Consider the following 107,072-nt stretch of genomic DNA (forward strand, 5'->3'; position numbering starts at 1 on the left):
ACTGGGAGAGCTTTTGTGACTTATTCACAACACTTGTTCATGATGCGCCTCGAGTAAACGATGCGACTAAATTGCAGTATTTGAAACTGTGCTTGACCGGGAGCGCGTCAGATTTGATTAAGGATGTTTCCACTACGAGCGCCAACTATGAGAGTACATGGAAGGCGCTGAAGTCTAGATACCACAACCCGAGGCTCATCATTAATAAGCACCTGTCTGCATTCAAGGCACTTCCTTATCTTAAAAGGGAGTCAGCGGATGAGTTACGGTCCTTCACGGACGAAGCTCAGCGCATTGTACGAGCGTTGAGAAACTTGAAGGTTCCAGTCGATCACTGGGACACATGGTTGACCTTCGAGTTGTCAGAGCGTCTGGATCCAGAGTCACGCAAACTTTGGGAGTCCGAGCTCAGCGAGAAGGATCGTAAGCTTGAGGAAACAGGGTCTCCGACTTCTCTTGCTAGTTTCAGCAATTTCGTCGAGTTCTTAGAAAAAAGAGCCAGGATTCTTGACATGCTCGCCTTTGAGCGGCGTGCCGAGAAGAGGACGGCTCCTCCACCTACTTCGGGTCCTCCACCTCGTAAAATCCATCACGTTACTCCAGTTATATCGCGTTCACCTAAGTGCCCGCTATGTGAGGGTCCACATGCTCTTATGAGATGCTCGCAGTTTAAAGAGAAGTCCGTTCAGGATCGGAAGGAAGAAGTAAAGCGATTGAGACTTTGCTTCAACTGCTTGGGTCCGCATCGGGCGAATGTTTGTCCATCCTCAGGTCGCTGCTCCACTTGTCAGGGGAAGCATCACTCTAGCATTCACCAGCAGAACCTGGGGAGAGTAGCAGCATCAGCCATCCCAGATAACCCCGAGAATGACGGAGCTCAGAAGCCCAATACATCGGTGGTAAGCCTTCATTCAGCTAAGTCTCCAACGTTGTTAAGGAAGATTCTTCTAGCAACGGCTCGGGTGATAGTTGTGGGGCCGAAGGGTAAGGTGACTTATGCTCGGGCGCTTCTCGATCAGGGTTCCGAATCGTCATTTATTTCCGAGGCACTTGTACAACTTCTTGAGCTACCTAAGCTGCACACGCACACGCCCTTATCTGGTATCGGTGACAGTGCCGCCGGTACTGCTCGCTCTATGACTCAGGTGACTGTGCGTTCAGTGATAGAGTCTGATTTTCAGGTTGAGGCGGAGATGTTGGTACTTCCTCGGGTCACTTCTTCTCTTCCATCTCATGAAGCTAACGTCGATTTAGGACGGGAGCTATTCCCCGGTGTCACATGGGCTGATCCGGAGTTCCATGTTCGTCAAAAGGTCGACATTGTCCTAGGGGGTGATCTTTATGGTCAGCTGCTTCGCCCTGGATTGAAGAAGTCAGCGACTTCTAAGCTGGTCGCGCAGAACACTGTTCTGGGTTGGATAGTTTCCGGTCCTATGGAGGAAGTGGCTTCACGGCGGGCGGAGGTTGTTAGGGCCTGTATCCCAGTTCGGGTCCTTCACTGTACTGCTGGAGAGAAGTTGGATCTCGCATTACAAAGCTTCTGGGCTCTTGAAGAGGTGCCTGTTCCTATCAAGAGGTTGAAACCTGAGGATGAGAATTGCGAAAGGCAATACCAGGACACGCATTTTAGGGACTCGCAGGGCCGGTACGTTGTTAAGCTACCATTGAAGCCTGATCTCCCGTTGGTGGGCGCAGAGTCTCGAAGTCTGGCGCTTGGTTCTTTGTCAAACATACAGCGTCGCTTTATTCGCGATTCGAAGCTTTGTCAGTCATACAATGCGTTTATGGAGGAGTACGAAAGGTTAGGTCACATGTCGCGAGTTCCACCGTCGGAGATTCATCGTCCAGATGCTTGGTATTTACCACATCATGCAGTCGTCCAAGAAACTAGCCTGAATTGGAAACTGCGTGTTGTTTTCGACGCGTCTCGTAGTACTCGGGAAGGGCACTCGCTGAATTCCTATTTGTTTACAGGTCCTCCATTGCAAACTGATTTGTCGCTAGTTCTTTTAAATTGGCGTAGGTATCGCTTCGTGTTTACAGCTGATATCGTCAAGATGTTCCGCCAGATCCTCGTCAGGCCTGACGATCAGGACTTCCAGAGGATTGTCTGGACGCCCAAAGATGCTGTAGAACCGGTAGATTATCGTCTGAACACGGTCACGTATGGGACAGCTTGTGCTCCTTATTTAGCCATTCGGACTCTTGCTCAGGTAGCTCATGATGAGGGACAGCGTTTCCCCCTTGGGGCTCGGTGCCTTCTTTCGGAGACATACGTCGATGACACCTTTGCTGGAGCGGACGATTTGGATTCTGCAGTACGTAAAAGAATCGAGCTAATCGAGTTGCTAGGTTCTGCCAAGATCGAGTTGAACAAGTGGGCGGCTAATCATCCGCAACTTCTTCCGGAGTCTGCAAGGCCAATCGCTGAAAAGCAAATTGATGAGGATAAGGCCGTCAAGACGTTAGGAGTACAGTGGGTTCCGTCCCAGGATGAATTTAGATTCACAGCAGCAGGTCTTGAAGGTTTAGCTTCGGCCCACACTAAACGGTCGATTCTCTCGAACATCTCGCGATTATTCGATCCGTTAGGATGGCTCGCTCCTGTCACTGTCACAGCAAAGATCCTGATGCAGGACATGTGGATCCTGAAGTGCGAATGGGATTCCCCGTTGCCAGCGGAGATTCGTGAACGTTGGTATGAGTATTGTAAGAGTTTGTCAGCGTTGCCGTTGCTGTCCGTGACGCGTTGGTTAGGTGGTACGGCTGCCTCCTCGTATCAAGTTCATGGGTTTTCGGATGCGTCTTCTAGGGCGTATGCCGCGGTAGTGTACTTGCGACTTGATCAAGGGAATGGGAACTTCAGGGTGTCGTTATTAGCAGCTAAATCGAAAGTAGCTCCTGTAAAAACAGTGAGCATCCCCAATTTAGAACTTTGCGGTGCAGCGCTCCTTGTGAGACTAATTCGACATCTGATTGGGTTAGATTTCTTACAAGGGCTTCCAATTTTCGCCTGGTCAGACAGTCAGGTCGTACTTACGTGGCTTCGCAAGCATCCGTGCCATTGGAAGACCTTTGTGGCCAATCGAGTCTCCTTTATCCAGACTGAATTACCGTCGGCCACGTGGGCTCACGTGCAGACAAAGGAAAACCCTGCAGATTTGGCGACTCGGGGGGTCAAGCCAGAGGGGTTGGCTGATAGCGCTCTGTGGTGGCAGGGTCCGGTGTGGCTCTCGAAAGCTTCAACAGAATGGCCTAGACCCGCTGAGTCGGTTCGTATTAATCATGTTCGTCCAAGATCTAAAGAATCTGAGATCTTGACTAGATTTTCCTCGTTGACCAAACTTCTTCGGGTTGTAGCACGATGCAGACGCCCTCTCGTTCGATTGAGGAAGAAGAAAGAGTCCGCAGAGAGCTCTTTATTCTCTTTTTTAACCACAAGTGAGCTTTCAGCTGCTCGGACGGTGGTTATTCGTATGGCCCAAGCGAGTGCCTTCGAAGTGGAGATTGGGCTATTATCCGCGGGAAAGAGATTACCGAAGGGCAATCGACTCAGTAGTTTAAATCCCTTTTTGTGTAAGGAAGACGGACTCTTGCGGGTCGGAGGTCGCCTGGCCCATTCGGCTCTGTCTTTCGACCAGAAACACCCACCGATTTTACCACAGGATTCGGCTCTTAGTTTATTGTTCGTACGACACGCTCATCTTCAGTGCCTTCACGGTGGCCCTACTCTAACTTCGAGTATCTTGATGTCGCAAATGTGGATTCTAGGTAGGAATCGGCTAGTCAAATCGACAATCCGTGCATGCGTGACCTGTCAACGCGTGAAGCCCCATTCAGTACAACAACTTATGGGTGAGCTCCCCGCGGCCCGAGTGACAAGAAATAGGGCCTTTTCTAACTCCGGACTTGACTACGCTGGTCCGTTCCAGGTTCGTATGTCGAAGGGTCGTGGCAATCGTGCCTATAAAGGGTACATTGTTCTATTTGTTTGCTTCGCTACTCGAGCTATTCATCTAGAGCTTGTTAGCGACCTAAGTTCTGCTGCCTTTATCTGCGCATACCGACGTTTTGTGGGGAGACGAGGCATTTGTCAAAATCTCTATAGCGACAACGCCACAAATTTCAAGGGCGCAGACAAAGAACTCCAAGGAATGTTTCGTCGTGCTTCCGAATTCCATCAAGAGGTTGCGTCTTTACTTGCAAACGACGGAACTAACTGGACGTTCATTCCTCCAAGTACTCCGCATTACGGTGGCCTATGGGAGGCCGGCGTCAGGTCAGTGAAGCACCACTTGAGGAGAGTTGTGGGTGAGCACACTCTCACGTTTGAAGAGTTCTCCACCGTCCTCGTGGAGATAGAAGCCTGTCTTAACTCTCGTCCACTGGGGGCGTTGAATTCTGATCTCAGCGATTTGCGAGCGCTGACTCCTTCTCATTTTCTCAATGAGGGAGCTGCGGTTTTGCTCCCTGACGCGGACGTACCCGATTTGCCAGAAAATCGGCTCAACAGATTCCAGTTGCTACAGCGCATCCGTGACACATTTTGGAAGCGTTGGTCGACTGAATATTTGCTTCATTTACAGGAAAGGGAAAAGTGGAGAGATCCTAGTGAGAACTTCGCGGTGGGTCAACTCGTATTGGTCAAGGACGATCGGTATCCTCCATCGAAATGGCCGTTAGGAAGGGTATCCGAGGTACACCCTGGCCCAGACGGTTTGGTGCGAGTGGTCACAGTCAGAATGGCTACTTCCTCTTTGCGTCGACACATTGTTCGGCTCTGCCCCCTTGTGTTAAAGGATAATGATAAGTGAGGCTACTTTAGGTAATTTGTGGTATTAATTCGTCGGGCGGACGAAGGCGGGCGGAATGTTCGGGTTTTATACTATTTGAAAGAAAGGAAGAAAATTTGAATTTCCCGCCATGTTTCGTATACACTCGTGACGTTACTAGTTTGCGCATGCGGGTGCCACGGAGACCATGGCCATGCGGTCGAAGGGATGCGCGCGGAGTTTTCTTTATGTGGGAGAGTCTTGAAACATCATTCGAGTACAGCGGTCGATCGTCCTTATGGTTGATTGATTCCCTTTTGTGACTCATGTGCGAGTGTGGACTCAGTGAAGGTATCCTGGAATTAAGTGGAAGCGAGGCCACGTGCAATCTACCTTGGCGTGCCCGTTTTCAGTGAAGGTATCCTGGAATTAAGTGGAAGCGAGGCCACGTGCAATCTACCTTGGCGTGCCCGTTTTCAATTGACGGTATCCTGGAATTAAGTGGAAGCGAGGCCACGTGCAATCTACCTTGGCGTGCCCGTTTTCAATTGACGACATCCCAGCGCGGCAGGACTCTAGAAGGCCTGCCCGCGATCCAGGTCGGTCCCCTCGAGACGTCGAGGCGCCCTGCGATCTCGGAAAGGGAATGTTGAACCACGAGCTGCCAGCACATTTCGCCGTGCTGTCCACGTTCTGCCCGGTAAGGTAAGAGAGCTTTGAGTGCGTCGAGGTACCTCACGACAATAAGCGATATCGAAGGCGTAGTGTGCCAATTACGATTTCCACTTCATTTTGGTTTTATTAATTCCGCCTTCTGTTTCCTTTTTTTGTGGTAAGCAATACCCGTAGAATTATCTTTTCTTCGTGAAGTTGTGCCAATAGATTTACGTTTGTTTGTGTTTTCCTTTTATGTTATCTATGTAAATTATTATTATTATAATCAATTAAAATTAATACTTGCGCAGGCATTCTTTCATTTGAGAAGGGTCTTGTGCTGGCGCAAGTGTTCCTTTACCGTAAATGATTTGTTCTTTCGTTTCACCTTTCTCTCTCATCCCGTCATTTTAGCTGCATAGCGCACTTACATTAATTGAATTTATATTGGTTAACGAAACAAAATTTGTAATGATTTTTTTAAAAAAAATTCGTTTGTCTGCTGAATGGCGGATGGGGCAAAAAATATTTAAAAGTTCAAATAAAATATTCTATCTTTCAGGATTGTGTAAGGCTCAGCCCTACTAAAATCAGGTGATTTTCCGATGACAGAAATAATAAAAATTTGAAAAAATAAATTTCTAATGATTTTTTTAAAAAAAATTCGTTTGTCTGCTGAATGGCGGATGGGGCAAAAAATATTTAAAAGTTCAAAAAAAATATTCTATCTTTCAGGATTGTGTAAGGCTCAGCCCCTACTATCAATCAGGTGATTTTCCGATGACAGAAATAATAAAAATTTAAAAAAATAAATTTGTAATGATTTAAAAAAAAAAAATTCGTTTGTCTGCTGAATGGCGGATGGGGCAAAAAATATTTAAAAGTTCAAATAAAATATTCTATCAATCAGGATTGTGTAAGGCTTAGCCCCTACTAAAAATCAGGTTATTTTCCGATGACAGAAATAATAAAAATTTAAAAAAATAAATTTGTAATGATTTAAAAAAAAAAAATTCGTTTGTCTGCTGAATGGCGGATGGGGCAAAAAATATTTAAAAGTTCAAATAAAATATTCTATCATTCAGGATTGTGTAAGGCTTAGCCCCTACTATCAATCAGATGATTTTCCGATGACAGAAATAATAAAAATTTGAAAAAATAAATTTGTAATGATTTAAAAAAAAAATCGTTTGTCTGCTGAATGGCGGATGGGGCAAAAAATAATTAAAAGTTCAAATAAAATATTCTATCCTTCAGGATTGTGTAAGGCTCAGCCCCTACTAAAAATCAGGTGATTTTCCGATGACAGAAATAATAAAAATTTGAAAAAATAAATTTGTAATGATTTTAAGAAAAAAATTCGTTTGTCTGCTGAATGGCGGATGGGGCTAAAAAATATTTAAAAGTTCAAATAAAATATTCTATCCTTCAGGATTGTGTAAGGCTCAGCCCCTACTAAAATCAGGTGATTTTCCGATGACAGAAATAATAAAAATTTGAAAAAATAAATTTGTAATGATTTTTAAAAAAAAATCGTTTGTCTGCTGAATGGCGGATGGGGCTAAAAATATTTAAAAGTTCAAATAAAATATTCTATCCTTCAGGATTGTGTAAGGCTCAGCCCCTACTAAAAATCAGGTGATTTTCCGATGACAGAAATAATAAAAATTTGAAAAAATAAATTTGTAATGATTTTTTAAAAAAAAATTCGTTTGTCTGCTGAATGGCGGATGGGGCTAAAAAATATTTAAAAGTTCAAATAAAATATTCTATCCTTCAGGATTGTGTAAGGCTCAGCCCTACTAAAATCAGGTGATTTTCCGATGACAGAAATAATAAAAATTTGAAAAAATAATTTTTAATGATTTTAAAAAAAAATTCGTTTGTCTGCTGAATGGCGGATGGGGCAAAAAATATTTAAAAGTTCAAATAAAATATTCTATCCTTCAGGATTGTGTAAGGCTCAGCCCCTACTAAAAATCAGGTGATTTTCCGATGACAGAAATAATAAAAATTTGAAAAAATAAATTTGTAATGATTTTTTAAAAAAAAATTCGTTTGTCTGCTGAATGGCGGATGGGGCAAAAAATATTTAAAAGTTCAAATAAAATATTCTATCATTCAGGATTGTGTAAGGCTCAGCCCCTACTATCAATCAGGTGATATTCCGATGACAGAAATAATAAAAATTTGAAAAAATAAATTTGTAATGATTTTTTTAAAAAAAATTCGTTTGTCTGCTGAATGGCGGATGGGGCAAAAAATATTTAAAAGTTCAAATAAAATATTCTATCTTCAGGATTGTGTAAGGCTCAGCCCCTACTATCAATCAGGTGATTTTCCGATGACAGAAATAATAAAAATTTAAAAAAATAAATTTGTAATGATTTAAAAAAAAAAATTCGTTTGTCTGCTGAATGGCGGATGGGGCAAAAAATATTTAAAAGTTCAAATAAAATATTCTATCATTCAGGATTGTGTAAGGCTAGCCCCTACTATCAATCAGATGATTTTCCGATGACAGAAATAATAAAAATTTGAAAAAATAAATTTGTAATGATTTTAAAAAAAAAAATTCGTTTGTCTGCTGAATGGCGGATGGGGCAAAAAATAATTAAAAGTTCAAATAAAATATTCTATCCTTCAGGATTGTGTAAGGCTCAGCCCCTACTAAAAATCAGGTGATTTTCCGATGACAGAAATAATAAAAATTTAAAAAAATGAATTTGTAATGATTTTAAGAAAAAAATTCGTTTGTCTGCTGAATGGCGGATGGGGCAAAAAATATTTAAAAGTTCAAATAAAATATTCTATCATTCAGGATTGTGTAAGGCTCAGCCCCTACTAAAAATAAGGTGATTTTCCGATGACAGAAATAATAAAAATTTGAAAAAATAAATTTGTAATGAAAAAAAAAAAAAAAATCGTTTGTCTGCTGAATGGCGGATGGGGCAAAAAATATTTAAAAGTTCAAATAAAATATTCTATCTTTCAGGATTGTGTAAGGCTCAGCCCCTACTATCAATCAGGTGATTTTCCGATGACAGAAATAATAAAAATTTGAAAAAAATAAATTTGTAATGATTTTAAAAAAAAAATTCGTTTGTCTGCTGAATGGCGGATGGGGCAAAAAATATTTAAAAGTTGAAATAAAATATTCTATCCTTCAGGATTGTGTAAGGCTCAGTCCCTACTAAGAATCAGGTGATTTTCCGATGACAGAAATAATAAAAATTTGAAAAAATAAATTTTTAATGATTTTTAAAAAAAAATCCGTTTGTCTGCTGAATGGCGGATGGGGCTAAAAATATTTAAAAGTTGAAATAAAATATTCTATCCTTCAGGATTGTGTAAGGCTGAGTCCCCTACTAAGAATCAGGTGATTTTCCGATGACAGACATAATAAAAATTTGAAAAAATAAATTTTTAATGATTTTTAAAAAAAAATCCGTTTGTCTGCTGAATGGCGGATGGGGCTAAAAATATTTAAAAGTTGAAATAAAATATTCTATCCTTCAGGATTGTGTAAGGCTCAGTCCCTACTAAGAATCAGGTGATTTTCCGATGACAGAAATAATAAAAATTTGAAAAAATAAATTTGTAATGATTTAATAAAAAAAAATTCGTTTGTCTGCTGAATGGCGGATGGGGCAAAAAATATTTAAAAGTTCAAATAAAATATTCTATCATTCAGGATTGTGTAAGGCTTAGCCCCTACTATCAATCAGATGATTTTCCGATGACAGAAATAATAAAAATTTGAAAAAATAAATTTGTAATGATTTAAAAAAAAAAAATTCGTTTGTCTGCTGAATGGCGGATGGGGCAAAAAATAATTAAAAGTTCAAATAAAATATTCTATCCTTCTGGATTGTGTAAGGCTCAGCCCCTTCTAAAAATCAGGTGATTTTCCGATGACAGAAATAATAAAAATTTAAAAAAATGAATTTGTAATGATTTTAAGAAAAAAATTCGTTTGTCTGCTGAATGGCGGATGGGGCAAAAAATATTTAAAAGTTCAAATAAAATATTCTATCATTCAGGATTGTGTAAGGCTCAGCCCCTACTAAAAATAAGGTGATTTTCCGATGACAGAAATAATAAAAATTTGAAAAAATAAATTTGTAATGAAAAAAAAAAAAAAAATCGTTTGTCTGCTGAATGGCGGATGGGGCAAAAAATATTTAAAAGTTCAAATAAAATATTCTATCCTTCAGGATTGTGTAAGGCTCAGCCCCTACTAAAAATCAGGTGATTTTCCGATGACAGAAATAATAAAAATTTGAAAAAATAAATTTTTAATGATTTTAAAAAAAAAATCCGTTTGTCTGCTGAATGGCGGATGGGGCTAAAAATATTTAAAAGTTCAAATAAAATATTCTATCATTCAGGATTGTGTAAGGCTCAGCCCCTACTATCAATCAGGTGATTTTCCGATGACAGAAATAATAAAAATTTGAAAAAATAAATTTGTAATGATTTTTAAAAAAAAATTCGTTTGTCTGCTGAATGGCGGATGGGGCTAAAAATATTTAAAAGTTGAAATAAAATATTCTATCCTTCAGGATTGTGTAAGGCTCAGCCCCTACTATCAATCAGGTGATTTTCCGATGACAGAAATAATAAAAATTTGAAAAAATAAATTTGTAATGATTTTAAAAAAAAAATCCGTTTGTCTGCTGAATGGCGGATGGGGCTAAAAATATTTAAAAGTTCAAATAAAATATTCTATCCTTCAGGATTGTGTAAGGCTCAGTCCCTACTAAGAATCAGGTGATTTTCCGATGACAGAAATAATAAAAATTTGAAAAAATAAATTTGTAATGATTTTTAAAAAAAAATCGTTTGTCTGCTGAATGGCGGATGGGGCTAAAAATATTTAAAAGTTGAAATAAAATATTCTATCCTTCAGGATTGTGTAAGGCTCAGTCCCTACTAAGAATCAGGTGATTTTCCGATGACAGAAATAATAAAAATTTGAAAAAATAAATTTGTAATGATTTTAAAAAAAAAATCCGTTTGTCTGCTGAATGGCGGATGGGGCTAAAAATATTTAAAAGTTGCAAATAAAATATTCTATCCTTCAGGATTGTGTAAGGCTCAGTCCCCTACTAAGAATCAGGTGATTTTCCGATGACAGAAATAATAAAAATTTGAAAAAATAAATTTGTAATGATTTTTAAAAAAAAATTCGTTTGTCTGCTGAATGGCGGATGGGGCAAAAAATATTTAAAAGTTCAAATAAAATATTCTATCCTTCAGGATTGTGTAAGGCTCAGCCCCTACTAAAATCAGGTGATTTTCCGATGACAGAAATAATAAAAATTTGAAAAAATAATTTTTAATGATTTTTAAAAAAAAATCGTTTGTCTGCTGAATGGCGGATGGGGCAAAAAATATTTAAAGTTCAAATAAAATATTCTATCCTTCAGGATTGTGTAAGGCTCAGCCCCTACTAAAATCAGGTGATTTTCCGATGACAGAAATAATAAAAATTTGAAAAAATAAATTTGTAATGATTTTAAGAAAAAAATTCGTTTGTCTGCTGAATGGCGGATGGGGCAAAAAATATTTAAAAGTTCAAATAAAATATTCTATCTTTCAGGATTGTGTAAGGCTCAGCCCCTACTAAAAATCAGGTGATTTTCCGATGACAGAAATAATAAAAATTTGAAAAAATAAATTTGTAATGATTTTTTAAAAAAAATTCGTTTGTCTGCTGAATGGCGGATGGGGCTAAAAATATTTAAAGTTCAAATAAAATATTCTATCCTTCAGGATTGTGTAAGGCTCAGCCCCTACTAAAATCAGGTGATTTTCCGATGACAGAAATAATAAAAATTTGAAAAAATGAATTTGTAATGATTTTAAGAAAAAAATTCGTTTGTCTGCTGAATGGCGGATGGGGCTAAAAATATTTAAAAGTTCAAATAAAATATTCTATCATTCAGGATTGTGTAAGGCTCAGCCCCTACTAAAATCAGGTGATTTTCCGATGACAGAAATAATAAAAATTTGAAAAAATAAATTTGTAATGATTTTTAAAAAAAAATTCGTTTGTCTGCTGAATGGCGGATGGGGCAAAAATATTTAAAAGTTCAAATAAAATATTCTATCCTTCAGGATTGTGTAAGGCTCAGCCCCTACTAAAAATCAGGTGATTTTCCGATGACAGAAATAATAAAATTTGAAAAAAATGAATTTTTAATGATTTTAAGAAAAAAATTCGTTTGTCTGCTGAATGGCGGATGGGGCTAAAAATATTTAAAAGTTCAAATAAAATATTCTATCCTTCAGGATTGTGTAAGGCTCAGTCCCTACTAAGCAATCAGGTGATTTCCGATGACAGAAATAATAAAAATTTGAAAAAATAAATTTGTAATGATTTTTTAAAAAAAATTCGTTTGTCTGCTGAATGGCGGATGGGGCTAAAAAATATTTAAAAGTTCAAATAAAATATTCTATCTTTCAGGATTGTGTAAGGCTCAGCCCCTACTAATCAATCAGGTGATTTTCCGATGACAGAAATAATAAAAATTTGAAAAAATAAATTTGTAATGATTTTAAAAAAAAAATTCGTTTGTCTGCTGAATGGCGGATGGGGCTAAAAATATTTAAAAGTTCAAATAAAATATTCTATCATTCAGGATTGTGTAAGGCTTAGCCCCTACTATCAATCAGATGATTTTCCGATGACAGAAATAATAAAAATTTGAAAAAATAAATTTGTAATGATTTTTTAAAAAAAAATTCGTTTGTCTGCTGAATGGCGGATGGGGCAAAAAATAATTAAAAGTTCAAATAAAATATTCTATCCTTCTGGATTGTGTAAGGCTCAGCCCCTTCTAAAAATCAGGTGATTTTCCGATGACAGAAATAATAAAAATTTAAAAAAATGAATTTGTAATGATTTTAAGAAAAAAATTCGTTTGTCTGCTGAATGGCGGATGGGGCAAAAAATATTTAAAAGTTCAAATAAAATATTCTATCATTCAGGATTGTGTAAGGCTCAGCCCCTACTATCAATCAGGTGATTTTCCGATGACAGAAATAATAAAAATTTAAAAAAATAAATTTGTAATGATTTAAAAAAAAAAATTCGTTTGTCTGCTGAATGGCGGATGGGGCAAAAAATATTTAAAAGTTCAAATAAAATATTCTATCATTCAGGATTGTGTAAGGCTCAGCCCCTACTATCAATCAGGTGATTTTCCGATGACAGAAATAATAAAAATTTTAAAAAATGAATTTGTAATGATTTTTTAAAAAAAAAATCGTTTGTCTGCTGAATGGCGGATGGGGCAAAAAATATTTAAAAGTTCAAATAAAATATTCTATCCTTCTGGATTGTGTAAGGCTCAGCCCCTTCTAAAAATCAGGTGATTTTCCGATGACAGAAATAATAAAAATTTAAAAAAATGAATTTGTAATGATTTTTTAAAAAAAAATTCGTTTGTCTGCTGAATGGCGGGATGGGGCAAAAAATATTTAAAAGTTCAAATAAAGTATTCTATCTTTCAGGATTGTGTAAGGCTCAGCCCCTACTAAAAATCAGGTTATTTTCCGATGACACAAATAATAAAAATTTGAATAAATAAATTTCTAATGATTTTTTAAAAAAAAAATCGTTTGTCTGCTGAATGGCGGATGGGGCAAAAAATATTTAAAAGTTCAAATAAAATATTCTATCCTTTAGGATTGTGTAAGGCTCAGCCCCTACGAAAAATAAGGTGATTTTCCAATGACAGAAATAATAAAAATTTTAAAAAATGAATTTGTAATGATTTTAAGAAAAAAATTCGTTTGTCTGCTGAATGGCGGATGAGGCAAAAAATATTTAAAAATTCAAATAAAACATTATATCCTTCATGATTTTGTAAGACTTAGTCCCTACTATCAATCAGGTGATTTTCCAATGACAGAAATAATAACAATTTAAAAAAATGAATTTGTAATGATTTTTTTAAAAAAAATTCGTTTGTCTGCTGAATGGCGGATGGGGCAAAAAATATTTAAAAGTTCAAATAAAATATTCTATCCTTCAGGATTGTGTAAGGCTCAGCCCCTACTAAAAATCAGGTGATTTTCCGATGACAGAAATAATAAAAATTTAAAAAAATAAATTTGTAATGATTTAAAAAAAAAAAATTCGTTTGTCTGCTGAATGGCGGATGGGGCAAAAAATAATTAAAAGTTCAAATAAAATATTCTATCCTTTAGGATTGTGTAAGGCTCAGTCCCTACTAAAAATAAGGTGATTTTCCGATGACAGAAATAATCAGGATTGTGTAAGGCTGAGTTGATTTGCCGATGAAAGAAATATTAAAAACTGGAAGAAATAAATTTAATTACTTAATAAGTGAATTTTTAAAAATTTTAGAATTTAAAATCACCTAAGAATCGAAGTGGATTTTTGATAATTTAAAAATTTGAAAAATGCCATAATATTAAATTAAACACGATGTTCGCGCTCAAGCGCTTACATTTGCTGGTTCAATATTATTTTGGTGTATAAAAATTCAAAAATTGAATGTAATTACAATAAAATTTAAAGCCTTAAGATATTCTTCTGGTGCGGATAAGGTTGCATTGTAAGATATATGTATACCTTGCAGGAAAATGGGAATGATTTAGTACCATTTTGTGGTTGGTCGGTACTTAAATTATAATAATGTGTAGAAATGTAAAAGGGCGTTTTCGTCAAGAATTACATTATAGGAGGGTATATATGGCAGCGAAGGTTGGCGGTTGAGTAGGAAAGATGTGGGATTGGGAAGGGTGGGTGGGTTAAGAAGAGCTAGGCAAAAGTTAAAGTGAACCATGACCGTTTGTCATGCAAATGCATACTTTCCGTCGTTCGCGGTAGAAGTAGAAAGGTAATTTGAAAAAAAGAGGAGAAGTAGAAGAAGAAGAAGTAAGAAGACAATTCACCGTCTCTCTTTTCTAATTTATCCGAAACGTGAGGAGATCCTTGCGAAAGGATCACCTTGCGCGAGGAACGAAGAAACAGCAATATCCATTAGGGAAGACGGTTAATGTTCGTCTCGTTCTTGTCAGAAAACGGAGGTCAAGAAAAGACAACAATAAAATACTTGGTAACTTGAAAATTCTAAAGACGTTTCATTTTGCCTCGTCTTATGAAGAAGGTCGATTAAATGTCTTCTCTTTTATTGTCCTTTCGCTCAAAACGTTGCTTTCCCTATTTCAATGAATTTTTTATATACTTTTTTTCTCTCTTTCCTTCTCTGGCCTGTAAATGTCATTTTCCTTTGCGTTTTGCTGTCTACTATAGTGTTTTATGTACTTTGATTTATTAGTTTTTCGCGACAAATTTTTTAATATTATCTTTTTTGTTTAAATTCGAAAAGAAATTAAATTTCATCTGTTTATATTGATGAGTTCGAAAAGTAATTATTTAACTTGTTTTTCAAATAAAATGGAGTTTTGAGGTTATCACAGTATCTACTTTGCCGCCGCTGGAAAGAGTGTTACGTAAAAAAGCAAACTTTAAAAGAAAACAAAAGCGAAAAATAAAACAGAAAAGAGGAAAAGTGAAAGCAAAAGAGGGAGATTAAAGTAAAAAGGGTCGTTGGGTAACGAATAAATCGGATGATAAGATTTGCATATTAGTAACATTACCGTTGAGCTTCAGTGTGAGTGGAATGCTTGGCCGCCCTTTTCATGTATAAATTGAACTCAACGCCCCCTTGGCCTTCCTATTCATTCAACATTCTTCGTCTCGATCTCACTCACAAAATCACTTTTCAAAACTAACCACTCGACTTTTCTATTATATAATTTAATTCGCATCCAATCTGAATCTACTTTATGTCCAACAAGGAAAAAACCTTCACCTAAAACAGCGATAAGTTTCTCTATCGAATAGAAAACATTTAATTTGAAACAACTAAAAATTTAGCTAATACAGTGAAAGTCTTAGCTCTTTCAGCTGAAGATTTTTTTGCGTGAAGAGAACCCTGGGATTCTTATATAACATTTTTATATATGTAGAGAAAAGTTGGTTTAAACCATTTATTAAAATTATTCTATAATTATTTCGACTGTATTCTGTAAAAGGAATTTTTTTCTCATAATCTCTAGATTTATATTCCAATCGAGAATTCATGTTATTGAAGAAATTTCCTCTTTGGGACTTGTTTTGGATTCCGTTCACTTCCTTGAAATTAATATTGACGCCTTTGCACACTCGATACTCCCGCGTTGAAAAGAACAAATTTAATTTTCCTGTCCTCGAAACTAAAGTCTCTGTTTTATTTCTTTCTCTCTGCTTCGCATTGGTTGGTTTGTTACGGGCCGTCGCGCATCTTTGAACTGAGAATATAATTAAAAACTTTGCGGCCAGTTTATACGAAATGGAACTAAATCTACAATCAATTTCAATGAAAACTCTTTCTCTCTCGCTAGTACCACTTTCATAGAAATCTAATTTGACAAAAAGAAATTACAGAAAACATTTTTTTAATGAATTTGAAGTTTTTTTTTTATTTTTATTGTTCTTTTTTTTTGGGAAAAGATTGATAAATGGGTAAAAAAGTGAGAGAAAAAGTAAAGGTGTTTATTCGAGGGTAGTGATAAATGATAAGAAGAAGTGTTTAGACGCATTGATTCGAGAATTGAAAAAGAAGCAATAAGTTTTCAAGTAGTGTAAATTCACAATGTTGATATCCTTTGGCCGTTTGCCTCTTAGAGAAAATATATATGAAAAGTTGCTCATTAATCAACTTCATGTACACAGTGATACTTAAAAAACGACTCTCAAAAATTGTACACACTTAAAGTCTCATGAAGCGTAGATTCCATGCTCTCTCTCTCTCTCTTTTTCTTTCTCTCTTCTGACAGGAAAAAAAAGTCTGCGCAGGGTTTGAATTCTCTCGAGAGGATAATTAAGAGTCGGCAGATGTTCTACATTTGAATTAACTGATGCATTATTATGCACTGTATATAAAAAGAAAGCTCATTCCCCTACTTGGCTATTTTTACCCGGGAAATATTCAATATAATCTACTTTTGCCATCAGCGAGTATAAAATGAAAATTTGATATATTTAAGATAAATATCAAGTTAAAAATTCAGTTATCACTTCGTGGATGTAAAAATTGTTGATGAATATAGCAGGGCTCGAACTTGGTCCGTAAATCCCGTGAAGGTTCGTAAATTTGCTTGAAGTCCGTAATTTTTCATTCTTGGTCCGTAAAGTCCGTATTTTTAAATACTTTCACTGGTTCGAGCCCTGAGATCCTGATCAATTGTAAGATTGTTTAATATTTAATAAAAATACTAACAAACAATTATGGAAAAAATAAGGAATAAAGAAAAAGTACCAATTTAGAAGTAAGCTAAACGTACCAACTGAATGCGACTTTATAGAAAAAAAATTATTAATAAGAAAGTTAAAATGAAGAAAAAAGAAATAATCGTTGATGATATAGCTTTTATTGGCCTTTCGAGAAGTATATGGTCCACTGTTGACCAATACTTTTCAACTGAAATTAGTAGACTGTCTTCAAAGTCTTAAGTCCGCAAAACTAAGTTTCAAGATCAATCGAGAACCAGTTACCTAAGCCAAAAGGGTCATTTCGAATATGTACACGTAATCGAATATTGCAATCAATTTTCCAACTTTTTATATATTCTCACTCAAAAGCTTTCCTTTGAATGCTTATCTTAATCGTTAATCTTATAAACCAAGATAAAAATTTACCTTCTTAAGGATTCGTACGTTTAAACGAGCGAAGATACTTTTTTACTTTTTTTAATTTGTATTTTAAAAACAAAATTATTTTTTATATTAAAGAAATTGATTTCTAAACTAAGTAAATAAATGTTGAGTTATTTTTTTTGTTCAGTAATTATTAAAATGTCCCTGATGAAACAAATTAAACAATTGTATCAAAAGGTTTTCAAATAAAAAAGTGCACAAAACGTTATTTTAACCAAATACAAGATCGAGTAAGATTTTCATCACTCTAATACCAAACACATACGAACAATGTTTCATTATTAATTTCCATCTATATTCCAAGGAAATAGAATTAATTTCATTATCATTTATGTTCGCAGATAGTGTATAAGGAAATGTTAAGACGGAAATTGTAACAAGAACAGTTTGAAGCATTGTTCATCTGAGAATTAGTGAAGCTCTCGCTTCGTAAGTACGAGGAAAACCGAGGACTGGCTAATCCATATAGAACAGGCTTAATTATTAATCACTAAACCAAGAGAGAAGAGGCTTCAGTCTCTTGCGACTACACGTCAGTGGATGAAGTTACCTAGGTCTAGTCTCGAGTTAATCTATAGGCAAAGCACGTCACTTACTAATCACATTTGATATTTGACCGGACGATAAAGTTTCAGCACAAGGTTTTGGTGGCAGTGGCGGTGGCGGCGGCGGTCCGTCAAGTGTAACCATTATTATGCTCTCGAGATTCTCCGCTCCTATTAGAATAATAGTAGCTTTGTCGATTCCTTCTCCAAATATATTCTTTTTGTATTTTTTTCTTTTGTATTCTTTGTCTCTTAGTTTTAATTTCAAATGTATATTTATATACTAATTATTTTTCCATTTTACTATTGTCAATTAATCACACAGAAAAAACGATAAAATAATTTTAAGAAGCGCCTATACTTAAATAGGAGCCAAGAATATTCCCTACTTAAATTAAGTGGGCCCACTAAATTAAGTGAGAAATATTCTTACAATAAGAATATTAATCTTATAATATTGTAAGAATATTTCCTATTTAATTTAAGTGGAGCCACTTAATTTAAGTAGAGAATATTCTTGGCTCCTATTTAAGTAGGCGCTTCTTCAAATTAGTTTATCGTTTTTTCTGTGCATTTATCGTCGCAATAAAGCTCTTGTATAATTGAATCAAATCAGTTGAAAACAATTTATAGAACTTCCTGTTTCGTCGTTAAACAATTCTCCGCTATTATCTGCTATTTATATTATTTAATGAAGATTTATATTTCCGAGATGTAAAATTAATCTGTGTAAGAAATTGGAACAAAATTACGAATAATTATATGTATATAGAAGAATATTACAATTTCTGTGTCTATAAAATCAGAAGTAATCAAGAAAAGTGGGGATTGCCCAGGTATGAGATGATAAAAAACGACCAGGGGGGTTTTGAAGAGACGAGATGGAGACGAGACCAGACTAGACTAAACTGCATCGTATCAGAGCGCAGAACTCGTGCAACACTGCACCAAACGGCTGACGAAGCACTTAGCATTATTAGCAAAGTAAAGCCTACTGAATGTGGCTGCCCACCGGCACATATATATGTATATACCCCCTGAATTCATGTTCTATTCCAGATTTTAAAAGCTTTCATTCATGCCAAAAAAGAGACGGAATTCCTCTAATCGGTTTATCGACTTGTTTTCCCTCCCCACATATTTGAACGTTTTCACCAGTGTAACAGTGTACTCACCAGTGTGAGAAAAGTCAAGCACAACTACTGGCAACTGCATATGAAATTAAAAAAAAAAGATTATCAATATTTTATTCTTCCCAAAAAGGAAAAACAGAATTTTCCTCAAAAACCATGATTTATTTTATTTTATTTCAAAAATAGGAATTATGCAAAATTTTTTCTACTCTTATCCAAAAGAAACGCAATTTTATAAACAAAATTGTAATAGATTCTATTTACTAACAACTCTTAGTCTATCACTAGAACAATTTCAATGAATATTTGGGTCAACAAAATTAATTTAATTCACTATTCATAAAAAGTAATCACAGCCGACAATCAGCAGAAGATGAAAAATTATTTTGGGCGAATTTCAACTTGTTCACTAACAATTGTCAGTCAAAATATTTTTTACTGGTCCTAAACAATCACTAGAACAATTCCAATTAATGTCTGGGCCATAAAAAAAATTTTAATTAACAATTCATAAAAAGTAACCACAGCCGATAATCAGCAGAAGATGAAAAAATTTTTTTTGAGCGAATTTCATCATTAGCTTACTAACAATTTTCAGTCGCAAAATTTTTTACTTGTCCTAAACAATCACTAGAACAATTTTAATTAATATCTGGGTCATAAAAAAAATTTTAATTCACAATTTACAAAAAGTAACCACAGCCGATAATCAGCAGAAGATGAAAAATTATTTTTTGAGAGAATTTCATCATCAGTTTACTAACAATTGTCACTCCCAAAATTTATACAGGTCCTAAACAATCACTAGAACAATTCCAATTACTATCTGGGTCTTAAAAAAATGTAATTCACAATTCATAAAAAGTAACCACAGCCAATAAACAGCAGAAGATGAAAAATTATTTCTTGAGAGAATTTCATCATCAGTTTACTAACAATTTTCAGTCGCAAAATTTTTTACTTGTCCTAAACAATCACTAGAACAATTTTAATTAATATCTGGGTCATAAAAAAAATTTTAATTCACAATTTACAAAAAGTAACCACAGCCGATAATCAGCAGAAGATGAAAAAATTTTTTTTGAGCGAATTTCATCATCAGCTTACTAACAATTTTCAGTCACAAAATTTTTTACTGGTCCTAAACAATCACTAGAACAATTCCAATAATTTGTAACACTACTCCAAAATTTAATTTTTTAAGTGTTTTTAACTATAATTTTTCTATAAATCTATTATTTTCAATAATTAATTAAATATTAAAAAATTTAACTAATTTTAATAGAAATTGAATTAGTAAAATGTTTCGAAAATCAAAGTTCTATAAAATTTCTAATTAAATTCATTCAAAATTGATATTTTATAAAATTTAAAATTAGAACCTTTTGTATCATCTATTTATGAAAATTGTAAACGTACAGAACTCTTAAAATTCAATTAATTTTGAAAAATTTAAATGAAACTATTCTTTAAATAATTCCTGATGAGTAATAATTTTATGATAGTACTTCAAGAATTAATTTATTTAAAAAGAAATTATTGTCAAAAATAGATAAAATTGAAGGTTTTGTATTCGTGTTAATTTGATAATTTATATGAAAGATTATCTTTGTTAATAATAATTTCATGATTAATTTTTTAAAAATAAAAAATTTTTTTTTCAATTTTCAAATTAATGGAATAATTTGTAATTATCATGAAACGAGAGACGAACAAGGACAAATTTCAAAGGTGAGAAGATCTATTCCCGTTATTCAAGATATTCAAACGATAGCTATACACCGAGACTGAGGTGGCATTTAAGGATTACAGAGTTTAGCATAATATTAGCAGGCGGGGACAACACGCGACCAGGGTAAAAGGGGGTACACGTATTATTCAAGGATTACCTCACTTGTCTCGCCCACAATCCTCCCCAAAGCCTCCATTAGAATAATTGCTTCTTCATCTTCGCGCTTATACGAGAGACTGCTATATATTTTGTATTGTCAGTAGTACCTGTATGAACTTCTGTATATGCGCTTAAATAATAAGCCTTTCTTCAACCGAGCCTTAAATACAGCAAAACAAACTGCGCACTAATATTCTATTCTCACACACCTATTAACAAAATTAGTCATTAATCACCATACTTAAACAATTGAAATTCATTTCAATTGCCACCTGTTTTAGAAATATTACCGTAAATTCAAAATTATTATTCAATAATCCTTAATCTATTATCTATTTTTACCAAATTGTGTTTCAAACCTTTTAAACGTCTTAAACTCACAGATTGAAGATATCGCTTGTTGTGTAGTAGTCACATCTCTTCTCGATGGCTCCTTTTTTATCGATGTAAATAAATATCTGCGAAAAAAATTTTAAAAACTTTACAAATTGTTCTTTTTGGAATTCAAAGAGTTTCAGGGTTGCCACGCTTTTGTTCATTTCAAATTCCCTGACTTTTCTAGGTTAAAAAACTGAATTTTTTCAGGATTTTAAAACTACATTTTATATTTTACAAAATTAAATAATTCCAATAAATTTTTACAAATACACAGAACTTTCATATAATATTCGGAAATTCTTCAATCAAATATATATTAGAAAATAAAAACTTCAAATAACTTAAAAAAAAATCAATTAAACTTTTTCAAAAAAATTAAATCTACACAATTTTTAGTTAAAAAGTATAAAAAATTCAAACATTCAAAGATTATAATTTGAAACCTTTTCAAAATTCAATTATTTCTAAAAATTCACGCTATACAATACTTTTTCTCTAAATTTGAATTAGTAAAAATGTTTACTATAATTGGAATTAGTGACTGAATTTTTGCCTTTGAATTAGTAAATTTTACTATTAAATTAGTAGAAACGACTATTTATTAGTAAAATCTGCTAATTCAAAAGCAAAAAATCAGTCACTGATTCAAATTAGAAAACATTTTTACTAATTCAAATTTAGAGAGTTTAACATTCAATTATTATCTAAAATTTTAACTGAAAATTCATATTTAAATCAATTTTTATTAAAAAATTTTACGAGAATTCAATTATTTAAATACAGGAGGTTAAAGTTTTGAACGTTCAAATGAACGAAATTTATTATTATAATTTTATTATTATTATAATTAATTTATTATTATTAATTAATTAATTAATTAATTAATTAATTAATTTAATTTAATAATTAATTAATTAATTAATTAATTAATTATTAATTAATTATTTATTATTATTTATTATAATTTATTATTATAATTTATTTCTTCTTCAAATTAAATTTTTATTACTATAATTTTGCGTGACTATTAAGCAAATTAATTATAATGTTTCTAAATGTAAAATTTGAGTTTTTAATTTGATTTGTAATCAATAATCTATGAAAATATTTTTAACAAAAAATATTTCGTTCATTTGAACGTTCAAAACTTTTTGTTCATTTAAATACAAAAATAAATAATTTATTGAAGAATTGAATGTTTTCTAAAATTGAACTCTCATAAAGAATTTTATCAAAAATTTTTAAATAAGTCATTAAAAATCTTTTGACGAATAATTTTAATTTTCGAGAAATTACTATTAGATTAAAATTGTATTAAAAATAATTGAATCTCTGTAAAAAATTTGATTGAATTGAGAAAAGTTTTGAAAATAATTGAAATTTTGACAAGAATTTTATTAAAATTTTTGAAAATAATTGAATTTTGGAGAAAAATTGTATTAAATAAATTTTATTGACATAATAGATATTTAAAATAATGGAATTTTGATAAATTATTGAAATTAATTAAATTTCTACTTAGAATTTTATTAAAATTATTTTTAAAAAAAATTGAATTGTTAAAAAGAATTTCATTAAAATTTTTAAAAATAATTTAATTTTTTCAAGAAATTGAATTTATTTGATGAATTTTAATAAAATTTTTAAGAATAATTTTATTTCTCGAGAAATTATATTCAAATTGTATTAAAAATAATTTAATCTCTGTAAAAAATTTGATTGAATTGAGAAAAGTTTTTGAAAATAATTGAAATTTTGCCAAGAATTTTATTATAATTTTTGAAAATAATTAAATTTTAAAGAAAAATTTTATTATTTATAAAGATAATAATTGAATTTTGAAGAGAATTTTTTTAACTTTTGACCATAAGAAGAATTTTATTACTTTTGAAAATAATTCAATTCTTATTGAGACACGTCGGTGAAGTTCGCAACGTTTATGATCAACGATTGAAAAAAAAAATTATTTTCCTACGAAAAAGAATAAAATTTTTTGTTCACAAATATTTCTTTTGTAAATCATTATTCAACATACTAACCAAAATATTTTCTATACAAAAATTAATAAAAATTTGCTTAAAAAATATTTTTCTTATGAAATCGTTGATTATAAACGTTGTGAACTTCACCAACGTATTGAGACGAATTTTAATATTTCTTTTTAAATAATTAAATTCTTTTGTAAAATTTTATTGAAAAAGTAGATATTGAAAATAATGGAATTTCGATAAATTATTGAAATTAATTAAATTTCTATACTTAGAATTTTATTAAAATTATTTTGAAAAAAATTGAATTTTTAAAAAAGAATTTCTTTAAAATTTTTGAAAATAATTTAATTCTTTCAAGAAATTTAATTAAAAAATGTATTGACAATAATACATAAATTCTAATAAATAAATTATAGGAAGGCTTTTTAAAATAATTGAATTTCTTTGATGAATTTTAATAGAAAATTTTAAGAATAATTACATTTTTCGAGAAATCCCATTAAAATTGTACTAAAAATAATTGAAATTCTGCGATGAGTTTTATTATTTTTTATGAAAATAATTGAAAATCTATTAAGTTTTTTATTATTTATGAAAATAATTGAATCTCTGCGAAGAAGTTAATTACTTTTGAAAATAATTAAATCTCTGTAAAAAATTTGATTATTTATGAAAATAATTGAATTATGGCGAGGAAATTTATTAAGATATTATTGTAAATAATAGAATTCCTGTGATTCCAGCATTCCGATCAAAATTCCTTGACTTTTCCAGGTTTTTTCAAGGTTTATAAAATTCCCAGACATTTCCAGGTTTTTTAGGTTATGTGACAACCATGAGTTTTTACGTCCCTGAATTCCATTCTTATTAAATAAATAACGATTTTTTAGATACCAAAAAGTTTAAAAAACTGATTACCTTGATCAATTTCCGATCTCCTGGACATGTATCCATATCTGCACCTGACAAATATTATACGAACTATACGATACGATTTATGTCGATTCAAGAAAACGTGAATACACCAAATATACACAATCCCGAACAAAACACGCACTCACGAACTATTTCACACTCCGAAATTTAACAATGAACAAAATGAAGAAAGATTACAGTCAACAATCGCGATTTTAATACAACCGTAGTCGCGCACTCCCGAAATGTATCTTGATTGAACCGATTAAACGATCGCGATATAATGAAACACTCAAATCAACAATGGCTGAATAACCCGACAACAACAATATTTACAACAATCTTTTCATTAAAATCGAACATTCTATCAATAAAAAACGGTTACTACTGTTACTAGTAAACACGACTTGATGTTGTCTGCGAATCAAAGCAGGGTTGCCAAACTTGCACCGACCCCTACCAACATAATGCTATATGGAAAAAAACCGAAGGTGTTCGGTGAAAAAGAACAAATTAACCTTTCAATAAACAGCGGATTACAAATTATAACTATTAAATGTCTCCTCAATCGTCTCGAATTTAATTTCAGATGCAAATATTATTATTATTATTATGTATGAAAAGGATAACTAGGTAACTCCCGGTGTCTCGGTGGCCGTCTGGCCAACAATATTCGAGAGTCTCGAAAGTACACATTCGTTCGGTTTTTGTCGATGGTTTTTAGAAAATGACGACCGTCCCCGACTAAATACGTAGAAAATATTTCAACACTTTTTGTATACTTAATAATGCAATTAAACGTTTAATTAAACCACGGCGTTTCACTAAATAATTGCAGAGCTTGCAAAAAGTTGAATCAACAGTTACTGTAGAAGGCGCACAGAACGCGCATGCGCAGTGGAGCTCATCTTTATCCACCAATCAAAAAATGGCGCGAATTTCAAACTATCAAAAAGTAATTTCAGATTCAAACTTTAAAAAAATCCAATTATTAACTAATTAATTATTCTTGTTTATTAATTTAAAAAATTTTAATAAAGTTATTTATAAAATATTTCGACAAAATTCAATTATTTTCTAAAATTTTAATAAATCCTTCGAAAAAATTCAATTATATTTATAAATAAAATAATTCTTTGCAAAAATTCAATTATTTTTAATACAATTTTAATAAAATCTCATGAAAGAATTCAATTATTTTCTAAAATTTTAATAAATCCTTCAAAAAAAAAATTAAAATATATTCATAAATAGTAAAATTCTTTGCCAAAATTCAATTATATATTTCTAATCCAATTTTAATAAAATTTCAAGAAAATATTAAATTTTTTTTTTTTTTAATAATATTTCTCGAAAAAGTTCAATTATTTTCTAAAATTGTAATAAATTCTTCGACAATTAAATTATATTTTATAAATTAGTAAAATTTTTTGCCATTTAATTATTTTTAAAAAAATTTCACAAAAGAATTCAATTTTTTTCTTAATTGGTTATAAAATTTTTCAACAAAATTCAATTATTTTCTAAAATTGTAATAAAATTTAATTATTAAATGTTTAATTTCATTTATTAACAGACACGATTATTTTGAAAACTTGAAAGAAATTATTTATAAAATTCAATTATTTTCCAAATTTTCAATTAAAATTATTAAAAAAAACTCTATTATTTTAAAAAATTTCAAAGAAATTCTTCAAAAAAAATTTAATTAAAATTTTTTAAAAATTTTAACAAAATTCTTTGCGAGAATTCAATTATTTTCCTAAATAATAGGAAAATAGGAAAAATCCTTCTTCGAAGGAATTCAATTATTAAATTTTTTGCTAAAATTCTTTGCAAAAATTCAATGATTGTTATTGTATTAATTTTAAAATTGAAAATATTTAAAAAGATTGTTATTATTATATTTTTAATTATTGTACATTAAAATTAATAATTAATAATTTACTTTTCAATTAAATTTTTTTAATTAATTTAAATTTTAAGAAGAAACAATTATTTGAATTAAAAAAAATTATAAACAAATTTTGTAAATTTTATTTTAAATTTACGTTTTATTGTAAATTTTCTATCCGAAAAAAAAATTCTTTCTTTAATTAAAATTTAATACACTTACTTCATAATTTTAGAAGTGGCTCGTGTTAAAACAGCATCAATATTCTTTTTTTCCCCACAAGAACATTGGTATAGCTATCTTTGAGGGTAGTTTATTCTTCGGTGAGCAATAAATTACGATACGGTACGTTAGAATAAATTACAGAAGCAGATCACAGGAAGGGTGCGAGAGTTCTTTCTGTGTTTTTCTTCTTTTTTTTTTGCCTTGAGACGTTACATACATTTTGCTTGGTACCGCGGTACAAGACCACTCTTCTCGTCATTTCAAAACGTCAGGACGAAAAACGTGCAACGATTGCACAATTCACAATTCCATTTATTTACCTCGTCTAAATCGATAAACTTCTTTAAATTCAACTTCAGTCTTTAACACTCACACAATTTTTTTTCCCCCAAAAAGAAGAAAAATTGAAAAAATTTTCTATCTATGTATCAAATCAAATAAAAATATTTTCCAATAGAAAATTTCTTTTGAAATTGAAATTTTTCTTGTTTATCTAATAATAGAAACAAATTATTAAATAGAATTTCTAGTAAAGTAAATTATTTCTTATTTTCGATTTTTTTCTTTCAATTTTCAAGGTGCGTAACAACGTCTCCCGAAGTGGTTTGATCGCAGTGCTACTTCACACATTATTTGTCGCTAAGTACATAAAAGCTTTCAAGGGTTTAAAACAAGCGGGCGTTAATAGCAGCGGGTTATTGTCTCAATATTCAAGTACAAAACGCAGCACCAACCTTTTAAAGATTCTTTGTAGTTCACTGATGGCCCCTTCTAAATTTCAAATGAACGTTCCTTTTAATCCTGGCAATTCAAAATCGACACTTTTCTAACACAGAAAAAAATTTCCACTCGCCAAAAAAAAAATTACATAACTTATCAATAAAAATTTCCAAAAAAAGAAATCAATGAAATCACAAATGAACATTGTTTTTCCTTGTAAATTATCTTATTTCAATGAATTTAAAATTATTCAGGATTACATAAATTTTTTTTTCAGACAAAAAATAATATATCATTCCAGTACAAAATTGCACCACTTTTTTTAATACTGAAATTATAAATAATTGATGCACATAGATAAATAAGTGTTAAAAAAGTTTTTTTTTTCTTTTAATATCGCAGATATTTCAATAATAATAATAATTGTACGAGAAAAAGAAAAATTATGAAAATCGATAATACAAAGAAATAGGAACATTGATTTCCAAAAATTAATTCATTTTGTTTTGTTAACTCTTTTTTTTACTGGCATACATACTCCTTTGCTGCAATCTCAAGTAACAGACATTCAAAAATAAAAAAACAAAAAAAATCGTAAAGTTAATTTGCAAATTGTAATTACAAATAGTTATTTCATCTTCTTTTTCTTTTTGTAACATTTGAAATCTCGGGAAGTGTGTCCATTTTGTTTTATCACCGCACGATCAACCGCGGTTAAATTATCAATTATCATATTTCAAAATAATGATACATAGATAAATGTATATGAGTTTTTAAAAACTACTCATTACACCAATATTGTAGGAATTTCTTTTGTGTTGCAAAAACTATAATCAGTTTCAATCGTTTATAAACACATGAGAATTTATTCTTTATTTCACTAAACCCATTTTTTTTGCTTCAACTTCGTATATTAGTAACCTCCACATTTTTACCACGAATACCTCTGCCTCCTCGTCTAATACCTATAAAAAAATTAGTAGAAAAATTTAATGAACTGACAATTTTTAAAAATTATCTATTTTTTTAAAAGCTATTTCTTATTTATTTATTTTATGTTTCTATAATTACAAGGTTGCCACGAAAATTTGTTTTCGCTTTTCCTTGATCTTCAGACAAAGTTTTAAATTTTTCTCTGACCTTAAAAAATATTCTGATTCACATTACTGTTACTTCTCCAAAATTATTTTCAAGATTTCGTTTTAACTATTTTATAGAATTTTTATCTAAAATTCCATTTCTAAATCAATTATTATAAATTATTTTTGCGAAAGTTCTTTGAAAATTCAATTATTTAAACAAAAAAAAAGTTCATCTAAAATAATCCTGAAATCAACTTGTTTACAATTAAATTTTAGAAAATAAATTTCAAACAATTTAAATAAAATTTTTTAAATGACTAACTTCTTCAGAATTTCAAATTTTATTTTTCTAAAATTTCAAATTAAAACTTTGTAAAATTCAATTATTTACAAAAGTTGTAAACTGTAAATAATTTATAAATAATTATTCTATAGTTCTTCAAGAATTAAATTATTGAATTGTTTTAAATAAATTCCATTTAGTATTTTATAAACTTCAACTCTTATCAAAAATGGAAGAAACTTACGGTTTTGAATTAAAATTTGAGGTGACTTTAAAGTTTACAAATTCTATAAATATAATATTTTTCCAGTGCTTCTGATAAAATTCCCTGACTATTCCTTAATTCCCTGATTTTCCTGAACTGTGGCAACTCTGTATAATTAAAGCTTTCCGAATTTTTAACTGACTTTTGACAATTGGAATTTTTATACCTATTAGAAAAAATTTACGAATAAAAAAATGTAAAATTTTAGATTAATTTCTCACCATTTGTACATCGTCGAGAATACCCTGTGGAGAACTTCCAGCCATGACTTTACTGCAAATAAAATCGACTAACGTTGGTTCAGGTTCTCCAATATATTCAATAATCTTCTTATTGATCCAAGGACGTATTCTCTTTTCCATTAGTGTCTGAAAAGAAATAAAAAACTATAAATTTCACAATATTTCATTAATATAATCAGGGTTGCAAAAAAATTAATTTTGATTAATTAAGATTAATTAATTAATTAAGATTTTCGAAAATTTCAAATTAAAATCTTTTTAAACTTAATCTTGTTACTGTTACTTCTTCAAATTATTTTCATGATTATTTCAATTATTATTTTCAAGAATTTTTAACTAAAATTCTTCTTTAAATCAGTTATTTATAGTAATTTTTGACAAAGTTCTTTGACAATTTTGAAATTGTTTACAATTTACAATTTAAATTACTAAAATTTTTCAAAAACCGAAATTTTTTAAAATTACTAATTAAATTCATTAAAAAATCAAATTTTCCTAAATTTTACATTAAAATCTTTTGAAATTCATTTAATTATGAAAATTGTAAACAGAACTCTTTATAAAATTCAAATTTTTTTTTATTTTTTAAGTAAAATTATTCATTACATAATTTATAGGTATTTAATATAATTATCTAAGAATTAAATTATTTCAAATAAATAATTGTCAGAAATAAAAAAATTTACCGTTTTGTATTAGAATTCGTGGTATTTTCATAGTTTATGAGACAAACAGAAAAGACACAAAAATTTGGAATTTTCTTATGAATTCTAAAAATTTCATTTTTTTCCCAGCATTTTTATAAAATTCCCTGACTTTGGTAACCTGTCGCAACCTTGATAATTAATTTAAATGAATCCAAATAAAATATTAATTAAAAAACGTTATTTTTGACTTTAATTTATTTTAATAATTATTTTAATAAATATACTTTAATAATTAGAAATCTTTTTTCAAAAATAACAATACAGTTTGAACAGAAAATTCAATTTCTTTAAATTACTTACATTATCGATTACAGCCCAATCGAGTTGATAACCAAAGAGTGCAGTTTTGTCTGTCGGTATTTTATCGATAAGAGATTTAATATGCTTTCTCTTCTCTTCTTGTGATTTTGAATTTTCCTCCTTGCCAGACTTCGCGTTTGTCTCATCTTTCTTCTTTTTATCTTCACCGTAATCTAGTTTTCAGAAAGAGACGTCTAATTATTAATAGCAAGCGCATAGATTTCTATTTTGATAGTAAAAAATTGTTTAATTTATTAATAAGAAAGAATTTTAATTAAGAAAGAATTGATTAATTTATTTTCTATAGTTATTAGTCACTTCTTTATTTACTAAAATTATAAGCCATTTTTTTACTTATTTAAATTATTAGTGTTTTCTTCATTTATTTAAATTAATATAAATCTAAAGTAAGTTATCAAAGTCTGAATTTAATGAACTTACCAAGAGGAACAAGTTTTCGTTTCTTCGAATTACTGGTGGTATCGTCATCATCATCATTATTAAAAACGTCCTTAACATCAATACGTCCCTTTTTCTTGACTTGATTAGGATGTGAATGCGCATTCGTAGGTAATGTTGGACTCGCAGGTGTTTTGTTTCCTACGGCATGATCATTGGTGCGCATTCCACTGGCTCCCATTGCAAACGGTACAAAATTACCTTTTAGAAAAGAGAATAATTTTTTTTATCACTCTGCTGATAAATTTTTGTACAAAACGAATACGGTAAAAAGTAATACTCACTGCCGCCGGTTTTCTCCGGTTCACTAACGAGAGACATTCTCGAATCTTCATCATGATGCGGTGGCATTGCTTGTACCGGTGTTGTTGCTCTAATGACAACTGGCGATGGCCTTTTTTCTTTCGAACTCTCCCTGTCAATTTCAATTAATTCCTCATTTTCATCTCCGTCACGATGATGATTTTGATGATGTCTATGATGCCTACGATGATGATGATGTGGTCTCGGCGGTGTTCTCGATGGTTCCGGTTGTAATACGTCATCGAAATGAACACCGTCATCGCTATCACTGTCAATTGGTTCGGTTTCAATAGGAGGTAAAATTTCGTTATCATTCTTCTTCAAAAGCTTTTCATCCTCGTCGTCGAGTATCGTTATTACCGGTTTGGGTTTGTATTGCTCTTCCCGTTCCGCTTTCAACTGAAAATTACATATTTTTTTTGTTAAATTTTAATATTAAAATTTATTTCTATTGCATTATTATTCAGGGTTGGGACAACAATTTTATTTTATCTTTCCCCGACTTCTCCCTAATTTACAGACAAAATTTCAAAAATTTTTAATTCAAACCTTTTTGAAATTAAACAACTTATAAAAAATTGTTATAAAACATGAAGAAATCGATCACTCCGAGTCTTCAACTCGGAGCAATCGATGTCTTCATGTTTTATAATAATTAAAAATGACTGACTTTCTCTGACCTGTGGCAACCCTTTATTTTATTATTAAAAATTGAATTGAGAAAAAAGGAGATAAAAAATGATCATACCCTCTCAAATTCAGCATCAGGATCAGTTTGTGAAGCATCGGCGTGTATTTTATCGCGAAGACGTTGCAACTCTTGTCGTTCAGCGCAACGATCACGTGAATCAGTTTCAGCTTCGGCTGCTCTTTCTTCCAAGCGACGCGAAAGTTCTTTACCCTTGTAATATTTAGCGTCATCCCTGTCATCGTCATAATCCTCAAGAAATTCCTTGAGTCTCTTTGCTTCTCTCTCCCTGAGATCTCGTTTCGCTCTTTTCTTTTCTGCCTCCTTTTCGTATTCCTTCAATTTACGTCTCTCTCTACCCTCCCAAGTTCTAAGACGTTCCTGATAGGCCGCGTCCTTCTCTCTAGATCGCCTATCATTTTTCTTTCTCTCCTTCGCCTCCTCTTCCTCCTCACGTTCACGAAGAATTTCCCTCTCACTTTTTCTCGCCTCTTCCCGTTCCCGCTCACGATCACGTTCACGCTCACGTTCCCGTTGTTCCCGTTCACGTTCTCTTTCACGATCACGTTCCCTCTCTCTTTCACGTTCACGTTCCCTTTCTCTCTCCCGTTCCCTCTCACGTTCCCTGTCGCGATCTCTGTCCCGATCCCGATCCCTGTCACGGTCACGTTCCCTGTCACTTCTTGCGCGATCTCGATCACGATCCTTGGATCTGAAAAAAATTTAGTTTTCATTTTTATCAACAGGCTTCGCATTCAATAATTCATTTTTAAAAAGTACAATTTTTAATTTTTACGAAAATTTAACAATATTCAAAAAAATTTGAATTAAAATTATTCAAAAAAACGAATTTTTTTTATAATTTCTAAATTAAATTATTCAAATATGAATAATTTTTTGTTAAATAAATTCTTACGTTCTTATTCTTATTTATTTTTCTACAGGAATTAAAATTTTAACTAATTTAGCTAATCGTAAAAAAAAATTAGTAAATAGTAATTTTTTAGTAAATGAGTGAAAAGCCTCAAAGACAAAATAATTAGATAAATCAAATAAATGAAAATTAAATACCTTGACCTGGAGCGTCGTTTTTCTCTTTTACTTGTACTGTCACCGCGGGTCTTACGGGATGGGCTTCCGGGTTCAGCGTCATTATCTTCTCGATTTCCATCTTCGTCGCGTCTATCTTTTCTCTCCCTCTCGCGCTTTTCTCTCTCTTCTTTTTCCACAGCCTCCTTCTTTTTCTTCACTTGAGCCTTTTCCTCCTCCTGCTTCTATAAAACACAAGAAAACACACATAATGAGTTCATTATTTCCATGGGGAACCTCAAAAGTCGAAACTCTTGCGAAAAAGAACTTTCTTTTTACCTTTGAACTAAATAACAATTTTTTTTTTTCTAGTGACAATCAAAATTTTTAAATTACAATAACAAGAAACAAAAAAAAAGTTTGAATGTATAAAAAGTCATAATTTAAAGTAAGAAAAAAATTTTAACTTTTCTTTTAGGAAAAAATACATTTTCCCCTCATAAAAATATCTTTGCTTTTTCCTTCAGTTTTTTTTTTTTTTGAATAAACAGAAAAAAAATGCCTTTATGGTGTAAAATTAATTTTTTAAACTAGAAGGACTAGAAGGATAAATTGAATGTTCATACATGTAATATGTTTTCTTATCGATGATTTATACTCACTCTGTTGGAACGTGCTTGAGCAGCAGCATCTTACGATATCTTGTTAACATATCAAGTACCTAAGTGCACGTACAAACTTTGGAGACGAACGTAAGAGCTCCCTTAAATCTATCTTATCAACTAAGTACCATTATTTTTTTTTAACCATAGACGAATCGTAGAAGGCCACCCAATGTACTTACAACATTGCAAATGTGCCTATTTATGTTTCGATAGTGTTTTTTTTATTTTTCTTATAAATATAACTAATTACGTAATATTGAAATATAGGGCCATTGAGAGAAGAGAATATCCATATAATTATGAGAAAGTATTTAATATACCGATTAGAAGTGGAGTCGTCACGAAGAAGGATATCCACCAATACATCATTCGTATTTGCCGAGATACCGTCGAATTGTCTGTCAACATTGTTCCTTCTGGTTATGGATATACGCGGCAGCTGTTGCACCAAACTGTTGAATATTAAATGCACAATAGTTCGCCCACCCTATTTTTTTTTTTTTTTTTTTTTAAGAAAACAACCATCTCTTACCCAAATAGCGCCTTAAAAGCTAAATTAACTTTTTTCACCCTTTAATAAAGCCAACTATGGATTATTGACACAAATTTTCACGCCTCCAGTCAATTTGGAGACAAACTTCATTTTTGTAAAATGTAACTTAAAGTTCCTGTAAAATCAAGTAAATTTATATTAAGTCAATTAATTATTAATTAGCTAATTATTTAATTAATTAACGAATTAGTTAGCTAATTAATTACAAGATTCGTACTCGATAATTAATTTTTAAAAAGGTAGCAAAAAGTAGCTATTGAAAAATTAAATTTGGCAACTAAATTTTTTTCATAATTTCTAAATTAAATTACATATTCAAAAATATTTTAAATGATTTGAATATAAAGCCTTCTTTAAATTTGACTCTTTCCAAAAATTACAATAAAATGTTTGAAAATAATCGAATTCTTTCGAAGAATTTTAATAATTTGAAGAATTTTAATAAAATTTTCAAGAATAATTGTATTTTTCGAAAAATTCATTTTAAATTTTATTAAAAATAATTAAAATTAAATTAAATAAATAATTAAATTCCTGTGGAAATTTTATCATTTATAAAAAAAATAAATAAATAAAATTTGTAAAAATACAAATTCAATTATTTCAAAGAAAATTTACATTTGTACGAAGTATTCAATTAAAATTGTACTGAAAAAAGTTGAATTCTTCTACAGAGTTTATCGCAATTTTTAAAAATAAGTATATTTTATAAACAAAATTTTGTTAAACCTTTAAAAATTCAATTTTTTTCTTCAATTTTAAATAAAATCTTATTAGAAAATTCTACGAGAATTCAATTATTTAAATACAAAAATAAATAATTGATAGAATAATTGAATACTTATGAATAACTATATCAACATTTTTGAAAATAATTGATTTCTTTCAGAGAATTTTAATAAAATTTTAAAAAATAATTACATTTTTCGAGGAATTTATTAAAAATTGTATAAAAAATAATTAAAGTCCTGCGATGAGTTTTATTATTTTTGAAAATCATTGAAATCTTGATACGAATTTTATAAAAAAATTTTAAAATATTTGAATTTTTAAGAAATATTTATTATTTATAAAAATAATTGTATTTTCGGGAAGAATTTTATAAAAATCTTTTTAAATAATTGATTTTTTTTTAGTAGATGAGTACGAAGCCTGTAATTAATAAATCAATTAACAAATTAGATAGCTAATTAATTAACAAATCAAGTTAACTAATTAGTTAGCTAATTAATTACGAAAACAGTCAACTAATCAATTAACTAATTAATAAATTAATTTTTAAAAAAACATTTGGACAATAATCCTTAGTTGAAAAAATTGTCAAAACAAAAAATAAATAAATAAAAGAAAAAAAAAAGTGCTATTTTATTGAAATGGGTGTGAAGGGATAATTAAAAAATTAAATTATGAGAAATATGAATCAATATAATGACCGGAGGAATTTGAAGTTGTCAATTGTCTAACAGAACTACAATAACCGAGTGAAGTTGTGTTGGTTTCATGGTTTTTATGGAATTTACTCACAGTGTGAAGATGACTTGGTCAGTCAGAGGTGGATCTGGAGAAGCGCGCACCTAGGTACTACGAACATGTCTGATCGAGACGCTGACAGAAGCTGTTTACATAAAATAAAGACAACAACTGAACAGTCTCCATCGTGATGAAAGATTAATTTCAGTTTTTTTTTTCTTAAACAAAAATACCGATTCTTTTATTTTTCTTTACTTTTCTACTTATTCTTTTTTCTTTTATTTATTTATTTAATTTATTGCTCTAAGTATCCCAGCTTCAAGCGTTTGACTGTTTTCTCTGGCCCTCGAGTATGCTTTAAATACAAGAAATGTGCAAACGTATCCTATACATTCATTTTACATTATTAGATTATTAAATATTATTAAATATTATTAAACATTATTAAATTATTGAATTATTAAATTAAATATCAGAAATTTCATTAGAAATTATAAGTAATTACAAGTAGATAATTATAATTAATTATTCTTTTATAATTATGTAATATTATTACTGTATTCCAAAAAGTAAATGTATTTAATTGATCCTTCAATGTTATTTAGTATGGATTTGTGTCTAGCGATTGCGAATTTAATTCATGAAATAAATAAATTTTCTATCCGATGATCGCTTTTGAAAAAAAATCAAAAACATTTCTTCATTTTAAACAGGGTTGCCACAAGAATTGCAAAGAAATTTATAAAAAAATTTTGTAAATAATTGAATTCCTTTGAAATTTTTATTATTTATGAAAATAATTTAATTTCGGAGAAGAATTATATTATTTATAAAAAATCATTGAATTTTTGACGAGAATTTAAAAGAAATTTTTAAACATTATTGAATTTCTGCGAAGAATTTTATTAAACTCTTGAAAATAATTGAATTTCTGCAATTATTTGTAACTTCTTCAAAATTCAATTTTTTTCAGTACTTACTTTAATAAAAATTCATGACTTTTCTCTCATTTCCCTGACCTGTGGCAACCTTGTTAAATTAAACAATTGTTCACTTGCTCAAACTATTGGAATTATTTCACGAAAGAAATAAAAATTGGAACAGGAATATTTGTTAAATAAAAATTGATAAAAAATTTGATAAAGGAAAAAATTTCCAAGTTAACAATGAGAATGAGAATGTTTTTTTTTTGAGTTAGTTTTGCACATTCTTGTCATGTTGATATGCACTGACTTACCAGCTAGATTTGCAGCATCAGTCTTTCGAAATAACAAGGGTTGTTTGATGATTGACTCCTTCAGAGCCATTGAGTGAGACAAAAGGTGGTCCCCGCACACAGCATTCCTAGACGTGTGCATTTGCTGTGTGCGACGCAAGCTGCCTGTTATTATAATTACAGCAAACGAATCACGGCTCCAGATATTTAGAGCTAACTTAACACACTCACGCATTCCATTCTCATAAACTTAATTCTAATAACAATCACTAATTTTTTTCCCTCATACAATCACATACACATCATTTAAAAATTTCTTTCTTTAAATCTATACACAAATTGATCTCGAATTATTATAATTATTAAGAGGTATATAGACAAAAGCAAATTGTTAAAAGAAAAATAAAACAGGACAGAACAGAAAGAGAAAAAACAAGTTTAAAGAAAACTTTCAAAAAAAAAATAAATAAAATATTTTCCAACATTTTTTAAATTTCCGTTTAAATTTTAAATTTAAACTTTTAATATTTTACCTTCTTTTTACATTAATCAGTAAAAACAATTTCAAACTTCATTTGAAAGAAAAGTAAAACAAATTTTGAAACTAGATATTTAAATTAAAAAATAAAATAATAATTTCTATTTTTTAACTTCTTGGAAAGAAAATATGTTGAATTTAATACAAATTTAAATTTTTTATATAGAAACAATTGAAAATCCTGAATAAAAATTTAGCGCTCGATTAACGAAAATAAATTGTAAAAGAAAGAAGTAAAATAAAAGAAGATTTTAGAGTAATAAATAAACAATTTTTGAAAACCTACCTTCATGACTTCTCTGAATTTTCCAATTTCCCGAGTGATTAAGTCCCGCTTACTTTCCTCTATTTCCGCATCGTCTAGATTCAACTGTTTAGTTGACACTTTGACCGGATGATCATCTGCAAGAAATAAATTTAAGAATCATTAAATTATCCTTGTAATAACTTCTATTCTAAATTTTTGTAAAATATAATTATTCTCCAAATTTTTAGTTAGAATTCTTCAAAAATATTATTATATTTAAAAGTAAAAAAATAAATTCTTTAAAATATTAAATTTATTTGAAATGAAATTTGACATAATTTCCAATTAATTGGAATTTTCAATTACATATTTCCAAAAATAATATTTTAAATAATTATTTTTAACATTTTGGAGAAAACAAGAAAATCTGCTAATATGTGACTTTATTAATTACTCAAAAATAATCAATTGGGATCGAAAATGAGTTTTTTAAAATAAACTAAAAAACGAAAAATTTTAGTAATTTACTATTCGAATATACCTGGAGTAGATTGAGCTACTTCAATGTCGCCAGTGTGTTCATGTATAATCTGATTAATTCGAGTAAGAGCATCGGAATCAACTACTCTCATTACTTCGTCCATATAATCATCTCCATCATCGCCGTCTGCGTTTTCTGTTGGCGTTTCATCCTGTAATGGTGACTGTCCACCGCGAAGTTTCTTCCTTTTTTCAGCTGAAAAAAGAAATATTGTTAACAGCTTAAAAAAATACATTTTCTCTAATTGTTAGATAAGAAAGTACTTTTTGTTCCCGAAAATAACACATTTTGTTTCTTTCTTTCATTTTATTTTTCCTTTCTTCTATTTATTTTATTTATCTTTCTTTTAATAATTTACCTTTGAATTGATCCAAAACAACTTTGGTCTTGGCGTCAACTTTAACGACAAGCTTTTTATTTCCAATTTCCATGTCATGAAGAAGACGAACGGCCCTGAGACCTGCATCTGGACCTGCATACTCGCAAAATCCAAAAGCCTGAACCCTCTTCCAGGAGAGGACATGACCACATGCACCTAAAATGTGTCGTATCATCACATCCGGAGCACGATCCATAATATTTCCAACAAACACCGTCACTGGTGGACCTGTTTCACGCTCCCGACGTCGAGGTGGTTCTGGACGTGGTTGAGCGTTATTACGTGGATAACGTACAGCTGGTGCAGAAGTTTGCATCGCAGAAACAGGCGTCGGAATCATCTAAATATGGAAAGTTATTCTATTTACTTATACAACAAAAATAAAAATTTAACAAAATTATCTTCAAAAACTTACATGCGGCATTGGCATAACACCTCCAATTATGGGAGGAGGAGCACCCACCATATAAGGCATGGGGGGCATTCCCGGTATTCCCATCGGTGGCTGTCCCGGATAAGACATTTTCCCTCTTTTCGACGATTTTCACTTTAAATTACAACATTCACTGAAAATAAAAACAAAATTAACTTTTGTTCACATAAATTTCAAAGCTTAAATATAATACTTAATAAAATAAACAAATTCTAAAAAGCACAGAAACAATAGAAAGTTAGTACAAAAGAACTAAAATTTCCAAAGTGCATAAACGTTGAATTGTTTATAAAAAACTACACTGATAGAAAAACGAATCATTTAAAAACTAACAAATCGACAACATTACCAACAAATAAAACTAACATTAAAATAACATTAAACTACAGAAAAAAATTACAACTACAAATGTACATAGAACTATTTATTAATAAATAATTATTCCTTTAGCACTTGACACGAACGCACGCTATAAAATTTAGCCATTTCTTGACAACTTCTTTCGCAATTTTTCAGATTGCAAATTCACGTACACTCTTCTATCTTTTTAATAAAAAAAATTTTTCCTTAATTTGAAAATAACTTACAAAACTAAAAAATTCTTCAATTATACCATAAATATTAGAAAGAAATCACATTTTTAGAAAAATAAGAAGTATAGATGCTATTATAATGTAGCCGAATCCAAATGGAGGGCAGATAACCTAACCATACTAAAATAATATTGATGAAAAATTACCCACCTTTTATGCCATTCACACACCAGTTTCAACATCTAATCACTTTTTCTTCACTCACAATAAAAAATATGTCATTTTAATAAAATCACCGATACTTTACACTATTCCACAAAATAATTAATAAATTTTTTACAATTTCAATAACGTTCAGAAATTGAGGCTTTCTCCGCCATTTGCAATTTTGTCGGGCACTTATCGGCTACTGACACATACAAACACATATGAGACGCATAAAAAGCGCAGGCGCGCATTAGACTTCCGGTCCTAGTACGTACATTAAATCTTCAATCTTGTTTATTAAATCGCAAATTTGGAATCTCATTAAAGAAGATTTAACATATTTTAAAAGAAAGCAGATTAAAAACAAATATTTCATTTTTCTGCAAATTCATAATCTCTTTTATAGAAGTAATGTATGTAAAAAATTTAAAAAGCGGATGTATCAAAGTTCTGGAGTTACCCACCCCTGTCTTCTGACGTTTCATACGTAAACACACGAAGTTTTACGAACATTCACGAACACAAATTTTAATAACAGAGATAATTCGAGGTTATGAACTCATCATTTCTTTGTTGATAATTTTTTTAAGCAAATTGTTAAACTTATGACGTTTTTTTATAAGAATTTTTCCTTGAAAATTGTTGTTGAATTAAGCGAGTCATTTGTTTTCTAATTTTATGTGTTTATAACATTATTATTTTTTAAGCCAAAGAGGCTGTCATCATGAGTAAAATGTACTCAACTGCAAATCTCTCAGACAAGGAGTTAAAGGAACAGGGAAATCGGCTGTTTACTCTTCATAAATACGAGGATGCTGCCAATTGTTACTCCAAGGCAATTGTAAGTTTCAATTATTTCAAAAATTCACCTAGCTTCCGACTGTTCATGTCTATTCTTTAGATTAAAAATCCGAATCAAGCGCTATACTTCACGAATCGAGCTTTGTGCCATCTGAAATTGAAACGATGGCAGTCTTCCTGTCAGGATTGCAGACGTGCATTGGACATCGATCCATGTTTGGTGAAAGGTCATTTTTTCCTAGGACTAGCCCTTTTGGAATTGGAATTATACGATGAGGCTATTAAACATCTGCAAAGAGGTGCGATTTCATGTTGTCATTTTCTTTGAAATGATTTGCAATTTTTCTTTATTATTTAACAACAATTACAAGGTTGCCACAGATTAGGGGAATCAGGGAAAAATTAAATTAAATTTTTGTGGCAACTTTGAATTACTAACAGACATTTTTAAAAATTATTTTCCTTTTCTTTTGTATTTGTTATTTAGTTTTGTAATGCATTTTTTCTATTTTAAGATTTAGAGTATAAAATAAAATAAATCAATACCTACGAATTGATAATTTAATTTATTGAGTACAAAAATAGCGGTGGACTTGGCAAAGGAGCAGAAGCTAAATTTCGGGGACGATATGACCTGTGTCCTGAGACAAGCACGTAAACGTCGATTTCAGCTCAAAGAAGAACAACGAATTGCACAGGATATAGAACTCCAAACATACCTAAATCAACTGATAATCGAAGAAGCGCAACGTAATCTCACTGTTTTAAAGGATAAAGAAGAAACGGAAAATAAAACCGAAGCCGATTTGGCGCAATGTCGTGAAGAAATTGAAGAAAAACGTGATACTTGTATAACAAGATTAAACGATCTGTTTTCAAAAGTCGATGATAGACGACGGGTAAATTTTTACAATGAATAATTTTAATAATTTTTTTTCTATAGATTTTTCTAAATTAATAAAAAAAAAATTCTTTTATTCAAATAACAGAAACGGGATGTGCCAGATTATTTATGTGGCAAAATCAGTTTTGAAATTCTCCAGGAGCCTGTAATCACACCAAGTGGAATAACCTACGAGCGTAAAGATATTGAGGAACATCTTCAAAGGGTGGGACATTTTGATCCTGTCACACGTGTTCGTCTAACACAAGATCAATTAATTCCGAATCTTGCAATGAAAGACGTCGTTGATTCATTTCTTCAAGAAAATGAATGGGCACTTGACTACTAAAATTTTTCGCCCAAAAATATATGTAAGTTCAGTCGTCATGACGTCAAATGATAGAATTATACTATAACTAATTTATTTTTATTATTCAAGCTTAAAATATAATTTTTAATCTTGTTAAAACGCACCAATATACACAGCCAATTTTTTTTATAGCAATTGATTTGTTATATCAAAAGATAAATTTATTTTTAGTTTCATATTTAATCTATATGTATATCGCAAAGACAATAGTTTAGATACAAATGTGTCTTTAATTTTTGTCTACAAATGTTTTATAATAAATCAATTAGTCTTTTTTGAAATTTATTCTTTTCATTGAACCATTTTTTAAAAATACATACATATTTTTCAAATTTATTAAATCATGTTTTCTCTTATTAAATTAGAATTAAACAAGATAAATTATTGTTAATTATTTAGTGTTTATTAACTATATAACAATATAACATTTAATATAAATGTTTAGTTGTAATTTCATCTATTAATTAGTTAATGACGATCTAATTCGATCGAATTTAATAACATTTTTTTTCTTTATAAATACTTTTAAAATTACATGCCTGTATAAAATATCATAGTTTTGAGAAATCTTGAATTGAGCATTTTAGAATTTCGAGAAATAATGACTTACTAACACAGTCTTATTAAAATATTGAACAAATTGATATTAATATCATAAAAACAGTCACGGATGGTGTCAACCACCATTGATAGAAAAATGAAGTCGGAACCCCAGTGAGACAAATTATCAACCACGCTATATAGCGCAATAAAAATGATATTAGTCTTATTATTACAGTATTCCTCTTACAAGGAACTTCCACTAATCCCAAAGTTCCACAAATCACTAATAAAATCCAACTGTAAAGTAAAACTGGATCTTCCGTTGTTAATCTTGAACTATAACTAAAAGAAATAATAATTTCTTTTAATATTATTATATTATTTATATTTATATATATATATATTTAATTATTATTAATTAATTTGACTGATTACCTGAAATTTTTCGCCCAAACAAGAACAGATGGAACAGCGGATATAGCTGTAAAATTCCAAACCATAAAAAGTAAAAGTTGATTGAATATTTTTTGTCGTGTATTCTCATTGTCATTTTTCTCTGTATCACGTCTTCTAATTAAATTAAAATGTCGCATCGACGCTAAGAATAATTCTTCCAAATAATCCTCGTACATTCGAGTCAATTTTAAAAATTGTAAGAAAATCGAAATCATCATCGCTAAAGCTCCACATGTCGCCGGTACTATTGAGAGGATAATTATTGTCGTCACAATTGGCAATTGATTTAAACCACCAAGCAACCAATCGGACCATGTTATTGAAAAAGCTATCGCACGTGCCAAAAATCTGAAAAAAAATTTTAAAAATACCATCAAAAAAAGAAAATAAATTTTAATAACAGTTAAATTATTGATATTCAGGGTTGCCATAGGTCAGGGAAATCAGGAAATTCAGGAAAAAGTAAGAGAAATCAGGAAAAAGTCAGGGATTTTTATTAAGCGTACTGAAAAAATTTAATGTTTAGAATTTATAAGAAAATTCAGAATTTTTTTTGTCTTTTTGTTTGATAAAACTCTACAAGAACATTTAATTATTTTTTAAAATAATGAAAATTTCACCAGAAATCAATTATTAAAAATAGAATATTTGTATTAATTTTTTCGAAAAAAATCAATTATCTAAAACCCTGATATTTTAACAGTTAATTTTACTTACTTGACGGCAATTTTGTGAGCAACCGAGCCGAGGAAAACAACCGAACAACACACGCAAATGGCTAATAAGTGTAAAATAATAAAAGCCACACAGCACTCGAAAATGATTCCTAATCCAACGCAAAGAATGAAAGTTATTCCTGCCGTCAGCAGTGAATCTCGATTATTATCAAATTGCACAGCAATTGTCAGTAATAAAAGACTAATTGATATCGGATAGAGAGTCGTCCATCGATCTCGAACTAAAATAGAGATTTTTTCAACAATCGAAGCTTGTTGAATAATAATACTGTATGAACATGATGAATCCAAAGTCAGTCTTAATTCTGCTACACAATCTTCTTCCTTCGGTTTCGTTTGAATTTGCAACGTTCTCGATTCACTATTACTGAAAAAGAAAATTTTTTTATCCAATAAATGAACATTTTAGTTTCTTTTTTAGAATTAAATAATTGACTCCATGAGGTTTAAATTATACCTTCCAGTTAAGAAGAAAAATTGCGTTGCTCCAGGATTCCAAGTTTCGATTAATTCAACAATTCCTGATATCGATTTCTTCAAATTAACACATTGCAAAACGTTGAGTTCAACATTAATCGCATTTGTTATATCCAGAAGTTTCACGTAAAATCGTACGTCTCCTGGCGATGAATTTATTGTCATGGGCTTCTTTGGAATGAAAATTCGTTTCAACAGTGAAGTTTTCTCATTGAAATTCAAAACACGGGATGAATGTGAAAAAGTGTCAATTTGAATGTTCACGTATTTTCTCTCCTTGCTCGGAGGAATTCGCACCACAACGTGGGAATATTTATAAAATTTGAGATCTTCAACACTCAAGTCGACACTCCTTCGTCGACGGTACAATATATCTGGTAATATTGTTGATCTGTTCGACAAGTTCCATCCCCATTCACTTAAAATTGAATAAAAATAAAATATAATACTAGAGTTAAGTGTTTGTTAAATGATTGAAGTAATTGTTAATTCTTAATTAATAATTATTACCAAATTCTTGACTGTCCCTCGATTGTGGACGCCAAACAAACGTACAGCCAATCCTTGCTTTCTAAATTAAGTGTTTGAATTGTCATTTGATTGGCAAAATCGCTAAATCTAATCATTAGGTAAATAACCGATTTTGATGTTTCATCGTCTGTGTAATTACTTCCGGACCACACGTACTGTTTACGAATGTCCTCTATCCATAGACCGCCAGATTCGAAATTGAATTTTTCCTGAAATGGTCTGATACGTTTTCCTGCAAACCGCTGAAATTTGAATTTCAATCTTAGTGGAATTTGAAAAATTTAGTCTAGTTAAAATAAAGAAGAGGAGAATTTCACCTTTTGGAAATGATACGACAGAGCTCGCATTCTATGTTCAGGATCGGACGCTATCATTGGAGGTCGAGCGTTATTGTCAACGCAATCGAAAAGAGAGCGAACTATCGATAAGACCAATTGCTTACACCAGAGAATACACAAATGATCGGTACTCCTCCAAACATCGGGAATACTATTTGAAAGAAGATTCATATGCGCTGAATTGTCGATTGTTTGTCCAGCAGTGACTAAATGATCTCTAGGTCCGCCACCAATGGAAATTGATGTGACACCTGCCAATTTTAATTGATTCATCGATGCCTCTAAATTTTGATAGTAATTGGCGAAAGTTCTGTCAAAAACAATTGTCGGCCTGTGCGGTGTTGCTAATGTTATTAAAATACTCGCGAAACTAGCATTAATCTTTGGTGACATAAGCAGAGCACCTTTTGCAACAATTCCTCCCTGAAACAATATTCTCAATAAATATGTATAAATAAATAAATATTTATCACAAAAAATGATTCAATAAAAATTTCTCTTACCATTGAATGTCCAATTAGAACAACACTCTTTACTCTGCCTTTGTATAGACTTAAAACTCTCTCTATGCAGTGTGATACATATTCTGTTTCTTCCATTAAAACACCGCCGTATAAACCAGAATAATCTTTGCCAAGGTGTACCGCAAAATAATCAAAATGAAATGGTGTTCTGTCCTCCAAACCTTTTCTTAAACTCACCGAAGCCAGAGAGCGTACTAGAAAAATATTGTAATTGTATAAAAAGTAATTTAAAAAATTTCGTCTTAATACATTTCTTCTCTCACCTTGTTCAGAAGAACCTGCATTTCCAGGTATAAAAAGAACAGGAATTCCTGTGAATTTCGTTCGACGAATTTTTTCTGTCACAAAACCTTCACCATACGCATATAAACCAAATCTGGGAAAAACTTTTTCTAATTCAGCATGAAGCGTTATCCTCTGCAAAGAAGAAAGAAATGTCCATTCCATTATTATTACAGATTGTTTTTCCTTAATTAATTTTTTACATACCACATATTGAGGATATTCGAACATGTACGTCATTTCACAGGTGTTTTCCTCATGTGTAGTGACATAATAAACTGTACCCAAAATGTACAAAATAAATAAAAAGGAACAGGCCAAACAAATAGTTCCATAGATAATAAATTTCTTAAATCCCAACATTTTGGCGGTTGTCTAAAAATAAACATATTTTCATAAATCTGCAAGTTATTAAAAGAACTGACATAATATAATTATTTTTATACCTTATATTATTTACAGCTGTAGTCTATTTCAACCAAAATTCATCTTAAAAATACCAATTATGCTAATTATTGATACTTTATACGAATTCGTACTTTATATCAATAATTATTTGAATCCTGTAATTTTTTGATGTACATAACATTCTTTTTTTACTTTGTATGCTTTGTATCTAAAAAACTAAAAATTGTCTTTTTAATTTCGATTTCAACATCATTATTTCCATATTTTACTTACCTAGAAATCGAAAAATGTCATTTTTATCAATGACAATAAAAATCATTGCTAAATGACTTTTTGATGATTTTACCAAAACCCCAAAACCAAAACATTGATATTTTTTTAAGGTTAGTTTCCAAGCAGCAGAAACAGAAACAGAGTGCGATCGCGACAGGGCGATGATTCTGTACCAGGGTTGAGAAGGTAAGAATTAAAATATTCCAAAAACATTTGTGAGTCGCTACTTGAATATACTACCTTGAGAAAGTATTGTTGCGGAAATAAAAATGTAATTCTTGTACCGGAAAGTACTTTAATAAAGTATAAAAAAAAGTATGAAGAAAAAGTACATTTAAAGAACAGTGATTGTTTGCGTTGTTATTTTATTAAATGCAGAGACAAGTGATCGAATTGTTGTCATTGGCAATAATAATAGTGCTTCTTTCGGATAAATTAAAAAGCGCATGAAAATAATGGAAGGTTATCTCTCTGATTGATCCCCTGAGCAGTAAACAGGTGCATTTCGATTCAGCGCTGATTAATGAGCGTTGTATCGTCAATTACGCGTATCGAATAAAAAGTCTCCAAATATGCGTATCAATAAATTGCAATGATTTTGCTTAAGGTGTGGTGTAGATGTAATATGTAAATTTATTTAATAGAGAAAAAGTGCGGAATTACAATAAGCGCAAGGAGGAGAGGAGGTCGTCGGGGTCGAGAACCTGTCTCTCAAGGGAAGCATGAGTGTTTACAACGCGGTTACGGCGGCGGGTGTCGCGTCGCCTGAGGGTGCGGACGATTGGATCGAATTTTGTGACAGACACGCCCGCGCCTCAGCCTCCGACTTTGCCAAAGCTTTCTGTACCTATGTAAGTCTCAATCTCCCCGAAAGCGCCAAGGCCACCCTCTCTCACAGGGATTTCCTCAGGAAATTTGTCGAGACCTTCTGCGATCATTTTGAGAGTGAATATTTACGACGCAGTGCAAGGTTTGTTGTTTTTTCTTTTTTTGCTCGCATTCAATAAGTTAAAAAAAGATAATATTTTGATCTTTGTGAAAATTAAATTGGAGCAAAACGCATGGCATTTAGATTGGATTATTTTTAGTAATGCAGCTAGGAAAATTTTTAATTTTTATACAGTAAAAAAAATATTTTATTCTTTGGAAATTAGAAGAATTGTTTAGTAAACATTATACGTCCGAAATTATAAATTTCTATAAGACTATTGATTATTGTGTACTTATACTGTCATAGATAAATATAGATATATTTGTCCAAATCAATTTTTTACAATATATTTTTACTCTTTAGTAAATGTTATTAAATATTATTAAATATTATTAAATGTTTTATTAACATTAAAATCATTTTATCCATTAAAATCTACTATTCTGTTAAATATTTTCGAATGATTCTGTATAATTTAAAAATAAGAACAGAACATTCAAAATATGTTTTAAAAATAAAATTACTATTATTAGAATATTGAGTAAATTTCCTTTTAACCGATTATTGAATACATTTAAATGTTTTGTGAAGAATTTCTAGAATTTTTCCAATTAGGTTTTAATTTGTTTTTTCAAGTCATTAGAATTTATGATGAAAAATATAATTAAGTTTTCAATGCCAATATGTTCAGTATATTATTATTATCTTACTTCTAATATCGAAAGTCATAAAAATCTTTTCTTGAAGAATTAATAATTCATTTCAGGGCTCGAACTAGGCCCGTAAATTTGCTTCAAGTTCGAAAGAGTCAGTTTTTTTTTTTTTTTTAATGCCCGTAATTTCATTGAAAAAGGACGAAATCTTCGTAAATTGTACGATATAATTTGGATAATTTAGCAAAATTACAAATAATTGCAGAAATTCAATTATTTAAAAAAAAATAAAATTCTTCCCAGAAAATCAATTATGTTCAAAAATTAAAACAAAATTCTCGACAAAATTTCTATTATCTTTATAAATAATAAAATTCTTGGTAAAATTTTAATTATTTTCAAAAATATTCTTGAATTCAATGATTTTCAATACCTACAATAATAAAATTTGCAGAAATTCAATTATTTTTATAAATAATAAAACTCATCACATAATTTAAATTATTTTGAATACAATTTTAATCGAATTTCTCGAAAAATCTAATTATTCTTAAAAATTGTATTAAAATTCGTTCAAAGAATTTAATTATTTGAAGATTTGTTGATAAAATTTTTATATGAATTGAATTTTAAGAAACATTCAATTATTCAACAAATTATTTATTTGCATTTTATTTGTATGTAAATAATTCAATTCTAGTAGAATTTTCTAATAAAAATTGATTTAATAATGAATTTCAGTTAAAATTTTAGGAAATATTTAAATATTAAAAGCACTATAGCGTGAATTTTTAGAAATAATAGAATTTTGAAATTAATTTTTTTGAAAAAGTTTAATTGCATTTTTTTATATTTCGAATAATTGAAATTTCGTAAAATTAAATATTGTAAACAAATGGATTTGAAAATTGTCAATGAAGAACTTTTTCGCAAATTATGAAAAATAATTGATTTAAAGAAGAATTTTAGTTAAAAATGTTTTATAGTTATGAAAAATTTAATTTATAGTCCGTATTTCTAAATACTTTCACTGGTTCGAGCCCTGTAATTTTCAACATAGAAAGAAAAAATACTATAATAAACTATTTTCCTTAGTTCGCCATCGGGAAGTGAGGTTCGAACTGTAACGACTAATGAAAAGGACACGAATAATTCGACAAATCAAAACAATAAAATTCCAATTAGAGCATCGTCCCATGAGGAATTCAGCGATTATTCAGAGCAGGATGAAAATGCAGTTTCACCAAAACCCGTTCACAAGCCATTTTTTCGTCGTCTATCATTTAAGGGCCTCAAAAAGGGAAAAGGCCTCTTTCACAAGCAACAAAGTGACGAAGTGGAATTGTCTCACAATGAAAATCGAAGGGATAAACATTCGAAGGCGAAATTATCGAAAATTGTTGTCGAATGTAGAAAGGAAGGTGTCGTTAATTCATTAATGGGTGAGAATATTGATGGGACACAGAAATGGGAAAAATCACGATTAGCATTAATAAAGGCGATTGGTGGTTATATGTTGGAATTTTATTCACCACCAAAAGCAGTGAAACCACGTAGTGGAGTATTTTGCTCGGATATTGTTGAAGCTCGTGAAACGACAGCACTTGAAATGCCCGATCATGAGAATACGTTTGTTTTGAAAACGGAAAAAATGGAATTCGTGATAGAGGCTCACGATTCAAATGATATGAGATCGTGGCTTGCGACTATTAAATATTGTATGCGTTCTGGTCTACAGGGATTGAGTCAACAAATTGTCGGTTCAAACGATACGACAGATTCTGTTCATGGATCAATGTCAATGAATATTGAAGGCGATAGACTGAGAGCAAATTCAGCGAGTAAGAGTTCACGTTCAATGCACGATCACGTTGATGAACAGGGAAATCCTCCTGAATTACCGCCGAGACTTAGAACTCGTAGTAACAGTAATTTAGAACTTTGTTCCTCTCAACAGGAAATCGAGCAAAGTGAGTAGAAACGTCTATTTACGGAATCGAAATAATTAAAAATAATTTAGAAAATTTTACATTTTTTGGGAATTTTTAGTTGCAGGCAACGAAGGAGAACTCGATTTGTCCAGCAGTTTACGCGAATATCCCTGGTTTCATGGGACTCTTCCACGTTCGGATGCTGCACAATTAGTTTTGCATAGTGCTGCTAATGGCCACGGTGTTTTTCTCGTTCGACAAAGTGAAACACGAAAAGGCGAATTTGTTCTCACTTTTAATTTTCAAGGCAGAGCAAAGGTATGGCATTTATTTTTAATAATTCATCAAAGGACAAAATAAATTATTTAAATTAAATTCAAAAACGTGACACGCTCCGAAGAAAGAAACCTAAAAAGCAAATCATTTTAAGTTTTAATTTTAAGAAGCGCGTCATATTTTATTAATATTTTCTAAACAAATTTATAATTTTTTTTGTGTGTGTAATTTTTAGCATTTGCGAATGACATTAAATGATCAGGGACAATGTCGTGTTCAACATTTGAGCTTTAATGCAATTTACGAAATGCTTGAACACTTCCGACAAAACGCCATACCCTTGGAATCTGGTGGGACAGCAGATGTAATGCTAACCGAGTATGTTGTTGCGAATCAGAGCGGTAGAACGGGACATCACAGTGGATCGGCAATTGTTCAACAATCGCAAGAAAGAAGGCCGGCAACTATTCCGGAACCGAGAGAAGTAAGAGTCAGCAGCGGAAGTCTAACACCTAATGAGTGAGCACGAGTTGGCTGACTCCTACAGTATAAAGTTTGATCTACAAACAGTGAGTAGATAACACTCTAAAAGTGGCGACAACGCGCCCTTCCAATTAAATTTCTCGTTTTTCTGATTTTTATTCATTTTTATACATAGAATCCGTCAACTATTCCAGGGCTCGAACTAGGTTGAGTTGAATTGAATTTTTTTTTATTTTATTTTCTAATATATGAAGAATTTAAGAATAATTGGTAAAATTGAATATTGTAAACAAATGGTTTTGAAAATTGTCAAAGATCTTTTTTGAAAATTATTAAAAACAATTGATCGAAAGAATCAAAAAAGTATTTTTGAATACTTTCACTGGTTCGAGCCTTGCTATTCCCTCAATTTGTTTAATTATAATACAAAAAAAATGTTTTTGAGAAAACAATTGAAAAATTTTCCATTAGAATTTAAATCGTGCTTCAATAGTTGTTAGACTATGATATTTGAATAACGATGAAATAAAATTTCACACTGCAATAAAATATTTGAATTTAATTATACTTAAATAATTAAGAATTAGATAAATAATTACGATGAATTTCTCTATAATGAACAAAATTTTACAGGTTCAAACGTATGGTGGATCTATAAGAATGCGAACAGACTCTTTAGATCAATTGCAACAAAATAATGCTGAAAATCCATCAGCAATGAATAGTGGCAGAGCCGTACAAAATGCCTACAGCTTTTTTTGACGCTGGGTTAATAATAATCTGGCACCAGGCTATCATCCGGTTAGTCCTGCAGACTGAATTTCATCTTTTCAGAAGTAGAATTTAAAAACATAACTACCCAGTGTCATTTCACTTCCAATATAAATTTATATTTAATGACTGATGTGTGATAAAGAACCTCAATAGCGTTTAAAAATGTGCAATTTCAATATTGCATAATTATGGCAATGTGAATTGTACACAATTTTTTTTTCTTCCTACTTTTTAAAAGTTGCACTAACAAAGAGAATTTTATTTTTTCACAAAAGAAAAAAAAATTTAATATAAATATTAATCATTTTTTTTTTCAGTAAAAATTTTAAACATTCTTTTAATAAAGAAGAATAAAAATACTCCATATTTTTTTTATGTATAGAATACATATGAATTTTGAATATTTGAATATTTTTGAAGCAAAAGTTTGAAAAACTAATTTTATTAATTGTTATTAATGATGATGAAGAATCTTTATCACAAATTATCGTTAAATACTTTAGAAAAACTCCCATTGCCTCTAAAAAAAACGAAAAATTGTAACAGTGGTTTAATTCGTAGATTTTGTTTGTTATTCAACAAACATAAAAGTCGAATTATTCTGTTATTTCTTTTTAATTAAGTTTTATTTAAATTTGTTGATCACCGTAAAAAATTATTGAGATTATTGGAGTTTTTTTTTAACATTCCGATTTTTATTGGTTTTTTAATTGTGTCATTTTTAGTTTTATTTTTTATACTTTTGCCATTATTTGACTTTTTTAAAAAAAAGAAAAAGACAAGCATTAGTTATATATAAATAGTATTTTTGTGACTGAATAATCGATATATATAATGTAGACTCTTGTAGTCGTACATAAAGCCATTTTTAAATTTTAAGAAATTCCATTTTCTACTGATTGTAAATATTTTAAGATTTATATATTATATATACAGTTTATGATGAACTTTGTTTTGTAGAAAAAAAGAAAAATAATTTTTATATATATACGATATTCGATTGAATTCATATCAATGAAATGAAGGCAGAAAAATAATTTTTTGTTTTTTTAATTGAAAACATTTTACATAAAAGTACATTATTTATATTTATGTATTGAATTTATTATTAAGTTTTTCTTTTATTTAAAATATTTTATATTTTATCGCCCATTAAGTTAAATGGTTCAAAATTTTTATTATCTATTTTATATTATTTGGATTATTCCACTGTTGCACCAGTAAAGCAGAAAATTTTCAAGCGCATATAATGTATAAACAATTTTCCTGCAAAATGCAAATATTAAAAATTTCTTTAGAATTTTAAGTTAAATTTTTATATTCAATTAGAATTTTAAATTATTCGGAAATATGGATTTTTGATTAAGTGAACAATTTGAAAAAAAAGTATCTTCAATTTTTTTTGGCGCTGCACAATATTTTACTGCCTGCATTCCCAATTTGTAAATATTATTTGAAACAGTGTAAATCTTATCGAAAATTTTTAAGATTTTAGAAGGCACGCGTGCCTTTGATGGCTCTTATCATAATTGTAATTGTTGTACAGTATACACTAATTTTGTATAAGATTTTAAAGAAAAACGAATGTCATCGGTTATTTTTGTATTATCAGAATTCCAATTGTTTTGCTTCTTTTTAAGTTTCAATGTCAATATACGAACGATGTATACATATGGTAATTGTAACAATAATTAGTTTTGATAATATCTGAATTTTAGAAATTTGTACAGAATACCCAAAAATACGAATTATACTTGGCGAGGTTGAAAATTAATGATAAAAAGTAATTTTGTACATCTTTTGTCAAAATTTACTTATTTATTATAATGTAAAAGAAAATACTAAGACAAAAATTCCAATTTTCGATGAGAAATAAATTTTTAAACGTATTTTAAGATTAAAAATTTCGTAAAATTTAAACAAAACAAAATACTAAATTACGGCCCATATAATTATTTATAATTATTTCTTTTTTTGAACAATTTGAACAATTCTTTTTCGATATTTTTAGAGAGTGAGAGAGAGAGAGAAAGAGAGGGGGAGAGTATAGAAAATAAAAAAGGACCATTTTGAAGAAATTGTGAATGAAGGAAAAAATATATATTACTCGCTTCATTAAAAGTATTTGATAAAAACTTTTGATTCTTAAGGCGGAGAATTCTCGATACAAGCCTTTTAGGTGTATTAACTATAAATATATTTTACGTAAATATAAAAATGATAAAAGGCTTTGAAAAAAAAATATTGTAAATCATTCTGAGAATAATTAGAATTTTCTTGAAAACCTTCATTTAATGCGCATATTACAGTCAATTTAATGCGCATATGAAAAAGTTTTAACGAAATATTAATATTTATCTAAAAAATAAGATATTTCGTTTAATACCGATTTTTCGAAAAAAAGCTTAAATTATTATTCTCTAATGCTCTCCCTGAGTATATAAACTCATCAAGTATACTAAATAAAAGTACCTATCAGGAAATTCATGTACAGTACTATCTAGTCTAAATAAAATACAATTTTATGAAATAAATTAACATCTTTTATTACATTAAACACGTATAAAAATATAACTATTAAACATTTTTTTTCATTATCATGAGAGTCTTTTTATTCTAATCAGTTAACATTTAATCACTTAGTTCCACAACTGGCGACATCTGAAAAATTAAAAATTTGTTAAATTGATAATTAACCATTATCAAGATCTAAGTTGGGTAAAAATATATTTTTGTATTCTTACGAAATATTCTATGAAACAAGTTTGGCCTTCTTCTGTTTTCACCATATATTGAAAGCACAATAGACCACGATCATCAGTTTTTATTGAAACTTGATGACTGCAAGCTAAAGCTTTTACAACAGGTTTAATGTGCTGCAATTTGTAATTTGAAGAAGTTGTCGCTTTACATTCAAAACTGTCCACCAATTCGCTATCATGTGGAACTTCAATGGTGCAATCGCCCGCCAATCCATTTGTTGTTATTTTAAAATAAGGCGCATTGGGAGATAAAACCAACTGAAAATAATTAAACGAATATTTCATTTTTCTTTATGATCAACTACATTAATAATATCGTATTCCGGTAGTTTGTTATTTTCCATAATTTTAAGTTAATAATTTTTTTTTCTAATTTTCTAAACTTTTACAAAAATATAGATATTGAAATTAATTGAATTCCTCTGAAAGCATTTTATTATTTATGAAAAGATTAAATTAGATATTAATAAAAGAAATAATAAAATTCAATTATTTCAAAGAAATTTTTTCGAGAAATTTAATTAAAATTATGTTGATAATCATTAAATTCTTCTAAAGAATTTTATCAAAAAATTTTGAAAATAATCCTATTCTTTCAAGGAGTTTCACTAAAGTTTTTTAAAATAATTCATCAAGAAATTGTTTTGAATTAAAAATCATACTTTAATTTATTTGAAATTCGCATAATAATAATAATAATAATAATAATAATAATAATAATAATAATAAAATAAAAGCTGCATTTTGTGCGATATTTGCATTAAATTTGCTAGCAATAAATAATTTATATTTTATTGAAAAAATTACCTCAATTGAATCGCTAGATGGATCGAGTTCAGCAAGAACATCCTTTAACAATGCCGTTTGAAGATAAATTTTATTTACAATATTTTCTGGTTCAAGATTAAAGTTCAACAATTCATCTGGTTCGGTTGTCTGTAAACAACATTCTGTTATAATTCCCTCTTCTTCAATCAGCAATACAACGGGATTGCCATTTCCCTATTTTTACGAATAAAGAGAAAAACATTATATAGAAAACTTCAATTATTAGAAATTAATTAAAAAATTTATTTTTTATCATTTGATTACCTTATAAGACATTTGCAAGGCGACGACACTTCCTTGAGTATTTATGCTACTCCAGTACATACAAAGACAATCGACTAATGCATTGAGATTAATTTGAAAAATAACATCCTCATTTAATACGAATTCTTGAAATACGCTAATTGGAAGATAAACTGTTGCTTGCATGCATTTTGCGTCCTCAACTGTGATTTTAATACCGTTTTCACAGGCAGAACAAGTGGCAACCTATTCAGAGAAAAATATAATAATAATGATCAAAATATAACTATAACAATAAAAATATAATAATAATAATAATAATAATAATAATAAATAATGATTGACACGAACACTTTTAAAATTAATAGCTTTCAAAAGATGAACCACAGTCTTCAGATTTCCCAATTTCGCTATCAATTTATATTCTTCACTGCGAATACTCATCATGCTGCTTGTACGAGACTTGATACAGCAATAATCCTCGAAATTGTGAAGGTGTTAACTTTTCGTAAATTAATTTCTCCTTATCAATTAAAGCCAGCCAAGAAGCTAAAAAGTGTTTACATGTAAATGCTGTTTGTCCTTCTAAAACTTGATATCTGAAATAAAATTGATTGATGAATTTTCCTTTTACTTATATCATTGTTTATCATTTCCTACCTGAACGCTTTGCAAGTACAAAAGTTTACATTCGGAAATAATGTATAAATTTGCCCAGACGATCCTTTTACACGTAAAAGATAGCGTGTGTCACTTTTTATTGGTAAATCAGAAGTCGAAATATGTGTTACATGACCAGATTCATAAATTTCAGTAGCTTTCTCAAAACAGCTTCCAAAAATGGAGTATAATTTCATTAAAATTTTGTCCGTAACTGAATAAAAATAATGATTTTAATTAATTAAAAAGACGAGAAATTTTAACAGGGTTGCCACAAATATTTAATTTTATTTTTCCCTGAATTCCCTGACTTGTGGAAACAGTGTTTAATTTTTTTAAATGAATATTATTTAATTAAGTAAAATACTTGCATTTTTTATCCTTGGAAAATTCATCGGCAGCTTCCTTGAGAATGTTTAATGGTAAGGCTAATAAAGCTTTGTTTTTTTCCAATTTATCCACAGTTTTAGAATCAATACCACCACAATTCATATTTGAGTCACATAATTCAATTGTTGATGAAAAGAATACAAATTTAAACAATTTAACCAAGATCCACGTGTCCGGCTTCAACTGCAAAAATTGTGTATAACCTACAAATATATGAATCACACAACTTTATCTAAAATTATTACTAATTTAAATTTAAAAAATACTATATAAAGCAGTAAAAAATATTTACTTATTAAACTTAAACAAAATCATACGAAATATACAAAATCATAACAAATTTAAAACACTACCTGACTACCTGTCAAATCTGTTTTGAAGTTTGTTGTTTATCTTCGATATATCTCGAGTTAGTGTCTCAACTCTCAATTCTAACGAATTTTTTTAATCAATTTTTTTATATTTTATAAAGAAAAATATTATTTATAGCAAAATATCTTTAATTTAATCTTTATTATATTATAATTACTAATTATAGATAATGAAAATTATCCTAAATTTAGTTTTGGCGCTAAAATATCAAAAATACACGGACAGTTGGCTAGCCTGATTTGCTAACTTCATGGTTCTCTCAAGTTTGGCAACACTGGTTGCATTGGGATGTGTTTCTTTCTCTCGGTGACTGTATCTTCGTAAAAATGGTGAGTGAATTTATATTTTCTAAATCTTCTTATTAGTCCGAAATCTTGATATAAGATAATGTAGAAGAATTATTAAAGTATTGGCTAAAAATTATAAAGTCGTTTTATAAGAATATTTATTTGTTCAGGGTTTTATTAATACCGGTTAATGACAACCTGGTGTTGATAATATTTATAGGTTAGGATTATCAGTAAACTTACTTCTTGTTGTGTTCATTTCATTTATTTCATAAATAATCGTATTTATTTACCTTCTAGTTCATAATTTATTTAACATTTATAAATTAGAGAAATTTTTTCGAATATTTTTTTCTTGTATTTTTATTTCGAAAAAATACACTTAACTTGTGGATGTAGTGTTGCATATTCGAGCTTGTTTTCGTCCGTGTATACTTAAATTATTTCCTTCAATTTTTTTTTTCATTCGAAAGTTATTTAGTTTATTCGTTAGTAATTAGTTAGTTAGTATTTATCAAGTGGGCATTTTAGTTAGGTGAATGATTTTTTATTTTTGACAGTTTTAGTTCAAATTTGACAAAATGGTGTGTTTGATTTCTGAAGGATATTTTTCAGTTTAAATTGAAAAAATTGTATTTTATGCTAATAAGATGGTTTTTTACAGACGAAAGGTACGTCAAGTTTTGGTAAACGTAGAAATAAGACCCATACGTTGTGCAGAAGATGCGGTCGTAGCTCATACCACATCCAGAAATCGCAATGTGCTCAATGTGGATACCCTTCGAAAAAGTTGCGCTCGTGTAAGTAAAATATTAATATTCAACACTTCAGTGAAGTTCAAATTTATGATCAACAAGTGAATGAAAAAAATACTTTTAGGCCAGGAAAGCAATTTTTTCGTTGCAATTTTTTATTTTTTAAATTATTGATAAAATTAAAAAAAAATATTTTCTTCTAAATTGATTATAAACGTGAACTTCACCAAAGTTAATAATTATTAAATAATTCTGTTTTATAATCAAATAGTAAAAAAATTGATATATTTTTTAATTTCTTTCACAATTATTTAATAAATTATTTTTAAACAAATTACTAAAAAAATCTTACATTTGAGAGTAATAAATTTGTTTTTTTACAGACAACTGGTCTATTAAGGCAAAGAGGAGGAAGACTACCGGAACTGGTCGCATGCGTGCCTTGAAGATTGTACGACGCAAATTCAAGTGAGTATTGTTTTTATTTTTTATTATATTTCATTATAGTCTAATTTTCATGTATTTGTTTAAAAATGACATTTTAACGAGATCTGCACTTGAAATTTATTTAACAAACTAAAACTAAATTTTCAAAGTCACAACAAAAATTTTATTTTCAAGTTATTTAGAGCCTTGTTTTAAAAAAAACTTCAGATGCATTTTTTAATAAAAACAATTCACAATATTTGTAATGAAAGAAAATATTCATAATGATTATTTGTTTCAGAAATGGATTCAGGGAAGGCGTACCAAAACCAAAAGCAGTCGCAGCAAAATGATTGTATGGAGTAAAGTTAAAAATAAAATAATTTAAATAAATTGAAAATCTTGAAACTTGAAACCCTTAAGAAATTTCAGGTACGTTTAAACAAAGAAATTTTTTTATCATTACGAAAAGGTAGAAAAGCACAAAATAAACAATTTTTTTATATATAAAAATTGTATTTAAATTTTAACAGAGTTGAATACATTATATTCAATATTATAGAATATATGTTACTAGTGGTAAAAAACTAGGAAACATAAGTGTTTTTAATGGCTTATTTAAATAGAAACTGATAGCACTAATTTATTATTATATACAGAGTAAAACTAGAGAAATTTCATCCTTGTCTTTGTGAAACAAGTGCAAAGAAAAACATTTATAAAATTTCGTTTTTGAATTTAAAAACATAATTGAATGTCTTGAAATTAAATTTAATACAAAAATCGCCGTGCGCTTGAAGAATTAACAATAGCAACTGCTATTTGGATCTATAGGCTCTGGAGCGTCGACTAATTGAATTCCCTTTTTTCCCAGTCGATTTCTCGCTACTCCATTTTCACCGCCGTATAAACCTTTTCCGTAAGCTTCCCATAGACCAGGAGTTTGAATAATCTGAAACATAAATTCGTTGATCATTCGTCGTTAATTTATGAATTTTTATTTTATCATTTTAATATTAAATAAATAAAATTGATAAATTTTTGTTTCATCATTTAAATTTTAACAGGGTGGCCGCATGTCAGTAAAGTCAGGGAAATGTCATGAAAAAAGTTTTTTGTCAGGGAATCATGACATCCTGATTAAATAAATAATATATAAAATATAAATAGAATATATGAGAAAATAAATTAAATTGAACGTTAAAAAGATGTTAAAAATAAATTTAACCTTTCTGACGAGTTCTTCGAAGCAACACTTAATTCCATCGGCAGTTTTTGCACTGCTTTCAATGTAAAGTGTTTTGTGCCGTCTAGCAAATTGTATTCCCTCTTCCTTCGAAACTTGCCTATTAGGCAAATCTATTTTATTGCCAACAACCATTTTAACAATATTATTTGTTCGACAATAAGTTTCTAATTCTTTCAACCAATTTTCTAATTTATTGAAAGTCTTCCTGTCCGTGACATCATAGACTAAAATTGCTCCTTGAGCATCTCGATAATAACTTGGACTCAATGTTCTGAAACGTTCCTGTCCAGCTGTATCCTATTTTAGAAAGTAAAATAAGGAAAAACATATTTTCATAAAATCTTAAGTTTTAAATTAAAAAATTTGAATATGTGTCAATTTTATTTTACAAAAAAAATCTCTTACCCATAGAGCAAGTTTCACTAAATTTCCATCTACGTCAATCTCTTTCGATTTATAATCTACTCCGATTGTATTTGGCATTTGATCGTTAAATTCATCATCGACGAATCTGATTAAAATGCTGCAAAAATTTTCAGTATGAAATTAGTTTTTTAAAAATTTATTTTATCACGAGTTTCGTACAACATTGTTTATTGTTATGTTATAGTTAATGAAGTGACATAATGATACGTATTGTAATATAAGGCGTAGTAAAGAAAATTTTAAACATAATGGATCAATTTTTTTTGTTATTTATATTTGTGTTTGTATTTAGGTACTTAATATATAAATGAATTTTATCATCAATTTTTGTTCTGCTAATTTAAACTTACACATTAAAAGGAATTTCGAGAACAATATTAAAAGGGAAAATGTCGAGTCATTTTAAAAAGAAAAATTCTACCTGGATTTTCCAGTGTCTGTTTCTCCAATAATTAAAATTTTAAGTGAGGTTAAAATTTCATCCATCTTTAACATAAAGATGAATAAAGAACTTTACAAAAATTGTCAGTTTGTTTATTTTTGTAAAACAAAATAAGAATCAGATTAAAAACATAAAAAGACCTGGAACAATTTTCAACGTTTTCAACTAAAGGCCTAAGCACAACTGGTTCAGTTTCTATTGAATCAACAATGACAACTAATGTTGAGGGAAACATTACTTTTAAAATTCACCACTAGTTCAGAGCGCTGCATTAGGAGGGAATTTTCTCTCAGCTAAAAAAGGACATGTTTACAATTTCCATATGTTAATAAGAGAGGGAGATTGTCTATTATCTCTTTTTAGCTTATGGAGCTTATAAGAACAAAGATAATTGAAAGGTATGAATGGACCTTAAGGACCTTAAGAATTGTGCATCTTTTTTGTTATTTTTAATGTTGTTGGGTTGAGCTGTCAAAGTGTCAAAGTGTAAATTGGTAAAAGTTTTGTAAGTTTAATGAAAGTTTTTACAAACTTACGAAATTTATTTTGTCCTCAAATTAATGTTAAATGTTTCTAAGAAACAATTCTCTGGATATTGAAAAGCACAAAGGAGTGTTGCTCCCCTTTACAATAGTGGGAATATTAATCTAGAAGGAAAAAAGTGCATGCGAACGTAAATAACGTTGATATTAAGTGCGCGATTTATAATTTAAAGGTTAGATGGGGAAGATGAATCATATTACTGAAGCAAATATCAAGCAATGTTTATCGAAAGTAAGTATTTCTTTATGGAAACTAATCAAATCATTTACTTTTTCTTTTCTCACTTTTTATTATAGAATTTTCAACTCAATATTGATGAGTTCTATTTCTTTCTAGTTTATATTCTAGTTAATAAATAGCTCCAAAAACATTTATCAATTAAAAGGAGATCCGTTCGACAAAATAAATATTAAGAATGCTTAAGGAAATAAATATTCCATTTCAGTATCGCAATTCAGATGTAACACGCAGAGATGTTATCAGTGTTTTGCAAATTTACAAAGGATTGCAGCACAAAATGGAGCATTATGGTAAACAAATACAAATTTTCCCGAGAGGGAACTTTGTTTTTAATTTACTTTTAATTAAAAAATTTAATAATTTAATTTTTTATTGAACAAAGAACTTTGTTTGTTTCAAGTATTTAATGATGGATCTCGTAAGGAACTTATTAATTTACAAGGAACGATACCTGTGACGTACAAAGGTTTGTACTTTTTTTCTATTAGTTTTCTATTGATTATTTTCTATATTTATTACGTCGGGATAAATTTTTATATATTCTTATTGATTTATTTTCCATCAGGTAATGTGTATCATATTCCAATAAGTATTTGGGTGATGGATACACATCCAAATAATGCGCCAATGTGTTATGTTAATCCAACTCCGGATATGAATATTAAAGTTGGCATGTATGTGGATCACAATGGAAAAATTTATTTGCCTTATTTACACGATTGGGTTCCTGTAAGAAAATATAAAATTTACTAAATAAAATGTTTTACTTTTTTTTTATACAATTTATGCAAAAATGATTCATTGTGATTGTGTTTTAATCAGCATTCCTCGGACTTATTGGGTTTAATTCAAGTGATGATTATCACTTTCGGTGATCATCCGCCAGTTTACTCGAAGTCTCCTCAACCGACCACGACTCCGTATCCAAAACAACGTAAGATAATTAATTTTCTCTTTCTCTAAAACTTTCTACAATTTTAATTATTTTTTTTAATAATTTAATTTTAGCTTTCATGCCTTTACCTGGAAGTGGATCCGGAGTGAGTGGAGGAGCCTATCCTCCGTACCCGCCATCTTCGCAAATGGGAAGTTCAGTGTTTCCTCCATATCCCGTAATGCCTGGAAGTTATCCTTATCCGAATTATCAACCGGGAATGACTCCTGGTTATCCTCCAAGTCAAGGAGCAGGGGGAATGTATCCTCCTTATCCACCGTCAACTCAACCAGTCAGTTTTTTCGCAATTCACTAAATTATTTTTCTTCTTCTAATATTATAATTCTATTATTATTTTCTTCGAATATTTCGTCTTTTCTTTTTGTATAAAAGTGAAATTTGATTTTCTTTTTATTAATATGTTTTAGTCACCGACAGTAGCTGGTGGATCAGGTGGTTCGGGAACAATAACAGAGGAACATATTCGTGTCTCATTGCTTTCAGCAGTCGAGGATAAAATGCGACGTCGTCTTCGTGATCAATTCTCTCAATTACAAGCCGAGCTTGAAACATTGCGTAGAACGCAACAAGAATTGACAAATGGTTCAGCGCGCTTAAGTGATTTATTCGGCAAACTGAATAAAGATAAAGCCGAATTGGAGAAAAATATTAATATCCTCCAGGATAAGGAATCCGAATTGGAAAATGAAATATCGAAACTTTCAGACAATCAGGCAATTGATGTTGATGAGGCTGTCACTCCTATTGCACCTCTATACAAACAGTAAGTCTTTCATTTAATTTGCCTCAAAAACTATGAATTTACCACGAAATCCAATATAAAACCTTCAATTTCTTCTATTTCTGACATTCATTTCTTCATAAATAACTTAATTCTTAAAGAACTATCATAATAGTTCCAAAGTAATAATATTCTACTTAGAAATTCAATTATATTCAAAATTTTTTGAAAATTCTCGTCAAAATATCAATTATTTTTATAAATATTAAAATTCTTCTCTAAAATTGAATTATTTTCAAAAATTTTAATAAAATTCTTATAAAAATTTCAATTATTTTCATCAAATTTTCGCAATGCAATGATTTTCAATATTTTTGAATGCAATTCAATTATTTTCATAATAATTATTAAAATATTCTTCTCAGCGATTCAATTGTTTTGCCAAATCATAACATTTTTAACTGGAATTCAATTATTTAAAACATTTTAATAAATTTCTTTGCAACAATTCAATTATTTTCATAAATAACATATTTGAAAATTTTGTAAGAACTTTGTCAAAAATTGTTAAAAATTAAAAAATTCTAGAAAATAATAATTGAATTGAAATGATGAAAAGAATTTCGAAGTTACAGTAACAATATTATTATAATATAAATGAATGATTTTATCACTCGGTCATCTTTAATTATTATAAAACATGAAGAAGAGCAATCGCTATCTTCATATTTTATAAAAATATTCTTTTAAGTTGTTGAATTTGAAATTTTTGAAAATATTGATTCCTATGGAAAAATAATAATAATTAAACATTTATTTAAAATAAAACTATTGGTGTTTTCGAATAATTTTACAATTAAAAAATATTTCCTCTCTCAAATTTCGTTAATTAACATTTGATTTTTTAAATTAATGAAAAATTTATTTTTTCCTTTCTAGAATGTTGAATGCTTTTGCTGAAGAGGCAGCAACTGAGGACGCAATTTATTATTTAGCAGAAGGTCTTCGTAGCAATATAATAGATTTAGACGCATTTTTAAAGCAAGTTCGTCAACTTTCAAGAAGACAATTTATGCTCAGAGCACTAATGTCGCTTTGTCGACAAAAAGCTGGTTTGGCTGGTTAAAAATACCACTAAAATTGGCCTTTTATTTTGAAAAATATGGCATCGCTTTATAGACACAGTTAATTCTCTATTTTTTGATTTATGTTAGAAATATATTCAAGAAAATTTTAATGCTGTACATGTAAAATATCGAGAAATACATATAAACACTATATTAATGAAAATAATGACTATTTCATTTTTCAACTCTAACTTTTCACACAAAATTATTTTGTAAAAAAGCTCCTAGAAAATGATTTATTAATTTTCTAACCTGTTTTCAAAAACAGGGTTGATGACACTATAAATAAACAAATTAGAATAATTTAAAAAATGCAAATTTATTAGATACAATTATGACATGATAGTTTGAAGTACTTTTTGGTGATATAAATACTTTCAATTAAATTTATTTAATTGAAAGACAATAAAAAATTGTTCTCAAGCAAAATTTGATGGAAATATTAAGTGTTTCTTTTTTTTGATTCACAATCTCAATGAAAAACTTGACTTTGTAACAAATATTTTTCTCTGCTTGAACATTTTTTTGCATAGAAGAATAATTTTTTTTTTGCAAAAAAAAGCAGTATTTATATTAAAAAAAAAAAAGAAACACTTAAGTTCTTAATAAATTTTTCATTTACATGTTTCTTTTTTTGTTTATAACAATCATCATAATTGATCTTTTATTCTGACTTACGTAGATTTTACTTCTATAAATCTTCTTAATATTAGAACTTAACAAAAAGTGAATTTGTTTCGAAATAAAATAATTAAAAGCTAACACACTTGGTTTATAATTAAATCGGAATATACTCGGTTTTCTTTTCATGTTTTTTTTTTCTTATATCCTTTTTTTTGGTGAAATTAGAAAAAGTCCGATCTCTATTTACTTAGGTTAAATTAAAAAATAATTGCCTTTTTTTTATTTAAGGAACAAACGGAGAATATTCTCTCAGTCCATTTTTTTTTGTTATAAACCACAAGTTAGGAAATGTTATTTTCAGCACGATCCACCGGTTTGTTGTTGATAAACCTCTATAGTGTCTCCTTCTTCCATTTCTAAAGAACTCGGCGTATCAATTTCATTTATTGGTTGTCCGTCAAATCGAAATCGCACGGCAGCAATCGCCAAACCCTGTAATTGTTTTTTTTTACTTTTAATTTCTAATTTCAATTTTAATCCCAAAATTATCTATCGTTGAGACCAAAACAAATAACTGTTTACAAAGATTGTTTATTTTGCACGCAGAAAAATAATTATGTTAGTTCAGAAATGGTGAATAATAATCTTCGTTTGTGTTGTAATAAGAGAAAGTAATACTTTTGATTGACATTGTTTATATTTTTCAAGATTTATCCGATAGATTTTTTGAATAAAAAAATACTTACCACTCGATCACAGTACGCATTCATAAGTTTTCGCAGAGGTGTGTGTTTCTTAATTTTAAATTGCACGACTGCACTATCTTGACCCAAAACCTTAAGATTTATATGCTCGGATTCTGTTTTTGAGTCCTAGAAAATTTAAGAAAGAAAAATATATGATGAATGCGGCTAAAAAGCATTTTTTGAGGTTAGGGTGGTCCTTACCTTATTCTTCTCGTCAGACATTGTTGTGGTTTTAAATAAAAAGTTTCTTCTATGAACTTAATAATTGAAACAGTCAAAATTCACAAACCCACTGAGAGCTTAATGAATTGTTTATTCTAACGTTGAAAATTAAAAGAATCTTTCTGATATCCCGCTCTTTCAACTTGTTTGCAGTTTGCCAATCTCGCGTCTTTCGTTTTCGTCAGTTTTTCTCGTTTAAATTTGTCATGCGCATAAACCAAACAAATTATTAAGCCGCATTCACAAATACTTTAAAGTCTCATTTCCTGTCTCGTGGACCGGAAGTTGTACAATAGCGACAGCTGGAAGGAAAGAAGAAAGAGTAGTACATCTTTGATAGTTATATATTCAATGTATTTTATAACCACTCAGAGATGTCAACGTGTTAAATATTAAACCTGAAAAACGCTTATGCGGCTTTTTAATACAAAAATTTCTTGACAGTATTATAGTCAACATTCCTGAACGTATGGTGACTTAGTAATTGCTTTAATTAACTGCAACAATGTTTCAAAAGAGTAGCACAAAGTTAATAATATATGCAATAGGCACTTTTGCCTGTTATTTTTACTATGGTGTATTACAAGAAAAGATAACGTGTGGATTATATGGAGAAGGTGAAAAAGCCGAAAAATTCACCCACGTCTTTGCCCTCGTATGCTTCCAATGTGTCTTGAATTATTTGTTTGCAAAAGCTATTTTAACGTTTGTTAAACAAGGTGAAGATTCGACGAGAACTGTTTACTATGCATCTTCCGCTCTCACTTATTTACTTGCAATGGTCTGCAGCAATATGTCTTTGCAATTTGTTAATTATCCAACGCAAGTTATTGCCAAAGCTGGAAAACCCATTCCTGTCATGTTACTAGGTGTACTTCTCGGCAAAAAGGTAAGTAAAATGAGAATTTCCCATTTGGAACTTGCAACAATTTTTGTGGCATCGAAATAAAAAACTTGCAAATTTTACTTATTAGAACTGCAACAATTCGGGTTTTTTAAACGAATTTTTATCACAAGAAATTAGTATTTAAAGAAATATTTATAAAAGACTTTTTTTATGTGATTAGTGACAAAAAAAGTTATGGGATAAATGAAGATTCGACATTGTAAAAGTAACTTTAAAAATTCAGGCTTCGCTGTCACTCATCTACTAAAACATACTATTTACTACTTTTCTTTAACGATTCGTACTATTTGGATACTTTTTTCAGATTTGTGGCAATAAATTCTATTATTCTTTGAAACGATTAAATTATTTTCAAAAAATTTTCCGAAATTCAATTATTTTCAATGTAATTACCATCATAATAAAATTTCTCAAAAGAATTCAATTCTTTACCTAAACAAAATTTTGATAAAATTCATTAGAAACATTCAATTATTTTTAATAGCATTTTAAATACTATCACTGAATCACTAAATAATTCAATTTTTTCCAAAATATTAATAAAATTCTTTGAAAGAATTCAATTATTTAGAATTTTCATACAATTTATAAAATTCAATTATTTTCATGTTTTAAGAAAATTCTTTGCAAAAATTCAATTATTTTCATAACTAATACAATTTTTACGGAAATTCAATTATTTAAACAAATTTTAATAAAATTCTTCTTTAGAATTCAATTATTTTCAAAAAATTTAATAAAATACTTATCAAGAATTCAACTATTTTCAAAAATTTCAAGAAAATTCAGTTCAAAAATTCAATTATTTTCATAAATAATAAAACTGATCGCAGGATTTCAATTATTTTTAATACAATTTTAAAGGAATTATTTACAATTTCTATGCAATTTAAAAAATTCAATTATTTTCAAGTTTTAAGAAAATTCTTTGCATAAATTTAATTATTTTCATAACTAATTAAATTCTTTGCTAGAATTAAATTACTTTAAAAAATAATAACATTTTCACAGAAATTCAATTATTTAAACAAATTTTAATAAAATTCGGTCCAAAAATTCAATTATTTTCATAAATAATAAAAATTATCGCAGGATTTCAATTATTTTTAATACAATTTTAAAACAATTCCTCTTAAATAATTCAATTATTCACAATTTTCATACAATTTTTAATAAAATTCTTTCTCAGAATTATGAATTTTTAGAAATAATTAAATTTAAAAATTTTTTAATTTGAAATATTTGTAAATTTTAATTGTTGTAAAACAAATAATATTTAAATTTTTATTTTGTAAATTTATTATTTATTCAAAAAATGATTAGTTCTGGAGAATTTTATTTAAAAATGTCAACAAAGAAATTATTGAATTTAGAAAGGATTACAATTGTAATTTTTAGAAATAGTTACATTTCATTAAAAATATTTTAATTCCTGTGAAAAAATAAATAAGTTTTGAAATAGTTATTTAAAAAAAATTATTATTCAGGTTTTGTATGTTATTTAATTTGGAAATTATGAAAAAAATTAGTCTTTTGAAAAATTGTAATTATTTTTTCAAAATAGGTAAAATAATTTAAAATGATTATTTTCTAATCATTTGGAAATGTTGTCAAATTTAATTGAAATATATTTTATGATTCAAAGAATATTATTTATTTAGGTACATAGGTACTTAAAAATTATTTTGAAATATAATTGTATTTTTGAGGAATTTTATATTAGAGTTTCGAAAGTAATTTAATTTTGCAAAAATTTATAATTCAAGTTATTAGTAGGATAAGAAAATAAAGTACTTAAATATTTTTTATGAAAATTAGGAAAAAGAATCAAATTTTTGTGATATTTGTGAATCGTCTAAGACGAGTTTTTTTAGTCGTAAAATTTTTCGTTAGCTACTTTTTTCAGTCTTAGAGCTACTATTTTAATATTAATTATCAAGTGCGAAGCCTGTAATATAGAAATGCTGCGATATTAAATTGTAGATAACTAACAATTTTTTTTAAATTACAACATTTCCTTTATATAAACTTTTCTATACTTTAAATTTTCTTAAAGCAAAATTTTAATTTTCCTAAAATATATTTTAGGACTGTAAAAAAAATCTAAACTAAACGTTCTATACCTTTATATTTTTCTACTTGGAGATTTCTATAAATTGAAATACAGTCAAATAAAAAATGTCTTTCATAAATATTTCTTCAAATACTAATTTCTTGTGATGAAAATTTGTTTAAAAAAGAACTCGAATTATTGCAGTTCTGATAAGTAGAATTTCTAAGTTTTTTATTTCGTTGCCACAAAAATTGTTGCAAGTTCCAGATGGGAAATAGTCATGCGTCATGCGTCATTAAATATTTTAATATTTCTTTCTAAATTGATTGATGGATTTTAAATTTTAAAACAAAATTTTTATCTTTTCAGTCATATCCATTGAGAAAATACTTCTTCGTATTATTAATAGTATCAGGAGTTGCGATTTTCATGTTTAAAGATGGAAAGACATCAGCACAATCTTCTAGTCAAATGGGATTTGGAGAAATTTTATTATTACTCTCATTGACAATGGACGGTCTATTGAGTGCAGTCCAAGAGAGAATGAGAGCTGAACACAAAACACAATCTTTACACATGATGCTCAATATGAATTTTTGGTCCATTATATTCAGTGGCTTCACAATTATACTCTCTGGCGAATTAATGAGATTTATTCTATTTTTACAAAAGCATCCAAATATAATTGTGCATATTATAAATCTTGGTGCAACTGGCGCATGTGGACAATATTTTATATTTTTAACAGTAGCCGAATTCGGTCCACTTCCATGCTCCATTATAACGACGACGAGAAAATTTTTCACTGTCTTAGGATCAGTTTTATTATTCGGTAATTCCCTTCTACTGAGACAATGGGTAGCGACTGTTTTTGTATTCCTTGGATTATTTTTAGATGCCATGTATGGCAAGAAGACTGCGAAAAAAGAAACTGTCAAGTAATATACAAGTAAGTTAGTGAATTTAATTTTTCACTCTTGCAATAATTCGAAATAAATATATATATTTTCGTGATGAGAAAAAATTTTCAAGAAAATGAAAAATTAAATTCAACTATTAGACGTGCAATTATTTTTTTTTTTGTTTTTATAGGAAAAATTTTTATATTGTATAAGATTTATCTTCCAATATAAATTGATTATTTTAGTTAATTTTCTTTTGATACATTTTATCTAGATAATTGTTTACATAAAATTTTTACGCTGATAATTGATTATGAATAATTTCAAAAATTTATATAATTCGTATAATTGATAAAAATTATATATGTAATTATATTCGTAAATTTGGTGCTTGTCTCCAAATAATTTAGTTAAATTTTCAATAATTTATTAAACGATGGATGTAGTTCATTGTTTATAAATTATAAACGACTTTAAGTCACAGAGATTTATGATATTAGAAATTATTATATTTCTTAATTGTGTGAATATGCCTGAAATTTTGAAAATACGTTATGTATTTCATTAGTTATAGTAAAAAGTTGTAATGTTTGATAATGTCTTCAATGGGTGTGTTGAAGTGGTTTAAAATAAAATATAAATTTCCGTTTATATTTTAAATATATATAAATTTTTATTGATTTTCATTCTTTTTGAAATTCTCTTATACAGTTGAAAACTAATTTATAAGTCTTGTTATATTTCGTATTTTAAATTACGAAATTTAAATAAAATTGAGAAAAAAAGAAATTTAATCTTTTTATTGATTTGACGAAAATTGACAAAATTGTTCGAAATGAAACCTTATGAAAATGTAAATAGTAAATGAATGTTGACTTTTATATTTTAAGCAGAGTTTTGTAACTTAATTGCAATGATAGCACTAATAATGATTAATTTAACTTAATGATTTACATTAATAATCTATTCAATTAAACTGATTTGATTTAATTCGATATAAATTGAAAATCATTTTTATTTTTCTATAATTGAAAATTTTTGAATTGGCACTGTCATGTATTGTCTTTTAAATATATTCACTGCCAGTGCGATTGAATGTGAGATTAAGAAAAATCACCGCCTTTTTTTGATCATATCACTTTCGAATGTGCGTCAAAGAAAACGTGTTAATTTGGGAATAATTCTTTTCATTAATATCCTTATTATAAATTTTATCGCTCAATCATTTTTTGAACATGTGTATTGAAAAGGAAATTTATTCAAAATATTTCAACACTTATACGAAATTCATTTTATTTTTATTTAGAATTTTTATAGAAGTAGAAAAATTTCAGTTTTCGTTTTTAAAATTTGAAAAAAATGTCCCTGCAGCTTTTGAACGTACAAATGAACAAAATTCATTTTCCTTTAAATAATTTAAAAAAAATATGATTATTTTCAATATTTTTAATAAGAGATCTCGAAATAATTAAATTATTTTAAAAAAATTGTATGAAATTCTCCGAAAAATCAATATTATTTTAATAATTTTGATAAAATTTGTTTATAAGAATTCAATGATTTTCAATACAATTGCATTTAAATTCATCGAAAGAATTGAATTATTATAAAAAATTTTAATAAATAATCCAATTATTTTCAAAAATTATAATAAAATTCTTCCCAGAAATTCAATTATTTTCACAAATAAAAAAATTTTTACAGGATTTCAATCATTCAAAAAAATTCATTGAAAGAATTCAATTATTTTCAAGAATAATAAAATTCTTTGCAGGATTTCAATTATTTTTAATAAAATTTTAAATTAATTTCTTGAAAAATTCAATTATTCTTAAAAAATTGTTTTAAAATTCTCTAGAAGAATTCAATTATTTTCAAAAGAATTTCAATTATTTTATAAGAATTCAATTTCAAAGAATTATCAATTATTTTGTCAATTATTTATTTCTGTATTTAAATAATTGAATTCTCTTAGAACGTTCAAATACGAATTGATTTCAAAATGAATGTTAATTAAAATTTGAAATAAATTCCTAATAATTATGAATTTTTAAAATTAATTTCAAAAGTTTTTTAAATTGAAATCTTTCAATATTTCAATTGTTGTAAAATTGTAATAATATTTAAATATTTATTGTAGAATTCTAACTAAAAATTTGGAAAAGTAATTGAATATTACAAAAATTTAGAATTGAAATTATTACCAGGAAAAAAAAGTGGATATTTATGTTAGAAATCAGGAAAATGTCAGGGAAGTACAGGTGATTTTTGTCAATCAACTGGAAACGATTGAAACCATTTTTTTAGTCATCAAATTTAATTTTTCGATATCTACTATTTTACAACTTTTTTTCATTTATAAAGGTACTTTTTTAAAATTAATTACCAAGTGCGAAGCCTGAAAACCGAAAAATGTTTTTTAAGGGAGAAAATGTATAAAATAGATAAAAATTCCATTACTATAATAAAATTATTAAAAATACGATAAATTATGAATAATAATAAAGTAAGTAAAATAAATAAATAATAAAATAATTGATTGAGGAAGTAAAAACTAAAATTGATAAAGATCTGTAAACAATAACAGTAGTACATTACAATGAAGTTAATTACTTGTTAATAAAAAAGGAAATCGATATATACAGTTAAAATTAGAAAATTGGAAGTCAATTGTAGGTATTAAAATATGAATTAATTGCATTTAAAAACAAATCTCAATAATCTTATGTGATTATTATCATCATCATCATTTGTTGAACAATACAAAATATCGTTCCCTGAATTTATTCCCTATAGCAAGTGCGATAACTGATAAAACATATGTCTTGAATTATATATACAATTTTAGTGGAAGGGAGTAATCAGTAATATTTATCTGAATCAGCTAGGATTAATTTGACGGGGAGGGCAGTTCATCGCGTATCTTCCTTAGTTATAAATCTCGTGGATTGGCTGCCTTTTTTTATCGTTGTGCCTTATAAATGTCACGCAATATTATAAGTTCAAGTAGATTTAAAAAAAAATTTAAGTTTCTAGTTTTGTTTTACTATTTTTAGGAAAAAAAAAGAAAAGCCAACTCTCTCTCTCAATGGTATTAAAATTTATCCGTTAATCTATTGTTTTATTTTAAAAAATCGAATCTAATTTATTGCAGTATGCAAATTATGTTGGTAAATAAATTTTCATTTAGGTAACTTTTTTCTTTTTCTATTATTTTTTTTTAATTGTCAGTGCACTGAAAATATATTTTCAATTCGTTCCAAGTTAATGAAATAGTTCCTTAAAACTTTTTTTTTTATTATGATTTATTTTTTCTTTTTTTTATGAAAAAAATGTAGAACAATAACATTTGTTATCTATTCAAATTTTATTATTATCATAATTACTGTCGTAATTATTGTTTACTTTTAAAAACCGGAATAATTTTTTCTTTCAAATGTCAAGAGTTTTTTTTTCAGTATGAAGAATAATTTTTTAAAAACAATTCGTGTGCTCTTTAATAATATTTCGGAATTTATAAACAATCTTCAATGAGTGAATAGAGATTAATTAAGTTATTGACACAGAGAGTAAAAATTATCAGTTCACCTTTTATTACATTGATCATGACCTAAATTCCCAGTTGAGTGATTTCTTGTTAGAAAGAAAAATTCTGATAAGATACATTAGCATTGTTAAGGAATAATTAATTTTTGTTAATGAAATTTCTTTTAATTGTTAATTTTTTACTCACGTTTTTTTTATGTCTTAGAGTCATTTTTTATTTTAAATTATTAGTTTTATTGAAATGACACTTATCTATTTCTAATGGTAGTAAATGGTGGAAACGAAGTCATTAAAAGTGATAATAGAAGTTAAAAAAGAAAAAAAGCAATTTCCTGTTATTCTAAAATAGAAAATTAAAAAAATTTTTCCGTTTTCCTTAAAAAAAAAAATATTTTCTACTGAAAAATGGACAATTCTTTGTTAATTGAAAAATTATGTAAACTATTGTAATTATTGTTAATTTTTTGAACATCTTGGAGATTTTCAATAAATAATAACTTTGGAATTTCCAATAAATCGCGTTACTAAAATAGTTAATTGAACTGTGGAAAAAGCATGACTTCACTCATATACTTTCGAATAAATTTTGTCTCCAAACAAGCAAAGGAAGACAGTTGATTTCGAGGCACTATACGAATAAGTTCGAAAAAATTCTTTTTGTCCAATATTCATTAAGAGTTAAAAAAGAAATAACTAGAGTTAAATTAACTGGAAAAATAGTCTTTCGATTAAATTAATTTTAATACTGTTTCAATTGATGAAAAATTTTGTCTTCAAGTGATAACAGAAAAGTGAATTAGTTTTTATGATTTATTACTATTCTTATATAACATTTTAGTGTAAAATTAATTCATCACACGTAATAATGAGACGAAGTAATTTTACATTCAGAAATCTTAAATACATTTTTGTAAATAAAGTTCCAGAAAATTATTTTTTCTTTTCATCGCGGGAAAATATTTTTCAAATGATGCAAAGTAGCAATGAAAAAAGAAACAAATTATTAAATAAATGAAATATTCAAATAATTATTATTTTCAGAAAATAATTTTGAAGAATGTAGAAAATTTTTCTGAAATATTAAAACATCACACTCGGCAAATAACGAATTAACATAAATTTGAAAATGATTTGTCTCTCATTTTATTTCCGATTATTTGGAGCTATGAATAATAAACATTAATAAATTATAATTTTTTTCTATTTTGTTATTTTTCATTAATGTTTTGTTATTGATATTTTTATGAAAATGTGAATGACACAGTGAATTCATTATATACGCATAAATAGGTGTAAATATATATTTAAAAAGTGAAAGTTGATTTATCAATTCCTCTGTGTGTGATTCATGATTATGAAAAGTTTGAGAAAATTAAAATAAATTACTTGTTTCAGGTGCATATGAATTATCGGTGAAGTCATGGAAATAAAATTCTACTTGTGTCGATATTCGATTATTTATTTGCTGATTTCAATCGCAAGTGTCAAGAGCATTAATAATTCTTCTCACAATGAAGGTAAGTTCGGAAAATTATTTCAATAATTACATTTAATTCCCATGTGTATAGTCGCTCTTTATTTACAAAGTAATTTTGATAAAGAATTCTTACCGGGAATAACTATTTATTTCACAGACAAAGAAAAAGGAAAAGTATTTTCTCAATTTTGTTAGAAATAAATTTTAAGGAAAAGAATTAAACTTAAAAGGAAGTTTTTGTCAAGTTCACAACGTTTATGTTGTCAACAATTTCGAAAAAAAAATATTTTTTCTGTTAAAATTTTTTATATATTTTCTTGATCAATAATTTAAAAAATAATTTATATACGAAATTTTATTGTTTTCGAAATTTATTTATTTCTTCCACAAATTAAATTTTTATACAAATAATCTTTTGTCAATATAAACAAAAATTAATTGTCAAATTTCTAAATACAAAATTTCTGTTTTTACTTTTTAAATTCTTTTTAAATTCTTTCTTTTTAAAATTTCAGTTTTAGTTTTAAATTTTTTAAAAATTATTTTTTCAACTCTTTCGACAATAATGTCTTCAATTAAATATAATTATTACAATAATTTTGCTTCACTATAAAAAAAATTAATTATAAAGTTTCTAAACGTAAAATTTCAGGTTTTAATTTTTACTGCAAACAGTAATTTCTGGGAATATTTTTATAAAGAATTATTTCATTCATTTGAACGTTAAAAATTTGTGGATCATAAGTTTATTTTCATCGAAAGAATTCAATTATTTTTAAAAATTTTAACAAAAATTTGTTTACAAGAATTCGATTATTTTCAATAGAATCGTAATTAAATTGCTTGAAAGAATTCAATTACTTACAAAAATTTTAATAAAATTCTTCCCAGGAATTTAATTATTTTCATAAATAATAACATTCTTCCCAGGAATTTAATTATTTTCGTAAATAATAAAATTCTTCTTAGGATTTTAATTATTTTTATTACAATTTTAAAAGAATTCCTTTATAATTAATTAGAATTATTCTTAGATTTTTCGCTGCAGGGACTTTTTGAAAATGAGACGGAAATTTTTTATTAATCAATTTGAATTTTCCTTAGATTCTTCGCTGAAAGGACTTTTTAATGAGACGAGAAATTCGCCATTATTCAATGAGACTATTGGAACATTGAAAATAATAACACCGACGAATGACAATGAAACAAATAATAAGGAGTCTTGTGCAGTTCGATCGATTCATGATTTTCCTGATGATCTATTTAGTCGATATGAAAGACAACAAGGAGCTGTTATCTTGCACGCATTTTTTGGATTCTATTGTTTCCTACTGACAGCATTTATTTGCAATGATTATTTACTGCCTGCTCTTGATTGTATTTGTGCTGATTTGAATATCAGTGCCGATGTTGCTGGAGCAACATTTCTTGCAACAGCAAGTTGTTTTCCGGAATTATTTGTTAATGTTGTTGGGACATTTTTAACTGAATCTGATCTTGGAACTGGCGCAGTTGTTGGAAGTGCCGTTTTCAATACTTTTGTTACACCGGCTTGTGGAGCTTTATCAGCTGCCGAGGTGAATTATTTATAGTTGATAATTTTTTCTTTTTCATTTATCCTTTAAATTTTTATTTTTTTTCAAATATTTTTATTTTTCAAATTATTTCTTTTTTCTTTTTTTCTTTCCTTATTTTTTCTCTCTTTATTTCTTTTTTTCTTTCTTTCATTCATTCTTTTATTCATTCTTCTTTTCTTTCTTTCGCTCGTCCTTTCTTTCTTTTTTTCTTTCTTTATTTCATCATTTGTTTTTCTTTCTGTCCCTATATTTATAATAATTCTATATTCTATTTAATATTCTTTATAATAATTAACTTTATTATAATTTATTTATTTATACACGCTTCTTCGAAAATTTAAGAAAATTTTGAAATTGGTAGCTTTTTTTAAAAAAAGCGCGAAAAACATGTACAAAGTGCAGAATGATTAAATTTAATCACAAGATATCCTTCGATTATTAATTTTTAATCTACCGTAATTGTTTACAGTGATTATTACATATATCGTTATAATTATTGACGTCAATTTTTTATTTTACGAAAAAAAAAGATTTTTTTTTTCTAAATGAAAAGCAGAGGATTTTACTTTTCATATGAATAAGAAGATTAATTAAAATTACAGTCTTCGGATCGTACCATTTTTTTTACTTTTTCAACCAATTTTCAAAAAATACGACTTTTTTTTTAAAAAATAATTGAAATTTTGTAAAATTTTATTGAAAATAATTGATTTTTTCAAGTATTTCATTAAAATTTTGGAAAATCAAATTTTGAAGAATATTTATTAACAATTTTTAAAATATTTGAATTCTCCGAATTTTTAATAAAAAATCTTTTAAATGAAAATTATATCCAAAAATGAAAATTAGCTTCAAAAAATTATATTAAAATATTTTTTAAAAAGATAATTCTTAGAATTTCTTCAAATTCTATTATTATCAATATTTTAAATTACATATATTTTTGAAAATTCAAATATTTACAGGAAATAATTAGATTAAAATATTTTAATAAGTCTACATTTTTTTAGAATTTATTATTAAAATTTTGTAGAGAACAATTAATAATTGTTGAATAATTGTTTGAAGAATTTTTATACTTCAAAAACTTGTCTTTTTTTACATCTTCCAAAAATTCAATTATTTTTTATTATTTAAATTATTTATTATTACTAAATTCCGTTTTTTTAAAATTTTTTTTCTAATTGAAAAAAATTAATTTTGAAGAAGTTTTTTTATTATAATTTTTTTAAAATCAATTAATTTTAATATTCTCAGTTAATGTTTTCAATGAATTACATACCTTAATAAGTTTTAAGAAATAAAAAACATGAAGGTAACAATTATTATAAAGAATTCTTTTTTTTCAATTAATTGGATTTTCGAAGAACTGTCGGAAAATTATTGAAAATATTAATGAAAATCAGGATTTAATAATTTTAATAAAAATATTTAGGAATAATTCATTTAGAGGAGAATTTTAGTTAAAAATTGTTGAAAATAATTAAATTTTCAATAGGAGTTGTAATTTTTAAAAATAATGAAATTTTCCGAAAGTTTGAAATTTGAAAAAATTTAATTTCTTGTGGAAAAATAAATAATAATTATTTAAATACTTTCTTAATAAAACTACTCAAGTTTTGAATAATTTTTCGTATTCATTTCTTTCGTCTTTTTTTGTATATTTGACGTGAAATTAATCTGTGTTTTTTTTGTTACAGGCAATTCACTTAAAATGGGGAATATTAACACGAGATTGTATAATTTATATAATCTCCGTGAGCTGTTTGGTAATTATCATGTGGGATGGAGTAGTAACTTGGTATGAGGCGTCAATACTTTTATTATTGTTTGCCGGTTACTTTAGTATTTTATTCTTCAGCGGAAGAATCTCACGACTATTCACAAGTTTTGCCAAAAAACCAAGACTTTCAAGTGATAAAAGTGAGTATTTCTATCAAATTTTCAAAGCAATCGAAGTCTAAATCTTTTTTTTCAGTTTCGAATAAAAATTTTTTTTTTCTAGAATTTTTTATTCTTAAATTTATTCTTAAATAAAAAAAAATTCTTTCCTTCTTTTCTTGACAAATCTTTCAAAGTTTTACTAATTTTTCACTTGCTTATCAAGGGGATATTATTAATAATAAATAAGTAATTTATTTCGTGTAAAATGGGGGCTAAGATCTATTTTCATTTAATAAGTAAATAAATTCTAGTAAATTTGTCAAATAAAATTCTCTGCTAATGAATCATTTGCTTTTAAACATTAGCAATGAAATGTTTTTAATATTTCGGTTATTCTTCTAAACAATGATGTGCCTTATTAAATTTTTTCAAACATTCCTCTAATTAATTTTTGTTTCTTCTTGCAGGTATAGATAAAAAGAAACATGACGTTATGCCACATGGAACGTACAAACCATTCTTTCACGGCGAATTGGTGATTGAATATAGAAATAGTTTAGTGAAAACTGCAAATTTCAAAGCAGCCGTGAATGGAGAAATTCCGCATAGTTTAAAAGAACCATTGGAAGTATACGTTGAACCCGGTGAGTAATTTTAAACAAAACTTATTTTTAGATAATTTTTAACAGCCCTGAGATTAAAAGCTTTTTCCTCATTCAGTTTAATTTTAATTTAAATAGTAAATTGAAAAATTAATTTTACAGAGACTATATTCACATGGCCGAGAAATTCAACATTAGCACAATTTTGGTTTCTATTCACATGGCCATTGAGATTTATTTTATTTTTAACAATTCCCGACACGAGATATCATCGATTTCGTAATTGGTATCCTGGTACATTTATAATGTGTGTCATTTGGATTGCTGTCGCTTCATATTTAGTTTCTTGGATGACAACCGTCGTTGGCGATACACTTGGAATTCCCGATTCCGTTATGGGAATCACATTTTTATCAGCTGGAGGAAATATGCCCGAACTTGTATCAATTGTCATTCTCTCAAAGCGAAGTGAGTAAACAATATTACAAAATTTCTCGAGATATCATCTTAAAATTTGATAAAAATCTACGCGTTTCTTTGATCGAATGATACAGGTTTAAATGAATGTTATTTTTAAATTACGTTTTGCAATTACAGAATAAGACATATTTTTCCTTCTCATTGTCATTTTTTATCGTACCTTGAAAAAACAAGATTGACTCATTTTCTTTGAAATTTGATTATGGTTAATGCATTCCTTAAGTTTTATGAATGAAAGCAAATTATTGTTGAATTTAAATTTTTCAACTTAATTAATTTTTCTTTCCTTTTTTGAATTGAAAATATTTTCGATTTAATTAATATTATGGCTTTATGAAGACAATTTTAATTTATTTATCATTTCATTTCATTTCATTATTTATTATTCATTCATTTTGAAATAAGAGATTAAAATTCGAGTAAAATGAGAATTCTCTTTACATTTTCAATAATTATTCTTTTATCAGATCATGGAGATATGGCAATGAGTAATACTCTAGGAGCAAATACTCTGGACATTCTTTTCTGTCTGGGACTGCCCTGGACAATAAAAGTATTATTAAGTGGAAAAAATGTACAAATTCAAAGCGGTGCCATCGCCTATAGTGTATTAGCAATAATAATTTGTGTCGTAGGTTTTTACGCGGTCACCGCGTACTACGGATTTAAATTAAATAAAAAAGTAGGGCTGGCATGTCTAGTTATGTATACGATATATTTAGTCATTGCCATTCTTTTAGAATTGAATACATTCTTCTTTGTCAATTGGCCAATGTGTGACGATTGACAATAATTAAAAGAAAAATCATATTTTTTCATGGTCACAAGTTGAAATCTTTCATGGGAAAAAAAAGTTATTTGTAATTAATTATTTTAATTACAAAAAAAAAATCTACGTAAAAGTAGAAGACAAAAGGAATAAGAGATTTAAAGAAAAGTTGTAAAGAAAGGAAAATTGTTAACGAGTTGCTGGAGGGAAAGAAAGATTTACATAGCAACTTTTAATGAGGCATGAAAGAAATCTATTTTTTCTTCAATGAAGAAATATCAATAGATTAATTACTAGGTAATTTATTAATAAATACAGAAGGAATTATTTTAAATTCTGTTACCTTAAAGTAAAAAATTCGCAAATTTTGATCGATTGATAAATTTATTATCATCAAGTCAATAATAATTATTATCAATTTAATAATAAATAAATTGATAATAATTTATTTAATTATCTATTTAGGTAGATTAATTGATGTTCTTAGCTAATTGACTAGCTAATATTTTAGCTAAATAATTTTCAGTAAATACTAAATTAATTGAACTTTAAGGAAAAACGATTTTAAATATTCTTTTTCATTGTACTAATAATAATAATACTTAAAAATTATAATAACAAGAATAATAAGAAATAATAATTTTAATAATAAGAATAGTAATCATAATGATAATTAATAGTTGATAATTTTTTATATTGAAAGCGATATTATGTATTTATATATTTATGTGCAAAGAACTGACATTTTAATAGACGCGCAACGAATCTTTGTTTGGCTTTTTTTCTATAAATAAACCAAAAAAAAAGTGAATGAAAAATCTGAATTTATTTTTGAGAAAACATTTCAATAGATGAGCAACGAATCTTGTTAAGCTTGTTTTCTAAATAAAAAAAGTCTAATGAAAAATCAGAATTTATTTTCTAGGAAAGGATTTATTCTTGAGGAAAGAGAGAGAGATGTAAATAAGAAATACGAATTTCGGTAGAAAAGTAACTTTCTATTGGCAATAATAATCACTTCTCTTTTTTTTAAAATCGTGACAAGAAAATTTGTTGCAGTGGCAAACAAAAAAAACAATATTACAATATTTCGTTTTTTTTCTTGCATTCAGAAAATTTTTTTTTTCGTGAAACACACAAATCTCGCTATTTAAAAAATATAACAATTGAACAATGATTTATATCTATACATATAACAATTTAACAAAATTACAACAAATAACGTGTTTGATTTAATATTTAAAATTTGCGATAAAATTTCTATAAATATTCAAATACACTATTCCTATATAACAAATAATATAAATAACAAGTTAACATTAAATTACAATAACGAATATTTTTGAAGAATTATATACAATTTACAAATGTTGAAGAAAATTTAAATCAATTATATTTAACAATAATGATTATTCTATCATTTTATTTTTAATAAATAATAGAATTATTATCATTATTATTATTAATAATCGATATTAATTATACTAATATCGATATTAATTTTATTAATTAATATATTATAATAAAAATAATAATAATAATAATAGTAATAATAATAGAATTATTATCATTAATTAAATAATATTTACTTAACAAAAATAAATAATATAGATATGTTTTTTCAATAAATCTATTTAAAGTGACATTCATTAAAATTTGGACATTCGCATATAATTATTTTCATTGTATACCTGAGAAATGCAATGTCCCTTAAATTTGTTCGTTTAAACATTTTATTAAACTTTTTCGTTTTTTTATTCGTCTTCAAGAATTTTGATAATTCGACTTTCTTACAAATAGAAGAATGAATTATTTAAATTTCCATATTTTTGATAATTGTAACGAAATATTGATTAACTTATTTAATAACAGTTAAATTATTTTAAACAAAACATTTTTAAAAACAAATAATTTAATTGTTATTAATTTACATAGAATATTAGTATACAAAGAGAAATTAACATTTTCCGATAATGTAAATTAAATTACGAAGCGAGACGCGTGTATTTCTAATTAAATTTTTTTTTTCATAAAAAATCTTTTGCGGTTCTCTTTTCTCAATTACAAAAAAAAATAACAATAAGCAGTCAATTGGCTTTGATCTATTATTATTTATAAAGATGTATTAAACAATTTATTCCTCAATGAGGCAGCAGTGTAATTAGCTCGTAGAAAATAATTTATTTTTCGTCCTTTCTTTAGAAATTAGTGCATTGTAAACAATTTCAAACCGTTTTAAAAAATAGAGAAAAGATGTTTCTTTTCATTTTACAATTAAAAGAAAAAGAAAATTCTTTTCTTGAAAAAAAAAACATTTACCTTCTAAAAAATCGAAAAATTCTAATTTCTCATTGAGAAATTTTGCTGCCATTTGAAAATTATATATTTTTTTTTATTATAATATATTTCGATAAATGTATGGAAAGGACTATTTATTTAATACTCCGGAAGATAGAACGCTTTTCGAAAACTTGGTATTAAGCTTTTTTACTAATCTGACAAAGTTTTTTTTATTATCTTTTGCGTTTATTTGAAAAGATTGCCTTCTGAATAGATGTTAATGATAAAGTTTCGCTAATTACAATCAATACGTGAATCACGGCATGACAACTAAAAAAAAAAATAAATAAGAATAAAAATTCTTTTATCGCTAATCTTCGCGGTAGTATCTTCCGTCGACAATTATACGAAAATCATACTAAGCATTTGATTTTTAATCGCCAGAATTATATATTGCTTTCGATGTCGATGAGGCATAAAAACCTAATAAGGCTGAAAGCTTATTTATTATCATTATAACAAGTTTCGAGATAATTAGATAATAACACTAATAAATCTGTCTATGTATAATTAACTATTATGTTTCTATAGTCAAAGAAGATTTTTTTTTGTACTCGATCTATTAACTAAATATTAATGAATTTTTTCTTTAATTGTCAATATTTTATTTATTTATTTTTTTGACTTTGAAATGGCGAAATACTGAAAAGTCCCTCGTACTTGAGTTTCTATTTATATGAATAAAATTATCTAGATAGTAATCGCGATTTTTATTGTTGATAAAAATTTTGTCACGATTTCCCATCGCGGAATAAAATTTTCCTCATTATATTATGTATATAGGATTAAAATTTCTACCAAAAAATTATAGATTCCTTTTTGTTTTCATAATATAAGAATCCTTATTTGTATTGCGTTTTATTCTCGAGATTTATTTAATATTATTATTAATTATTATAATTTTTTTTTTATGAAAAATTTCGCATAATTTTAATTGGTGCACAGATAGCGCTTACAAAGTTCTCAGTTTTTCTTGAGAATAAATCAAATGTGCTCCGTTTAGGAACATTATTATTGATGATAATTTTTTTGTCCTCTTAAAAATAAAATGTTCCAAAAAATCTTTTTCTTATGGACCAAAATTACAAAATTCTTTTCAAAGAATTTAATTCTTTCGAAATTGTAGAATTTCAATTTTCGTAAGTAAATCGGAGAGTAAAAAAATTAATAAATTAAATTTTAAAATTAGAAAAAATTACATTTCTAAAAAGGACAAAAATCCCTACGTAATATTTGCATTTTTATATGTGTAAATGGACCTCAGTATTTACTAATAATGATTTTATCACCTTAATGTTGATATGATACTATAAAATTAAGGTTTTTCTTTTGTTTTTAATCTGAAAAATCGTCCTATTTTAGTCTAAGAGTTACTGCAGAAAATGAAATCGAAGGCACGTAATGAGAAGAAAAAAAAAGAGAATTTAATTCATCATATTCTTGATTGATGAAAGAATATAAAATCGGATTTTAAAACGCTGACATAATTGCGATAATATAATTTGTCTACTGGCAAGAATTTGAATAAAATTCTTTTTTTTCAGGAAAAAAATAAAGATTTACTTTTTTTTTACACATTCACTGAGCATATGTTTTATCTTATCAAGAATATATTGTCATCTTTCGTATTTGCCTTGCACACTATATTTCAAGATGCTGAAAAGGCATTGAAGTTGTTGACAAATATTTTTAAATATTGAAATCAATCAAGGGAATCATTTTGATTTTAAAATGATTATAAATTAAAAAAAAATTAATTTATACAAAAAGCAATCGGTTTTTTTTATTTCGGTATTAAATATTAAATATAAAAATTTATGAAAATTTTTTAAAATAAATTTTTATATTATTAAATAATAAAATTAAAAAATATTTTATATTATTAAATAAATAGATTACAAAGAAAACAAAGCGTGCCTTCGATTAATATAGTTAATTTGATAATAAACTCTGAATGATACTCGTATAAAATGTATTTTTAAAGAGTTAATCAAGTTCATAAGAATTCTTAAGATTGGCAATCTAAAAACACTTTTCATTATATTCTAGATTGACTGTCGCAGTTTATATGTTACTTATCACTTTCCCGCTTATAAAATTTCACTATATTTTAGTAGTTTGTTTTATTAGAGTTGTTTTCACGTTGTTTTCATTATTAATAAAACAACACAATTTTTTTTTCATGATTACAAAAAAAATTTATTTTTAAATTAATATTAATTATTATCATAAAATAAAAATATTAAATAATATATTACGATTATTAAAATGTTTTACAGTTATTAAATTCATTTAACAATAATTGTAATATACAATATTAATCATTGAATTCTTGAGAAGAATTTTATCAACATTTTTGAAAATAATTGAACTGTTTCGAAAAATTTTATTATTTATGTAAATAATTAAATTCTTGTGAAGAATTTTATTAAAATATTTGAAAATTGTATTATTTTGAAGAATTTCTTTGAATTTTTTTTGAAAAATCGATAAAAACTTGAAAAAAAATTTTTTTAAATAATTTTAATTGCAAATTTTAGAAGTAATTAAATATTACGAAGAATTTCGATCAAATTTATAAAATAAATTGTCTTTTTTAATAATTGCAATTAAAAACTTTGGAAGTAATTGAATTTTACGAAGAATTTTTTCAAATTTTGAAAATAATCGTTTTTGTTAATAATTTCAATTAAAAATTTGTTTATTGAATTTTAATAAAATTTTTAGAAAATAATTGAATTTTTCCTAAAGTTTTATTATAATTTTTCAAATAAATTAAATTCTTATAAAAAATGTTATCAAAACTTTTAAAAATAATTGAATTCTTTTAAGAAATTTAATTACAATTTCTAAAAATAATTGAATTCTTTCGAAAAATTTTGCAAAGAAAATTTATAAATACAATCCGAAATTTTGAAAAAATTCAAGTTATAATAAAAATTTTGTAATTTCCATAAGAATAATAAAAAATCGGAATATCGAGTTTAACTCGCGTAACATTTGCTAGTTACTAATAATTAAAATCAATAACAATTTATTATAACTGTATTTTTATTTTATTATAATTATTAATTATTAATTGCAAATTGTTTTAAAATTTGAGGGAAGTTATCTACTGTAAAAATTATTCTATATTTTATTATTTTGTTTTCATATTAGAATTTAATAAAATTTACTTTGAAACAAAATTTAAAAAAATTTTAATCTTTATATTTATATTTTAAAAGTTTTAAATTGTTTTTTTTTGTAAAAGTTCTGCAACTCTTAAGAATTCTTACACTCTACAGTAAAATAGTAAAACTTTTACGCTTCTTTGCTACCTATAACGGCATTTTGAGCGCTACTATAATGACATTAACAATGTTCAATAAGTTTGTAAAGAAAATAAATTTAAAAAATTACATACATCTTTAAAAATTGGAATTAATACTTTAAAATTTGAATTAATTTGAATTTTTTTTTATTGTAATGAACATTGTTAAGGTCAAGTGAGCAAAATCGCAAATGCGATTGAGAGAATAGAATAGAATCTTGCTCTATCACTAGCTATTTTTTTTAATCGCGAGATGATAGTTACAAGTAATTTTTTCTTTATATTTTCGATTATAAATATTTAATATATAGAATTTAGTAATAATTCTAGAATCATTTTTTATTTTTTTTACGTGAGCAATATGAATATGATTAAAAATACATTGGAGGGACAAATGGCAATGAACTATCACGTTTGTCCATCAAAATGCACTATTATAATTTATTACTGATTATTAATTTCAGTTTGAATTTTTTTTATTATTCAATTATAAAGTGTTGTATGCTCGCACTTCATTTTTTTTTCTTTTACCAAAAGGTCGAAAAGAATTTCGACGCAGGGACTATTTAATAATTATTTTGAAAATATTATACGAATAGTAGAAACACAGTGCTATAATGTTGTTCGTTGTGTTTCACTTGGTCAAGCCAGTCAAAAATTTTTTTCTCATCTTCATTAAAAAAATGTCACGTTTGACATATTTTTTTATTCAAATATTCGCTATTATTGTAATCACATATTCATTTTATCGGGTATAGAGACAAAAAATTTTTTTTTCAATTTCGTTCGTAATTTCTTTATGACAAATTATGTCTCAATTGAAAATTATTTTCAATTTTCGTTAAACTTATTCTTTAATATAGCGATTAAATAGTTCGTATGCGAATATAATTAAAAAATAAGAAATTTGGCCAAGTATAAAGTGTTTTTTAAAGGCATGAACGAATATATTTTTTTGCTTATTTTAAAAAATCGCCATAGTTAATTGGTTAATTCGTTTCGAGATTACTTTTTAAAAAATTATTCGAAGTATCACTTTATTGTTTATCAATGGTTATTTTTTGGAGAGGATTGTTTTCCCCTTGTAAAAGTGAATTATGCTTCTTTAAAATTATTATCGTCGTTGATTATTGTTTTTCTTTTTTTTTGAGTTATAGACGATATTATAGTGTTTGTTGTTTAGGAAGCACATTGAAGCGGAACAGGATTATTCATTTTGAAATCATAGATAAAAGGCATGAATTTCTCACTGTATTTGGCAGAAAGAAAGCTTCTGGCTTCCTTCTTTGCTCTGCTCCTGTTCTTGGCTGATGCCACCTTCACTTTTTGGACTGGCTGCACCGCCTTCTTCAATTGAGCCCCCACGACTTCCGTGGGGGCAAATCGATTGTCATCTAAGAGCCAAAGTTGATACCATCGGTGGTCGGGACGGTTTGTTTTCCAGTATCCTCTCAATTTCCGTCATCATTGTTGTATTTAATTTTGGAATGAGCTGAAAAGGAAAATAACAACATTAGCTAATTGATATCTATTATTTTTTTTATATCTTTTTCAGGGTTGCCACAAAAACGAATTTTTTTTAAGAATAATAATTCAATTTTTCGAGAAATTTGATTAAAATTGTATTAAAGGTAATTAACATTCTGCGATAAGTTTTATTATTTGAGAAAATAATTGAATCCCTAAGAAGAATTTTATAATTTGTGAACCAAAACTGTAGTAAATATTGAGATTTCCTTTTTCTTCAATTTATGTCCATAGTTTTGTTTTTATTTATGATATTAATTTATTCCATGTTTCATAAATCAAGTAAATCAAATAGCACACAATGAAGAAAATTTAGATATTTATTTTTTGGCTTCTTTTATTTAAAAAAATTAGAAAATCCCGAAAGTTCTGAATTTATACATATTTTAAGGTTATAAATAAACAATAAAGTAAGACGAGCAGGGCTGAGTCGTAATGCATCGGAAGATAAACAACATTTCTTATTGGCTCTGCTAAATATTACCAACCAATTAAAATCGAGTTTACCTATAACTACCCAACCCTGTCTACTCGTCATTCCTAGCGAGCGCACCCTGATTGTCATTCTGGTGCGGGTCGTGCGTGTGTCAACTTATCGTTCTTCTTTCGATCAAAAACGAATAAAATAATAGATTTCTCAAATATTTTCCCTTCTCGGAACATTCTAAGACTAAATTTGTGCCTTTCATTGATAAGAAAATAGAGTGTGCGTGCATTAATCGTGTGTTTTTTCTTAACAGTAAAACAGTTAGACGTTGATTTTGGGCTGTGCTGGTTTGTTTTCATTTCATATTCTCAAAAACTGTGTGTGTCGGGAATATTTTACAAAAATTTCTTGTTTATTTTCCATTAATAAACTTTAATATATTGTAATATTCGGAATAACGTAGCAGATCCTTTAAATTATTTTTCTACCTTGTCGCCATTGTCAAGAGTGCGATTTCTATAAATGTCCCTATTTCATCAATTACTATAAAAATTCGTGATTTCTTTCTTGTTATTAAGAATTCGTCATTATTTAGTAAATTCTTTGCATATAGTTCATAAATTCAGTGAATCGTTCCCTTTTTTTAATAAATTTTATTGTTGAAAAGTATTCTTTCTTCAGAAATTACTTTGTGAAGTGGAGGGGGGAAAGACGAGTGTTTCTAGAAATGGCCACCAACCTGAAGCGCTACAATCGAAAGAAGGTTTTTCAACAATGTTTACCGAGTGACCCCACCCTGGTGTTCAGTTTCGTGCGCGCCAAATTGTCATCAGTCACATTCCGGGCAAGAGTAATTACTTTTTCTCGAATAATTAAACATTTTAAAGCTTATTTTCAAGAGAGTTATCTATTATTATCAATATTATTGAATTTAGAATCAGTTTTTATCTAAATAGTGAATTGAACAAGTGAAGTGAAGTAAAAAAAGTGTTTTGTGTTTTATGATTGTTTAACATTGTGTGTCGTTCGCACTTAACCTAGTGGCATTGTGTGGATTTTGGAAAATTCTATTTTAATAAAATTTGTGTTGGTTCTGACAAATTGTTTCTACAAGAAGTCATTTAAGAAGAAGAATAAATGTACGTTAGATGAGAGTACTGTTAAAAAGTGTGAGATTATCTCTTGTGTTGTTAAAGAATTCTATTAGTGATCATTTCGTGGATAACTTATGTGAAATTAACGACTGATTCTTGTGATAGTGTTTTTATCTTAAGAAGAGAAGATTGATGCAGCAAGTCTACTCGAAATTTACCCGATCGCCAAGGAAATCCCAAAGAAGTCAGCGACCGGTGAGTCAATTTTCTCATTTTATTCAATTTATTCGACAAAGTGGACAAAAATTATTAAAACAAAATTAGAAAAAAGTCAGTTCGACTAAAAAATTTCAATTTCGTTTTTTCAACATTAATTTTTTTCATTTTTCCAAAGTGCGATACTTTTTTAATTAAATCGTTATCAAAAAATAATTAAATTAGAAAAGATTTATTACCTGCAAACTTTGAAGGCTCTCGTAGAGTTGTTCTATGCTTGACGCTCCAAGAAGAAGGCACTGAACACTGTCGTTCTTCAAGGTCCACGCAATTGCCAATTGTGCAAAAGAACAACCGAGTCTTTCTGCCAAAGCGCAAACGTCCCTTAATTTATCCGAATATTTTCGAGCTGGTGGTTCTTCGTCCGTGGTGGACTTTTCCTTACAATCGGAACCCTGAATCAAAATAATTTATTCATTTTCTCTCATTTCTTTGATTCGGGAAATTAAATTTTCTTTTTTTTATAAAAATTATATGTGCCAATCTACTCAAGAATTACGATGAAACGCACCTCTTTGTATAAAGATTGGGTTTCATCTTCTGTCCAACTGAATGAGGAATATTTATTCTGAAAATACAAAGCGATTACAACGACACGTTTCACGAACACGTTAATTAGACACTAAACTTTTTTAAATGATAAAACAAAGAAAAATTACAAAAATTTACAAACAATTATGTACAAAAAAATATTAAATAATCAGATTTATTAATTTTAACGATTAACAAGTATTTTAATTATTAAAAAATTAACAAAATTTACAAACAATTATACAACAAAATTTTTAAATAATCGAATTTATTAATTTTTACGATTAAAAAATATTTTAATTATTTAAATTAGAAAAGAATATATAAACAATTTTTTAATAATACAAAAATTTCTCCAGAAAGTTAATACTAGCATACACAATTGTCTCTATTCTTAAAAACCCGTTTTTTCTCTGACATTTTTTTCTCTAAAATATGAATCGACGACATTCCATATTCGTTAGTTTCGCATAATACAAATATTACTTGTCATTTTCTTTTATGTCTTTTCGTTTAAAAAAAAAGAGAGAAATATAAAATTCCTACTTGTGCAGAAAGAAAAATTTTTATCGACATATATTTCTTACTTTGTATGAAGATCTAGATAAAAGTGAAGACATTCCCTCTTCAGGTTTTGATGAGCTCATGCCTATTGTAATTGTGGACCATGCCATTAGTCCCACACCTGTCAATGGAAAATTAAAATCCCCCCAGGGAAAAAAATTTGTAATTAATTTACAAAATTAATTTAATTTAAGGGCATTTGAACCATTATGACGTCATAGGTTCTGCAAAGCATGTGTTTTAAGGTTGTGACGTCATCATGGTTCAAATGCCCTTAATCAGAATAATTTATTTGTATTATTAATTAATAATTAATCACAGGGCTCGAACTAGGTCTGAAAATCCCGTAAAGGTCCGTAAATTTGCTTGAAGTCCGTAAAAGTCAGTTTTTTTGAAAAAAGGTCCGCAAAGTTCGTAATTTGATTGAGAAAAGACGTAAACTTTGTAAATTGTACGATATAATTTGGAGAATTTTAGAAAAATTACAAATGATTGCAGAAATTCAATTATTTTTAAAAGTAATAAAATTCTTTGCAGAAATTCAATTATGTTCAAATTTTTTTTTTAATTCTAGTGAAAATTTCAATTATTTTTAGAAATAATAAACTCTTCTTCAAAATTCAATTATTTTCAAAAATTTTAATAAAATCCTTGGCAAAATTTAAATTATTTTACAAAAATTATCAATTCAATGATTTTTAATATGTACTACTTATTTTTAATAAAATTTTCTAAAAGAATTCAATTTAAATAAAAATTTAATAAAATTCTACGCAAACCTTTAATTATTTTTATGACATAATAAAAATTTCACAAGAATTCAATTATTTACAAATTTTTTATAAATTTCGTTCGCAATAATTCAATTATTTTCATAAATAATAAAATTTTTACAGGAATTCAATTATTTTCGTAAATAATAAAATTCTTTTTAGGAATTCAATTATTTTCATAAATAATAAAACTCATCGCAGAATTGCAATTATTTTTAATACAATTTTAATCGAATTCCTCGAAAAATGTAATTATTCTTAAAGATTTTATTAAAAATCGTGAAAAGACTTTAATTATTTAAAAAAATTTGTTGATAAAATTCTTTATTAGAATTAAATTTAAAAAACAAATGCGATTATTTAATAAATTGTTTTTTTTGTATTTAAACAATTGAATTCTAGTAAAATTTTTTTTTTAAAAATTTGATTTAAAAATTAATTCCACTTAAAATTTTAGATAATAATTTAATATTAAAAACATTATAGCGTGAATTTTTAGAAATACATAATTGAATTTTGAAATTAATTTTTTTGACAAAGTTTAATTAAATTTTTTTTAGTAATGAAAATTTTGTTTGGTAATAATTGAATTGTTCCTAGAGTTTTATTACAATTTTTGAAAATAATTCAATTCTTATAAAAAATATTATTAATACTTTTAACAATAATGCATGGAATTCTTTTCAGAAATTTTATTAATTTTAGAAAAATAATTGGATTTTTCCGAAAAAATTATTAATTAAAATTTATGATCCCCAAGTTTTGAACGTTCAAATGAACGAAATATTTTTTATTGAAGATATTTTTATGCATTACTAATCACAAAAAAATTTACAAACTGAAATTTTACGTTTAGAAACTCAGTAATTAATTTTTTGGTTAGAGACGCAAAATAATTGCAATAAAAATTTAATTTGTTGAAGAAATAAATAAATTTCGTTCATTTGAACGTTCAGAACTTTAGGATCTTTAAAATTTGTAAAAATAATTGAATTCTGTCCTAAAATTTAATAATTAAAATTTGCTTTAAAAATAATTGAACATCTGCGAATAATTTTATTTATAAAAATAATTAAATTTTTTAGTAGAAATTAAATTAGAATTTTTGAAAATAATTGAATTCTTTCGAAAAAATTATTAATTAAAATTTGTAAAAATAATTGAATTTTTTCTTGAAATTTAATAATTAAAATTGAACTCCTGTGAATAATTTTATTATTTATAAAAATACATAATATTAAAATTTTTCGATGAAATTAAATTAGAATTTTTGAAAATAATTGAATTCTTTCGAATAAATTATTTAAAATTTGAAAAAATAATTGAATTCTTTCGTGAAATTTAATAATGAAAATTTACTTTTAAAGTATTTGAACTCCTGCGAATAATTTTATTATTTATAAAAATAATGGAAATATAATTCTGTGAAATTAATTTTTTTTTTGAGAAAGTTTAATTGCGGATTTTTTTCTAATATTATTTTAAGTTTTTATTTTCTAATATATATTTAATTGAAGAATTCACTGGTTCGAGCCCTATTAATCAGAAAAAAAATATATTTCGATTTTTGATAGATCGAAATAATAAATTGGATTTCTTACCAATTTTATTGTACAATTCGGGCATATAAAGTTCTGGTTTGTCTCGATAAAAAAGATGATATTCCGCTTGCTCGACAATTGGAGTTACACAATTAAATTGCCTGCAATTGCTGTATGCTTCCATAATTTCAACAGGAGTCCATCTCGATGTTCCCCAATACATCACCCAACCTTTACCAATTACATAATTCATTGCACGTACTATTTCTGAAAGAAGAAACACCGAATTATTTATTATCTTCTCTATTTCTCTTTCTTTTTTGCTTCAAATGCAATTTCAAAGTCGAATTCGTATATTTTTATATATATTTTTATGCGGAAAAATGAACTAAATTGGAATAGAAAATTATTTTTATTTGAGAATTAGCCAAAAATGTTTTTTGTACTTTTTAGTTATTTTTCCGTTATATTTTAATATAATAAAAAAAATTCTCTTAAAATAGTCAAAAAAAAAAAGAAAAAAAGAAAATAGAAAATTTTGATCATTTTGACTAAAAATATGTCTTGATATTAATTAGTGGTTCGGATTTAGAGAGAGAATTGATTAAAAAAATATTAATCGAATGGGTTTATTTTTGCGGTAAATCAATAAAGATTGATGTAGTTTTATACCTTCCATAGGACACATTGGATCAGCTTTATGAATCATAACAATGTCAATGTATGGTAATTGTAATCTTGCTAAAGATGCTTGCACAGACTCGATAATGTGCTTTCGTGAAAGTCCTCTTCCTTCCGTTCTGTCAATTAAAAATCAATAAATTAATTTCGAAAATTTATCTGTCTATTTTGTTAAAAAATATTTATCCGCTTTTTTTATTTCTCATTGAAATATGTTTCATCATTAGGTACTGTTTTTCTTAAAACAATATTTTATACATTTTTTATTTCACTGTGAAATTTTCAACGTTCAAAGTGAATTAAATTTCTTTTTCTGTTTCAATTCTTTTTTTTTCTAAAAATATTATACTGAATTAGAAAATAATTTAAATTTTCAAGAAAAATTTTATTATTTATGAAAATAATAAATTATTAATAAAAAATAAAAATTTTTTCTGAAATTTTATTATATTTATGAAAATAATTGAATTCTTTCCAGAAATTTTTTTAGAAATGTATTAAAAATAATTTTCAATTTCTACAAAGAATTTTATTATTATTTATGAAAATAATTAAATTTCCACAAAGAATTTGAATAAAATATTTGAAAATTGAATTATTTTCAAGAAATTCTTTGAGGTTCTTGAAAATAATGTAGTTTATAAAAACAATTTTAATTGCAATTATTTTAAAAATAATTGAATTTTATGAAGAACTTCTTTCAAACTTTGAATATAATCGTGTTTTTTATATTTGCAATTAAAAAATTTGATTTTTGAATTTTATTAATTTTTCTTAGAAATAATTGAATTTTTCCTAAAATTTTATTACAATTTATAAAAATTATTATTTATTATCAATTTATTATTATATTTATAATTTTAAAGAATAATTATTTTCAAAAATTATTATAATTATCATTAACAATTTTTATATAAAAAATGTTATTAAAACTTTTAACAATAATTGAATTCTTTCGAGAAATTTATAATTAAAATTTGTTTTAAGAATAATTGAAATACACTCGACTCTCGGATCTTTTTCACTTACGGGACCAAATCCTCTCATACCTTTTACCAAAACAAATGCCATGGTAACGAAAAACAAAACAATATGTATAACCAAATATGTAAATTAATGACAGTATTTATGTTTTAGTTTTAATATTTACATTTATAATAATTAAAACTTTAATATAATTTTAATCACATAATGGAGGTGCTGTTCTAATTTACTTTAGATAACCAAAGTTATCGCGAAATTAATGTTTTGACAATTTGATAGTCATTTATTTATTTAATATAAAAGGTAAAAGATGCGGGAGAAAAATTGCAAAAGAAGCGAGAGTGTAAAAGAACTGAATGCAAAAGATCCGAGAGTCGAGTGTAATACCTAATAATAATAATAATAATATTATTATTTTTAAAAATATTGGAATTGTTTCGAAGAATTTAATTAGAATTTTTGAAAATAATTGAATTATTTTGAAAAATATTATTTAAGTTTTTGACAATAAATTGAATTCGTTCAAACCATTTTTTAATTTCTGCAATATAATCAATTTCGTTAATAATTTATTGTAATTTATAATTTTATTATTGAATTTCATTAAAATCATTGATAAAAAAAATTGAATTCTGCTGAAGAATTTTATTCGTTTTCGTAATTAATGAAATTCTTTTGAAGAATTTCATTAAGTTTTTATGAAAATAATACAGTATTTTAAATTTATTTTAATTGAAGAATCTAAAAATGAATTTTACAAAGAATTTCTTTCAAGTTTTTATAATTAAATGTGTTAGTTAATAACAACAAGTTTCATTAAAATATTTGAAAATGATTGAATTCTTTTGAAAAAGTTCTTTAAGGTTTAATTAAAGGAAGTAAATTTATCATTCGGTAATTTTAATTTAAATAATTTTAATTGAAAAATTTAAAAGTAATTGAATTTTTTTTAAAATTTTTTCAAACTTTCAATATAATCGTGTTTGTTTATAATTGCAATTGAAAATTTGATTAGATTTTTTTTTGGGAAATAATTGAATTCTTGAATTTTATTACAATTTTTTAAAATAATTGAATTTTTATAAAAAATGTTATCAAAACTTTTAATAATAATTGAATTGTGTTGAGAAATTTTATTAAAATTTGAAAAATATCCTAAATTGAATTCTTTTCGAGAAAGTTATAATTAAAATTTTTAAAAACAATTTAATTCTTTCGTGAAATATTTAATTAAAATTTTCTTTAAATCATTGAACTATATTTAAAAAAAGGTTTATGTTCTCGTTTTGTTAATTTTATTCGCATGTATATTAGAAAAATGTTTTTCTTATCTGCACCAATGTAGGGAAATAATTTAAGAGACAATTCATTGGGGAGGGAGAAGATTAAACGTTTGGCGCAAAAGAGTCGATGAGGAGAGAAATATTTTCTTCTTGAGGTCGAAAGAAATTTTTTTTTTTTTTGGTTGTTAAAACTCACTTGGTGTTCCAGTATATTTTCGTTGTAACGACATAGCTGGAACGATTCCAGTTTCGACGCGAGAGAATTCGCCCCAATTGAATTTCAGCCTTGTGCCCACTGTGGGCTTCACTCAAGTCAAACACATTTATCCCACTGTCATAAGCAAGTGTCACAACGGCTTCGGCTGTTTCTTCGTTATTCGATCCTCCAACACCTCCGAACGTTGTCCACGTTCCTATAAATATAGAAAACAAATAAACAATTTATATTTATTATAATAAATTCCGAACATCCGAACGAAGAAAATTTCATTGTAATTTTCAGAAAATTATTTTTTCTTTAAATTTTATTGCTCTTTTAATTCTAATTAGTCACTCTTTTGACTAATCAAAAATCAAATTTAATTAATGATTGAAATTAAAAAAATTCAAATTGAATTAAAAATAAAATTTGTTTATTAAATAAATTAGTAAACAATATTGAATAATTTTTAGTAAAAAATGACTAAATATTAACCACTAGTTATAATGTAATTTTTAGATTATGTTAAATAACTAAAAAGTTAGTAGAATTTATATCTATGAAATTAGAAATTTCTTTGCAAATAATTATGTTAAATTTGACTAATGAATCAGTTGTTTTCTACTAATAATTATAGTTGGAATAGGGCCAAGTTGTTCGTGGTTTTACTGCGTTAATTAACGATCCGTAAGTTTTGAACGCTCAAATGAAAGACGATATTTTTCCGTTACTTTTTTTATTTAGTTTCTTTTAATTAGTATATTTTATTTAAAAAATTATTTTCTATATTTAAGAAATTAATTCTTAACTAAAGAAAAAATTTAATTTACATTATTTTCGATTCTACTGGAGTAAATTTTTAAAAATATTTAATCAGAAAGAAATTTCGTTCATTTCAACGTTAAGAACTTTATAGGAAAATGTTAATTAAAAGTTGATAAGTCCACAACTTTGATCAACGGGAAAAGTTTCATTAAATATATTACTCAAAAATAATGCAACAAAATCATGAAGCTGAAAAGTCTGCGATGTTTTTAAAAAACGAAAAGTTAAGAAAAGAATTTTTTTTAAGTCAAATTCATCTTGAGTTAATTTTTATAGGAAATTAATTAATAATTATTATAATAATTATTTAGTTAATAAAAATAAAACATGAATTAGAATCAAAAATAAATAAATCATCACACTTTTTGGTTTTTAAAAATGTTTTTTAAAAATTTTAGCGATCAGTTTACTTTTCTTGCACTAAAAATTACGATGAAGAACAAAAGTTTTATTAAGAAATCTTGATATTTATGTTACTTTAGTGGTTTCTAATTTAGAATATATATATTTTTTGAAAGACAGTAAGTCGAAGAGAAATATTTTAGTAGATTACAAACATCCCTTTACAATCTCGGATATATCTTGTCTCTAAAGTGCAAGTTCACAAACGAAATTTTCTCATCCACATCTATACTGAAGCTCATGAAAAATTCCCCTTTCCTTTCGAACATCCTCATGAAAAATTTCTCAATCTTTTTCGAATACGTTCCCTCCCAGTAGGATTTTTTTTCTTTTTTTTCTATCAAAATTCAAAATTCATCACTTTGATCGTAAGGTATAAGTACCTTTTATTCATTTAAATATTGCGCCAATTTTACAATTTAAAAATTCTTTGAAATATTTTTGATATTCTATGAAAAATGGCAATTATTTACTACAATTTGATGAAAAAAAGCCCAAATTTGATATTCGACTTTAAAAATTGAAAAAATAAATTTACTCTAATAAAATCAGGGAATTCAGGGAAAAGTCAGGGAATTTTATTAAAAGTACTGGAAAAACTTAAATGTTTAGAATTTATAACAATATTCTCAATTTTTTTGTCTGACTCATATATTATGAAATTACCACGAATTCTAACAAAAATTACATTTTTTCTATCTCTTACAATAATTTATTTTAACGCAATCTTAATAAATATTATAATTCTTCCCAGAAAATCAATTATTTTCAAAAATTTAAAAAAAGTTCTCTTCAGCATTTCAACTATCTTTATAAATATAAAAATTCTTCGACAAACTTCAATTTTATTCAGGAATTTTAACAAAATTCATTATGAAATTCAATTATTTTCATAAATAACAATATTCATCACAAGAATTGAATTATTTTCAAAATTAATAAAATTCTTCGCAGAAATTCAATTACTTTCAAACAATCATAAAAAATTGTCGTCAACATTTCAATTATCTTTATATAAATGAATAGCAAAATTTTTCGACAAAATTCAATTATTTTTGGAATTTTAAAAAAATTCATTGCAAAATTCAATTATTTTCAAAATTAATAAAGTTCTTTGCAGAAATTCAATTACTTTCAAAAAATGATAAAGAATTTTCGTCAACATTTCAATTATCTTTATAAAAATGAATAGCAAAATTTTTCGACAAAATTTAATTATTTTTGGAACGTCAATAAAATTCATTGCATAATTCAATTAATTTCAAAAACTTTTCTTAATTCAATAATTTTCAATATTATACTTATTTTAATAAAATTTATTAATTCTTTTCAGGGATTTATTTATCATAATTAACAATATTCATTAACAATTTCAATTACTTTTTAATACAATTTTAATCAAATTCATCGAAAAATCTAATTATTCTTAAAAATGTTATTAAAATTCGTCGAAAGAATTCAATTTAAAAAAAAAAATTGTCGATAAAATTATGTATAAGATTTCAATTTTAAGAATTATTCAATTATTCAATAGATTATCTGTTTTTATTTAAATAATTGGATTCTCGTAGAATTTTCTAATAAAAATTGATTTAAAAATTAATTTCAGGTAAAAGTTTTAGGTAATAATTGGATTTTGGAGAAGTTACTAATAATTTGCAATTTTTTTAGAAATAAATGAATTTTGTAAAAGTTTCAAATTAAAATCTTTGGAAATTTGAATTTTTCATACATTTAATTAAAAATTCTGTGCAACTAATTTTTTTCAAAAAGTTTAATCGAAATTTTTAAAAATTATTTCAAGTTTTTTATTTTCAAATGTATATTAATCAGGGTGTCTACTAACCGGAAATTCCGGGAAAACCGGGAAATAACCTGGAATTTTATTTTACCGGGAATTAGCCGGGAATTTTATACCAAACCGGGAATTTTTTTACCAAAATTAAAAAAGTTTTATTATTTTAATTTGTTTTTAAAAAATCACTTTTTATTTCAATTTTTATAGGTATTTATACTGTTCTCTAAATTTAATTTAGTTAAAAATAATTAATTTGATAGTAAAAAATCAATTCGACTGAAAATATGTAATTAAATTTGTTAAAGAATTTCATTAGAAACTTTTTAACAAATAGAATTTTCAAAGTATTTTAATTTAATAATTGAATATTATAAAGAGTTAAATTCTAATCTATTCATTTTTCTTACTGCGAAGATTAATAATTAAAATTTTTATTATTTAATTTAAAAAAATATACATACTTAAAATTGTTTAATAAAATTGAACTTTCGCAAATTTTTTTTTTAATTCTGAAAAATAAGATTGTTGTAATTTTTTAATTCTATTGTTTCAAGATAATTGAATTTTTCTAAACAAATAATTGAAATTTTTTTAAATAATTGAAATTTGTTTACATTTTTTGAAAATAATTGAATTCTTTTAAAGAATTTTATTAAAAATTTTCTAAAATAATCAAGGGAAGTTAGTGACCGTAATTATAATTTAATTTTTAAAATTTAAAGTCCCTCTAACAGTTTTAAATCAATTTTTTGCTTCTAAAAATATTATTAAACTTCTCTTAAATTTTTATAATTTTAAATTTCTGATTAAATGTTTATTACTTATTAAGTAAATATTTAATTATTAATGATTATTATTTTCAAAACTTTTAATAAAATTCTTCACAAGAATTAAATTATTTTTATAAATAATAGCATTCTTTGGAAGGATTCAATTGTTTTTATAAATAGTGAAATTTTTTTGCAGAAATTCAATTATTATCAATATAATTTTAATAAAATTAAAAAATCAAATTTTCAATTATAATCATAAAGAGATAAGATTATTTTTTTGAAAAATTCAAAAAATTTTAAGATTTATTTATTTTTGAAATCAAATTTAAATTTAAATTTAAATTTAAATTTGATGAGAAAAAAAACCGGGAAAAAATTTGGACATAACCGGGAAAATCCGGTAAATAACCGGGAATTTTGTTGAACGAAAATACTAGACACCCTGAATAACATTTAATTGAAGAATTTTCGATAAATTGAAATTTCGTAAAATTGAATTGTAAACAAATGAATTTGAATATTCCTAACAGAACTTTATTAAAAATTTTATAAAAATTAATTAAATAATTGATTTAAAGAAGAATTTTATTTAAAAAATGTAGAAAATAATAATGGAATTGAAATGATGAAAATAATTTATGAAGGAGTTACAGTAACAATATTCTTATATTATAATATAAAATAATGATTTTATCACTCGGTCATCTTTAATTATTGTAAAACATGAAGAAATCGATTACTCCGAGTCGAAGACTCGGAGTGATCTATTTCTTCATGTTTTACAATAAATATTTTTATATCAGTTATTGAATTTCAAATTTTTGAAAATCATAATTCCTGTGGAAAAATAATAATTAAATATTATTATTTAAAAAAGAAGTTATTCGTAATTTTCGAAAATGAAAATTACAGATGAATTTGACTTAAAAAAAATTCTCTTTTGATGTTTCGTTTTTTTTTAAAGCGTTGCGGACTTTAGCCTCATAATTTATTTTGAGTAATGTACATACAAAAGTCTGATTATAGTCTGATAGGTAAAAAAATATAAATATTAAAAACAAGGCATAAACAGTATAATAAACATTTTGTTGTTTTATTTTTGTGAGTAGAAAGGTAATTTTTTATGACACTGATATGAATATAAACTGAGACTTTTATTCCACTGGGAGTTACAAACTGATCAATATTTATCGCGGTAGAAAAGAAACAAAATGTGCATGTTGCGTGGCATCATTAGAGTTTCTTTTTTTAATGTGAATTTGTTGTTCAGTGAATTCCACAAGGAAATTCCGCGTGATCGAGAGCACGAAAGCGTTGAATTCTTTTTTCATTATATATCAAGAAAAGGTTTTTTTTTTTTTTGAAACTGTACCTATCTAAAACTTTTATTCCCCACAATATTTCCGAGTGGTTTCTTTTTTTTGAAAAAAAGTATTTTTCAGCGTTTGTAGAAAATATTTGTTTCTTCTTGTTTCAAAAAGTTTGTCATTTCGAAAAATTGGGAACTTCTTAGGTCCCTGAAGTTAGGGTCAAAGCTGACCATCAAAAACAATTGTTTCCTTAAAACCGAAAAAAATCATCAAAATATCTGTTTGAAGATTTTGGGTTAAAAACTGTTCTGATAAAATTGTAGACGCGCTAATTTGAATTTCAGTTGCATTTGAATAAAAATTACAATTTTTTTTCAATAAGAAATATTTGTCGTTAAATATTAGGTTTTGTTACTTAAATCGTTTCTTATTGATTGAAAATTGACATTTTTATTCAAAAGCAACTTTTAATAATTGTTCAAGAAGCAAACAATTTTTGTTACAAAGAACTTTATTATTATTTTCATTACATCCTGAACAGATTTTCAATCCAATCGTGGGGCGGAAAATACAATAGTTACTGAAAAATTTAGGTTTTTTTTTATTTCATTTTGTCGACGTAAACGTTCGTAACTTTAGTTTCATCTTTTGTTTCGATTCTTTCAGATTCTTTGTTGCATTTTTCCTTGAGTTCAAAGTTGATTAAAAAACCTATTTTTGTAAAAATTTGATTTAAATCATGATTAAAATGAAAACATGTTTTTTATTTAAATCATAACAATCCTTTTTCATGGACATAATTGAAATAGAAAATAAATTGAAAAAGAAATTAAAAATAAATTGAAAAAATTAAAAGGAATACTTTTTTCATCAAAATATAGTTCTCTCTGTATTTTTTGAAATTCTATTTATGCTTATTTCTTCTCTTTACTTGATCTAAATTTGTTTTGCTTTTTGCGATTGGTTTTATTTATGAATAAATCAATGAATTTTTATTAGGCCGATTTTTATCAATTTTCAAGTAAATAAATTTCAGTTTGTATAATGTTGGATAGTGTGTACGAATAGTGAATAATAATAGTAAATAGTGTATGAATAGTGAATAATAAAATGACAAATAGTGGATGAATAGTGAATAATTCTCGCAAGTGTTGAATGAAATATATTTTAATTACTTGTATATAATTCTGTAATCAATTTGAATTATTTAGTCGATTAAGTGTTTACCTAGTCCAACATTGGAAACACGCAGACCACTTTTCCCCAAGTTGCGGTAACGAATGCCTGGCGATGGATGTTGTAGTCGTTGTGATTGTGAACTTATACAGCTCGTCAGCAATTGTTCCTTAGTTCCCGTTGATACATTACAATGAACGCCAGATTCGACTCCATTGAATTCTTCCATGCAATCTAAACTTGCAATTGGAGCACGACATCTGCATAAGAAATTGTTGGAAAATCATGATCAGAATTTTCTCCTCATGGATATTTGCCAAGAATATTTATCTATATGTACATATACAATCGGGAAATTGCATTTCTAATTTTATTTGACTTTTGAAATTTCGCTTTAATTACATCTATTATAATGGGGCATTCCGGGTGAAATTTTCATGAAAAATTCTTTTTTGGTTGGAACCATTTTTTCCGAATATTATTGAAAATAAGAAAGTACGTATTTTTTTATTTTACTATTAGATGAAAATTGTGGAATTTGAGGTTGTTTTAAATGCAACTTCTTCATAGGAGCCGACGACTTTTGAAACACATTTTTCTCTAATAGTTCTAATGCTGGAAATTAATTTTAATTTTTTAGATACTTTCGTTGTAAATACGTCATTTTTATTGAATATCTAAAAAAATTTAAAAAAAAAAACAATAAATTTCGTTTAATAGCTGTATTAGAGAAAAACGTGTTTCAAAACTGTTCGGCTTCTGAAGAAGTTGAATTTAAAAAAATCATAACTTCCACAATTTTTATCCAATAACAGAATAAAAAAACACGTATTTTCTTACTTTTTACATAGAATTAAAAAAAGTTGTTCGAAACAGAAATTATTTTTTAATGAAAATTTCATTCGGAATGCCCCAATATGAGAAAAGTTTCGTTTGGTAATTATTTAAAAATAATTGAGCCGGCGGATAGTATAACCACGCATGAAATTTTGACAATCGTTCTTGCTTCATATTTGTTGATTATTATTAGTTAAAATTAATTTTAAAAAAATGCTTATTAAAAATAAAAAAACGTTATTCTTTATTTAATAAAAAATAACTAAATTTTTAATAATTTTCATGGACGACTTTTTGTCTCTTCATTCTTTCTAAATCTGAATTAAATAAAAAAAAATTAGTTCTTATGATAAAATGTTGACTGACTTTTTGCTGCAGCAATTAGTAAAAAATAATTAATTATAAGAAAAAAATACTGACACTAAAAATAATTTTTTAAAAATAACTAATTTAGAAACTAGTTTGTTTTAAATAAATGAAATTTTGATGATTAAAATGAATCGAAAAATATTGTCTATCATGTAATTTGCAATTTTAACGTGAATAGTTTTATTTCTAATCAACCAGTTGGTAACGATTGCAGTAAAAAAATGTTCAATTCCATGTGGATCTTGATTAATTAAAATAGTCAGAAATATGTCAGAGGTAATCTCTGTGTCGAATATAAATTCATTAAAATGATAATGGAACAAAAGTTGTTTTGAATGTTTTCTATTTTTACTCGATTCTTATTTTAGTATATTCTATTTTCGTATAAACAACTTTTAACAGTTAAAAAAGTTTTTTTGATTCTAATAGTCGATTACTGTATTATCGAATAAATATAACTATGTAGATAATTATTTAAGTCAATTTCATGACACAAAAAATTTTGAACCAATTTTTTTAATTGATCCACATTTTTGGTATCAGTTCGTTGCAATTTGATACGTTAATAGTATTATTGTTCTTTTCAACATTCTCTCTAAATTCGAATTAGTAAAAAATATTACTAATAATTTAAATTAGTGACTGACTTTTTGCTTTCTTTTTATATTCTCTCTAAATTCAAATTTGTAAAAATGATTACTAATTTAAATTATTGACTGGTCTCTGAAGTTCTGAACGTTCATATAAACAAAATTTATTTATTTTCTTCTTCAAATTTAAATTTTATTGCAATAAAATTGTGTCAAGTTACAAAAAAAAATTATATCAAATTTCTAATTATTTAATCTTATTTTCCCTTTTTAATGAAGTCTGAAATTTTTGAACATGATAAAATATTTTCACTTAGTCAATTAGTAAATTTTATGACTAGCAATATAGTGAAATTCTACAAAAATATTAGTAAAATTTTATACTAACAATAATTAATATTTTACACTGAAAAAAAAATTTTTATTTGATTCAAATAACCAATTACCTATCTATTATCTATTAACGAATAAATATTTACTTGAATCAAATAATTTTTATTTAATAATTTAAGTATTTAATTTTAGTACCAATAATTTCGGTATTTGAAGAAAATATGAATTGAACCATTTAAATTGTCTAAAATAAAAATTATTTGATTCAAGTAAAATATTTAATTGATAATAGTCAAGTAATCGGTTATTTGAATTAAATAAATTTTTTTTTCTGTGCACTAATCGAAAAGTGAAAAAGTCGGTCATGAAAATTACTAACAATTAGTTAAATTTTACTATTTGTTAGTAGAATTCTAATTCGGATTTAGAGAGTAAAAAATGAAACTCGTAGAGCACTGTTATCATTATTACTCTCTAAATCTGAATTAGCAAAATTTCACTAGGTCCCAGCGATAAGAATACCATTAATTTCAAAAAGTGTATAATACGCTAATTAATCAATGGAATTTCATTTACGATTTAGTGAAATTTCATTAAATTCTCAGCGTGTATTCGCTAATTAGAATCAGTATGGTATACTTATCGGTATATTTTAGGTTTAGAGATTAATATTGATAGTATTTTTATTTATTTTATTTTTTTAATATTTATTTAATAATATTATTATTTGTTTTTTTATTGCATTGTATTATTTTTATTGCATTGTCCTTTATAATTATTAATTGCATACCTATAGATCGTAGGCAGTGCATAAGACTCATCATCCTCCATACTGCTATTGGTATTAGCGTTATTATTTGTATCATTTCCCGCGTTGGATGCGTGTCCCAAGTTATAGAGCATTAATTGTGACATCACTGAGTAAAGCACTAGAAATTATTTCACTAATCGTATTTCAAAATCGAACAAAAACACCTGATTTTTTTTTTTATTAAATGAAGCACTTTTCTCCCATACCAGAACGAAACAAAAATTCTTTTTAATCACTAAATATTTATTTTCTTCCCCGAACAAAAAAGAAAGTAAACTTCGTTATTCTTGAAATAATGCGAGAGCACAAGCAATTGAATATACTAATCCACGCGATTATTTATTTATTTAAAATTTTATTCCATATTAGGCACTAGTTTATTGAATTATTATAGGCACCATTCGAGAGATAGAGATAGAGATAGAGAGAAAGAGAGAGAGAGAGAATTGTGTGAAAGGAAAAGAAAAAGGAGATTAAAAATTAGAGATATAACACTGACAAAACTTTGTAGTTATCACACTCTTTTTCATTGACTTTTCCTCAACTAATTTCATCATTATAAGCCAAAGTCATTTCGTCTCCTCTTCTCTAATTTTTTTTTTCTTTTCAGTGAACTTAAACTCGTTAGACTTCGAATTTCTTTCGTGAAGTTTTTTTATTGAATGTCGACTTCAACCAGAGCCAATTACTTTTTCTTCGTGTTGATATTACGAACATCATTTCCAAAATTTTTTATCCTATTAGCATTTTTTTCTATTATAGAAAATTGGTATTTTATTTTATATCCTTGTTGATTTATTCATATTTTTCATATATTGCTCTTTCATTATTGATTTTTTTTGTATTCTTTATTCTTTGTTTTGCTGTATTTTCTAATTTTGGATTTTTTTACTTCGGTTCATTTCTTTATAATACTGTATTCGTTAGTTTTGGTTTTCTTTTTGTATTTTATTTTTTCTTCTTTTTTATCGATCACTGTCGTATGGATCACTATCCTACATCGATCATCTTTTTATCATGTCGATCGTTTTTATTAAAAAATTGATTTTTCAAAAATCGAGTCAATCATTTGCTTCTGTATCATCGATCGTGAATTACTTTTTGGACACATTTACCAAATATTTTAATCGAATAACTTTTTTTTTATGATTTCAGTATTAGAATGTGGATTAAAATTTAGTCCTTTATGCATCGATCAGGAGCCAAAGTTGTTTCATATTAAAATGTTTCTTCTATATTTTAATTATGGATCATTCGTTTAATTGCTTATCACTCTTGACAAACTTATCGGCAATTTTCTTTGAATATCGAACTGCTGCTTGTTTTCACTTTTATCGAAAATCAAAATTGATTCATTTTGATATGGAACAAAAATTTTTTTTTGCATTTGAATAGAGTAGAAGCGTAGTATTTTATTATTTAGTTGAAGGTGAGTAATTGCGAAGACTTATTTACAGTATAACGAGGCCTAGATATGTGACATGAATTGTCGAGGGGGGGGAAATATTTTTTTCTTGCCCGATTATTACGATTCTTAAAGTGATGATTGAAAGAACGGATAATGATTTGTTCTCTCGTTTATAAAGTGTGGGCTTTTTAAAATTGATTGTTTTTTTTTTTTTTTTTTTTTTTTTTTAAAGAAACACACATAAATCGTAACGAAAAAGAGAGTCTTGTGTTTTTTTTTTGTTTTTTTAGTAAAAATATGTGTCTAATGGCAAGTGTTGTGCTCGGAGCGCGGCAAGGCAACACTGCGCGCGGTCTTTGGTTCTTGTGTTGAAAGGGGGTGAAATTGCGCGGGTGCAGAGAGGTTTTAGTGCTGCAAAGGCGCATGACTCCGTCGCATCCAGCGCATGGATCGACTGGGCTCACCTATTAATATATATAGTATATAGCGGTGCATACTGTCTTACTGGCACATTACCAACATGCACCCACATGCCGGGCTGGCACGTCACCGCGTTTACCCTCTCACACATATAGTGAGCCGACGGCGCAGGTATATACACGACACATTTCCGTGTCACGCGCGTGCCTTTACATGTATATATGTATACACGTATAGATATAGATAGTGAAGTTTGAGGTATTACTATATAGATGGTACTGTGTACTACACTTACAGGGTTTGGTGAACCAACTCGGACTCGCCGGCAACGCCGCATTGCAGATCTGCACGCTGACGCTCGGCCAACCCTCCCCGTTTTCTTTATTTCCCGTTTCCTTCTCTCTCTCTTTCGCACTCTCTCTTTATATTCGTATAGGCTAAGATTTTCACCTTTTTACACTTCTCTAAATGTATATTTTATTCTTGTCGATAAATTCTATTTTTTAAGAGATAACTACTGAGGTATTTTCTAACCGTTGCATTATTGTTCTTTTTTTTACATTTGCATAAGGAAAAAATTTACTGAATTCCTGTTTTGGGTGAATTCTGAATGTTCGAATAAATGACATTTATCCCCTTTTCAAATTAAAATTTTATTGCAATCTAATGGGAGTTATTAGAATTAATTACGATTTTGTTTTGTTTTAACAATAATAATTATAAAGCAATTATTTTAATCTGTTTCTAATAATTTTACTCTGGGTGTCTAACGATCAGGGAAAAGTCATGGAAAAGTCAGGGAATGTCAAAGAATTTCATCACGATTTGTTTAATCTAAGAAAACTTAGAAGATTTTTATTATCGTTTGTGTCTATCATTAGATATTAATTTATTGATAAACATGTCAGTTACCATATTTTTGTCCCAAGAAAGCAGAAATAAAATTAGTAAAAAGTCAGGGAATTATTTTCTTAATCCTTGTTAGACAAACTGTTTAAATAAGTAAAGTGTATTAAAAAAGAGACCAAAAATATTGACGCTAAATGCCAAAAAAGAAAAGAAAAAATTATAAATTTTGAGAAATTCGGTTTTTTGAATTTTTGATAATTTTCGATAATTTTGGATTTTTGACCAAAGGTTGTAGACTATTAAATAAGTAAAGTATTTTTGAAGAGCACAAAAATAATGAAGCTAAATGCCATACAAAAGAAGAAAAAATGTTGAATTTTGAGAAATTCGGTTTTTTGAATTTTTGCTAATTTTCCATAATTTTAGATTTTTTACCAAAGGTTGTAGACTATTAAATAAGTAAAGTATTTTTGAAGAGCACAAAAATAATGAAGCTAAATGCCATACAAAAGTAGAAAAAATGTTGAATTTTGAGAAATTCGGATTTTTGAATTTTTGATAATTTTTGATAATTTTGGATTTTTTACCAAAGGTTGTAGACTATTAAATAAGTAAAGTATTTTTGAAGAGCACAAAAATAATGAAGCTAAATGCCATACAAAAGAAGAAAAAATGTTGAATTTTGAGAAATTCGGTTTTTTGAATTTTTGCTAATTTTCCATAATTTTAGATTTTTTACCAAAGGATGGAGACT

General features: G+C 27.2%; 13 protein-coding genes across 18 annotated transcripts; 7 read left to right on the top strand and 6 right to left on the bottom strand.

Moving 5' to 3' along the window:
- Positions 1-77: 77 nt before the first annotated feature.
- Positions 78-4,814, top strand: LOC122499504 (the record flags this gene model as incomplete). The annotated part of the gene is made up of 1 exon (XM_043607891.1): positions 78-4,814. A coding segment is annotated over one exon (4,737 nt), but the record flags the coding sequence as incomplete, so codon positions are not given.
- A 22,685-nt stretch (positions 4,815-27,499) lies between these two features.
- LOC122499534 (RNA-binding protein 25) lies at positions 27,500-39,207 on the bottom strand. 2 transcript variants are annotated; one of them, XM_043607949.1, is made up of 12 exons: positions 39,002-39,207; positions 38,241-38,391; positions 37,805-38,165; positions 37,447-37,641; positions 36,945-37,060; positions 32,259-32,461; positions 31,248-31,899; positions 30,481-30,898; positions 30,179-30,397; positions 29,738-29,910; positions 28,710-28,856; positions 27,500-27,823 (listed from the first exon to the last, which is right to left on the bottom strand). In XM_043607949.1, exons 2-12 carry the CDS (start codon positions 38,346-38,348, stop codon positions 27,731-27,733), a joined length of 2,685 nt encoding a protein of 894 aa, XP_043463884.1. In that variant the 5' UTR covers positions 38,349-38,391; positions 39,002-39,207; the 3' UTR covers positions 27,500-27,730. The 2 variants fall into 2 exon arrangements, with proteins under 2 accessions (XP_043463884.1, XP_043463885.1); XM_043607950.1 differs by lacking the exon at positions 39,002-39,207 and adding an exon at positions 38,846-38,867.
- A 306-nt stretch (positions 39,208-39,513) lies between these two features.
- LOC122499525 (E3 ubiquitin-protein ligase CHIP) lies at positions 39,514-41,333 on the top strand. Its single transcript, XM_043607934.1, has 4 exons — positions 39,514-39,839; positions 39,900-40,098; positions 40,385-40,698; positions 40,789-41,333. The coding sequence occupies exons 1-4, from the start codon at positions 39,723-39,725 to the stop codon at positions 41,029-41,031; spliced, it is 873 nt and encodes a 290-aa protein (XP_043463869.1). The 5' UTR covers positions 39,514-39,722; the 3' UTR covers positions 41,032-41,333.
- Positions 41,334-41,446: 113 nt separating this feature from the next.
- LOC122499539 (GPI inositol-deacylase) lies at positions 41,447-45,756 on the bottom strand. The gene is made up of 11 exons (XM_043607954.1): positions 45,622-45,756; positions 45,387-45,564; positions 45,148-45,315; positions 44,922-45,075; positions 44,638-44,852; positions 44,114-44,557; positions 43,776-44,038; positions 43,246-43,683; positions 42,769-43,155; positions 42,031-42,399; positions 41,447-41,937 (listed from the first exon to the last, which is right to left on the bottom strand). Exons 3-11 carry the CDS (start codon positions 45,301-45,303, stop codon positions 41,676-41,678), a joined length of 2,688 nt encoding a protein of 895 aa, XP_043463889.1. The 5' UTR covers positions 45,304-45,315; positions 45,387-45,564; positions 45,622-45,756; the 3' UTR covers positions 41,447-41,675.
- Positions 45,757-45,876: 120 nt separating this feature from the next.
- Positions 45,877-51,023, top strand: LOC122499494 (SH2B adapter protein 1). Of its 2 annotated transcripts, XM_043607878.1 has the most exons (6): positions 45,877-46,119; positions 46,266-46,591; positions 48,301-49,175; positions 49,255-49,454; positions 49,648-49,981; positions 50,529-51,023. In XM_043607878.1, exons 2-5 carry the CDS (start codon positions 46,344-46,346, stop codon positions 49,933-49,935), a joined length of 1,611 nt encoding a protein of 536 aa, XP_043463813.1. In that variant the 5' UTR covers positions 45,877-46,119; positions 46,266-46,343; the 3' UTR covers positions 49,936-49,981; positions 50,529-51,023. The 2 variants fall into 2 exon arrangements, with proteins under 2 accessions (XP_043463813.1, XP_043463814.1); XM_043607879.1 differs by having other exon boundaries at positions 45,877-46,591; positions 49,648-49,896.
- Positions 51,024-53,189: 2,166 nt separating this feature from the next.
- LOC122499498 (cell cycle checkpoint protein RAD1) lies at positions 53,190-55,082 on the bottom strand. Of its 2 annotated transcripts, none has more exons than XM_043607887.1 (5): positions 54,854-55,082; positions 54,524-54,748; positions 54,239-54,367; positions 53,414-53,689; positions 53,190-53,330 (listed from the first exon to the last, which is right to left on the bottom strand). In XM_043607887.1, exons 1-5 carry the CDS (start codon positions 54,947-54,949, stop codon positions 53,301-53,303), a joined length of 756 nt encoding a protein of 251 aa, XP_043463822.1. In that variant the 5' UTR covers positions 54,950-55,082; the 3' UTR covers positions 53,190-53,300. The 2 variants fall into 2 exon arrangements, with proteins under 2 accessions (XP_043463822.1, XP_043463821.1); XM_043607886.1 differs by having other exon boundaries at positions 54,239-54,433.
- Positions 55,083-56,115: 1,033 nt separating this feature from the next.
- Positions 56,116-57,785, top strand: LOC122499502 (60S ribosomal protein L37). The gene is made up of 4 exons (XM_043607890.1): positions 56,116-56,253; positions 56,876-57,011; positions 57,350-57,434; positions 57,694-57,785. Exons 1-4 carry the CDS (start codon positions 56,251-56,253, stop codon positions 57,743-57,745), a joined length of 276 nt encoding a protein of 91 aa, XP_043463825.1. The 5' UTR covers positions 56,116-56,250; the 3' UTR covers positions 57,746-57,785.
- A 144-nt stretch (positions 57,786-57,929) lies between these two features.
- On the bottom strand, positions 57,930-59,700 carry LOC122499500 (ras-related protein Rab-18-B). Its single transcript, XM_043607888.1, has 4 exons — positions 59,489-59,700; positions 59,047-59,164; positions 58,621-58,938; positions 57,930-58,344 (listed from the first exon to the last, which is right to left on the bottom strand). The coding sequence occupies exons 1-4, from the start codon at positions 59,560-59,562 to the stop codon at positions 58,195-58,197; spliced, it is 660 nt and encodes a 219-aa protein (XP_043463823.1). The 5' UTR covers positions 59,563-59,700; the 3' UTR covers positions 57,930-58,194.
- Positions 59,701-59,951: 251 nt separating this feature from the next.
- Positions 59,952-63,258, top strand: LOC122499496 (tumor susceptibility gene 101 protein). 2 transcript variants are annotated; one of them, XM_043607884.1, is made up of 8 exons: positions 59,952-60,283; positions 60,389-60,582; positions 60,693-60,758; positions 60,858-61,021; positions 61,115-61,226; positions 61,301-61,518; positions 61,655-62,010; positions 62,908-63,258. In XM_043607884.1, exons 2-8 carry the CDS (start codon positions 60,468-60,470, stop codon positions 63,092-63,094), a joined length of 1,218 nt encoding a protein of 405 aa, XP_043463819.1. In that variant the 5' UTR covers positions 59,952-60,283; positions 60,389-60,467; the 3' UTR covers positions 63,095-63,258. The 2 variants fall into 2 exon arrangements, with proteins under 2 accessions (XP_043463819.1, XP_043463818.1); XM_043607883.1 differs by having other exon boundaries at positions 60,498-60,582.
- Positions 63,259-63,395: 137 nt separating this feature from the next.
- Positions 63,396-64,885, bottom strand: LOC122499501 (small ubiquitin-related modifier 3). Its single transcript, XM_043607889.1, has 3 exons — positions 64,667-64,885; positions 64,466-64,591; positions 63,396-64,211 (listed from the first exon to the last, which is right to left on the bottom strand). The coding sequence occupies exons 1-3, from the start codon at positions 64,685-64,687 to the stop codon at positions 64,077-64,079; spliced, it is 282 nt and encodes a 93-aa protein (XP_043463824.1). The 5' UTR covers positions 64,688-64,885; the 3' UTR covers positions 63,396-64,076.
- Positions 64,886-65,035: 150 nt separating this feature from the next.
- Positions 65,036-68,678, top strand: LOC122499497 (solute carrier family 35 member B1). Its single transcript, XM_043607885.1, has 2 exons — positions 65,036-65,576; positions 68,017-68,678. The coding sequence occupies exons 1-2, from the start codon at positions 65,193-65,195 to the stop codon at positions 68,587-68,589; spliced, it is 957 nt and encodes a 318-aa protein (XP_043463820.1). The 5' UTR covers positions 65,036-65,192; the 3' UTR covers positions 68,590-68,678.
- A 2,660-nt stretch (positions 68,679-71,338) lies between these two features.
- LOC122499495 (sodium/potassium/calcium exchanger 4-like) lies at positions 71,339-80,110 on the top strand. Of its 2 annotated transcripts, none has more exons than XM_043607880.1 (7): positions 71,339-71,640; positions 73,491-73,612; positions 74,677-75,149; positions 76,850-77,072; positions 77,501-77,677; positions 77,798-78,103; positions 78,583-80,109. In XM_043607880.1, the coding sequence occupies exons 2-7, from the start codon at positions 73,516-73,518 to the stop codon at positions 78,900-78,902; spliced, it is 1,596 nt and encodes a 531-aa protein (XP_043463815.1). In that variant the 5' UTR covers positions 71,339-71,640; positions 73,491-73,515; the 3' UTR covers positions 78,903-80,109. The 2 variants fall into 2 exon arrangements, with proteins under 2 accessions (XP_043463815.1, XP_043463816.1); XM_043607881.1 differs by lacking the exon at positions 71,339-71,640 and adding an exon at positions 72,723-72,886 and having other exon boundaries at positions 78,583-80,110.
- Positions 80,111-84,411: 4,301 nt separating this feature from the next.
- LOC122499511 (voltage-gated potassium channel subunit beta-2) lies at positions 84,412-105,844 on the bottom strand. The gene is made up of 9 exons (XM_043607912.1): positions 103,621-105,844; positions 100,753-100,961; positions 94,415-94,631; positions 91,943-92,070; positions 91,331-91,537; positions 88,980-89,077; positions 88,373-88,429; positions 88,041-88,256; positions 84,412-86,029 (listed from the first exon to the last, which is right to left on the bottom strand). The coding sequence occupies exons 1-9, from the start codon at positions 103,743-103,745 to the stop codon at positions 85,928-85,930; spliced, it is 1,359 nt and encodes a 452-aa protein (XP_043463847.1). The 5' UTR covers positions 103,746-105,844; the 3' UTR covers positions 84,412-85,927.
- Between the last annotated feature and the right edge of the window lie 1,228 nt (positions 105,845-107,072).

This window comes from Leptopilina heterotoma, unplaced genomic scaffold (genome assembly GCF_015476425.1).
Source record: "Leptopilina heterotoma isolate Lh14 unplaced genomic scaffold, ASM1547642v1 Lhet_169, whole genome shotgun sequence".
NCBI lineage: Eukaryota > Metazoa > Arthropoda > Insecta > Hymenoptera > Figitidae > Leptopilina > Leptopilina heterotoma.

Coding starts and splice junctions, on each gene's coding strand:
- LOC122499498 (XM_043607886.1), bottom strand. CDS start 54,949: ATGATGAGTATTCGCAGTGAAGAATATAAATTGATAGCGAAATTGGGA. Junction 54,749..54,853: donor AAGCTATTAATTTTAAAAGT/GTTCGTGTCAAT, acceptor TTCTCTGAATAG/GTTGCCACTTGTTCTGCCTG. Junction 54,434..54,523: donor CCTTGCAAATGTCTTATAAG/GTAATCAAATGA, acceptor TCGTAAAAATAG/GGAAATGGCAATCCCGTTGT.
- LOC122499500 (XM_043607888.1), bottom strand. CDS start 59,562: ATGTTAAAGATGGATGAAATTTTAACCTCACTTAAAATTTTAATTATT. Junction 59,165..59,488: donor ACAGACACTGGAAAATCCAG/GTAGAATTTTTC, acceptor AAATTTTTGCAG/CATTTTAATCAGATTCGTCG. Junction 58,939..59,046: donor TAGTGAAACTTGCTCTATGG/GTAAGAGATTTT, acceptor TTTCTAAAATAG/GATACAGCTGGACAGGAACG.
- LOC122499525 (XM_043607934.1), top strand. CDS start 39,723: ATGAGTAAAATGTACTCAACTGCAAATCTCTCAGACAAGGAGTTAAAG. Junction 40,099..40,384: donor TATTAAACATCTGCAAAGAG/GTGCGATTTCAT, acceptor GTACAAAAATAG/CGGTGGACTTGGCAAAGGAG. Junction 40,699..40,788: donor AAGTCGATGATAGACGACGG/GTAAATTTTTAC, acceptor TTCAAATAACAG/AAACGGGATGTGCCAGATTA.
- LOC122499501 (XM_043607889.1), bottom strand. CDS start 64,687: ATGTCTGACGAGAAGAATAAG. Junction 64,592..64,666: donor TGTCTGACGAGAAGAATAAG/GTAAGGACCACC, acceptor TAAATTTTCTAG/GACTCAAAAACAGAATCCGA. Junction 64,212..64,465: donor ATGCGTACTGTGATCGAGTG/GTAAGTATTTTT, acceptor AAACAATTACAG/GGTTTGGCGATTGCTGCCGT.
- LOC122499495 (XM_043607880.1), top strand. CDS start 73,516: ATGGAAATAAAATTCTACTTGTGTCGATATTCGATTATTTATTTGCTG. Junction 73,613..74,676: donor TAATTCTTCTCACAATGAAG/GTAAGTTCGGAA, acceptor AATTTTCCTTAG/ATTCTTCGCTGAAAGGACTT. Junction 75,150..76,849: donor GAGCTTTATCAGCTGCCGAG/GTGAATTATTTA, acceptor TTTTTGTTACAG/GCAATTCACTTAAAATGGGG.
- LOC122499511 (XM_043607912.1), bottom strand. CDS start 103,745: ATGTCACAATTAATGCTCTATAACTTGGGACACGCATCCAACGCGGGA. Junction 94,632..100,752: donor TGTTTCCAATGTTGGACTAG/GTAAACACTTAA, acceptor CTATATTTATAG/GAACGTGGACAACGTTCGGA. Junction 86,030..88,040: donor AGAGCCTTCAAAGTTTGCAG/GTAATAAATCTT, acceptor TTTCCTTTTCAG/CTCATTCCAAAATTAAATAC.
- LOC122499496 (XM_043607883.1), top strand. CDS start 60,230: ATGGGGAAGATGAATCATATTACTGAAGCAAATATCAAGCAATGTTTA. Junction 60,284..60,497: donor TCAAGCAATGTTTATCGAAA/GTAAGTATTTCT, acceptor ATTCCATTTCAG/TATCGCAATTCAGATGTAAC. Junction 60,759..60,857: donor GATACCTGTGACGTACAAAG/GTTTGTACTTTT, acceptor ATTTTCCATCAG/GTAATGTGTATCATATTCCA.
- LOC122499539 (XM_043607954.1), bottom strand. CDS start 45,303: ATGTTGGGATTTAAGAAATTTATTATCTATGGAACTATTTGTTTGGCC. Junction 44,558..44,637: donor TTCTAATTGGACATTCAATG/GTAAGAGAAATT, acceptor ATATTGTTTCAG/GGAGGAATTGTTGCAAAAGG. Junction 43,156..43,245: donor TTTTTCTTCTTAACTGGAAG/GTATAATTTAAA, acceptor TTTCTTTTTCAG/TAATAGTGAATCGAGAACGT.
- LOC122499534 (XM_043607949.1), bottom strand. CDS start 38,348: ATGTCTTATCCGGGACAGCCACCGATGGGAATACCGGGAATGCCCCCC. Junction 38,166..38,240: donor GTGTTATGCCAATGCCGCAT/GTAAGTTTTTGA, acceptor TTCCATATTTAG/ATGATTCCGACGCCTGTTTC. Junction 31,900..32,258: donor AAACGACGCTCCAGGTCAAG/GTATTTAATTTT, acceptor AATTTTTTTCAG/ATCCAAGGATCGTGATCGAG.
- LOC122499494 (XM_043607879.1), top strand. CDS start 46,344: ATGAGTGTTTACAACGCGGTTACGGCGGCGGGTGTCGCGTCGCCTGAG. Junction 49,176..49,254: donor TCAACAGGAAATCGAGCAAA/GTGAGTAGAAAC, acceptor GGGAATTTTTAG/TTGCAGGCAACGAAGGAGAA. Junction 49,897..50,528: donor CTATTCCGGAACCGAGAGAA/GTAAGAGTCAGC, acceptor AAAATTTTACAG/GTTCAAACGTATGGTGGATC.
- LOC122499497 (XM_043607885.1), top strand. CDS start 65,193: ATGTTTCAAAAGAGTAGCACAAAGTTAATAATATATGCAATAGGCACT. Junction 65,577..68,016: donor GTGTACTTCTCGGCAAAAAG/GTAAGTAAAATG, acceptor TTATCTTTTCAG/TCATATCCATTGAGAAAATA.
- LOC122499502 (XM_043607890.1), top strand. Junction 57,012..57,349: donor TTCGAAAAAGTTGCGCTCGT/GTAAGTAAAATA, acceptor GTTTTTTTACAG/ACAACTGGTCTATTAAGGCA. Junction 57,435..57,693: donor ATTGTACGACGCAAATTCAA/GTGAGTATTGTT, acceptor TATTTGTTTCAG/AAATGGATTCAGGGAAGGCG.